General features: G+C 42.9%; 1 protein-coding gene across 1 annotated transcript; it reads right to left on the bottom strand.

Annotated features, from left to right (window-relative positions):
* Window positions 1-32,391: 32,391 nt before the first annotated feature.
* Window positions 32,392-92,202, bottom strand: LOC134572372 (G-protein coupled receptor 183-like). Its single transcript, XM_063431334.1, has 4 exons — window positions 92,089-92,202; window positions 57,175-57,260; window positions 35,940-36,053; window positions 32,392-34,581 (listed from the first exon to the last, which is right to left on the bottom strand). Exons 1-4 carry the CDS (start codon window positions 92,200-92,202, stop codon window positions 33,507-33,509), a joined length of 1,389 nt encoding a protein of 462 aa, XP_063287404.1. The 3' UTR covers window positions 32,392-33,506.
* Between the last annotated feature and the right edge of the window lie 51,977 nt (window positions 92,203-144,179).

Below are 144,179 nucleotides of genomic sequence, written 5' to 3'. Positions count from 1 at the left end.
CAGAAGGAAAATACCGTTATCACAGCATTAGAAATAACTGTGAGCTCAAGCAGGGTTTCATACTCCCACATTAAATAGGACAGGGTTAACGTTCCAGAAGGCAGTATTTACACTGTACATGTTGAGCTGGGTTGCTGCTGAAATTAGTTTTAATTGTTAGTCAATATAAAGATCTATGATATTTGCTATAACGGCTCACAGGCTGGCTTCTGAGCGTTACTAGGCTTAACCAATGAATTTATTTCTCCAGTGTAAGTGCAGGTTTGGGGCTTTGAGCGAGGTAAATCTGAATTAAGCTACATACAGTGACACTTGATGTAGTCAGTGTTTGAAACCATATAGTGAAAAAAGTAAAATAAATATAAACTGGGGTCTGTGATACCTCAGCAGTAACAATAGCCACACTGCAACAATGCTGCTCTTCCTTGTGACAATGAAAATACATTCAAATTAACAAACACAGACTGGTGTGTATTGAGGTCAAGTGGTTTCCAAGCCAACCAATCACAGTGTTCTGAAATAATATTCAAGATAGGATTGGTCACATATAAAGGACTTACCTACCTTGAATGTATTGCCTATATAAAGCCTTCAGCCAGTCGCACTGTAGGTTGAAGAACATTTGGTTATCTTTGCATTACATATGATTTTGGTAGTAATGAGAACTAATAAAGGCAAGCTCCACTAAGGAGCATGGCTTCAAGGAAATTACCGCTAATGAAATGTCACCTACATATTTTGTGGGGTTTCGGGAAATTTTAGATTTCAGCATTTATGCTAACAAAAGTTTTTTGTTTTTTTTTAGCTCATGAAACAAATAGTACCGTAAATAACAAATGGCATTTCTATGGAGTGACTTCGCTACAGTCAAAATGTTTCACTAACTGGTATCATGATAAAGTTAAACTGGTTCCGAAATTTCATTTTTTATGTAACTGCCAAAAGGAAAACACAAAATGTGCATTAGGATCTAGTAAATCAACATAATTTACTTCATTAAGCCCTGTTTTGCATATGTCATATAAGCAGTTAGTGTGAAGCCCACTGCATCCAGCTATAGATTGTGTGGGTACATCAAAGGAAAAAGAAGAAGAAGAAGGTTATGCTTCAGCAAACAGATACTAAATATGCCAAAATTGTTCTATTGGGTAAAACAGCCTTGTCTTTGAAGCCTTGTCTGGAGAATTCTTCCTCTATGACGTCCGGTCTCTTGACTTGTTATGTATCTGTCTTCTTTGTTTAACTTTTTTCAGGAAACATATTTTGGGTGTTGCTACACATAAGCTGACTGATCATGGAAGGTGATTGAAACATTAGTAAAATTGTTATTTACACAACTTATTCTAGAAAGATAGCAAAACATACTTGGCTTTGCGGTTATATGTGTTTGGAGATTAACAAAGGACAACTGTAAGAAAGAACAAAAAAAGAGACAAATAATTATCAATACTATTAATACATATAAAAGCATGATTCATAGATTTAAATGTCAAAAAACAAAACAAAGAAAAATCATGTATGCAAATTCCATGAGGTTCATTCCTAAAGGATGGACATCACATTAAGATTTATGATGAGAAGACAAATTACTTATTCAGGGTAACATGTATATCTGGTTGGCTATCTACTTATTAACTTTAAAGGGACACTCCATACCCCTAAAACACTATAGCTTGTTGAAAAGCTTAATATGTAAAGAGTGTGTTTTTTTTTTTCATTTTTGAATTATTGCAGATTTCAATAGAAATTTAAACTTTATAAATTATACTGGTTACTACCCCCTGGCTCAAGAGGCAACAATTGCTCAGACCACCTGCCTTACAAAGACTTCTCATTGAGCTGCATTGGGAAGTCTGTGATTGGACAACCACAAAAATCCTGGGCGGGTTTAGAAAGGGAGGGCTTGTAAAGACTGAAGAGATCTGCAGTTTTGCAAGCTGTTTTTAGATATAACTCCAATAAAAATACACAACTAAATGCAAGCAAGTTTTCATTTGGGGTATATCTACGGAAGTTTTTATAATTTATTTTGTATTTCAGCAGTGGAGTGTCACTTTAATCCCTTAAAGACAAAGGCAATTGCAAAAGTTCTGTACCAAAACAAAACCTAAAATTTGTGTTGTGTTTGTTCCACCATAATTTAAGAGTTTCTCTTTAAAGCATTACTCAAACCACTATGACTGCGCTTGTTTTAAGAAGTGGGTAAGGTGGTAGGAATCTGTATGCACAATGTTCTACTTAAACCGCTGCACATTTAGAGATGTTTACACTTTTGTGCCAGGTGCTGGTTACTCATGAATTAGGCATCCTGTAACTCTGATTTGGGTTGCCTAGTCTCAATCCTGTGCAAAAATTACATCTGTTGTAAGCGCAAACTGCCCTCTGGCGACAGATGTTGTGAGCTTCTCCCCTTCCAGGACTTTCTGTATTTAAAAACCTATTTTATTAAAAAGGTTTGGAGTGACCCTTTAAATGCCATCATACATATTCATCTGAGAATGCGAAGTACTATTATTCGAATTACTTTTATTCCGCAGCGCTGTACAAAGGGAGGACTAACAGACAAGTATTTGTAACCAGACGATTCAGACATACATGAATAGACTGGTTGATGGCCCTGCTCAATGAGCTTACATGCTAGAGGCAGGGCCGTCGCAACCGTAAGGCGGCCCAGGCGGCAGCCTTAGGGCGCGCGGGTCCAGGGGGCGCGATCTCCGGTGAACAGAAGGAGGAGAGCGCCATTCGCATCGCTCCACTCCTGTCTGTCACTGCGTGGTGCGTGGCTGAGCGGGCGGAACGCTACTTACCCGGTCTGACAGGAAATGCAACGAACTGCTTCCTGTCAGACCAGAACAGGAGACCGGATCCTTCGCTGCGGACCTCCAGCTCAGTCACATGGATGGAGGTGCAGAGGGGTCAGTGAAAGGTATGAGGGGATAGGTACAGTTGGGAGGGGGGTAAATAAAAGATACAGAAGGGAGAAGAATAGTAAAAGGTACAGGAGGGGAGAGGAAGGAGACAATAAAAGGTACAGGAAGGGAGAGGAAAGAGACAATAAAAGGTACAGGAAGGGGGGCAATAAAAGAGACATGAGAGGAGGGGGGACAATAAAAGGAATAGGAAGGGGGGGCAATAAAAGAGACATGAGAGGAGGGGGGACAATAAAAGGAACAGGAGTGTAAGGGGACAATAAAAGGTACAGGAAGGGGGGGACTATGAAAGGTTCAAGAGGGAAGACAATAAAAGGTACAGGAGGGGGAACAATAATAAAAGGTAGAATAGGGAAGTGGGGGACAATAAAAGATACAGGATACAACAATAAAAGGTACAAGAGGGGAGGGGGACAATAAAAGATACAGGACAGGAGGCGGAAAGGGTATAGGAGGGTAGGGGTACAATAAAAGGTACAGGATGGGGGGACAAGAAAAGGCACAGGTAGGGAGGGGGGACTATGAAAGGTTCACGAGGGGAGACAGTAAAAGGAACATTAGGGGGATTATGAAAGATACAGGAGGGGGGACAATGAAAGGTACAGAAGAAGAAGGGGGGACAATAAATGGGACGGGAGGGGGGACATTAAAAGGTACGGGGGCATTGAAAGACACAGGAGGGAAAGGTCAACTATCAAAGGTTCAGGAGGGGAGGAGGTGAGACAATAAAAGGTACAGGAGGGACAATAAAAGGTACAGGAGGGGAGGGGGGACAATAAAAGGTACGGGATAATATTAAAAGACACAGGAGGGCTGGGGGGCACAAAGAAACATACAGTGGGGTTGAGGCGGGACAAACACAAAGGGGCTGGGGGGAGAAAGAGTCGCACAAAAGGGTGAGGGGCTGGGGGGAAAGATGCACAGAGGGGCTGTGGGGGAGAACGAAGCACAGAGGGGCTGTGGGGGGAAACGAAGCACAAAGGGGCTGTGGGAGAAAGAGATGCACAAAGGTACTGGGATAGAAAGACGCACAAATATGTTGGGGAGAAAGAGCCACACAAAAGGGCAGGGGGACGAAAGACACACAAAAGGGCTGGGGGGAGAAAGAGAAAGGCAAAGGGGCTGGGGGAAGTAAAAAATACACAAGGAGGGTTGTAAGAGACACAGGAGAGATAAAATACAGCAAAGGGGACACACAAAGGATAAAAGGGGGGGCAAGACATGCAAAATGGGATATAAAACACTAAAGGGGGTAAGTTAGTCAAAAGGGGGGTAAAAGACACACAGGTGAAGATACATTTTTTTTCGACGGGGAGGGGGGTGGCAAAATTCATCTTCGCCTGTGTAGTCAAAAATCCTTGCACCGGCCCTGGCTAGAGGGAGTTTGGTTATAGTGACACAAAAAGTAAGGATACAGTAGAAAAGTAGAATTCTAGGTATTGATTGGTAGCTGGAACTCCCTGGTGTGAGAAAACTTTCCAAACTTTCAAGTGGAACATTTAAATGGCTATATGCAGTGCTCATTTTGAGCACTGCATACAGCTCATCTGTCCATCTAGGCAGCAGGCTTCCCCAAACTCCGGCCCTCCAGATGTTGCTGAACTACAACTCCCATGATTCTATGAATGAAATAGGCTGAGAATCATGGGAGTTGTAGTTCAGCAACATCTGGAGGGCCGGAGTTTGGGGAAGCCTGATCTAGGGCAACTAAACATAGTCCCAGCTGACACCTGGGACTCTTAAGGTGTGAACAGGGATTTAATCTTGCTCACACCAAAACACAAGGAAGTGTCAGTATGTCCCAACGGTATTAAACCCAGTATTGTTGGGACGTACTGACACATCCTAATGTAGTAAAGACACTGTCCTTGTCCTTTTTAACCCTGCAATGTAAAACACGTTTTTTTTTTAGAAACTGTAATCTTTTCATTGGAAGGTTAAGTCCACTTCTAGTGACTGACACACTAACAATCACAAGAGGCGCTTCCACTATAACAGAAAGAGTCAGGGCCGGTGCAAGGATTTTTGGCGCCCTAGGCAAAATAAACATTTTCCGCCCAGCCCCCCCCCCCACATGTGACATCACAATGCCCCACCCATATGATCTGCCATATGAACTAACGCCAGTGCTGCAAAATGTGTGTGTTTACATTAAAAAGCCTGCAGGGTCAAGCTAAAGACACCAGAAACACTTCATTAAACTGCAGTGGTTCTGGGGACTATAGTGTCCCTTTAATGTGAGGTAAATTAGAGATTAGTGCCATGAATAATATACTAGATTGCCTACTTACAACCAGATGAGGATGATGATGGCTCTGGCTGCAGTCTGGTTCTTCTGGTGTAGAACAGGCTCTCTGGAGGCTGTTTGTAACTGTGGTCATAAAAATCAATGTCCTGGGGGAACGTGAAGCAGCTCCATTTTTTGGGGCCCTTACACAGCTTAAGGTCTGGGCCCCATAAGTCCACCTACATGTTCCACCCATGAGTTCGCTCACAGGGAGTGGAGTGTGTAGGGGATGTGTTATGTGTTATTGTAGAGGATCTAAAGTGTGTGCTTATGGAATGTAGAAGCTATCTTCTCACTAAACACGTAAGGCATTCAGGCACATTGCTGAACAGATCCACTGCTTAGTGGATGGACGTTACCACAGCAACACCAAACTACTCCAGCGCACAAGCCGACTCCTGTCTACTCACAGAGAGGTATTGAAGATTATTCGGACATCGGTGGAAGCTGACCCAGGAGTAAAGCTTTGGGTGGAACGCTGTGTGGAACGCACACCGACCTCACCGGCGGACCACACGCAGCGAGGACTGCAGCTCCCATTTACCTCATCCATCGGGAGAAATACCACAGTAGCTAACATGCAGCACATCCTGAGTTACTGTTGGTACCCTCTTTTATTACTTATAAAAGGATTTATTCGCATTTTTATTGACTCATTAAAGATATTTGGATTTTGAAGAAGCACCTTTTTTCTTTTTCTTATTTTATTTCTGTGTTTCCTCTAGCACATAGTTGAATTAGTACTGCGTTGCTCTCTTATCCCTTTTTATATTTTAATTTAATTTTATTTTATTTATGTTTACTGCTCTTTAGTAAATTATATTATATTGGCATTGGGATCACTCTGCAGTAAATCTCACATATACACAGCATAGTGAATTTTCCCATCTGCTACATTCTGTGGACTATTCCCATCTTGTTGGACTCATTTTAATTTATTGGAGCAATTTTCTCATGTGAATTTGCTATAGACATTTGGACTAATTTTCTGAGAACATGTGCATTTGAGTTAGATCTCATCTGCTATATACATTATATATTTTATTATCCTTTATTTGTATTATATATTATGTTTTACTATTGCTCCTGGAATCCCATCATCTTAGATATATGTGTCTTTTGTATATTTAACCCCTTAAGGACCAAACTTCTGGAATAAAAGGGAATCATGACATGTCACACATATCATGTGCCCTTAAGGGGTTAATAACCTAGAGAGGATTGGTAACCCTCTTTCCAGTTTATGAGCTATCTACTGTAAATTGTGATTTTACTGCATATTTAAATTGTATATGCTTTTACTCCCTCTACCTCTCGGCCTGACTTCCTATTCTTGTGTTTTTAACACTCTTTTCCTTTGTGTTCTTAACACTCCTATTTGTATTCTGTGCCTCATATCCTTCTTTCTACTGTGTTCTGACACCTTTCTAACGTTGCTAGCATTAAGTATTTCAGCAATTTGATTCTGTGTGATTAGACCAGACACGTTTGCCTTCACTACCCAATGAGCCTTGGGTACCCATAATCCTGACACCGGTTGCACCACTTTTGCTGGTACTAAACACTGCAGACTAGGATCACCCCACAATATTTGCCATTTTGGCGATGCTCTGACCCAGTTGTCTAGCTTTCGTTACTGTAAAGAAATATCAGCGCTAGAAAAGTGATCCCCAAGAGTTGGCACAGATGGGGAATATTTCACGGTATTACCTTTCTTTTTATGCAGAGTGCAAGAGTCATGTTTCCACCTCCACAGCAGTGGATACATGGGATCTGAGTCAGTCTTAATGTATTTCTGTGTTATATCCAACTATGAACAGTACTTTGTATCCAATAGAAACAATGTTGTTCATATGCCTTAAAGGATACAAAGAAACGGGATATAGTGTAACACAGTTTAATTGCAAAAAACAGTTATTTGCTGTGAATTTCCAATAGCCACAGAAAAGTCCAGTATATAACAGGCAGTGTATGGATGAATGGTTACCACTCAGTCGGGGCAGCTGGATCCATGGATGTTCCGTGTACCAAACTGCAGAAGCCGAATCGGAGGGACGCTGTAAAGCAACACCGCTGGAAAAGTCTGTTTGTACTGGTAAGTATAAAAGCCGGTCTCCAACCTACGCGTTTCCCCCGAGCTCAGCTGACTTTTTCAAGATAAGGAGGTAGCCTTACAGTGCGGTTCTTATATACCCTGGATAGTTGCGGTACAGATCAGTATTCTCTTAAAAACACATGTTCTGTGCTGTGGCAGGGCTTTTCATATCTCAAACAACTTTTATGGAAGATAAATCCAATCTAGAAAATAGGTCTATGTTTCTTAGGATATTAAGAATCTGCAATATACACAATCAATTATTCAATGTACATGAATAAAATTACATCATAATGTACAAACATATAAACAAAGTATTTTTACAAATTTATAAATCAATGATTATAAGAAGATTAATGCATGTGGAATTATTGCAGTTATAAATATAAAGTTTAAAAGTGTCAGTCTGGGGCGTGCCCTGACTGGAGAACGAGCTGGACGCGTCTTGATAGAGCTCCTCACTGGACCTCTTGCCAAAAGCAAATTTAAGCACATCTGCATTAGAAATAGCACCTTTAAGAGATCATATCCTGCACCATGGATAAGAGAACCCCTCGCAAATCCTCCAAGAAGCACCCCAAACCGACAAACACAGTGGTAGGACTGTTTGCAGTCTTTCACGCCGTGCAACACGAAGCGCAAGATGGCGATGGACTGAGTCCACGTGCACCTTCATCCCTGACAGGCTCGGAGGCCTCCCAGCTGCTGTTCAATCAGCCCCTTGATAAAGCCAAAATGCTTTTCAAACTCACAGAGGTCTGCACCTACCTGGCCGGTGAGATCGTCAGGAGTTCACAGGAAGTGAAGGCTGAAATTCAGGCTCTAGGGACACGAACCGACATTTTGGAGCAAAGAGTGGAAATTGTGTCGGGCGCCCACAACGCCTTAGCCGACCATGTCACAACTCTAACCAGACGCCTGGCATTCACAGAAGCTGCACTAGAAGACTTAGCTTATCGTTCCTACCACAACAACCTCTGCATCCACTGGGTACCGGAGACAGCAGAAGAGAGGAGTGTCATGGACATGGTGCTTACCATACTAAAGCCACTTCTGCCAGACATCTCGCCTGACAAATGGTTGCTGGACAGGGCTCACAGGGCACTCCGCATGAGAAGGGCTGAAAACACCCAACCCAGTGACATCATAATCAGGCTCCATTACTACCATACAAAAGAAGCTGTCCTACGGCGCAGCAGGGAAGGCCCCATCAAATACCGCAAGCACAACCTCTCTATCTATTAACATCTTGCACCACTCACCTTACTTGTAAAGCGCTGTGGAATTAGTTGGCGCTAAATAAATGCCAATAATAATACATTTGACACCTTTGCGCCAAAAGAAAATGGTGACTCGCTCTCGGCTTCCTCTAATGAACAGGTTATGGATGTGCTGGATGAGATCCCAGGCGCAGTGGGGCTACATCACCCCTCCTCCAATGAAGACAATTAGTTACCATGTACCAACGGCGACATGATCGTGCTTCTCCACAACATCCGGCAGCTATTCGTGGCAGACATTGCCATTGTGCGAGATAAAATACATGCTGTGGAGGGACGCGTAAAGGCAGTAGAGGCAGATAAAAAGGGGCCTCACCTCAAGAGGCTTAACAATGGAATCCCTGACAGCAGAGCTCCAAAAGGCCCAAGCACAACTTACCACTCGCATGGATGCCATGGAAGACAGGCGCAGAAGCTGAAATGTTAAGATCAGGGACATCCCTGAGTCGATCACTGCTGAGGAGTTACCCCACTACACCAGGACGCTGCTGTGTACTATACTCAACCCCAGGCAGGCCAAGAAAACCATGGTAGATGGCATATTCCGCATACCGAAAGCAACCAAGGCCCCAGCGGACTCACCAATGGACGTTATTGTCCAGTTCCAGAGAATATTGACGCAAATATCAGTTATGGCAGCAGTGAGGGGACAACTTACTTGCTCCTTTGAAAACGCTCACCTAACATTTTTCCAAGATCTATCCAGACCAACGTTACTATGGAGAAGCCAGTTTAAACCTCTGACCTCTACACTTCGTAACCACTCTATTCCATACCGTTGGGTCCTCCACAGGAGCCTGGTCATATCGCATGGAGGGAAAAGCTTAAGAATTACCACCGCCACAGAATCAGACTCTGTGCTCTTGACCTTGGGTCTATCGCAACACCTGGAACCGGAGGCGCCAGTTCCTGGTCGGAGTGATCCACATATCTATTACATATCTAAAATTGTGCCGTTCCAGCCATCTGGGACTCTCAATGCGGGCCTGGGCCTCTCTTCAGCAAATTCCACCTCCACTAACCCACGGAGGAAAGAGCAGCACAAACTAGGCACCTGAGCAAGTGACGGGGACTCATACAACCCTGGCCGACAGAGTTGTTCTCCTTATCTTTATCCTCCCTAACCAGGAACAGTGTTTTAAGTTTATTAGTTAAGCATTAGGCACCATGTAGGCTTTTTTTTTTCCACATCAGATAATGGGCTTAATGTATACATAAAAAACATGTAGCCTTAAACTTTACATTGGTCCCAGACTGTCAGGATCTTACCTGAGATGGGAGATTGATCACCCTTGCAAATAGACACCACCTGGACTGTGAATCTGTGCATGTGGGCTGTGCAGGATAAAGCTCCAAGTCGCAGTACAGGCAAGGACACAAACAGCAGGATAGTCAAGGGATAGCCAAAGTCAAAGGATGCCAGAGGTCAGGATCAACAAAGTGTAGCCGAAGTCAAGGGATGCCAGAGGTCAGGATAAACTAAGTCAGAAGCCGGGGTCAATATGAAGCAGTAGACCAATAGACTGGAACACTGGAACAGAACACACACAACAGGATCAAAGACTTGATAAAGTTCACAGGGTGAGGCTGTGTTAATATACCCTGCTGATGTCTGATCAGGGTTAGGTGAAGCACAGCAATAGTCGAAGTCCAGCCTCCAGTGCTACAGACAAGCCAAGATTAACAGGACTGGAATAGTTTAAAATACACAAAACTGCTGTGGCTCAAAGGTAGAATACAAGCCCAGGACTGCAAAGTTCCCAGGTTCAAATCCTCTTTTGGGCACTTCTGGGGCAACCACATCTGGCCATCTGGATGTCACGGTGAGAACCCTTACACAGACATTGCCAACTACTATCAGGGAGGGCTTAGGCATACTTACATACTACCCCCACACCAACTTTAAGCCACGTTAAAACCATCAACCCAATATTACCCCTTTAATGGACTTTTACTATACTTTAATTATTTTTTCTTACATAGTTACATAGTTACATAGCTGAAAAGAGACTTGCGTCCATCAAGTTCAGCCTTCCTCACATATGCTTTTGCTGTTGATCCAAAAGAAGGTAAAAAACCTAGTCTGAAGTGTTTCCAATTTTGCAACAAACTAGGAAAAAATTCCTTCTTGACCCCAAAATAGCAGTCAGATGTCTCCTTGGATCAAGCAGCTATTACCCCACTAATTAGAAATTATATCCCTGTATGTTATGTTTTTGCAAGTATTTATCCAATTGCAGTTTAAACATCTGTATAGACTCTGACAAAACCACCTCTTCAGGCAAAGAATTCCATATCCTTATTGCTCTTACTGTAAAAAAACCTTTTCTTTGCCTTAGATGAAATCTCCTTTCTTCAAGCCTAAATGTGTGACCTCGTGTCCTATGTATAGCCCTGTTTATGAATAGATTTCCAGATAATGGTTTGTACTGGCCCCGAATATATTTGTATAATGTTATCATATCCCCTCTCAGGCGCCGTTTTTCCAAACTGAAGAGATTTAAATTTTTTTAACCTTTCTTCATAACTAAAATGCTCCATTCCTTTTATCAATTTTGTAGCTCGTCTCTGCACTTTTTCTAGTGCCATGATATCTTTCTTTAGAACAGGTGCCCAAAATTGCACAGCATATTCAAGGTGTGGTCTTACCAGCGATTTATAAAGAGGCAAAATTATATTTTCATCTCGAGAATTTATGCCCCTATTTATACATGACAAAACCTTACTGGCCTTAGCAACGGCAGATTGACACATTGCAGATTGCATATTGCTACCTAATTTGTTGTCTATTACAATTCCCAAATGCTTCTCGGGTGTGGTTATCCCTAGTTCACTACCATTTAGGGTGTAAATTGCTTGTGCATTCTTAACCCCGAAGTGCATAACTTTGCATTTTTCTACGTTAAATTTCATCTGCCATTTTAGGGCAATATCCTGCCCACATTTTATTACTTTACAAAGTTTTGTGTCATCTGCAAACACTGATACATGGCTTTCAATGCCCATTTCAAGATCATTTATAAATATGCTAAATAGAATGCTAAATAGAAGCGGTCCCAAAACAGAACCCTGAGGGACACCACTTACCACTTTTGTCCAGCTTGAAAATTTACCATTTATGACAACTAGTTGTACTCTATCCTTAAGCCAATGTTCTACCCAACTAGTTGTCATAAATGGTAAATGTTCTACCCAAGAACAAGAATATTAATCTAGACCAAATGCCTTGGCAAAATCCAAGTAGATCACATCCACTGCAACACCCTGATCTATATTTCTACTTACTTCTTCGTAGAATGCTATTAGGTTAGTTTGACATGACCTATGTTTCATAAAACCATGCTGATTATTGCTAATAACACAGTTCTTCACAATGAATTCCTGAATATTATCCCTTAATAGCCGTTCAAATAATTTCCCAGTCACAGAAGTTAAGCTCACAGGTCTATAATTTCCATGCAAGGATTTTGAACCCTTTTTAAATATAGGAACAACATCTGCCTTCCTCCAATCCTCCGGTACAATACCTGAAACAAAAGAATCTTGAAAAATTAAATACAGAGCTTCACTTATTTCCCCACTTAGCTCCTTAAGTACTCGTGGGTGGATACCGTCAGGCCCCGGAGCTTTATTTACATGAATTTTCTTTAATAGCTGTAGCACCTTGTCTCGAGTTATCCAATCACAAGTTATCTGCAAGTTTGTTGCAGCAATCATTTGCATATCTCTTGCCATAGGATCCTCATTAATATATACTGAAGAAAAAGAGTTATTTAAAATTTCAACTTCATTGACACTTTCATTTTTTGTTTTTTTAGAATTAATGTACTTGAAAAAAAATTTGGGGTTGGTTTTGCATTCTTTGGCTATCAATTTCTCATTTTCTAGTTTAGCCACTTTAATTGCCTTTTTGCAAGTATTATTGGCTTCCTTATATCTTATATAGGATGCCTCTGATTTGTCCGATTTAAATGCTTTAAAAGCCCTTTTCTTATTTTTAATCTCTTGTTTTACTTCTCTACTAAGCCACATTGGTTTTAATTTGTTTCTTTTATATTTATTACCCAATGGTACATACTGTGAAATGTACCTTTCTAATATTTGTTTGAATAGTTTCCATTTTTCCTTAGTGTTTTTATCACTAAGGAGTTTATGCCAGTCGATATGTTGTAGAGCTGCCCTAATCTTATTAAAATTGGCTTTTTTTAAATTATACGTTTTAATATACCCCACATGCTTTTGCTTTTTTGAGTTTATTTCAAAAGTTACCATATTGTGATCACTATTTCCCAAATGCTCCCCTACTTGAATGTTGGTTAAAAGATTATTAACCATTATTATTGTTTGTTATAACGAGATCCAGAGAAGCATCATTTCTAGTTGGTGCTTGTACCAGTTGTGACATAAAGGTGTCATTTAACACATTCAAAAACCGGATTCCCCTAGCTGAAGTACTAGTCCCTCTATCCCAATTTATGTCCAGGTAATTAAAATCTCCAATAATTAACGTGTTACCCCGATTTGCAGCTTTACCAATTTGCCCAAACAGCAGTTCTTCCTCATTAATATTTACATTTGGTGTTTTATAACATATCCCAACCAATAACGTATTTCCCTTTGTTTGCCCCAAGCAGATATCTACCCATAAAGCTTCCACATTTTCCTCGTCACACTCCACATGCCTAAGCATGGGCGTAGGAACCGGGGGGGATGGGGGGGACGTATCCCCCCCAGCAAATCATGCGGGGGGGACAGGTAATGGGGAAATCCCCCCCAGCTCCGCCGGCCCCCCTTTTGCTGCAGCTGCCCGAGCACTCTGCAGAGAGCCTCAGGTGGCTGCAGCTCTGCCCGGGCTGGTGCGTCCATGAGGGCGCACCGCCCGGGCGCAGCCAGAGGAGAGGGGCGCAGCCAGAGGAGAGGGAAGCGCTCAGCGCTCCCTCCTGTCACTCCCTCAATGTAGCGTGGCCGAGCGCGGTACAGTCCGCCGGTACAGGGAGCATCTGTCTCCTGTACCCGGCCGGACTAACAGGAAGTGAACACTGAGTGTGCACTTCCTGTTAGTCCGCCGGATACAGGAAACAAAAGCTCCCTGTACCCGCGGACAGTACAGAGCTCGGCCACGCTACAACACAGGTAGGGGAGGGGGGAAGAAAGAAACAGGGAGGGAGGGGGGGGGAGATAAAGAAACAGGGAGGGAGGGGGGAGAAAGAAACAGGGAGGGGGGGAGATAAAGAAACAGGGAGGGAGGGGGGAGAAAGAAACAGGGAGGGAGGGGGGAGAAAGAAACAGGGAGGGGGGGGGAGAAAGAAACAGGGAGGGGGGGAGAAAGAAACAGGGAGGGGGGGAGAAAGAAACAGGGAGGGGGGGGAGAAAGAAACAGGGAGGGGGGGGAGAAAGAAACAGGGAGGGGGGATAAAGAAACAGGGAAGGAGGGGGAGGATAAAGAAACAGGGAGGGAGGGGGGATAAAGAAACAGGGAGGGGGGATAAAGAAACAGGGAGGGAGGGGGGATAAAGAAACGGAGGAGGGGGTAAAGAAACAGGGAGGGGGGGATAAAGAAACAGGGAGGGAGGGGGGATAAAGAAACAGGGAGGGAGGGGGGGAAGAAAGAAACAGGGAGGGGGGATAAAGAAACGGAGGGGGGATAAAGAAACAGGGAGGGAGGGGGGATAAAGAAACAGGGAGGGAGGGGGGATAAAGAAACAGGGAGGGGGGTGATAAAGAAACAGGGAGGGAGGGGGGGATAAAGAAACAGGGAGGGAGAAAGAAACAGGGAGGGGGGGATAAAGAAACAGGGAGTGGGGATAAAGAAACAGGGAGGGGGGATAAAGAAACAGGGAGGGGGGATAAAGAAACAGGGAGGGAGGGGCGGATAAAGAAACAGGGAGGGAGGGGGGGAAGAAAGAAACAGGGAGGGGGGATAAAGAAACAGGGAGGGGGGATAAAGAAACAGGGAGGGGGATAAAGAAACAGGGAGGGAGGAGGGGGATAAAGAAACAGGGAGGGAGGGGGGAAGAAAGAAACAGGGAGGAGGGGGGATAAAGAAACAGGGAGGGGGGTAAAGAAACAGGGAGGGAGGAGGGGGTAAAGAAACAGGGAGGGAGGGGGGGATAAAGAAACAGGGAGGGAGGGGGGGAAGAAACAGGGAGGGGGTGGGGAAAGAAACAGGGAGGGGGGGAAGAAACAGGGAGGGGGGAGAGAGGGGGAGAAAGAGTGACGAGGGAGGGATGGAGGGGGAGAAAGAGAGTGACGAGGGAGAGAGATTGACACACAATCATGCCACCCTTACACACACAGAAACACACAATTCATCCTTACACACACTCGATGCACCCCGTGCACACACACACACAATCACACAATCATGCAATCCTTACACACACAGAAACACACAATGCATTCCTTACACACACTCAATGCACCCCGTACACACACTCAATGCACCCCTTACAGACGCACACACTGCATCCCGTACATACACAGAATCACACCTTGCAGCCCTTACACATACAAACACAGATTCACACAATGCATTCCTTACACACATATCAGGACATCCCCTACACACTCCACCCCCTGTGAACAAACTCATTGGTGGAACGTGAAGGTGGACCCTGGGACCCAGACCTTGAGCTGTGTAAAGGGCCCCCCAAAAATGGAGCTGCTTCCCGTTCTCACAGAACATTGATTTTTGGAACCAGTTACAAACAGCCTCCAGAGAGCCTGTTCTACACCAGACCAGTGGAGCCAGACGGCAGCTAGAGCCCATCACCATCCTCATCTGGTTGTAAGTAGGCAATCTAGTATATTATTCGTGGCACTAATCTCTAATTTACCTCACATTAAAGAAACACTATAGTCCCCAGAACCATTGCAGCTTAATGTAGTGGTTCTGGTGTCTATAGCCTGTCCCTGCAGGCCTTTTAATGTAAACACGGCGGCACTCCAGCACTGGCGTTAGTTAACATGGCAGAAAAATAATTGGAAAGGGTTAGGGGGGCTACTAATAAGGATAGGGGGAAAGGGGTAGGTAGAAAAATAATTGGAAGGGTTTAGGGGGGCTACTAATATGGATGGGAGGAGGGGGGAGGTAGAAAAATTATTGGAAGGGTTTAGGGGAGTACTAATATGAATGGAAGAGGTAGGGTGGGTTCTAATATGCATGGAAGGGGTTAGGGGGTACTAATATGCATGGAAGTGGTTAGGGGGTACTAATATGCATGGAAGGGGTAGGGGGTTAATATGCGTGGAAGGGGTAGGTGGGGTTCTTTTGTGCATGGAAGGGGTAGGGGTGGTTCTAATATTCATGGGAAGGGTAGGGGTGGTTCTAATCAGGAGGATCCCGGCGCTGTATCTGGGTAAGTAAAACCCCTTCCTTGTAGTGACCCTTTAATGTTATTATTTAATCATTTATATAGCGACTGCAAATTCCGTAGCGCTGTACAATGGGATAAACAACTCCTAGTTTTAGAATATACCCGGCGAGTAAAAATGCTATCCCCCCCAGATTTTTTTGGGTTCCTACGCCCATGTGCCTAAGATTTGACTTTAACTCATGTCTGACATACAAACATACCCCACCACCCTTCTTGTTTTTCCTATCCCTCCTAAATAATGTGTACCCATTTAAGTTAACTGCCCAGTCATGTGTCTCATCCCACCATGTTTCTGTTATGCCTATTATATCGTATTGTTTAGTGTATGCTATTGCCTCTAGTTCCCCCATTTTGTTATATAGGCTCCTTGCATTAGTAAGCATACATTTAATATTACCATGAGTCATTTGTACTTTTTGTGAATCAATATTACATACCTCCTCTGTACTGAGCTTCCCCCTCCCCCATCTCCTCCCCCTTTGTTCTGAGCTAAAGCCCATCTCATTTCTATCCTATCTCCATTTTCTAGATTGCTTTGAGCCTCCCCCCCCTACTACTAGTTTAAAATCTCCTCCAACCTTCTAGCCATCCTATCCCCCAGCACAGCAGACCCTCTTCCGTTTAGGTGCAATCCATCACGACTATACAGGTTGTACCCAAGCGCAAAATTGGCCCAGTGCTCTAAAAACCCCAAACCCTCTTTCCTGCACCAAGACTTCAGCCACGCATTGACCTCTCTAATCTCCCGCTGCCTTTCTGCTGTAGCGCGCGGCACAGGTAATATTTCTGAAAATATTACCTTGGAGGTCCTATTCTTTAGCTTACTTCCTAGATCCCTGAACTCACTCTTTAGGACCTTCCATTTTCCTCTGACTTTGTCATTGGTACCAATATGGACCATGACAGCTGGGTCCTCCCCATTTACTAATTGTGATTCTTGTATAAGCCTATGTACATATGTTATCTACGACTCATACTACTTTATAAAAAAAAGGGTCTCTTTCCAGCTGATATGTGTGCACCTTGCAAAATTATTGCAGAACTGTTGAAAAATGAATGTTGTATGACTCCTATGCCCACAAAAATAAAGAAAAAAAGAAAAATAATGATAATAATAATAATAATAATGTATCCCTGTAATTGGGGGTTTTGGAGAGGGTTTTATTTTGGTTATCTTTTGGGCCATTCACATTTTGATCTTTATAGTAACGTCTTACTCAAAGTCTCCTTGATCTCTATCAAATGTTTTCTATTTGATGGATATAGTATCCTCAAAAACCTCCAGTTTCATTTTTATTTTGAAAAGACAACACCCCTTGACCCAGAATAAGCCAGGTCAGGAATGAAGAAAAGTGGTATAGAGGTAGTGAAGGGCCTAACCCTAGGAAGCAAACAACTAGAATGAGAACATGACAACTGGAGAGGAGAGAGAATCCTGCATTGCAGGGAAAACAACCCCCTCCCCAGTACTACCTCAAACATTTAGAACTTTTAGAAAAACTTGCTCATAAAAATCTAATTTTATTAATAATCAAGAAAAGGGAGAAAACAACACACTAGAAAAATTGTGTAGATAAGTGAAAGACCAACTAGTGGTCTTTCACTTATCTACACAATTTGGTCTTTCACTTATCTACACAATTTTTCTAGTGTGTTGATTTCTCCCTTTTGAAAATGACAGTGAGAAGCACGGAAGCGTCTCTAGCGGCTGTCAATGAGACAGCCACTAGAGGCTGGATTAACCCTATTGTAAACATAGCGGTTTCTCTGAACTGCTATGTTTACAGCTGCAGGGTTAACCCTAGCTGGACCTGGCACCCAGACCACTTCATAGAGCTGAAGTGGTCTGGGTGCCTATAGTGATCCTTTAGGGTCTGGGTTCGGTGGAGTGACCCATTCTGGATAGCAGGGACCATGTCTCTATGTGAGAATCTGATCGCTTTTTGGGGAATTGGGTGAACCCAGTAAATATAGGGCTGCAAGCATTGTAACAGTAAAAATTGTAATTTTAGTTTTAACTCTCCATGTGAAATCTATCTTTTGCACTAGATAGGTGAGGTTAGCAGTTTTCCTTCCAGTGTAATATATATTGCACCAATATTATGTTTCATTTTCTTTTTAATTGTAGTTGCATTCAGAAATCAGACATTACAGCAGCATAAATTTATATGCAATATTAATGTCACCTATTCTAAAGTTTATTTTCATCATGCTTATTTTATTTTATATTTGTTAAACTCTGCAACTAGTGACTTTACGACTACCAGACAACTATACAAGATATAGTAAACCCTTGTTTTCCTTTACTTACTTAAAAATGGGCACTTGGGCAGTCACTCACCCATGAGTTTGCTGTTACACTATAACTGTATATATTATACCTATGCGGAGGTCATCTAATGTGTCACCACCAACTCATGTTGATAATCTCTGTGATGTATCCCCACACATTCAGTAAAGATTTGTTTTCTCCATTGGGATTGACACAGTAACCCAAGATTGGATAGGGGAGAAATTTAGTGATGTGATTGTGCCAGAAAAATATAATCTGGATAATTAATGAAGAACATACACAGAAGCTGGTTTCATTACGGATTTGAACATTGTGTACTCTGTGAATTTTAGCTATTTGTTATAATCCATTTCCTCTCTATTCTCTGGCTCACAGTTTTCTTTTAATTTGTATGTCAGCACCATACAAAGTAGCTGTTTAGTAGATAAGGGAGTGCGCTGGGTTTTCATTTTTACTGTACTTATTCGCACCCAGCAGCACCCGATTTAAGCATATTCAGGTGAGTGCAGCCAACCCATTATTTTCTCACATATATATATTTAGGATTCTAGCCAGCTCCTTGGTTTTGCACCCCTCCCTGTCACAGGTGCTTCATCTCAGGACCCTACTTAGCCTTGTACTGCAAAAAACTCGAGATGGAAGGATTTCCCCAAGTAAGTAACTAATTTAGCAGATATTTGGCAGTTCGAGTAGGACATGCCAAAGATGGGGTACATTGACGTTGTGGCAGGCTTATGCAATGTATGATTATATAATGTAACTAAACCCCCATCGTTTTTTGACTAGATTATGTGTTTTTAATAAAACTAGCAAAATCGGTCTGCACCAAAGTAGCTGTTTAGTAGATAAGGGAGTGCGCTGGATTTTCATTGTTACTGTACTTATTGGCCACCAGCACCACCCCATTTAAGCATGTTTATGTGAGTGCAGCCAACACCTTGTTTTATTTTATTACGGATTTGAACATTGTGTACCCTGTGAATTTTAGCTATTTGTTATAATCCATTTCCTCTCTATTCTCTGGCTCACAGTTTTCTTTTCATTTGTATGTTTTTGAGCAATCATGTTTTAATGAACGATAAGTATGAAAGCACTGGTACAATATTTGAGAAACCTAACAAAACCAACATGCAAGATATGTCGAAATAATATTGCATAAAGACATAACCCATTTTTTTTAGAAAAACTTAGTGAAAAGTAAATCTCTGTAAAGGGAGACAAAGCAATGAAGGTCCAGTCCTAAGAATCTGTTCATGACCAAGTGTCACGGTCATTCTTCAGCACTTTCCACGAAGAATCCTGGAGGTGGTCCTCTAGGGTCTTGGTCGCTTGCAACCCTGTCTCTCCACGCTCCTACTGCTGCAATGACGATATGGCGCCCAATCTCCTCCCCTCCTTTATAAGCATTGAGGCTCCACCTGCAAGGGTGTGATCAGCTCTTAGTCAGTGCTTGGTTGTTCTGGTTCTTGCCTTGGTTCGTCTCCTGGTCCTGATACCTGAGACTTGTTCCTGATTCTTGTTCATGGTTCCTGGTTTAAGTTCCTGATCCATGTTCCTGGTTCCTGGTTTCTTACCCTTGGCTCTAACCCTGACTGCAAATTTTGTCTCTTACCTTTGACCTCTGGCATCCTGCTCCCATTTTGTGGATTTCCTGGCTTCTGACCTTTTGCTTGACTCTTGACTTTGCTCCTCATTGCTAGCCAGATTATTGGACAACCTGACTTTGCTTATTGTCTGCTCATTTCTCGCTTTATCACTTCCTCTGTAAATAAAGGCACCCATGCCCTCACAGATCGTGTTTGCAAGAGGTTGCCATTCCACTTAAACTGAGTTCCACTCCAAACAAACTTACCAGTAGGTTGTCATACCAAGACACTTCCAAAACAAGTGCTCACCGTGGAAGTGAGAAAACTTTATTGGCACCAAACAAAAACAAAAACAAAGTGAGAGCCATAAAACGTCCTAACACAGTAGGAAATGATGGAAGCCAATTAACACAACCCATCAAAATTACTCCTATTAGGAAAAACAGAGTACCATAATTAAAAATAACATCTACTAAACTTGGGCATTTTTTTCCATTTGTTTGAATTTTGGGTAATTATTTGTTTGTACACAACACAAATTAACTAATTGCAATTTGACTGAAATGAACAAAAAACAAGTGACCGTGGATGAACATTCACTTTCATTCACAGTCCTTGTTGTCACTATTGGATAAACAAGACCTGGAACACCCATTAACCAACTTAAAAACAGAGAGCTAGTAAACGCCTAATTTTAAGGAGATCTCCAGCGTAGATCTGTTTATTAAAATGGCAAATTATGAGATAGATTGTCTTCCTTTACTCAGAACTAAAGATTATAATCTTACTCATAATGAGCTTGTAGAATTACGAGAATTGAGCAATAGCCATGACCTCATTATTAACCATCTGATAAGGGGGGCAATATTGTCTTAATGAATGCCGATCAATACAACAAAATGTGCCTCGATCATCTCAATGATACAAATCAATGCCAGATGCTGAAAGGAGACCCGACCATTCCTTTTATATCTCAATTGAAGTCTATCCTTATCCCAGCAGTAGAACGTGGCATTACTACAAGAGGAGAATATAAATATATTCTACCTCATCAGCCCCCTACAATAGCCACTTTCTACTGTCTCCCAAAAATACACAAAACCCAGACTAATCCACCAGTCAGTCAGACCAATAGTGTCTGGGAATCGGTTGCTCACAGAAAGAGCTAGTAAATATCTTGAACAATTATTACATCCTTTTGCAATAATTCTGGACTCTTATCTTCAGGATACTAAACACAATCCTCTTATGCTTGGGTTATACCCCCATACTGTCAGTTGGCCAGTCTGGATGTTGTATCATTGTATAATAATGCGCCGGACACCATCAGCACTTCAGCTCCATGCCACCTCAGCTTGGCCAGGGTCTCGCCACTCCTTCCCACCCTGGACTAGGGTCCTGGGTCCAGCTTCCAGCTCTCCATCCAGGCAGGTATCGTCCCCTCTGCCTATTCTGCTGCAGCTCTGCTTACAGTGATTATAGTTATTGCCTTTACAAAGGCGATTGCGGGTCTCCGGCCTAGCTCTCTTGCTTTATCCCAGGGCTAGAGGATTCTGCGGACAGGAAACTGGTCTGAAGACACTGTCACTGGGATCCCTAGAAAACCACACAAGACACAAGTTCCAAAAGGAACAGGCTTGCAAAACTTTATTTTTTTTAGGACTAGCCCATATGATTATTACATCAAGATTGCTGTGACAACTCAATAAAATTACAAACCGTTAAATCACATTAGACAACGTACAGGAACTTATAATAACATAATTACATTTTTATAAAGGGGTGGGAAAGACAATAATTAACATAAAACACATCTCCTGCCTGCAGAAATTGCAATATGCAAATCTACCTGAATATGCAAATTAACCAGCCTTGCTATTCAGGTAGTGCATATTGCTGTACTACCAAAAGAGGGCACTACACATGCTCCTTAGCCAAATCCACCTTGTTGGTAGCAATCCTTAGCAGTACAGGAGAGCAGGCAAAACATTTAACAGTATGCACACATTATAAACAATAACATTACACACCCTGCATCTATAATGGTTACAGGGTGACTAAAACATAAGAAAAGTCCAACAACCTACATAAATAGTCTGTCTGAAGGTCCAGGTGACAAATAATATACCATATGACAGACGTCTACAAACAGCAGTGTATTTTTTTAACAAAACCCCAAAATTCTAACGATTTTATTCTAACATTGTGAGCATTCCTTCTAACACATCATTTTTTGTGTTTAATGGGAAGTATTACCTGCAGGTACAGGGCACAGCAATGGGCACAGACACACACACACACTCACACACTCACACACACTCACTGACAGAAATGCACTCATTGACAGACACACACACAGACACTCACTGACATACATACACTCACTCACTAACAGACACACTCACACACAGACACTCACTGACAGGCAGGGATGTTGGAGCCGGAATATGACGTCACTCCGGCCCCGGCATCACTAAGAGGTGCGCGAGGGAGCTGAGCAGGGAGATCAGAGCTCCCTCGCTGCCCACCTCCACCGCTCGCCTGTCTACCAGACCTCCCGACCGCCCGCCAAGCCGCAGCCAATCCCACTGGACCACAGGGAAAAATCCACTCCAGCACTCCCAAGGGTGGATTGAAACGTAATAAAAAAAAATGTTAAATTGTAAGTGTGTTAGTGTGTGTGTCTGTTGGTGAGTGTTAGTGTGTTCTGTTAGAGTGTGTATGTGTTAGTGAGTGTGTGTCTGTCACTTAGAGTGTATATGTGTTTATCAGTGAGTGTGTATGTGTGTTTGTCAGTGAGAGTGTATACATGTTTGTCAGTGAGTGTGCATGTGTCTGTTGGTAATTGCGTATGTTTCATTTAGTGTATATGTGTGTCTGTGAATGTAAGTATGTGTGAAACTGTGAGTGAGTGAGTGTGTATGTCTGTGAATATGTGTTTCAGTGAAAGGGTGTGTTGGTTAAGCAATGTGTGTGACAATGAATGTGTATGTGTGAGTGTATGTTAGTGCATGCATCAGTGAGGGGGTGTGTCTGTCAGGAAGAGAAATTTGGAAGGGGATCTCAGGGTTCCCTCGTGGGCACATATAGTCAGCTTTAGACAGTTTACCCTCCTGCTCTAAATACTCTAGAACCCTCCTGCTAGCTAAAATGTGTCTATTTTTTTTTCTATATTCAGAGGTTAATCTCAATAAGTTTCTGTGCTTAAAGGCCAGATCGTGAGCTCCAGTCTGAACCTTAGATTTACTGCAAATACAATTTCTGTTTTGCTACATAGGTTATCTACATTTGTAACTTTTTTTGTTGCAACAGTTGCAATTCACTGCCTTTATCTCAGATGCAGGAAACCTTGTAGTATGCGATATATGTATATCATTCTTAGATATATTTGGTGTATATATTGATGTTTTAGTTAGTACTAATAAAATTTTTAGAATTCATTGTTAGGGTAGGTCTGTTTCAGAACATGTGTGTATGGTTGCATGATAATTGGGCTATGAACTAACTGGTTGCTTATACAACACCTTAATTGTGCATGCTTAGCTAGTAAACTCAATATGACCCCCATATTAGTATAAAGGAAGTCTACAAACCACCTTCCCGTCCCAAACATAAATACTGTTGTAGGGGCATGGATGCTAAACAGTATGTAGCCAATGACTGCTCACTGTCTTAAAAGACTAGTGACTGGGCTTCTATTACTACTCAGTTGTTAATACAATAAAGGGGGAGACCTGACACAAGTCCCATATGCACCATGGTGAGGCTATAAACAAAGAATTAAGTAAGAAGTAAAAAGTGTCCCCCTGGTGTTGCTATAAATAAGTAAATATGCAACTGTTATAAGGGCTTTTCCAAGCTATGCAATTTCAGTCAGAGTCACACTCACTTGCCTGTTAGAGTTCTTTGATTGGTTGGTTTACAAGTCAACTAATCAGAGTACTCTGACTGAATATTCTTCTGTGTAGGGGAGATAATAAGCAATACATCCAGAAAAATTATTTGTTCATATTCCTTAATTTGATGTCTTTTATACCATTTAAAAATGTATTTAGATCTTCTTTACTTCCTCTCCAAATCATAAGCAGATCGTCCATAAACCTGCCATAAAATAATATACTATTTCAAAAATGGTTACCATTTCTAAAGAAGCTCTCGCCACTCATAAAGAGATTAACATATGAGGAGGGCGTAAAAACGCCCTCATTGCTGCTCCATGCGGGTCACACGCCGCAATTACACAGTAACCGGCAGGAGGGGACGCGGTCCCCTCCTACCGGTCACAGAGTGTAGCGTTGCCAAGCAGGCAGACTGAGGTGGAGGAGGTTCTGTTCCCCTACCTGGTCTGACAGGAAGTGCTCACAGAGAGCACATAGAGATGCAGTGATGCAATGCATCTCTATGAGGAGATGCTGATTGGTGCGGTGAAGCGCAGCATTTTGCCACACATGCACAATAGCCTCCCAATGCTTTCCTATGGGAATTAAATTGGCGTTGACTGAGATTATGCAGTTGTCAGCCAAAGTGAAGAGCACACTCTTATTACTTCAAAATAAGCACGATAACGTCATTTTTTTTCTACTGCTGTGCAATAACATACATTAACATTTTCAGTCCCATTACCAATCTTTCCTTAATATGCCAAGGGTAGTTAGACTGAAACATTGATTATATGCAAATGCACGTCTGCGTACAACAAATCCGCTCTTTTATTTATTTTGAAGCCCTCTGAGTGCTTTCTTTCACGTTTGAGTGATAGTTTTCTGTTTTTATTCCCCGCTTCCATATCTTCACACTATGCTGTTTTTATTCCCCGCTTCCATATCTTCACACTATGATTCACAACTGCTGTCCATCCCTTCCCTCTCCTGTCCTTCACTGGCCATCTCCATATATAACTCTACTCTTACATCTGCCTTGAACACTGCAGCGCCACTCCAAACAAGCACCTCAAGGAGGACCCGCCCCCAACCATGGCATACTAAATCAACGCGCTACCTGCAAAGATGCTCCCGTTGTGCTGAACGCTCCTGGAGGAAGTCTCGTACCCAATCAGACTTTCTCCATTATAGATTCATATTGTGTTCATACAGTGCAGCCCTTGCCCTTGCCAAACAGTCCTATTTTTCCTCTCTCATTAGTTCATGTTCCCGCAACCCCAGGCGTCTCTTTGACACCTTTAATTCTCTTCTTCGCCCTGCTGTGGCTACCCCCAAAACTAACCTTACTTCTGATAACTTTGCATGTTACTTCACTGACAAGATTGAACAGCTAAGGAAAGAATTCTCCCCTCCTTGCCTTTCTGTTTCTCAATCACACATAGATCATGCCTTTCCTACCCTTCAGACATTCTCCCCAGCTACTGACCAAGAGGTGGCTGCTCTTCTTTGCTCCTCTCGCCCCACCACTTGCCCGCTCGATCCTGTCCCATCTCACCTTATCAGATCTCTCTCCACTTGTCTCGTGCCTTCTCTAACACACATCTTCAACTGCTCGCTCTCTTCTGGCATCGTCCCTGCTGACCTTAAACATGCCACTGTAGTACCTATACTAAAAAAAACATCCCTCGACCCATCCACCCCCTCTAACTACCGTCCCATATCCCTGCTCCCTTTTTCCTCAAAGCTTCTGGAAAGGCTTGTCTTTACCCGTGTGTCTCATTTCCTCAATTCCAACTCTCTCCTTGACCCCCTTCAATCTGGCTTCCGCCCTCTCCACTCTACAGAGACTGCCCTTATCAAAGTCACTAACGACCTAATTGCAGCTAAATCCAAAGGCCACTACTCCATACTAATTCTTCTTGACCTCTCAGCGGCCTTTGACACCGTTGATGATGCTCTCCTTCTTCAAACTCTTCAATCGCTTGGTCTCTGTGACTCTGTCCTCTCGTGGTTTTCCTCTTATCTCTCCCAACGCTCATTCAGTGTCTCCTTTTCTAATGATACCTCCTCCCCTCGCCCTGTCTCGGTTGGAGTCCCCCAAGGCTCCGTCCTTGGTCCCCTTCTATTTTCTCTTTATACTGCCTCCCTTGGCAAACTTATTACCTCTTTTGGATTCCACTACCACCTGTACGCTGATGACACCCAGCTATATCTCTCCTCCCCGGACCTCTCCCCTGCCGTCCTGCAACGTGTCACTGCTTGCCTTTCTTCCATCTCTGACTGGATGTCCTCCCGCTTTCTGAAACTCAATCTCTCAAAAACTGAGCTCCTTGTCTTTCCTCATCCTAATACTGATCCTCCTCTTTCACTCTCCCTTCAAGTTTGTGGTACCAACATCAGTCCATCTTTGCAAGCACACTGTCTTGGCGTCATACTTGACTCTGGTCTCACCTTTGAGCCTCACATCCAGCATGTTGCCAAATCCTGTAGATTCCATCTTAAAAACATAGCCCGCATCCGCCCCTTTCTTGCACCAGATACTACCAAGGAGCTTGTCCATGCTCTGGTAATTTCCCGCATGGATTACTGTAACCCTCTCCTGATTGGTCTTCCCAAAAGCCGTACTGCACCCCTACAGTCCGTAATGAACGCTGCTGCTAGACTGATTTTCCTCTCTAGTCGTTTCTCTCACACCTCACCCCTCTGCCAGTCCTTACATTGGCTTCCTGTATGCTATAGGAGTCAATTCAAGGTACTAACTCACACCTATAAAGCACTGAACAACTCTAGCCCCTCTTATATCTCCTCACAGATCCATAGGTATGTCCCTTCTCGGTCTCTCCGCTCTGCCCGTGACCACCTCCTGTCCGTTGTCCGCACTCGTACGGCCAACTCGCGCTTGCAGGACTTCTCGCGGGCGGCTCCCTTCCTATGGAATAGCCTGCCTACCGCCATCAGACTCTCCCCTAGTCTTGCATCTTTTAAGAAGTGCCTTAAAACCCATCTCTTTAGGAAAGCATATGGCCTCCAAGACTAATCCTTACCTCACATACCTGTCTCTTGCCCTCTCCTAAAGGGCAGTCCACCTTATTTGATTGCAAATTCCTGTCCTAATGTGTTTTACACCCACCTCCTATAGAATGTAAGCTCGATCGAGCAGGGTCCTCTTCAACCTATTGTTCCTGTAAGTTTATTTGTAATTGTCCTATTTATAGTTAAATCCCCCCCTCATAATATTGTAAAGCGCTACGGAATCTGTTGGCGCTATATAATTGCAATAATAATAATAATAATAAAATGCATTATGGGGCTGGTATAGAATTTTTTTCCAGGGCTGCTTTTCATTCGCAGTCCAGCCCTGGATGTAATGTCTCCCGTCTCCTGGCATTCTATTAGGAGAATGAGGTGAAAGTATGAGCTCAATAATCGAGCACAGAGGAGACCTATCTCAAGAGGATTGTGATGTAGGAAACTTTGAACAGGTGGGAAGAGGAACACAATTACCTTTAGCACATTTTGTCAAAGCAAACCCTTTTGCTAAACAAACATTTTTAGTAGCTTTTAATAATATCTATCATACATATTGCTCTATTATCTAGTTACAGTTTTTAGTTACTGTTCTATTTTATATGGTGATCAGTAAAACATAGATCTATTAATCTGTAAGGATTGTACTCACTATTCATGCACTTATTCATGTCTGCCAAACCTGTATTTATATGGGTTTTTGTTTGTTTATTTGAAAAAAAAAAAAAACTTAAAATGGAAAAACATAGCATTGGTAGGAAGTCAATACAAATGTAAGACTTCAAAAATAGCTACTACTTCTTGTGGTCAAAATTTCCCTTGAAGCTAATTTAGGGAACTGTCACAACCTTTTAACATATTTTCTTGCAGATCTTTCTGTTCTTTTATGCAGTTGAAGTTATGGTCAGTAGGATGCACCACTTACCCAACCAAAGATCAACGTGCTTAACACAATCGGCATTCTTTATTCACATTGCAGTGATATCATAGCGCAGGCACGGTTTGTATACTTATAATTTATTATAGCGTTGAGATCTGGAAATTTCAACAAAGTACTAAAAGTTAGCCAATCACCAGATATTTGGTGACACCTACCATTTTTTTTTATCTTTCCGACACTTTTCAGAACACTGGGAGGGATGCATGTAGGCGAGGAGGGCAGGGCACTAGGATGAGTGCCAGTAATGTGGTGTACCTATTGCAAACATTTTCTGATGTTCCAGAGAACAAACACATTGCAGTGAGACAGAGCCCCCTACTGGCAGTGTACGGCTCAATCCAGAACTGTTAGAAATATGGAATTAGCCATCTCAGTAGAAAAATGTATATTGTGTAGAATGTTATTTAGAATTAAAATCTGCTATGACTGATATAGTAATAATGAAAAACCAGCACATATGAGCATATATTCAGACCAAGAGTATGGTGTCTGACAGTTTCACTTACTTAGGTTTCACATGACTCTGCTTTATATAAAGGGCAAAAGGGGAATTTACCAATTTGCATACAAGGGATTTAATTTGTGGACTAAATTAAAAATTCTGTTTTTTGTGTCTGATTTTTATTTTCCTTATTATTTTTAGTTTGAATTTAAACTTTTGGTTTACCATTAATATTAGCTTTCCTTGGGGATTTCCACAGTTAAGATAATGAGCTATCCACCTATGTTTCTACATAATAAATTTTTCTTAAACAACGTGTAAATAGGATTAAATTTGGATGTTTTGGATCTTATTCATCAAACGGCTTTAGTTTCCATGGTGACTGCCCTACATTTAGTAATTTTGACCACATTTTAACAGAACACTTTGATAAATATCCCTCAATCTATTTCTAGAACCCTAATCACTATGGCAACACATTAAAGGACCACTCTAGTGCCAGGAAAACATACTCGTTTTCCTGGCACTAGAGTGCCCTGAGGGTGCCCCCACCCTCAGTGTCCCCCTCCCGCCCGGCTCTGGAAAGGGGAAAAGGGGTAAAACTTACCTTTTTCCAGCACTGGGAGGGGAGCTCTCCTCCTCCTCTCCGTCTCCTCTCCGCCCCGTCGGCTGAATGCGCACGCGCGGCAAGAGCTGCGCGCGCATTCAGCTGGCCGCATAGGAAAGCATTTACAATTTACAATGCTTTCCTATGGACGCTTGCGTGCTCTCACTGTGATTTTCAATGAGACAGCCACTAGAGGATTAGGGGGAAGGCTTAACCCATTAATAAACATAGCAGTTTCTCTGAAACTGCTATGTTTATAAAAAAATGGGTTAACCCTAGCTGGACCTGGCACCCAGACCACTTCATTAAGCTGAAGTGGTCTGGGTGCCTAGAGTGGTCCTTTAACCCCTAACCTTCTTACTAACAAATATCATTGAGAAAAATCGATCATTCGGTCTATGAATTCAGTTCCACGTGTATTCATAAATTGTTACATGCCTGTTTGCTAGGCATAGACATTATGAATATTAAGGATTGACTATTATAGTGTTTTATGCATTCTAACATAAGCAACACAAACTATTTGCTTTTGTTTCCAATACAAAGAATTAGTCTCCTTCTACCCAAGTTAAAAAGTCCACAATTTAGTAGTATAATTTCCATTTTCTTTTCTAGCAATTAGTGAACAAAGTAAATCTCACTACTGCTATTCATTATGGTGCCTACCATTGTGGAACTGATCACTCGGGCAGTCAGGGGCCTGGCCGAACATCCCAAGCCAGAAAGCCATAATAACTGTCAGAGAGACAACATTCAGTAAGTATGCTTCTTGTAAATATTTTCTACAGAACCGTACGCTCCCCCTGCACCTATTATAGCCTTTATGCCCCCCTGCACCTACTACAGCCCTTGTATGCCCTTCCCTGCACCAACTACAGCCCTTGTATGCCCTCTGCACCTACTACAGCCCCTATTCCTTTCACCAGTATCTTGGATCTTGATATCCTACTGATATGTGAGAGTATGCAAATAACATAATTGCAAATAAAAATGCCAGCCGTCTTCTAAGTTCGTGATATTAGTGGTAATCCTTGGTAAATGCACCTTTTCAGTAGACTATCGAGTTTATTTTCTAAAGTGAGAATTCTACGTGAATTGAATTCAAATTGAAGGTCAAAATAGCCAAACTTGAAACATGCTCTGAATCTGCTTCAAATTGGCTACACAGACCTTACATTTGAAATTATCTTTGAATTCTTACCTTAGTAACTAACCCTGCCAGTTTCAAAATCACATATGCTGAACAGTATCTATAAAATACAGCCTTTATCTATTTTGCTCGTTCCACTGTGCCCTTCTTTGGTTCTATCTTCTTTTCCTTGTGCAACTTCATCTGACAGGAGCCCAGGTCACTGGTGTACACGGTGCTCTCAGCTAGCACTGATTCAGAAAATGTCTCCAAATATGCTATACATATTTCAATCAAAGTCATGTACCTGATTTCCCATTAACAAAATGTAACCCTCAAAGTCTTTCTCTGCTTTTTCAGATATATGAGCATGCATTGCACTCCTTCGCCCTTCTTCCTTGACATACTGTATGGACCTTTTCAAAGACGATATATATGGACAATGTTGAATTGGTCCATAAAATGAAACTTTTTTGTTCTGGCAACTAAGAGAGCTGCAGTGAATTAGCTTCATGAAATCTTTCTATACAACCTTATGATTTTTATTTTTTGCACTACAATCTTGGTTTTCCAGCTTTATCACAGAAGTCCTAAAATAAACTGGATACGTAGGATGATCTACTGTACTTACCTACAAAGCAAAATAAACATACTGAGGAAAAAAATGCTCAGAGCTCTAAAAGGTGTTGTGACATATTGGATAGAAGATATATTGCTCATTTCTGGTGAGACAATGTCAATCTCTTTGTACTATGGTCCTTAATGGAACAATTTAATGTTATAAATGTATTTATAACATTAAGGTGTTCTTGGTGGCTTTGGATTACCGAGTCCACCTTTTACAAATAAAAAATAATAAAGTTAAACTCCCCTTTCATCCAGTGGAATGCTGGTTTTGCTATGGGCAACATGGTGTCATCTTTTGATATTACCAATGCAGATGACCTTGAGCCTATCCAATGCATCTCATAGAGAGCAATCATAACATTGGCTAATCAAATTATTCTCAGATAAGTTATTTTACTGCATTCAACATCATTATGACGCCGAAAGTGAGTGCTTTGAGAAAAGGAAGTGTTGCCTCTTCCAAAATATGATGTCAATTACAGGGAAAGAGAAGTAAATGAATGAAGAGAACCACAAACCCGAGTTCCAGTCTATTTATTTATTTTTTTGACTGGACAGCGTTTGGCAGCAATGGAAATACAAGAACAAGTTTTACATTACAGAGTGGGAAAACAAAATATTCAGCTCACTTTTATTTACACAAATTTATACTGATGAAAACATGTGGAGTAATGATTTTATTATGCTTCAAACATTGTGTTTACGTGTTCATGTGAGGACTGCCGTAAACAGTTTTGTTCATTATTGCATTTCATAAGCATTTATACAGACTTTCACAAATAAACAATACTATCTAATACAAACAAGTGTTTATGAGAAGTGTTCAGGGATCTAATAAAACATAACGTATTGAATTTTAGACCACGTGTAAGACTGCCAGGTAGCACAGGTAGCACATCTACAAATAATTCTGTTAACAAAATAAACATTTTCTGATTTCAGCCCTATATTTCTGACCTTCCTTGAACTTTTTGAACTAAAATCTTAGTACAGAAAACCACTCTCTTGTGGGTTCTTACAGGCTATTTTGTAGGTTCCATTATTTAACCCACTCTAATCCTTCCGATAATGCAAGATAGACATATTTAGGGTTTTCAGGCACTCTTGATATGTATGGATATGGAGACTTTGTACAATTCTGGTTCTCTTTAACTATACATAGATATTGTCTCTAAGTAAGGCAAATACAAAGTTCAACCATTATAAATAATGTGCTGTGTGTGAAACATTAACCCAAACAAACAATATTATGTCAGGAAATCTATGATGTGCAGAGGATGGCTGTCACGTTATTGCCTCATCCTAACCACTGCAGAGTTGCACAAGTACAAGCTGCACTCTAAGTAAGCAGACACTCAACAAAACAATGTATTTTTAGTCTTAAATCTCGTAAATGATCAGAAATCTTACATTTATTTTTAAAAAGTAGTCTCTCTTGTATCAGTATATATATATATATATATGCAATACACAAGATCCAGTGCACTCACTCATCCACTAAACAGCAACTTCAAAACTCAGAGATTTTATTAGTTTTTTTAAAACCACCTAATCTAGGCAAAAATAATGGGGATTTAGTTACATTATATGATCATACATTGCAGAAGCCTGCCCCAATACCAATGTACCCCATCTTTGGCAGGTCCTACTCTAACAACCTAATGTCTGCTCTTATGAGATTAACCCACTTACTTGGGGGGGGGGAATTCTATTTGGGATTCTCTGCCGTGCAAGGCTGAATAGGGCCCTGGAATGAGGCACCTGTGACAGGGAGGGGTGCAAAACCAAGGAGTAGGCCTAAACGCCCTATCACAGCTGCCTCATTCCAGGGCCCTATTTAACCTTCTACTGAAGAGAGCCCCAGGTGTAAATTTCCCCCCCAAGTAAGTAGGTTAATGGGTGTAACTATTATGAGATCTAATATAAATGTGTTGTCATGGCACATCACGTATTTTATCCCGGGTAGGACAGACAATGGTGAAATAGAATACAGAAACTTTTAACTTTCAGTCCCCTGGAACTGTTCAAAAATATTTACATTTCTAGCCGTCATTTCTTTAGTGCAACACACTTATTCAGGTATTACCGGTACTCTTACAGCTCCCGGTTCAGGTTTTTATAGTGAAGGGACACGAACAGGTTGAGTAAGTAATTTCATTAATTAATTGTTTGCATTATATACATGTTGTACCTTGTCTTGAAAAGGATCGAAAGCAGGTCCGAAATGTTGACGCTAAACAAATAAAACCGACTATTTTTTCTAATTAACTAAGACCTACAAGTGCCCACTGTCTTGTTTATATATTTTGTTATATACTGGTTCCAGTGGCAATACAATTTTGTTTTTTTTCTAAAAGAAATGGGATAATAGTGAGTGACCTCATCCTTGCATCATTATTTAATTATTATTATTATTATTTTTAATTTACAGAGAACTCCCCTTACAGTGATGTCCAAGTATTTGGTCTCCAAGTTTCATTGAGATACACTTCCAGTGGTGTGAGTTTCTGAACTACAAATTATACTCCTGGTTTGACACACGCAGATGGAGAGGTTGCAATGGGATGAATTACCACGAAAACCAATTTAATCAACTGCAAAAGTCCAAGAGTTTACATGTTATTGATACACTTTTCTATTAGCGACAGTTTTGTTAAGGTATCCTAGTTTGCAATATAAGCCATACATGTCATTGTACTATGGATACATTCTGTATCCAATCACAGACATTCACCAAAATCACAGCGCCATCTAAATCATACAGATTTGAGCTACATGAGAGGTGCAAAAAAGAAAAATGTGACTTCATTTTTTATCATTTCTGATGAGCTATGCAATCTGTTGAGCAACATGTACCATATAACAGTCACCTTGTGCTTTCATAGAGTAAGATGCATCCCGTTTATGGACAAAGTGGGTCATTTCATGCAGGATTATAGTAAAAGGCATTAAACTGGTTTTCATACTTACTATAATTCCATCATAAGCACAAAATGTATATTGATCTTATAATTCTTCTAATTTAGTGCATACTTGGTTCTGGCTGTTACTGTTGCTTTCTGAATGTGTCTTCCCAGTAGATAATGAGGGTGCTGAAACATAACTTCTAATCATGCTTAAAATCCTATTTCGATATCCTTTAAATGCAAAAAAGTAGATGACAGGATCAAGACAGCAGTTTAGGTTCATAAGTGCTACCGTGATCTGCAGGGACATCTTGAAAGCTTTGTTCTGAGAGCATGATGGCTTATAATACAGCCTTTTCACCATGAACTGGGTAATGTTTATGTGGTAAGGTGAGAAGCTAAGCACAATGGAGACCAGGATCACCATGATAACAGTGAATGCTGTCTTAAGATGACCCTTTTTATGAATTACCTGGTTTTCTTTTACTGTTTTGCACAACTTATGAGTGATTCTCAAATAACACAATAAGATAACTCCTACCGGCAAAAAGTAGCCAACAATGCAAGCCACCAAGAGAATAACTGGCAGCTGAGGAATAGTTTCAAAGTTGAAATATTCCATGCAGGTCACTTTGTCTCCGATAACATTCGTCATAGGAATAAAGAGAAGTGGCATGGTCTGCACAAGTACAAGAAACCAGACAAGTGGGCATACATACTTAACAATGCGATCTTTCCTGAATTTACCAAATCGCATCGCATGTACTACGGCTATGTATCGGTCCACACTAACGCATGTCATAAAAGAAATCCCAACGTAGGTGTTGGTGTAAAAAATGAATGCAGTAATTTTACACATGGCTTCCCCAAATGGCCAGTTAAAATCCAGTATATAATATGTGATGCGCCCAGGGAGAGAGAGAGTAAAAAGAGCATCGGACAATGCCAGGTTGATTAAATAAATGTCAGTTGAGTTGACTTTCTTTCTTCTTTTGATGGAAAGGTGAAGTGCCAGAATATTTCCACCAGAACCAATTATAAGAAGAGCAAAGTAATACACGATAAAATAAATTTTTGCTGTGGAGTCATTGCTGTGAACTATGCAGTGGGTTTCATTGCTTTCTGTATTGTTACTCCATTTGGCATCCATACTGCTCTTGGAAATTGTATTAAATCTGGATGTAGAAAACAAAAATAGATTTAAGTAAACAGTAAAGTTAGTAAGCTGGTAGCAGATACAAATGTTTGTAATGAATCTGGTCCTATTGCAAGTATTTATACAGTGAACTATGGCCTTGTAAATTCTAAACACAATAGAGCTGTGTCAGTGGGCCGTTGATAAATGATATCAATAGATTATCATAATATGCCAAAAGACTAAGAGTCATATTTAAAAAAAAAAAAAAAATGCACCTAAGCGGGAGAAAGAAACTCATCAGGTTGCTGGCTGTCCATTCTGCCTTCAAGAGACACTAAAGGCATGAAGACCACTCCATCTCATTGAAGTTGTCTTGGTGCACTGTTCCTGTCCCCCTTAGTCCTGCAATGTTTACATTGCAGGACTAAGACTTTATCTAGTGACGGTCTACCAGATAGCCACTTCCTGGAGCATCATGGAGCGTGACTCTGTGAAACGATGCTGGATGTCCTCACACTCCAGCATCAGAGAAAACCCCGCAGGAAAGCATTGAGGCAATGCTTTCCTATGGGGAAAGCCTAATGCACATGGCGCTTATCGGGCGTGCACATTAGGTCCCCCCCATCAACTGACATCGGAGAAGGCGGACGGCGACCCAGAGTCGATGGCCCTCATCGCTGGAATTGAGTAAGTGTTTAAAGAGTTTTTTAGCCCTTTACTTCACCACGGTGAAGGAGGGGGCTAAGGAACACGGTAGTGTTAGTAATACATCTTTGTATTCCTATCACAAAAGTTTTCCATTAAGCTTGAAATTAAGTTTAAATGGGTAACAAATAAGATTCAACACCTAAGGGTCAAAATCCTCCATAAGGATCAAGAAATGTCAAAACTTGCCTTCAGTTCATAATGTATCTCTCAAGCATTTAGGAGAAAAATAAGGCTCAAACCCTCTATGCAATTTGGGATTAGAAAAACATGATCTGTGACATTATGACAGATCACATAACTCCTTTTTCTTTCTTTTCCCTTCTGTCGTTCTCTTTCCCTCTTTTTCTAGCTCTCATCTTTTCTCTCGCTCTCTTTCTCTTTTTCTCTCTTTTACGTCTTGCTTTTCTCTCTGTCTCACTCACTTTTTCTGCTTTACTTTCTTCTATTTCTCCATTGAACTCCTGCAGTACACTTTAATTTGCATGCTTTGTGTTGTTCACATTTAATAATTAGATTTTTGGAATGACAGGTCTGTTTGCATCGGTCATTTCAGAAATCAGTTAGTTCAATAAAAAATGTATTACTGCAATTTGTATTCCATTTAAAAAAAAAAAGAAATTAATAATTGAATGCTTGCTACATGGTCTATTAAATATCATCATCCATTAAAACATTTCAGATACTTACTTGCAAAGCCTAGAAGATCTAAGCTTGCATGGAGTTCTCTTTGTAAGGTTTGTATCTGAAGTCTCTCTATACGGCTCACTGAGGCAAGTCTTGCAGACAGAAATATAAAGAAGCCTGATTAAAGAGAAAGAAATGCAATAAATTAATTTATACAGGGAAAAACATAATCAAATTGTAAAAAAGTAATGTTTACTTCCGTGGCAGAACCACTGCCTATTTGTGTGTTTTCCCCTGTTTTTTTGTTTCCCCATGTATTTTGTGTCCTATACCCTATTTTCCCATTCGGGAGCGTTCATACGAATGGAACCCATTCGTCTCCCAAACAGGGATGACCCCGGTGCCCCATTATAACATTCCCACCAATTAATTAGAATGTTCGCACTTGCAAAATAAATGGGAAACTGCAACGTTCACACTGGCAACATAAGTGTGAAACCACAAGGGAAGTAATTAATGAGTGGTCGACATTTCGTATAGACGATCGCCAACAAGGGGGAGCATTCGTACCCTGAAAGGAGACGCTTCCTTTGTAGGTTTCAGCACAGGAACCTCGCGAACGGAGATTGGTCGGGAAATGTGCCATTGTGAGGTCGCCTGAGGTTGGTGGGGACACTTTTGGGGCACTGGCTAGTTTGGCGGACTTTTCTGTGCCTGGGAGACAAAGGGACGGTCTCTTTTCCCACGCTTTGGCTCCCAGACACAGAGGCTCCTGGGATGAAGACCCTCCTGTCGTCCTGTGTGGGAGACACCTTGCTTGAGTGGCAGGCTTTCCATGTTTGGGAGACAAAGGAACAGCAACCCCCCATTTGTGATGGTGATTTTATTGAGCCTATGATAATCAAAGCAAGGTCAATTCCCCTCCTTTCTTTTTAAAGAGACCATGACTTACTTTTGCATCTTGCTAAAAACTTCTGCTTCTCAGAAGAAGCAACGGTAGAGCTGCAGTCATTTTTGTTTCTGTTTATTATTACTGTTTCTCATTATTTCTCAGTTGCAAATTAATCTGGACATTTTTTCAATGCATGATCATTTTTGGAGTCTCGTGGGTGGGTTGTTCAGTTGGTTACACGAATGTTCTCCTTCTTGTATACTTTAAAATACGGTGCAGATACCTAGTCATGTGTATAACAATATATCTAATACCTCTTTTAAGCGATATCACAACGTGTATTATTGTAACTAATATTTCCACTGCACAACTAAAAAAAAGTTAACTACGGAACGATCATAATAAAAATAAAGTGACATAAGGAATAGTTGTATATTCATGTGTTAAGCACATTTGTGTAGGTATCAGGGGATGGCAGCATAAATCCTGCCCCAGAAAATTTATGATGTAGTTTTTAAGATCACATGTTGCAGGGTTTAAGAAAAGAAAGAAAGACAACATGCTAAAAGACTTGATTATGCTGTAACAAATGCCTTTAAAAAATCTATTTTCTCTTTTATATATGGAGGTTTGGTGTGTAATAAGTTAAGATAAGCTATCTAGTTTCACAACGGATTTCCATTTACATATTGAAATGGATTAATGACACAATTGATTAAGTAATGTCAGGGTGCTCTATTATAACAGCTGAAACATAGAAACATAGAAACATAGAATGTGACGGCAGATAAGAACCATTCGGCCCATCTAGTCTGCCCAGTTTTCTAAATACTTTCATTAGTCCCTGGCCTTATCTTATAGTTAGGATAGCCTTATGCCTATCCCACGCATGCTTAAACTCCTTTACTGTGTTAACCTCTACCACTTCAGCTGGAAGGCTATTCCATGCATCCACTACCCTCTCAGTAAAGTAATACTTCCTGATATTATTTTTAAACCTTTGTCTCTCTAATTTAAGACTATGTCCTCTTGTTGTGGTAGTTTTTCTTCTTTTAAATATAGTCTCCTCCTTTACTGTGTTGATTCCCTTTATGTATTTAAATGTTTCTATCATATCCCCCCTGTCTCGTCTTTCCTCCATGCTATACATGTTAAGATCCTTTAACCTTTCCTGGTAAGTTTTATCCTTCAATCCATGAACCAGTTTAGTAGCCCTTCTTTGAACTCTCTCTAAGGTATCAATATCCTTCTGAAGATAGGGTCTCCAGTACTGTGTACAGTACTCCAAGTGAGGTCTCACCAGTGTTCTGTACAATGGCATGAGCACTTCCCTCTTTCTACTGCTAATACCTCTCCCTATACAACCAAGCATTCTGCTAGCATTTCCTGCTGCTCTATTACATTGTCTGCCTACCTTTAAGTCATCAGAAATAATCACCCCTAAATCCCTTTCCTCAGATGTTGAGGTTAGGACTCTATCAAATATTCTGTACTCTGCCCTTGGGTTTTTACGTCCAAGATGCATTATCTTGCACTTATCCACATTAAATGTCAGTTGCCACAACTCTGACCATTTTTCTAGTTTACCTAAATCATTTTCCATTTGGCTTATCCCTCCTGGAACATCAACCCTGTTACATATCTTAGTATCATCCGCAAAAAGACACACCTTACCATCAAGACCTTCTGCAATATCACTAATAAAAATATTAAAGAGAATGGGTCCAAGTACAGATCCCTGAGGTACCCCACTGGTGACAAGCCCAAGCTTCGAATATACTCCATTGACTACAACCCTCTGTTGCCTGTCACTCAGCCACTGCCTTACCCATTCAACAATATTGGAATCCAAACTCAAAGATTGTAGTTTGTTGATAAGCCTTCTATGTGCAACAGTGTCAAAAGCCTTACTGAAATCGAGGTAAGCAATGTCTACTGCACCACCCTGATCTATAATTTTAGTTACCCAATCAAAAAAATCAATAAGATTAGTTTGGCATGATCTCCCTGAAGTAAACCCATGTTGTCTCTGATCTTGAAATCCATGTGTTTTTAGATGTTCAACAATCCTATCCTTTAACATGGTTTCCATCACTTTCCCCACTACTGAAGTTAGGCTTACTGGCCTATAGTTGCCCAACTCCTCCCTATTACCTTTCTTGTGAATGGGCACAACATTCGCTAACTTCCAATCTTCTGGGACTACTCCTGTTATCAATGATTGGTTAAATAAATCTGTTAATGGTTTTGCTAGTACACCACTAAGCTCTTTTAATAGCTTTGGGTGTATTCCATCAGGTCCCATTGACTTATTTGTCTTTACTTTTGACAGTTGAAATAGAACCTCTTCCTCTGTAAACTCACGTGTAATAAATGACTCATTTATCCTTTTTCTTAACTGAGGTCCCTTTCCTTCATTTTCATCTGTAAATACCGAACAAAAATATTCATTGAGGCAGTCAGCTAGACCTTTATCCTCATCTACATACCTTCCTTCTTTTGTTTTTAATCTATCTAATCCTTGTTTTACTTTTCTTTTCTCATTTATGTATCTAAAAAAGGTTTTGTCCCCCTTTTTTACTGACTGTGCTATTTTCTCTTCTGTGTGTGATTTGGAAGCTCTTATAACTTGCTTAGCCTCTTTCTGCCTAATCTTATAGGTCATTCTGTCTTCCTCACTCTGGGTTTTTTTATAATTACTAAATGCTAACTTTTTGTTTTTTACTATTTTGGCTACATCTGTGGAGTACCACAGTGGTTTCTTGAATTTTTTGCTTTTACTGACAAGCCTAATGCTATTTTCTGTTGCCTTCAGTAGTGCAACTTTTAAATAATCCCATTTCTTTTGGACTCCATTTAAATTGCTCCAGTCTGATAATGACTCCTTTACACATATTCTAATTTTGGAAAAGTCTGTTTTTCTAAAGTCTAAAACTTTTGTTTTTGTGTGGTGTGACTCAGTCACTGTTCTTATATTAAACCACACTGACTGATGATCACTGGATCCTAAACTTTCACCTACAGTAATATCTGATACCAAATCTCCATTTGTTAACACTAAATCTAGTATGGCCTCTTTACGAGTTTGCTCCTCAACGACTTGTTTTAGAGACAATCCCAGTAGGGAGTTTAGAATATGTGTGCTCCTGGCACAAGTAGCTATTTTTGTTTTCCAATTTATATCAGGAAGATTAAAGTCACCCATGATGATAACTTCCCCCTTCATTGTCATTTTAGCTATTTCTTCAACTAGTAGATTATCTAACTCTTCAATTTGTCCTGGGGGCCTATAAATCACACCTACACGAGTTACTGTGTGATTACCAAATTCTAACGTAACCCAAACAGACTCTATGTTCGCCTCACTAACCTTTATTAGGCTAGATTTTATGCTATTCTTTACATACAGGGCCACCCCTCCCCCTTTCTTGCCTTCCCTGTCTTTTCTATATAAAGAGTACCCTGGTATTGCTATGTCCCAGTCATTTTTCTCATTATACCATGTCTCAGTAACAGCGACTAAATCTACACTATCAGTTGCCATTATTGCCACAAGTTCATGGATCTTATTCCCTAAACTGCGAGCATTTGTAGACATGACTCTAAGCTTATCATTTTTTAACACACTTGCTACAGGCACCTTCTGTCCTTGTTTTGGGGGACAATTGGATTGATGTTTTATCACCCTTTTGCCCCCCCCTCCTAGTTTAAATACATCCTAGCAAAACCTATGAACTGCTCACTGAGAACATTTGTTCCCTTTTGAGAAAGATGCAAACCATCTTTTTTGTACAGTTTATTTCCATTCCAAACAGAGCTACCATGAGCAATAAAGCCAAATCCTTGCTCCCGACACCATTCACAAAGCCACAAGTTAAAGTCCCTAATACGCATCCGCCTGTCATTCTGAGTGTTATGCACAGGCAGAACTTCAGAGAATGACAATGTGGAAGCAACCTGCCGTATATCATTGGCAAAAACACTAAAAACTTCCTTAACCTCTGAAACCTCATTGCAAGCCAAGTCATTTGTCCCTAAATGGACAAGTACATCCAATTCCCCTTCCTGCTTTGCTTGCTTAACAATATTACCGATACGTCTCCTGTCTCTGTGAGCAGTAGCTCCGGGAAGACACCTCACAAGACCACCATTGTCCATCTCCACAGCTCTTATGATGGAATCCCCCACCAACAACTGCTTTCTATTAGGCCTCACCATAGTCTTCAAGCCTCTCTGCAAAACACCACTAGCCTCAGTGCCTCTCTGCACAACACCACTAGCCTCAATGCCTCTCTTCACAACACCACTAGCCTCAATGCCTCTCTTCACAACACCACTAGCCTCAGTGCCTCTCTTCACAACACCACTAGCCTCAGTGCCTCTCTTCACAACACCACTAGCCTCAGTGCCTCTCTGCACAACACCACTAGCCTCAGTGCCTCTCTGCACAACACCACTAGCCTCAGTGCCTCTCTGCACAACACCACTAGCCTCAGTGCCTCTCTGCACAACACCACTAGCCTCAGTGCCTCTCTGCACAACACCACTAGCCTCAGTGCCTCTCTGCACAACACCACTAGCCTCAGTGCCTCTCTGCACAACACCACTAGCCTCAGTGCCTCTCTGCACAACACCACTAGCCTCAGTGCCTCTCTGCACAACACCACTAGCCTCAGTGCCTCTCTGCACAACACCACTAGCCTCAGTGCCTCTCTGCACAACACCACTAGCCTCAGTGCCTCTCTGCACAACACCACTAGCCTCAGTGCCTCTCTGCACAACACCACTAGCCTCAGTGCCTCTCTGCACAACACCACTAGCCTCAGTGCCTCTCTGCACAACACCACTAGCCTCAGTGCCTCTCTGCACAACACCACTAGCCTCAGTGCCTCTCTCCTCGACACCACTACACTCTGAAAGTGCAGAAAATGAATTATGTAGAGCAACAGACTGTGCAATATGCCTTTTATCCACAACTCCAAGGCTACCAGATCCTACAGTAATCCATCTGCCATTCCTAGTATGTCTCTGCGGCAGTGGCTTTGCAGCACTTCCAGCCTGAGTTTGTTTACCAGATAATTTACAAATCTCAGACTTCAAAAATACAATCTCCTGCCGCAAAATAGAGAACTGTCTACAGATTAGACAACAACCAAACCTCCAAAAAGTGGAACGTGAAACAAATGCAAAGCAACTATTACACTGAACTAAGTCTGCCATTCCAATGAGGTGAATAATTTAAATCAAACAAACCTTAACTTTTTATTTATCCTCCTGAATACCTCGGATTACCTCCAGGTTATCTCCAGAATATTTCCAACCACACACACACTTAGAAGCAACACTTAGATGAAGCAACCAAGCTCTATTAGCTCTATTAGTGTTATATACTCCTAAAATCACCTCCCACTAGGAATGTTTAACACCTGGGTAGGCCTCTGCTTATTAGCAAACAATAGCTAATTTAAATAGCAATCAATAGCAAGTAGCTACCTAATCCAATCAAATGCCTTATAATTACCAAAAGGAAATCAAACCTTGAGCAGTCAGTAACCTTTTCCTACAGATGAATCTTACCTGTAACAGTAAAAAAGAACTCTTAGCACAACTCTTAGACAGTTGAAGCTTCTGTAAAACTCTCCAGAATATCTCCAACCACACACACACTTAGAAGCAACACTTAGATGAAGCAACCAAGCTCTATGGCCTTTGATCCTGATTTGTATCTTCTTCTTGTTCCCCCCCCCCCCCCCCCGCACTGCAGTTCCTGTTAACACCTTGTCTTTGTGACTATTGGAAAGTCTTTGTTTAATCAAGTAACACCTTTTGACCAGCTAATGCCAAATGTGCTTTAAGTTCTTTGAATATGCAATTGACAGGACATGACTGTATTATGTAAAGACAACCCCTTTTGGATGTGTACATAATTTTGTTATAAGATCTGTGTTTTCCCCATTAAATTTAGGAGCAGTATTTTGTCATACACTTGTGTGATGGAGTACTGCCCTCCGAGCTCGTATTTCTGCTGTGTCCATTCCTTGTCTTCATACCTGAGAGAAAACATTGCTGCCTGCTGAAGTTAAACCACAACAATATGGTGTCAGAAGTGGAGGGAGAATCCAAATAAGGTAAGAACATTTTCTGTTTTATTTTTGTGTTCTTTGCCCTGTTTGGATTCTCTGAACAATTTTTTTGTGGTTGCAGAAAAGTAATGTTTTTTTGGTTTTTTTTTTGTACTCTCAAGAGTTAAAAGGGTTTGAGTCCCCAAGTAGCTGTGCAATATAATATTTTACATAATATTATATTTTATTACAGCATACTTTATTATGTTATGGGTTAAAGTCCCATGTTAAGTTGTTATTAAGTTTGGGTTAGAGTCCCATGTTAAGTATGGGTTAGAGTCCCATGTTAAGTTGTATAAGAGAAAAATTGATATTTTATGGGTTAGAGTCCCATCTTACTGGTAAGTTGTATATAGTGGGTATAGCAGTCCCACTGAGTGACCAGATTTAGTCACTATATTGGATGCACGGTTTGGACACAGTAGAATAAATTTATTTTATTTATTGCAGCGCTGCATGTATAGTTGTATTGTTTAAAAAGTGTGCATTGCTTATATATTGTAAAGTGTTATCTGTGTGAAGTTGGAAATGGGCTCCAGTAAAGGTAAAAATTCCCAACAAAATTCTGTAAAATTTAAATCATCTAAAGATGTCCCTAATAGTGCTGCGTCACGTACTCCTCAAGTTAAGTCTCAGGGTCCTCGATTAAGCCAAACTCCATGCCAGTTTGTTCAAGAGACTATTGGAGATTACTATGCTGAGCCATTTTGTACAAATTTAGTTGTATGGTCAGAGAATTGTGATAAAATGATTTGTAATCCATGGCCAAGAAAGGGTTCTTTTAGTGATTTTCATTTGCAAATGCTAAAAGGTATGTGTATTAAAGGTTTTAAAAAGTGGGGTCCAGGTGGAGATCCAAAATGGGATAAGAAGTATATGCATAATGCAGCTACAGGATGGTTAAAGTGTGCTCAGTTATGGGTTGTTCCTGATCAGGCTACAAAGTATGTTCAGGCTTCTGCAGCATCACCTGCTTATGTGCCTTCTGTTGTACCATTATATCACAGATTAGATTAAAAAAAAAAAGATTTTTTGGAATATTGATACGGATGAAATTTTAATGGCAATTGGTAGAGGGAAAATACATGTTGGATAGATGGTTATGAGTCCTTCTGCAATGGTGAGATGCACTGCAGAAAGTGTTGATGTTGGTATGAAAGATGAGAAAGTGACTAAAAAGTCTGTGGACGTTGGTGCAGGGAATAAGCATGTTGTTAGTGTTTTAGTGGTGGATGAGGATTATAAGAGTTATGGTGTACTAGTTCCCAGGTGGAGTTGATTGCTCTTACACAAGCTTGTATTGCTTTTAAAGATCAAGATGTGACTATTTATACTGATTCGAGATATGCCTTTGGAGTGGTTCATGATTTTGGTGTCATTTGGCAGGCTAGAGGTTTTGTTGCAGCTGATGGTCGAACTGTTTCTCATTTTGCATTAATTGATGGATTATTGAGGGCCATACTGTTACCTAGATCTTTAGCTATTGTGAAGTGCAAGGGCCATGATACAGATTACTCTATGGTCAGGGATGGTAATGATTTTGCAGATGTGGTGGCAAAAAGGGCGGCTGCCTCTTTTCCCTTAGGGCCAGATTACAGTATTGTTTCTTGTGGCCAGGTCTTAACTGCATTGCATATGCCTAATCATACTGATGATATTGATATTATTTCTATGCAGGCTGCATCATCTTCGGATGACTTAGCTTACTGGAATATACATTCTGTTACACCTGATGCAACTTCTGGTATCCTCAAGGATCCTAAAGGTCGCATAGCAATCCCTCAAGCTTCTTCTGTGTTACTCGTCCGACAGTTCCATGGCTATGGACATGTCGGACGAAGAGGGGTATTGGCTATGCTAAAATAACGATTTGTAATTAACAGGTAAGATCATACAGTTACCAATATTTTATCCTGGTGCTTAACATGTGCAAGAGTTAATACAACCAAACCACAGTTTAGTAAACATGACCACCTTCCTCCAGTGGAAGGCCCAATGTTACATTTACAAATTAACTTCATGCATATGACAACGGCAAAAGTGGACTCAAGTGTTTACTTGTCATTGTAGACATGTTTTGGATGCCCAGTTAGGATTAATAGTGATAAAGGAACTCCTTTCGCTTCAGCAGTTACACAGCAGGTTTGTAAAATGTTGTGAATTTCATTTACCCCATCACCCTCAGTCATCAGGGCAAGTAGAAATGATAAATAGAACGATAAAGGAGAAATTGACAAAAGGAGGCTTGGGTAGCACACGTAATTGGCCAGACAATTTGCCAGCAGTTTTAGCTGAAATCAGAATGACCCCTAGTTCAACTACGGGTTATTCACCATTTGAAATTTTAATGGGGAGACCTTTTCCAACTTCATGGTGTAAGTTCAAAGGTGCTTCGATGGTGAGTGGAGACCTAAATGTTGTGTTATATGTATTGAACCTTGTAGACGAATTGAATGGCATCTATGGTGATTTGTCTCTATCTCTTCCTCATCCTTCAGGTACAACCACACATCCTTTCAGGCCTGGAGACCAAGTCTTGGTGAAATCCCTCTTCAAATCTGGAACCTTTGATCCACCATACAGTCCTTCAACAACCGTTGTTGCCATCACAAGAAGAGCTGTTCTGACCGAGGAGAACCAGATGTGGATTCATGAAAGCTGATTAGAAAGATGTCCCATCAAGCACTCTGGATATTCCAAGCAAAGAATGATCAACCTCAGACTGATCCAGAATGAACAATAGTGCTCGGTGCACCCTAATTATTCTTCTTTCCATGGGACTTGGTTATGCGCTGATTAATATTATTTGATCCCAAAGAACAGTGATAGTAAAATATGTTATTAATATATTTCACTCTAAGCAGGCTGTATCTTCTTCATCATGGGAAACAGACAATCATTTTATTGGATCTGCAAAGAATTTATACCAAGCCCTAAAATTTAACTAATTGTTTAATAAACCTTAATTCATCCAGGAGGGAGGGACGGTCTTATTATAGCCATGGCTCCCCGGAGATTTTCTTCAGAAATAACGGTTCTGACGTTTTTTTTCTTCCCTGAGTGCTATAATAGACATTTCATTAATTTACTGATATGTTATTCTTTCAGAATAAAAGATTGGAATGAAATGGATTAATGACACAATTGATTAAGTAATGTCAGGATGCTCTATTATAACAGCTGGCCTTTGATCCTGATTTTGTTATAAGATCTGTGTTTTCCCCATTAAATTTAGGAGCAGTATTTTGTCATACACTTGTGTGATGGAGTACTGCCCTCCGAGCTCATATTTCTGCTGTGTCCATTCCTTGTCTTCATACCTGAGAGAAAACATTGCTGTCTGCTGAATTTAAACCACAACACATATCAAAAGAGGTTGCCATCAAAGGGTACAGCAAAGATGACTCTTTAAATTTTGGGAACAAGCCTTTCCAGTGTTTATTTACTAACAGATATGTGAGAAGGGGGTTGAGTTTTGCCATAGACTATCTATCTCTTTCATAACTGCATGATACAGGTTTGCTGGAACTCTCTGGAAAAAGGGGTTGGATGTACCATTTTTTGGGAGGCACAATGGATTATGGGATATCTAGTTAAGGACTCCAAGAATTGGTCTTGGGTAGGAGAACTCTGGAAACAGAAGTGCTCTGGGTCAGGAGACTCACAAGATGGTGAACTGAGAGGTGCTGTCCTAAGATAAAGGCGCACAGAGAAGTTTTTCCTTTAAGTGTTTAAGTATTGTCATTTACCATGTATCTATTGGTTATGGACTGGATGTGTTTATAATGTGTATTTTGTGTGTATATTCTTTTAACTGTAACTTTGTAACTTTGTCTGTAACTGTAACCTACGTCAGTATTAATATGCATTTTTCTACACACTTGTAATTGTGCCTTATTTGTCACACATTCCCTAAAGAATAACCTTGTAAAAGAGTCATAATTAAGTGTTCTTGCATAGCAAGACCACTTAATGTTATCTCACATATATATTAATCTTATTATAGCCAAATTTACCACCCTAACTCCTCCCACAGTTTTTACACTACATAGACAGAAATATACCGAAACGTGTTCCCGATTGGATTGCTATTACTTTGTGGAATGTTTCGCCGAATGGTTCACCGAATATCGTCGGAATATGTTCAAAACTAGAGTGGGAGCTGGCAAAAGCTGAAAAATCAGGACAGGATTTCTAAACTGCCACCACTTCCTCATTTTCAAGCCCACCTACACAAATTTTATATCAAAACGTTCAGCTATCCTTGCTACCACTAGAAATGTCCACGGCTAAGCCATAGTCCTGATAGTTTTCACAATATGACCATTTGTTTGCAACTCATGCCGTCCATTGACATTCATTGAAACTTCACTCTAGCCAGCTCAAAGGGCAATTTCTAAACTGTGACTGTGCCTTCATTGTTAAGACATGCTATGTATCAAAATGTAGGTCTGGGTCTTGTGATTCTCTCAATATAAAGCTCTTCACTGTAGGATGTATAGTTTTTAAAATACAACCATTTGAAGATGGCAACCACCAAAATACTCTGACCTGTGCCAGGCTGGAGCAGCAAGCGATGTCATAGACAGGGCCTTTTTTTTTTTTTTATTCTTTATTTTTGCACACGATAGGCAACGCAAGAATATTACAACTTTGAGGCTTGCGCATAAGCCAGAATACAAAAGATCAGCCTAGTAAACACAATAATTGACATCATCCCAGATGCCAAGCCACTTTATAAATTCTATACAACTTGCCTCCCATCGAGGATTTTGTGTTTTTTAAATCACCATTTGTACTCGACAGGTAGAGCAAGTATACTTTAACTGTGAGGCCTACGCAGAAGCCAACTCATTATACAGAATCATGAGACAATCATGCGTATTCGGAGTAATACATAACGGAATTCCCGATTCTAACCCGGTCCCGGGCCTCTTATGGTTTGCCCCCTATCAAGGAAATTTTTTACTTTATGAGCCTAATATCAGGGTTGCCAGTGATCTATGACATCCTAGTGGGTTAGCCAAAAAGCTCAGCTGTTCCTTCAAACCCTTTAATCAGGCTAGAGAGAAGAGGGGAAAGAACAATAAAAAAGAAAAAAGGAAAGAGAATTAGGACAAAGAGAGGGGGGGTCACCCCCAAAGGTATAAGAGAAGAGAGGAGTATAGAGAGAAGAGGGCGATGCCACAGTTAGCAGAGAAGAAGAAAAAAGTAGTGGGGGGGGGGGGGGGGGGGGAGGAGGGAGGAGGGCGGTCCACCGATTATGGATCAAGGTCTCAGCTTCCATCTCAGTCACACCGGGTCATAGGCCACCGGCCTATCTCCCTCTGTCTCTATTCGATCCTAGGACACAGTTGTCCCAAGGTTCCCACAGTTTCAGGAACTTCTCTACTGAGCCTTTCACCCTTGCCGTCAAGTCGTCCATTATTCTGCAGTCCCTTATTTTGGGTACTACTACTTGTACATCAGGGCCCTCTGGCAATAGCCATGCGGTAGCAATTGCTCTGCGAGCACACAGGGTATAGACAGGGCCTTTTGTACTGCTAATGTTTTTAGAAATGTATGTTTTAATGTAACTGTGAAGCAGTTTGGGCAACAACGTTGCAATTAAATGTGCTATATAAATAAATAATAACAGTTACTCCGCCCACTCCAGTTGTAGACTACTGGTGGAGGCAAGAACACTTCACACAATTTCCCCAGAAATTGCAGCTTTTCTAGTTTCTTATAATCTCTTTATACTAATAGACACCTAGTGCTATTATATCACATTCCTACACAAAATACCCATGGTGTATGCGCGATAATGTATTATGTATTATTATGATTATGAAAGGTTATCCCCTCTTCCAGAGTTTTCAATGTGTCATAAGAAAAAGAGGAGTTTAAAAATAAATGCAGCATGTGTGGTGAGACTAAACCGGCCCAGTGTGTCAAGAGTCAAGAAACTATCATAAGTAGTCTGCACTATGAGAGACAGTATCACCAAAGCCATAATATCCTTCAGCATGAAGCACTAAAGAGGCTCTAAATACATGTATTAAGAGGGCTGCGAGGATTTGTTTCTATTAACAAAGTGTGCATTATACTGCCACATGTCCCAAATATGGCAATTTGTTGCAATGATTTGTTTATACCAGAAAAAGAGTTGCACACCTTCATCAATCGAGATTCTCTACAGATATAGGAAGATTAAGTGCTGGATGGATTTTTTTGCTTTGGGCTACTTGGGTAATCAATCAACAAAATAGATTTACAGACTATTATCGGCTGTGATGAATTCTTCTTAAAGCCAACTAACACTTCACACCCAAAGACACTTAAAGCGGCACTGTCATGCAGAACTTACCTTTCCTCAATCTCTTTTCTTCTCCCCCTCTCTCAGGATCTGTTCTTCTTTTCTTCCTGCCTTCTTTAGTTTTCTTTAAAATCATAAGACAAAGTAGGGACTCTTTGCCTTATGGAGGTTTCCTCCGCTTGACCAGCTCTGACCAGCGGAGGAGCAAAGTGTGCTTCATTTCCGCTGGTCAAAGCAATTTTCCCATGATCCCTAGCTTTCCTCCCTGTTCCCACAATGCTTCCTGTCAGTATTGCCGAACGTCCTGTCACTTAGACAGAACGCCGGCAATACTACCGAATTGCATCCTAACAGAATGAGAAGAGTTTCTCCATTCGTGTTAGGATGCAATTCGCGACTTTGTTCGGATCGCAATTTCATTCGCATGAATGAAACTCCGATCCTATTCGTGCTGTGGCTGCGTCTTGCAGCCGCTTAGTAGATAGCCCCCTAACTCCCACGGTATCAGGGAGCTATCTACTAAAAGGCTGAAAGACCTAAATTGGTCTTTCAGCCAAATTTACTAATACTAAGTAAAGATTACTTAGTATTTGTAAATTATGCACCTACTCGCTATACTGCGAGTAGGGGCATGTCTAGTAAGCAGTGAGCAGCCTGTGGCTGCTCACTGTTTAAAAAACAAACAACTACTAACCACTCCACCCTCCCCCCCTCCTGCGCGGGCAGGTGGGGGCTCCCTAAATAACAATTAGGTGGGGGGGACCTGTTGTCCTACCCCCGGCCCCCACCCATGGTCGATGGGTGAGGGCCCTAAATGACAATAGGTGGAGCTACTGTCCTCCCCTCCCTCACCTCCCCTCCCTCACCTATTGTCCACCCCTCGCCCCCACCCCTGCACGGCGGGTGGGGGCCCTAAATAAGGATAAAGGGGGGGGACCTACTGTCCTCCCCCCAGCCCCCACCCCTGAGCGGTGGCTGGGGGCCCTATATAAGAATAGTGGAGGGGACCTACTGTCCTCCCACCCTGGCCCCCAGCCCTGAGTGGTGGGTGGGTGCCCAAAAAAAACAATAAGGGGGGGGACCTACTGTCCTCCCACCCTGGCCCCCGACCCTGAGTGGTGGGTGAGGGCCCTAAAAAAACAATAAGGGGGGGACCTACTGTCCTTGCCCCCTGGCCCCCACCCCTGAGCGGTGGGTGGGGGCCCTAAAAAAAATCAATAAGTGGAGCGGTGGGTGGGGGCCCTAAATAAAAATTCATTCCCCCCCCAATCAAGTTGACTAGGGGTACCAAGCCCCTGGTCATACCCCACCCAAATAAAACTATCCCCTACCTGCCCCCCTTACCCTAAAAATAGTGAGAGGGGAATAAAATAACTAACCTGTAAGCAAAAATTAAACTTACCATTTGACATCTTCTTTTTTCTAAAATCTTCATTTTTCAGCCCCAAAAAAGGCCAAATAAAAAGCCATCATACCCGTCGAATTTAAAATAAAATAAAAAACCCGAGCGCAAAAAAAATCCCAACGAAAAAGAAAAAACCCGACACTAAAAAAATTCATCCATCTTCACCCATGGAGGGCTCCGCGCAGACTGAGCTCTGCAGGTAGGGGGAAGGCTTATAAAGCCTTGCCCCGCCCTGCAATTAGACTAAGAACACTCTGATTGGTTGGTTTAAGCCAATCATAGTGCTCTTTGTCATTTTACACAGCGTGGGAAAATTCCAAAGAACTTTCACCAGGCTGTGTATTACCATCTTCTTCTGTATAGCGAATGTATTGGATTGTACATATTGCACTATTGGTCCCTTCTACTTTCTGTCTTTCATATAAGTGGATTTACCTGGAAAGAGACACTGAGGACACTTTTCACGATTAAGCACGTTACTACTACCATTTGACCTGAGTAAGATCCTTCCAATTGGACTTTTTCACTATTATTTATTGTTTATTTGGACTTTTTTTTTTATCTGGGACTTCTGTTGTATATTGTTTTTATCTACCAATATTAGATTTGGAGCAGATGTCCTTCGGCGCTGGGTCAGGCTCCGCCCACACTCCTCCCCAGTCGGCGTCAGCCGGCGGGGGAGACCTAATGCGCATGCGCTCGCTTTAGGATCTCCCCATAGAAAAGCATTATTCAATGCTTTCCTATGGGGATTCTGGCGACACTGGAGGTCCTCATGCATCGCGTGAGGACATCCAGCGTCATCTAGATGACCAAACAAAAGTCGTCTACGAACTCGGAAGTCCCTCTAGTGGCTGTCTACCAGAGGAAGACTTAACCCTGCAAGGTAATTATTGCAGTTTATAAAAACATCAATAATTACACTTGCAGAGTTAAGGGTGATGGGAGTTGGCAGCCAGGCCAACTTCAATGGGCTGAAGTGGTCTGGGTGCCTACAGTGTCCCTTTAACCATTAGCGTTAGTCGTGGACCAGTAAAAATACATGTTAGCAGTATATGTTTTCTTTACTAAAGGTATGTATACAAATTCATTTTTCCATTTTCCAGTAGTCTACTGCCATCTAGTGAATTAAACAATTTTTATGATATTCATAATAAATGATGAACTCTATTAGTATAAACTCAATTGTTTTAAAAGAGATAAAAGTTGAAAAAACAATTTTTATCACTCCACAATTTATCATCCATTTTCTATTCAAGAATATGACTTGTAACTGAGACAAATATGTCAAACTCCTATTAACGTGCAATAATTCGAAAATCAAGAAAAATAGATTAATCTATTTTTACATATGTTTCGATAGATATGCTAGTTATCTAAAAATTATAATTGGCAAAATTGAAAAAAAAGTTTTGTTTTTTTTAAACAATTTCACATTTGTAACTTGCTAAATGAGCATGTAAAATCTTGTGAGGTAATTGAGTAAGAAGTAATTACTAGTGGACATACGTAGCAAAAATGTTAAATTGTTATTGTCCTAATGTCTTGAAGTCATATTTGTAAAGATAATCTGAAACGATGCAATACGCATCATCTATGCAACTAAAATCAAACAGAGAGATAAGAAATTAAATTTCTAACTGCAACCTTTGCTGACTAAAGTCAACACTGGTTATTTATTGTACATTAAGTCCAGCTGTGCTTTATACAGTCTGAATTGTTACTCGAATGATATCTGTTAACACATTCACTACCAAGTAGTTTGAAAAAAATGAACAAATCCAAGTATTTTGGGTGTCCTCGAAAGTAATATTTAAATGTATTTTTCGTTTCAATATGGTTATACAGCATATTATGTAATGGAAACAAAACCAACACATTTAGGTGTGCAGAAACACTTTTCAAGATCATTTACCAAATAATGAAGCTACAGATAAGAAAACACTGTTGTAGATCAATTACATACCTGAATATGTAACGTAGACATTTACCCCACAAATTCTATAACCCTCTCACATTTATGATATCCTATATGTTCTTGTATCATGCATATATATGGCAGCTTTGGGCACATACTAATACATTGGGGCTGTTGTGTACTATGGTCGTTGCTGACGCCCAAGAGTAGTGGGAGTTTGAGCTCAGGACTTGTGTTTGTGTATTTGTATTCACTTTTGTATCACACAGCTATGTTACAATGCTGCCGCCCACCCCATGTGTTCCCTATTAAGGGTTAATAAGCATGTAGGGATGTTTATAAAAAATACCCCTCTCATTAGAGATAGTCTCATTAGAGATATCTTTGACTTAAGGAAACAAGGTGAATAGTCAGAATAGGACCTACCTAAGAAGTTTGCCTTGACGTTGCAGGTGGGCATCCCTGTAATGGCCATTGGAGTAACTAAACATCTCCATTTGTTTAAATATGCATAGGGATTTGGGAAGGGCACAGGTAACTTTTTTTCTTTGGTACATACTAATACATGCACACACAGAGACACTCTGATACATGCACATGCATGTGAGTGGGGGAATTGCGTGCAGTGTGTTTTTTGTATGCTTCTGATCTGAATGTGTATATTGTGTTCATGTCAACATTTTGTTGTGTGCATGAGAAAAGGCTGTGTGTGTATATGAGTATGACTACCTGTGGGGATGTGCATGTATATGAGGGTGACAATGTGTGTAGAACGGTGACTGTGGAGAAGGTGAGGGAGTCTGTGGCAGGGTGTGTGTGACACGGTGGGTGACAGGGTGACTGACACTCACGGGGCAGGGTAAGAGAGGCTGGGTGTGACAGGGTGAATGGGGTGGTGGCTGTTGTAGATTGAGAGTGGGGAGGCTGTGTTTTTGTGTTCAACCTTCTCACACATTGTTTCTTTATGTGTATGTATATGTATATATATATATATATATAAATAACAAACAGAAGATAGTGCGTAGGCGCTTCACTGAAATTTTGACAGTTCTGTATATGGTGAAAATATACAATGAATGGTGTAACCGGTACCCTAGTGCTTCCCTAATGCACCAGATTTACATAATACAATTAAAAGAAACATATACCAGTATATACACCTCCCCAATGTGATCACAGCAGAAATTTGTAATATTACCAATATAGGACCAATATGGGACTGGACTGTAATGCAAACAGCGTGGAACTGGATTTGGGTATAAACTAAAATAGAGAAAAAATAAAAGACAACAACATAGTGCAAACTGTATAATAAAAAATGTGTAATAGATAAGTGTGTGACTCTCACTCACATTCTCCAGAGCCGTGCCAGGCTCTGTAAAACAGGCTCAGGAGGAGCAACTGAGATTGATCATGAATTTCAGTGGCTCTCTGTAATGATCGATTGAGTATATGAGGCGAATAGCCTCTCTGTAAGAAAGATTGTTGCATTGCTTCCATTTGATCTTTGATATTATCTGGGTCTGAATTGTTCCTCAATACTCTGAGAAACTGTGAGATCGGGAGAGATCTCTTAAGCGCCCCTGGAGGGGCCCCTCTTCATCTTTCGACACCATGATTCAAGACTTAAATGACATTGATTCCCCTGTACGTCTGAGTCACAGTAGTGATGCCAACAGGATCCAATTTCTCGACGTAGAGATATATCGAACACAGAACTCTATAGGTTACACCCTATACCAGGGGTAGGCAACCTTCGGCTCTCCAGATGTTGTGGACTACATCCCCCATAATGCTCTTACACACATAATGCTGGCAAAGCATCATGGGAGGTGTAGTCCAAAACATCTGCAGAGCCGAAGGTTGCCTATGCCTGCCCTATACAAAAAAACATCTGATCGCAACACTGTGTTACATGCCACCAGCTTTCATCCAGGGGCGCTTAAGAGATCTCTCCCGATCTCACAGTTTCTCAGAGTATTGAGGAACAATTCAGACCCAGATAATATCAAAGATCAAATGGAAGCAATGCAACAATCTTTCTTACAGAGAGGCTATTCGCCTCATATACTCAATCGATCATTACAGAGAGCCACTGAAATTCATGATCAATCTCAGTTTAAAACCACTACGACTCTCCAGGACCCTGCAATTATCACACTACCATTCCTGTATCATACAGCAAGCGACCAGATCGCTAAGGTGATCCGAAAAAGATGGGACCTCCTGGCCGCAGATCCTACATTGCACCCCACATTCTCTCATCCTCCTCGCATTGCTTTTAGACGCAATCGCAATCTAAGGGACATTTTGGTAAAAAGTGATTACATCAACCAATACGAGACAAAAAAAGGACACACGAAAATGGGTTGCTTCAAATGCACTAACTGTGTTACCTGCGGACACATGCTCACAGGTCCATCTTTTGCTCATCCACACTCAGGAAAACGATATCTCATTAGACACCACATCACTTGCCTCACGGATCATGTGGTTTACCTCATATCATGCCCCTGTGGACTTTATTATGTGGGGAAAACGGACCTCACATTACGAGATAGAATGCGGGGTCACCGTTCAGGCATCATGACCGCCTTTAGAGACGGCAAGACGGAGAAACCGGTGGCCAAACATTTCTTAGAAGTAAATCATCGACTCCCGACTCTCAAATTTATAGCCATCGACCACATCCCCCCGCTGCCCAGAGGAGGCGACCGCTCTAAAAGCCTGCTTCAACGCGAAGCATACTGGATAAAGACACTAGACACAGTGCACCCTAGAGGCCTTAACGAATATATATCGTTTCACTCATTCCTGGATAGTCGTTAAATATATTCTCTCACATAGATCTCTAGAAATAGGTGTCTTGCATCTCTTATCAAGTAAATGTTTAAATATGTAATATATACAGGCATCTCTTAGTTTATTGCCCAGACTTTGTTGCTTATTTTTAATACTTCGTATTGATGTAGTTTAGCTATGTCTTACTTTTCATGCCTTACTTCTCATGTCCTCACTATTTTGTACATATGCAAATAGATCTGTTCGGTTTTGTACATACACTCTTATTCATAACCCACTCTTTTCCCCTTTCCCTCCCCCCTCCCTTACTTAGATTTGTACACACGTTTTGTTGTCACATCGGGTGGCTTTATCACCACACACATCTTTGTTTGACTATTCCTCACTCTCCGTCACACCTTTTTCTATTCTTCACTTTCTTGCCCTGCTATGAGACCATATACTTAGTCTTGTTTATTCCAACCCTATTCTTGCCACTGTCGCACATTTTCTCATCACGATACATCATATACACTCACTTTTTCACCATATCCGGATCTCTCCCATTACAGACATGCACAATTGATTAAATTCAGGCTCGGACATAGCTACTATACATTTCTCATTACAGACTTTAGATTGTCTTCCCATGTTTTTAAACTCTTAAATCTTCACTTTTTTTACGCACGCGCACTTATCGGAGGTTTCCATGGTAACTTGACGCTCACTCACGACCTCTACGGGTCGCGAACCTCTGACGTCATCACTTAGTGACGCATGTTGCACGCTATACCGCAATGATCACACAGCGGTTACACATGATTGTGGGGCATCACGGTCACGTTAGGGTAAGTAATTACCTCTTAATTACTCTTGCTATATAAAGACACTGTTTTAAGTTTTATGTCATCTTGATAAAGACCTGCGGGTCGAAATGTCGATTCTCCTGTACACAGATAAATAATTTTTTTTCACCAAGTCCTTTGGAGTGCTCTGGTTCATCATTTCTTTATATATATATATATATATATATATATATATATATATATATATGTATATATACATATACAAGATATACAAGGAGACCAAGATAAGAGCTTCCCTCTAGGAGAAGGGCTGCAATGAAATATATATGTATAAACATACTGGTCTGCACCTTCTGTGACGTGCAGACCTCGATCAGGGAACCAACTGCAGTGCCGGGCAGGGAGATATTTCGATGTGCCCACCAGTCGGCACAGCTGCAGGAAATCCCAGGAGAGCTGATGTTGTAATGGGAGAGCCAGGTCTGGTGTCTAGGAGCTCAATAGATAACCCATTGCAAATTAAGTTAGTTTCCAAAAAAAAATGTTTATATTTAAATTGTGTATACCTGATTCTGGCATATGGCTGCATACCATGGGAATTGTGTATACATGAATACCAGCATGAAGTAGTTGAGCAATTTTACAAATACTAAAGAATAAACCTTAGAGGGAAATCCATAACTGTTTCTTTTTTGTTGTCTGCATACGCCTTAGTGGGTATTTTTTATATTAGATGTTAAACTTAAAGTATAATAAATGTTACTTTATCAAAAAATCAGTTTACTGACACCCATTTATTTGAGATTTCACTATATGTACAATATGCAGGAATATTTCAGGCGTTGGTTATTACAACGGTTATTTATTCAGAATCTTGCAAGTACAAACTAGCTCACACAATCTTGCAGGTTTGTTATTATGTAAAAAAATTGAAATGTTACTTTATTGTAACATCATTAAATTATAGGTAAAAACATTGCCCTTATTAATGACTTTTTAAGTTTATGCATAAATCAGATGGATAGTTATTTTTTTAATCTAACCATATGAATCTCAGATCTAGGTTTATGACTCACCAAACAGATGTTATTTCTCTTGCTTTGTCTTCTGAAGAATGTAGTATTTTAAATCGCTTCCCTTTATATACATTCTGTGCCGATCTCTGATAGAAATGTAACAGATTTGAACACAAGATATTTGCTTAAATCAGGCAAAAAAAGTTGTGGTTACAGTGAAAATATGTACATGTGAATCTACAAGATACCATGCGGCTTCCTTTTCCTGTTGTATATTTGTGGTGATTATTTTTCCACCAAACCAGGTTTAACCCCTTAAGGACACATGACATGTGTGACATGTCATGATTCCCTTTTATTCCAGAAGTTTGGTCCTTAAGGGGTCAATCCATATATATTTTGTCATGTTAAAACTCTTCTTAGAATTGCTCTGTTGCTATATACTATATATTGACTTTCCTTTCTAGGAAGCAAATCATAAAAAATAAACTTAAAGCATAGAACAAAATATATCCTTTTTGGTCTCCGACTCTCCTGTGATCTGGGGGTTCAGAAGGGCTGCAGGGGTTCAGAGAATTTTGTAATACTGCAGTACTAACAGCCAATAACTGCCTTGCATAAGCATGCGTACTAATATTTGTACAGAATATGAGAAAGTGAAATTGCTCATCATGCTAGCTTAGGGTCCCAGGAATTTCTTAAGCCCCAGTTTTTGCAAACCTCATGACTGCATCTTAAAGAGCACTGTGTGGGCTGCAGTGCGATATCCCTGCATGTTGCCCTACCTGTTTGGCTGCAGAGCAGGGCCAGATTAAGAGCCCAGGGGGCCTGGTGCTGAGAAGTATGATGGGGCCTAATTACAGAATCTTATCGACCAAAAACAATAAAACAGTCATACCTCCCAAGTGTCGTGTCGATGGAGATGGTGCTGGAGGAAAATTCAAAAGATGCAGCTTTTAATTTAGGTTTTCCATCTTTCAAGTAAATCCATACCTCCTAACAGCAGTGTCCAGTGAAGCAGGAAGTCAATGGGCAGGATAAAATGGTGGGCCACTGTCACAAATTACGCAAACCAGAACTGCCGAAAGGGGCGAACATGCCCAAAAAGGGGGCATGTCTGCCCAAAGAATTGGAAGGCCAGACTGGCATAAATGCATGTCAGGCTGCCTGCCAATCATGCAGGCTGGCAAACTAAGAGCATGCTATGCAGACAGCACTCTAAGCTTGGTATAAATGATGCGCATACCCCATGTCGCCTAGTGTCCCCTTGTGTCTCAGTGCAGGGCCGGACTGGCCCACCGGGATACCGGGAAATTTCCCGGTGGGCCGTTGGCACCTGGGGCCGGGCAGACATGTGGGTGTGCTGGCGGCCGCTGGAGGAACTGTTCTGGCGGCCGCAGGGGAAGCTGTGCTGTGTCTGCTCCCCTGCGGCCGCCAGAATAGTTCCTCCAGCGGCTGCCATCCCAGCTTCTCCAGTGCCGCCATCCTTGCTTATCCAGCGGCCGCCATCACACCCAGCTCTCTGCCCTGCATGACCCCCCTGGCCGGTCACCCACAGGTAATATGTGTTATGCTGTCACTGTGTGTGTGTGTGTCTGTCATGGTGTGTGTGTGTGTGTATGTGTCATGGTATGTGTCTGTCTGTGTCATTGTGTGTGTGTGTGTGTGTCTGTGTCATGGTGTGTGTGTGTCTGTCAGGGTGTGTGTCATGGTATGTGTCTGTCTGTTTCATGGTGGGTGTGTGTGTATCTGTGTGTCATTGTGTGTGTGTATGTGGCATGGTCTCTGTGTGTCATGGTATGTGTCTGTCTGTGTCATGGTGTGTGTGTGTGTCTGTCTGTGTCATGGTGTGTCTGTCTGTGTGTCATGGTCTGTCTGTGTCATGGTGTGGGTGTCTGTGTCATGGTGTAGGTGTCTGTGCCATGGTGTGTGTCTGTGTGTCATGGTGTGTGTCTGTGTGTCATGGCATGTGTCTGTGTGTCATGGCATGTGTCTGTGTGTCATGGCGTGTGTCTGTGTGTCATGGTGTGTGTCTGTCATGATGTGTGTGTTTGTGTCTGTGTCACGTTGTGTTTGTGTCTGTATCATGGAGTGTGTGTGTCTGTCTGTGTCATGGTCTGTCTGTCGTGGTGTGTGTGTGTCTGTCGTGGTGTGTGTGTGTGTCTGTCGTGGTGTGTGTGTCTGTCATGGTGTGTGTGTGTCTGTCATGGTATATGTGTGTGTCTGTCATGGTGTATGTGTGTGTCTGTCATGGTGTATGTGTGTGTCTGTGTGTGTTTTAAAAATAGTGTTTTTACTCACCTTTTTTTTTCCCCACGCCATGCTGGTCTCCCCTCGACTGGCCCTGCCTCTATGGCTGAGATCATCAAGCTTGCCATAGATTTGGCTGCAAAACGCTACACCAATCAGCATCTCCTCACAGAGATGCAATGAATCAATGTATCTCTATGGGGAACCTTCAGCGTCTCCAGAGCGTGGAGGACCTGAATGTATGTGCTGCACACTGTGCAGCACTGACACAGGAAGCACCTCTAGTGACCATCTGAGTGGCTGTCACTAGAGGTGTCACTTGGAAGCAATGTAAACACTGCCTTTTCTCTGAAAAGTCAGTGTTTACATTGAAAAGCCTGCAGGAACATGCTATAGACACCAGAACCACTACATTAAGCTGTGTGTGTGTGTGTGTGTGCGCGCCTGCTAGTGAGCTTGCTTGCTTGCATGTGTGTGTGTGTGTCTGCTACTGAATGAGCTTATGTATATCAGTGAGATTGTTTGTCTATGAGTATCAATGAACTTGTGTGTCAGTGAGATTGTCTGTGTCTGCATGTGAGTATGCTTACTGTATAATTAAACGTTTTACTATGAAAGGACCAATATTTTATATTAGAAAAAGCAATAAATATATATATATATATATATATATATATATATATATATATGTATGTATATATATATATATATATATATAATTACTCAATCATCTGGGGTGGCAAGACATAGCCTTACATATTACATGCGACAATATATGGCGCATTGACTTATGGGGCTGGCATAGATTTTTTTTCCAGGCTGCTTTGTATCCCCAGTCCGGCCCTGTCTCAGTGTCCCCAGGTCTCCCAGTGTCGCCTACTGTCTGGCTCTCCATGTCTCCCACACTGAGAGACATGGGGACACAGACTCTAGGGGCACTGGCTGGGAGACTTGGGGACACTGGGAGACATGGGAACACTAAGATATTTGGGGAAACTGGGAGACAAGTCTCACAGCATCCCCATGTCTTAAAGTGTCCCCTCATGTCTCCCAGTGTTCCCATGTCTCACAGTGTCCCCATGTGTCTTACAGTGTCCCCATGCATCTCACAGTATCCCCTGGTGTCACCTTGCCTCCTAGTGTCTGTGTCCCCATGTCTCCCAGTGCCCCCATGTCACTAGGTTACTAGGGACACAGAGACACTGAGAGACCTGGGGACACTGAGACACTTGGGGACACTGGGAGATATTGGGGCACTTGTAGATATAGACATGGGGACACTTTCACTACGGACACTGAGAGACATGGGGACACAGACACTGAGAGACATGGGGACACTGACCGACAGACTAGGTGACACTGTGTCCTGATGTCTCCAAGCACCCCCAAGTCTCCCAGCATCCAAGTGTCTCAGCGTCCCCAAGTCTCCCAGTCTCCTCAAGTGCCTTTGTTTCCTAGTGTCCACTAATGTCTCAGTGTCCCTATGTCTGCCTGCAGCCTTTCCCCCATCCCTCACTTACCTAAACTGTGGGCTGTCTCTGCAGGCTGGGTGCTGCTGTCTGGACTCTGTCCTGTGTAGCTGCTCCCCTGCGGATTAGTGAGTAGAGAGAGGCAGACATATGCTGTAACTTCCTATCCCTGCCTCTCTCCACATACAGCGACCCCTACTGGCGGGTGCTTATTGCAGAGTAATCTCCGTTTATACTGAGAAACATACCTGCATTTGTATCTCTTACTCCCACCTTCCCTCTTCTTATTCCCCCCTCCCCTCTTCTTATTCCCCCTCCCCTCTTACTCCCCCCACCCCTCTTCTTATTCCCCCCTCCCCTCTTCTTATCCCCCCTCCCCTCTTCTTATTCCCCCCTCTTCTTATTTCCCCCCTCCCCTCTTCTTATTCCCCCCCTCTCCCCTCTTCTTATTCCCCCCCTCTCCTTATCCCCCCTCCCATCTTCTTATTGCCCCCTCTCCCCTCTTCTTATCCCCCCTCCCGTCTTCTTGTTCCCCCCCTCTCCCCTCTTCTTATTCCCCCCTCCCCTTATTCCCCCCTCCCCTCTTCTTATTCCCCCCCTCTTCTTATTCCCCCCTCTCCCCTCTTCTTATCCCCCCTCTTCTTATCCCCCCTCTCCCCTCTTCTTATTCCCCCCTCTCCCCTCTTCTTATCCCCCCTCTCCCCTCTTCTTATTCCCCCCTCTCCCCTCTTCTTATCCCCCTCTTCTTATCCCCCCTCTCCCCTCTTCTTATCCCCCCTCCCCTCTTCTTATTCCCCCCTCCCCTCTTCTTATTCCCCCCACCCGCTCCCCTCTTCTTATTCCCCCCACCCTCTCCCCTCTTCTTATTCCCCCCCTCTTCTTATCCCCCTCCCCTCTTCTTATCCCCCCTCTCCCCTCTTCTTATTCCCCCCCTCTCCCCTCTTCTTATCCCCCCTCTCCCCTCTTCTTATCCCCCCTCTCCCCTCTTCTTATCCCCCCTCTCCCCTCTTCTTATCCCCCCTCTCCCCTCTTCTTATCCCCCCTCTTCTTATCCCCCCTCCCCTTATTCCCCCTCCCCTCTTCTTATTCCCCCCTCCCCTCTTCTTATTCCCCCTCTCCCCTCTTCTTATTCCCCCCCTCCCCTCTTCTTATCCCCCCTCTTCTTATCCCCCCTCTTCTTATCCCCCCTCTCCCCTCTTCTTATTCCCCCCCTCTCCCCTCTTCTTATCCCCCCTCTCCCCTCTTCTTATCCCCCCTCTCCCCTCTTCTTATCCCCCCTCTCCCCTCTTCTTATCCCCCCTCTCCCCTCTTCTTATTCCCCTCTCCCCTCTTCTTACCCCCCCTCTCCGCTCTTCTTATCCCCCCTCTTCTTATCCCCCCTCCCCTTATTCCCCCCTCCCCTCTTCTTATCCCCCCCCCTCTTCTTATTCCCCCTCTCCCCTCTTCTTATTCCCCCCTCCCCTCTTCTTATCCCCCCCTCTTCTTATCCCCCCTCTCCCCTCTTCTTATCCCCCCTCTCCCCTCTTCTTATTCCCCCCCTCTCCCCTCTTCTTATTCCCCCCTCTCCCCTCTTCTTATCCCCCTCTCCCCTCTTCTTATCCCCCCTCTCCCCTCTTCTTATCCCCCCTCTCCCCTCTTCTTATCCCCCCTCCCCTCTTCTTATTCCCCCCTCCCCTCTTCTTATTCCCCCACCCTCTCCCCTCTTCTTATTCCCCCCACCCTCTCCCCTCTTCTTATTCCCCCCACCCTCTCCCCTCTTCTTATTCCCCCCTCTCCCCTCTTCTTATCCCCCTCCCCTCTTCTTATCCCCCCCCTCCCCTCTTCTTATTCCCCCCCTCCCCTCTTCTTATTCCCCCCCTCCCCTCTTCTTATCCCCCCTCTCCCCTCTTCTTATCCCCCCCTCTCCCCTCTTCTTATCCCCCCTCTTCTTATCCCCCTCTCCCCTCTTCTTATCCCCCCTCTTCTTATCCCCCCTCCCCTCTTCTTATTCCCCCCACCCTCTCCCCTCTTCTTATTCCCCCCACCCTCTCCCCGCTTCTTATTCCCCCCACCCTCTCCCCTCTTCTTATCCCCCCTCCCCTCTTCTTATCCCCCCTCCCGTCTTCTTGTTCCCCCCCTCTCCCCTCTTCTTATTCCCCCCCTCCCCTTATTCCCCCCTCCCCTCTTCTTATTCCCCCCCCTCTTCTTATTCCCCCCTCTCCCCTCTTCTTATCCCCCCTCTTCTTATCCCCCCTCTCCCCTCTTCTTATTCCCCCCTCTCCCCTCTTCTTATCCCCCCTCTCCCCTCTTCTTATTCCCCCCTCTCCCCTCTTCTTATCCCCCTCTTCTTATCCCCCCTCTCCCCTCTTCTTATTCCCCTCTCCCCTCTTCTTACCCCCCCTCTCCGCTCTTCTTATCCCCCCTCTTCTTATCCCCCCTCCCCTTATTCCCCCCTCCCCTCTTCTTATTCCCCCCCCTCTTCTTATTCCCCCTCTCCCCTCTTCTTATTCCCCCCTCCCCTCTTCTTATCCCCCCCTCTTCTTATCCCCCCTCTCCCCTCTTCTTATCCCCCCTCTCCCCTCTTCTTATTCCCCCCCTCTCCCCTCTTCTTATTCCCCCCTCTCCCCTCTTCTTATCCCCCTCTCCCCTCTTCTTATCCCCCCTCTCCCCTCTTCTTATCCCCCCTCTCCCCTCTTCTTATCCCCCCTCCCCTCTTCTTATTCCCCCCTCCCCTCTTCTTATTCCCCCACCCTCTCCCCTCTTCTTATTCCCCCCACCCTCTCCCCTCTTCTTATTCCCCCCACCCTCTCCCCTCTTCTTATTCCCCCCTCTCCCCTCTTCTTATCCCCCTCCCCTCTTCTTATCCTTTCCTCCCCTCTTCTTATTCCCCCCCTCCCCTCTTCTTATTCCCCCCCTCCCCTCTTCTTATCCCCCCTCTCCCCTCTTCTTATCCCCCCCTCTCCCCTCTTCTTATCCCCCCTCTTCTTATCCCCCTCTCCCCTCTTCTTATCCCCCCTCTTCTTATCCCCCCTCCCCTCTTCTTATTCCCCCCACCCTCTCCCCTCTTCTTATTCCCCCCACCCTCTCCCCGCTTCTTATTCCCCCCACCCTCTCCCCTCTTCTTATCCCCCCTCCCCTCTTCTTATCCCCCCTCCCCTCTTCTTATCCCCCCTCTCCCCTCTTCTTATCCCCCCTCCCCTCTTCTTATTCCCCCCTCTCCCCTCTTCTTATCCCCCCCTCTCCCCGCTTCTTATCCCCCTCTCCCCTCTTCTTATCCCCTCCCCTCTCCCTTCTTCTTATCCCCCCCCTCTCCCCTCTTCTTATCCCCCCCTCTCCCCTCTTCTTATCCCCCCCTCTCCCCTCTTCTTATCCCCCCCTCCCCTCTTCTTACCCCCCCTCCCCTCTTCTTATTCCCCCCACCCTCTCCCCTCTTCTTATTCCCCCCACCCTCTCCCCTCTTCTTATTCCCCCCACCCTCTCCCCTCTTCTTATTCCCCCCCTCCCCTCTTCTTACCCCCTCCCCTGTAGCTGGCCGAGCCGGTCTCCGGTCCCCGGTCCCGGCCGGAGTGATAGGAAGGTGCTCAGTGTGCACTTTCCTGTCAGTGCGGCCGGTTACAGGAAACAGAAACTCCGCGCGGAACAGGAGTTTCTGTTTCCTGTAACCGGCCGGACTGACAGGAAGTGCACACTCAGTGTGCACCTTCCCATCACTCCGTCCGGGACCGCGGACCGGAGACCGGCTCGGCCAGCTAAAGGGGAGGGGAGGGAGGGGAGAAGCTGCTGCAGCCATTTGAGCGCTCTTTACAGAGCGCTCAGGCGGCTGCAGCAGCATTTAAAGGGCCGGCCCACCGCGGCTGGTCCTAAAAGAATTTCGGGCGGCCTGGGGGGCAATTGCCTCCCTGCCCCCCGGCCCAGCCCGCCCCTGCCTAGTGTGGTCACATAGGCTGCACCTTAGGTAGTTCTGACATTGTTTTCACTACAGTGAATTGAAAGTAAATTACAAATTTAAGTCCAGCATAGACAAACAATTCTGTGCTCCCAGTTCAGCTACATGCTTCTGTCATATATATTTTATTTTTTTTATAATTCTTTATTTTTTCCATCTTGGTAGACATAGTGATAGCTCGTTAGCATATTAGCTTGTGCAGAAGCCAAGTAACATGTCATGCATTTGAACATTGTTATATAATAAACAACCATAGACACTGCACATTCATTGTAAGTCATATCTTCGTCACCGTCCACCAAGGAGTTTTGAATGAACTCTTACTTGTGTCCCGTTCTATTTCCAACACGTTTTTTCACTAATGCTGACTTGTGATTTGCCCCCTTCTCTATATCACCTTTTTAAGATTCATTCATGTTTGGTGTGTTGTTGTGTTACTCTTTGGTGGATATAGTTGCGTGACCAGGTACCTACATGGTACATTTAAGTAGACGTATAGGTTTGTGTAATGCGACTCGCACAGTGTTATTGTCTTTGTCACAAGCCTAAATATACTGTTGTTGGCGACACATTTTGACATTTACACAGTAAGCGGTTAAAGAAAAGAGGGGGGAGTAAAGGATAGAGAGAGGAGGGAAGGGGGAGGGAATCCTCAAGCGGAGATCGGAGTTTCGTCTGGATTACACCCGCTTACACTCGGGGCTCTCATATATATTTTATAGCAGCATTATACAGGTTACTGTTAAATATATTAAAAACAATTTCGGAGGTGTTATTTTACAATGTATCATATTTCATCAAGACTTTGATCTTGGGTCAAAGTTATTTTCACAAACTTGTATCAAATGAACAATCATCTTTAAGGGAAGTCTATAATAAAACATAGTATTTGTGACCTTTGATATGTACAGTGGTTAAACAAACTTAATTATTTGTGAAAAGTTATCTAACCTCCATCTCTGCTTATAGGAATACAGTTTGTCTTGAAGCAATGTGTCCCATACATGCTTATAAACACAGAGGTATGATGGTAACTTTTGGGTTTTGTTTGCTGTAACCTTTTGAATTTTGAGTAATTTAGATAAGGCAGCACATGATGATATTAGTAAAAAAAAAACAAGTCAGTCATGTTTCCTGGTGAAAGGCTATGAAATTATGTTTTACAATCTAAGTTCCTTATCTGTCTAACTAAGTCTTTTGAAGCAATTTTTCATATCTCTGTTATCACATTGTTTAACCCCTTAAGGACACAGCTTCAGAAGCTTCTCTTACCCTTAAGGGCACAAGCATTTTTTGCATTTTTTGCTGTTTGTGTTCAACCACAATTTGCATCTCTCTAATTTATTGCACCAACACATATTATATACAGTTTTTTAGAGGACAAAAGGGGCTTTAATATGATGTCACATATACATATATAAATTCTAATTAATTATAAAAAAATTATTTAGGCAATAATAACGTGTGCATAATATATCCAGCTTAGGAAAAGTAATTCAAAATAAATTAATGTGTCTTGATTTATAGAGTACATAATATGTATAGTTTCCATGGAATCTAGTGGAACCAGAAGGCACATTCCTTTGATGACTCTTTCTTTTTTTTTTATAATTCTTTATTTTTGCAATGACAATGGGTGATACATTTCATAATAATATGTGTGTCTTGGTCTTTTACTTGTTTGTCGTGTCCCCAATCTGTCTAGATGTCATTGTCTGTCAATGTGGTTTTCCCAGGGTTCCGAGATCCTGGAGAATGTCTCATATTCGGGCTGTGAGTTTGTCCATGAGGTGGCATTCTTTGATTTTGTTAAGTACTGTGGTCATTGGGGGCGGGGGGGGGGGGGGGGGGGTGTCTGGTCGTAGCCAGGTCTGGGCCAGGGCTCTTCTAGCTGCTAGGGTTATCTTGTTGAGCAGTTGGTGGTGCGGTCTGGGTCAGTTGTCTAGGGGTTTGGCCAGCAGGAATGTCCATGGGTTTAGTTCTACCGGTCTGTCTAGAATTTGGGATAGTAGTGTTTGACTCTTTCTTTTTTAAATTTTATTGACCATCTTTATTTAAAAGAGTTTTCATAATGCACGCAATAATATGTGAGGGTTTGATATTTTTTCAGTAAATTTTCTTAACCCCTTAAGGACACATGACGTGTGTGACATGTCATAATTCCCTTTTATTCCAGAAGTTTGGTCCTTAAGGGGTTAAAGGGACTCTAAAGACAACAGAAAAAACACTTTTTGCTTAATAAAACAGTTTTTGTGTGCAGAGGGGTTTTAGAAAGTTACAGGGTCAAAATAGGGTTTGCAAATTAAGTTCTCTGGTTGTCAGGCAGGTCCCCCAATATATAATTAATAAATTTAGTATAATACACTGAGAATTAAATACTATTATATAAGTACACTGAGAATGATAGATAGATAGATAGATAGATAGACAGACTGTATAGTAGTGTGTGATATGCCTTATTTATATATAATTAGATTGTTTTACTCATTATATTCTGGGGGATCTGTCTGACAACCCACACAGTTCCCTTGAAGCCAATCTTGAAATACGGGCAATCCGAGTCATGTGATCCTTCGGTGGGATTGGCTGCAGAAGGACTGCATTAGTTGTCAGGCAGTCCTCCCGATCGAATCTGGCGAGGTAAGTATTATTCTAGTTGCTTCACTGGCACCGACGTTAGGACGTGCCATTGTGTCCTAACTTTGTTAGAGCCCATGCCTTTCAGGAAGTAATGGCACGTCCTAACGTCGGTATCAGGTTAACTTTCAAACCAGTAATAAACAGTGTTTATTGTTATTCCCTGTGTGCTAGTCTTGCATCAATTGAGTGAGTGGTCCCTTAATTTCTACCTGTGTGCAGTTATATATTTGTTTGTATAGCGCACAGCTAACTCGCTTCGAATTTCTTATAAGTAGTTTCTTTTAAATAATTGTTCATAATCAGGAGTTTAAACAAACAAGGTAATTATTGATTTACTGTCCAGTATACTACTTGTTCTTTTTTTGTCTGTGGAATTGTGTGTTAGCAAGACTGCAGGTTTGACTTAGTGTACATCTTGTAACATGTATGCATGCTTGGAAGAATCTGTTCAAGCTCTATACCACTGTGGCAGGTGTGAACGAGTGGCTACTCTGGAAGTTCAGATTGGAGATCCGGAGAAACATTTTGCAACATTGAGACTGATTGACAACTGAGCAGAGTTTAGTGGGGGAATCTATTGATGGTGGAAGAGACAAGACAACGGGCAGGTAGTTGGGCAACACATACCCAATGGTAGAAGAGGAAGAGGAAAGTTTTGGCTAGTCCTGATTTTGTGCCGCCTAACAGATTTGCCTGTTTGTGTGAAGATGTTGAGAACACCAGCTCAGGAGTAAATTTACCGGCGGAAGCTGTTAATTTAACAGCTGACAGAACAGCCCCTCTAGAACGTGTGGAATTAAGAATGTAGAGACTAGACAGGTTGTGGTGGTATAGACGACACTATTATTGAGTGGATACAGTAATCTGCTACTCTGATTGTCTCAACCAGACAGTTTGCTGTCTTCTGCGTGCACAGGTCTGGCATGTTGCTGAAAGAGTGGATGGGTTATTGGGAGGGGCTGGGGATGACCAGGCTGTCATGGTCCACATTGGTACCAATGACAAAATCAGTGGAAAGTCAGGGATTTAGGAAGTGAGCTGAAGAAAAATACCTTCAAGATAGTATCACCAGAGATATTACCTGTGCTGCTCGCTACTGTAGAAAGGCCTGGGAGATTAGGGAGAATAATGTGTGGTTAAAGCTGTGGTGTATGAAGGAGTGTGTGGGATTTTTAGAGCACTGGGCTGATTTGGGTACTATCTTTATAGCCATGATGGATTAAACGGAAGTTGGTCTGTTGTGCTGGGGGACCGGATGGCAAGAAGGCTAGAATGTTGGAGGAGATTTTAAACTTTTTAAAGTAATGGTGGAGGGGGGGGGGGGGGGGGGAGGGGGAGGGAGGACACATAAATCTACAAGACGTAAATTAGACAGAAAGGAGATTGGATTTAGCTCAGAGATGAAGGTAGAGGCAAGATCAGGACAAATTAGATATTTATATAAAAAAAAATACATACAGTACAAGTGGCTCATGACAATATTAAATGTATACCTACTATAACAAGAAACCTAAATAACAATATTGGGGAACTAGAAACCACAGCATACAATTATAGTGTATGACATAATAGGCAAGACAGAAACATGATGGAATGAGACACATGAATAAGCAGTTAACTTAAATGGTTATATATTTTTTAGGAAGGGTAGAAAAAGAGGAAAAGGTTGTGGGGTATGCTTGCATGGCTACCATGAGTTAGAGTCAAATATTGAGTAAGTGGTATGTGATGAGGAAAATGTGGAAGCTTTGTGGGTAGATATTTGAATTAGGCAAAAGAAGGGAAATCATATATAGGTTGGGATAAGTTATAAACTACCTATTGATATTGTTGAGGAAGAACAGGAATTGTTGATATTGTTGAGGAAGAACAGCTGCTTGAGCAAATTGGGATAGTTGCACATCTAGGTAATACTTTATTAGAGATTTCAATCACCTGGACATAAATTGGTTTTCAAACCTGTTTATTGACACCTTCATGTCACCATTGGCAGAAGTACTACCAACTAGAAAGGATATTTGTCTGGATATGTTTTTAAAACAAATAATGCTGATCTTTTGTCGAACATTTAAGTAAGGGAGCACTTGGAAAATAGTGATCACAATATAGTGTCTTTTGAAATAAACTCCCAAAAGCAAATAACCATGGGATATACTAAAAGAAATAATCTAAAAGCAGCTTTACAACTTTAGGGCTAGAATAAACTCGTTAGTAAAAAAAACAAACACTGAGGATAATACCAAATACACTGATCAGCTACAACATTTAACTATTGACAGATGAACTGAGTAACACTGATTATATCATTACAATGGCACCTATCCAGGGGTGGGCTATATTAGGCAGCGAGTGAACAGTCTGGAAGGACAAACACTTCTAACCCTACCCTAACCCTACTCTTAACCCAACCCTAACCCTACTCCTAACCTAACCCTAACCTAACCCTACCCTACACCTAACACTACTCTTAACCCTACCCCTAACCCTACCCCAAACCCTATCCCTAACCCTACCCCAATCCTACCATTACCCGTTTTGCCACTTTTCAGAAGTACGAAGCATAATAGTTCCTGGCGAACATAGCTTGTTCGCGTTCGCCACGGCGGGAGAACATATGCGCGGTTCGATCCGCCCCCTATTCATCATCATTGAGTAAACTTTGACCCTGTGCCTCACAGTCAGCAGACACATTCTAGCCAATCAGCAGCAGACCCTCCCTTCCAGACCTTCCCACCTCCTGTACAGCATCCATTTTAGATTCATTCTGAAGCTGCATTCTTAGTGCAGTGTTTCCCAACCCAGTCCTCAAGGCACACCCACCAGTCCAGGATTTAAGGATTACCCAGTTTTGTCTAAGGTGTTTTTTCTTTTTTTTCTAAAAACACCTTAGACAAAACTGGGTAATCCTTAAATCCTGGACTGGTAGGTGTGCCTTGAGGACTGGGTTGGGAAACACTGTCTTAGTGAGAGGAGGGAAAGTGTAGCTGCTGCTGATTTGATAGGGAAATGGATAGCTAGGCTAGTGTATCCAGTGTCCACTACAGTCCTGAAGGACTCATCTGATCTCTGCTGTAAGGACAGCACCCCAAAAAGCTCTTTTTAGGGATAGAACAAAAGTCTGCTTTTTTTTCCTGTGTAATCTAATTGCAGTTGCCTGTCTGCCAGCTTCTGTGTCAGGCTCACAGTGGATACTGTGCCCACTTGCCCAGTGCCACCACTCATATCTGGTGTCACAATAGCTTGCATTTAAAAACAAAAATACATTCTTCACTGTAATAGATTGAATAGCAATTAGTTGTCTGCAAGCGTCTGTGTGTCAGGCCTACAGCGTGTACTCTGCCAACCTCTGCCAGTGCACATTGCCACTCATATCTGGTGTCACAATAGCTTGCATTTAAAAACAAAAAAGGTTCTTTCACTGTTATAGATTGAATAGCAGTTAGTTGTCTTCAAGCGTGTGTGTCAGGCCTACAGTGTCTACTCTGCCAACCTCTGCCAGTGCACAGTGCCACTCATATCTGGTGTCACAATAGCGTGCATTTAAAAACAAAAACATTTTTTTCACTGTAATAGATTGAATAGCAGTTAGTTGTCTGCAAGCGTCTGTGTGTCAGGCCAACAGCGTGTACTCTGCCAACCTCTGCCAGTGCACAGTGCCACTCATATCTGGTGTCACAATAGCGTGCATTTAAAAACAATTTTTTTTTCACTGTTATAGATTGAATAGCCGTTAGTTGTCTTCAAGCGGGTGTGTCAGGCCTACAGCGTCTATTCGGCCAACCTCTGCCAGTGCACAGTGCCACTCATATCTGGTGTCACAATAGCGTGCATTTAAAAAGAAAAAACTTTTTGACTGTAATCTAATAGCAGTCAGTGTCCTTTAAGCGGGTGTCAGGCCTACAGCGTGTACTCTGCCAACCTCTGCCAGTGCACAGTGCCACTCATATCTGGTGCCACAATAGCTGGCATTTAAAAACAAAAAAAGTTTTTGACTGTAATATAATAGCAGTCAGTGTCCTTCATACGTGTGTGTCAGGCCTACAGCGTGTACTCAGCCAACCTCTGCCAGTGCACAGTGCCACTCATATCTGGTGTCACGATAGCGTGCATTTAAAATCAAAAACAGTTTTTGACTGTAATATAATAGCAGTCAGTGTCCTTCATAAGTGTGTGTCAGGCCTACAGCGTGTACTCTGCCAACCTCTGCCAGTGCACAGTGCCACAGTGCCACTCATATCTGGTGTCACAATAGCGTGCATTTAAAAACAAAAAATGTTTTTTACTGTAATCTAATAGCAGTCAGTGTCCTTCAAGCGGGTGTCAGGCCTACAGCGTGTACTCTGCCAACCTCTGCCAGTGCACAGTGCCACTCATATCTGGTGTCACAATAGCTTGCATTTAAAAACAAAAAAAGTTTTTGACTGTAATATAATAGCAGTCAGTGTCCTTCATAACCAAAAATTTTTTTTACACTCTTTTAGATTGAATAGCAGTTAGTTGTCTTCAAGCGTGTGTGTCAGGCCTACAGCGTGTACTCTGCCAACCTCTGCCAGTGCACAGTGCCACTCATATCTGGTGTCACAATAGCGTGCATTTAAAAACCCAAAAACTTTTTTCACTGTTATAGATTGAATAGCAGTTAGTTGTCTTCAAGCAGGTGTGTCAGGCCTACAGCGTCTACTCTGCCAACCTCTGCCAGTGCACAGTGCCACTCATATCTGGTGTCACAATAGTGTGCATTTAAAAACCCAAAAACTTTTTTCACTGTTATAAATTGAATAGCAGTTAGTTGTCTTCAAGCGGGTGTCAGGCCTACAGCGTGTAGTCTGCCAACCTCTGCCAGTGCACATTGCCACTCATATCTGGTGTCACAATAGCATGCATTTAAAACCCAACATTTTTTTACACTGTTATAGATTGAATAGCAGTTAGTTGTCTTCAAGCGTGTGTCAGGCCTACAGCGTGTACTCTGCCAACCTCTGCCACTGCACAGTGCCACTCATATCTGGTGTCACAATAGCGTGCATTTAAAAACAAAAAACGTTTTTCACTGTTATAGATTGAATAGCAGTTAGTTGTCTTCAAGCGGGTGTGTCAGGCCTACAGCGTCTACTCTGCCAACCTCTGCCAGTGCACAGTGCCACTCATATCTGGTGTCACAATAGCGTGCATTTAAAAACCCCAAAACGTTTTTCACTGTTATAGATTGAATAGCAGTTAGTTGTCTTCAAGCGTGTGTGTCAGGCCTACAGCGTGTACTCTGCCAACCTCTGCCAGTGCACAGTGCCACTCATATCTGGTGTCACAATAGCGTGCATTTAAAAACCCAAAAACTTTTTTCACTGTTATAGATTGAATAGCAGTTAGTTGTCTTCAAGCAGGTGTGTCAGGCCTACAGCGTCTACTCTGCCAACCTCTGCCAGTGCACAGTGCCACTCATATCTGGTGTCACAATAGTGTGCATTTAAAAACCCAAAAACTTTTTTCACTGTTATAAATTGAATAGCAGTTAGTTGTCTTCAAGCGGGTGTCAGGCCTACAGCGTGTAGTCTGCCAACCTCTGCCAGTGCACATTGCCACTCATATCTGGTGTCACAATAGCATGCATTTAAAACCCAACATTTTTTTACACTGTTATAGATTGAATAGCAGTTAGTTGTCTTCAAGCGTGTGTCAGGCCTACAGCGTGTACTCTGCCAACCTCTGCCACTGCACAGTGCCACTCATATCTGGTGTCACAATAGCGTGCATTTAAAAACAAAAAAACGTTTTTCACTGTTATAGATTGAATAGCAGTTAGTTGTCTTCAAGCGGGTGTGTCAGGCCTACAGCGTCTACTCTGCCAACCTCTGCCAGTGCACAGTGCCACTCATATCTGGTGTCACAATAGCGTGCATTTAAAAACCCAAAAACGTTTTTCACTGTTATAGATTGAATAGCAGTTAGTTGTCTTCAAGCGGGTATGTCAGGCCTACAGCGTGTACTCTGCCAACCTCTGCCAGTGCACATTGCCACTCATATCTGGTGTCACAATAGCGTGCATTTAAAAACAAAAAAAAATTTTTTTCACTGTTATAGATTGAATAGCAGTTAGTTGTTTTCAAGCGGGTGTGTCAGGCCTACAGCGTCTACTCTGCCAACCTCTGCCAGTGCACAGTGCCACTCATATCTGGTGTCATAATAGCGTGCATTTAAACACCCAAAAACTTTTTTCACTGTAATAGATTGAATAGCAGTTAGTTGTCTTCAAGCGGGTGTGTCAGGCCTACAGCGTGTACTCTGCCAACCTCTGCCAGTGCACATTGCCACTCATATCTGGTGTCACAATAGCGTGCATTTAAAAACAATAACAAAATGTCACTGTTATATATTGAATAGCAGTTAGTTGTTTTCAAGCGGGTGTGTCAGGCCTACAGTGTGTACTCTGCCAACCTCTGCCACTGCATAGTGCCACTCATATCTGGTCTAACAGTAGCTTGCACGCATAGTACCACTAATCAAAAAAAAATGACAGGCAGAGGCAGGCCACCCCGCAGGGGCCGTCGTGGTCGTGGTGCTGTGATTCCCTTTTTCCCTAGAATAATGCCCAGTATTCAGAGGCCACGTACCCTGAACTTGAAAAGTTCTGAGGACATAGTTGACTGACTAACACAGGACACCCAATCTTCTACAGCTTCTGCTCGGAACCTTGACGCACCATCCTCCTCCACCTCTCAAGATACCACTCACCCGCCTGCCGCCACCACCAACACTAGCACCACAGCCGCTTCACTTTATCTGTCAGAGGAGTTATTTACACATCCGTTTGAAGAAATTAGTGATGCGCAACCATTATTGCCAGAGGATGTAGATAACAGGGATATGTCTCAGAAAGGCAGCATTACACACATGGACGTACGGTGTGATGATGATGATGTTGTACCCGCTGCTGCTTCCTTTGCTGAGTTGTCAGATACAAGTGAAGCGGTTGCTGATGACGATGCGTCCATGGATGTCACGTGGGTGCCCACTCGGCAAGAAGAAGAACAGGGCGAAATTTCAGATGGGGAGACAGAGAGGAGGAGGAGACGAGTTGGAAGCAGGGGGAGGTCGTCGCAAGCAGCTAGTGGCACAGTCAGACAGCATGCATCGGCACCCGGGGTCAGCCCGACAGCACGCCAATCAACGCATGCTGTGTCCACCACCAGAATGCCGTCATTGCAGAGCTCAGCAGTGTGGAATTTTTTTTGTGTGTCTGCCTCTGACAACAGCGATGCCATTTGCAACCTGTGCCAAAAGAAACTGAGTCATAGGAAGTCCAACACCCACCTAGGTACAACTGCGTAGGCACATGATCGCACATCACAAACGCCTATGGGATCAACACATGAGTACAAGCAGCACACAAACTCAAAGCCGCCATCCTCCTCCTGGTCCAGCATCTTCAGCCACATCAACCACTGCTGTCCTCCTTGCCCCCTCTCAACCATCCGCCACTCCGTCTCTCGCCTTGAGCAGTTCCCGCTCATCTGCCCACAGTCAGGTGTCTGTCAAGGATATGTTTGAACGTAAGAAGCCAATGTCCGAAAGTCACCCCCTTGCCCGGCGTCTGACAGCTGGCTCTTCTGAACTATTAGCCCGCCAGCTTTTACCATACAAGCTGGTGGAGCCTGAAGCGTTCAAAAAATTTGTAGCTATTGGGACACCGCAGTGGAAGGTACCCGGGCGAAATTTCTTTTCACAAAAGGCAATCCCCAACCTGTACTCGATTGTGCAAAAGGAAGTAATGGCATGTCTGGCACACAGTGTTGGGGCAAGGGTCCATCTGACCACTGATACCTGGTCTGCAAAGCATGGTCAGGGCAGGTATATCACCTACACTGCGCATTGGGTAAACCTGCTGACGGCTGCCAAGCATGGAATGCGTGGCTCTGCAGAGGAGTTGGTGACACCGCCACGACTTGCAGGCAGGCCTGCTGCCACTTCCTCTACTCCTCCTACTCCATCCTCTTCCATCCTCTTCCATAACCTCCTCGGCTGCTTCTGCGTCTTGCTCCACATCAACGGCACCCCCCAGCTCCCCAGGTACTATTCCACATCCCGGATACGGCAGTGTCACGCCATCTTGGGTTTGACTTGCTTGAAAGCAGAGAGTCACACCGGACAAGCACTCCTGTCCGCCCTGAACGCACAGGTGGAAAAGTGGCTGACTCCGCAGCAACTGGAGATTGGCAAAGTGGTTTGTGACACAAACAAATTTGTTGGCGGCATTGAAGTTGGGCAAGTTGACACATGTGCCGTGCATGGCACATGTGTGTAATCTGATCGTACAACGCTTTGTGCATAAGTACACTGGCTTACAGGACGTCCTGAAGCAGGCCAGGAAGGTGTGTGGCCATTTCAGGCGTTCCTACACGGCCATGGCGCACTTTGCAGATATCCAGCGGCGAAACAACATGCAAGTGAGGTGCTTGATTTGCGACAGACCGACACGTTGAAATTCAACACTCCTAATGTTTGACCGCCTGCTCCAACAAGAAAAAGCCGTTAATGAATATTTGTATGACCGGGGTGCTAGGACAGCCTCTGGGGAGCTGGGAATTATTTTGCCACGTTACTGGACGCTCATGCGCAATGCCTGTAGGCTCATGCGTACTTTTGAGGAGGTGACAAACCTAGTCAGTCCCCCGAAGGCTCCATCAGCGACATCATACCATTTGTTTTCTTCCTGGAGCGTGCCCTGCGAAGAGTGCTGGATCAGGCCGTAGATGAGCGTGAAGAGGAAGAGTTGTGGTCACCATCACCACCAGAAACAGCCTTATCAGCATCGCTTGATGGACCTTGCGGTAAAGCTGGAAGAGGATTGTGAGGAAGAGGAGTCAGAGGAGGAATGTGGCTTTGAGGAGGAGGAGGAAGACCAACCACAACAGGCATCCCAGGGTGCTCGTTGTCACCTATCTGGTACCCGTGGTCAGGGCCGCCATCAGGGGGTGACAACCATAACGGTTGCCGATGGGCCCTATATCTGTTGGGAGAAGGTGGTCACTTCCTCCCAGCACACTCCGCGCGGGAGGAGCGTGCGCGCGCCAATGAAGAGGGAGAGCCAGGCAGTGAATAGGCAGCCGCGTCGACTCCCATCATCCCCAGCCACCCTCCTGCAAAGAAAAGGTAAGAGACAGGAGGGTGGCTGGAAAATGAGCTATGTATGTATGTCTGTCTGTATGTATGTGTATGTCTGTCTGTATGTCTGTATGCATGCATGTCTGTCTGTATGTATGTCTGTGTATGTATGTCTGTCTGTGTATGTATGTCTGTCTGTATATATGTATGTCTATGTATGTCTGTCTGTGTATGTATGTCTGTCTGTATATATGTATGTCTATGTATGTCTGTATGTGTATGTATGTCTGTCTGTATATATGTATGTCTATGTATGTCTGTCTGTGTATGTATGTCTGTCTGTATATATGTATGTCCATGTATGACTGTCTGTGTATGTATGTCTGTCTGTATACATGTATGTCTATGTATGTCTGTCTGTGTATGTATGTCTGTCTGTATATATGTATGTCTATGTATGTCTGTCTGTGTATGTATGTCTATGTATGTCTGTCTGTGTATGTATGTCTGTGTATGTATGCATGTATGTCTGTCTGTATGCATGTATGTCTATGTATGTCTGTCTGTGTATGTCTGTCTGTATGTATGCATGCATGTCTGTCTGTCTGTTTGCATGTATGTATGTCTGTCTGTCTGTCTGTATGCATGTATGTCTGTCTGTATATATGTATGTCTATGTATGTCTGTCTGTGTATGTATGTCTGTCTGTATGTATGTATGTATGTATGCATGTCTGGAGGTGGGCACCAGGGGGCCTAGACCCTGAGCTGAGTTAGGGGCCCCCAAATATCTGGTGGCGGCCCTGACCGTGGTGTTGTACGTGGCTGGGGGGAAGAACATACCTTCATTGAGATCACTGAGGAGGAGTAACGGGAAATGAGTAGCTCGGCATCCAACCTTGTGCAAATGGGGTCTTTCATGCTGTCGTGCCTGTTGAGGGACCCTCGTATAAAAAGGCTGAAGGAGAACGATCTGTACTGGGTGTCCACGCTACTAGACCCCCGGTATAAGAAGAAAGTGGCTGAAATGTTACCAAATTACAACAAGTCGGAAAGGATGCAGCATTTGCTAAATAAATTAAAAAGTATGCTTTACACAGCGTATAAGGGTGATGTCACAGCACAACGGGAATCTAACAGGGGAAGAGGTTAAAAGTAATCCTCCTCCTCCCACGACCATGCCGGCAAGGACAGGACGCTTTACAGACGTGTTGTTGATGGAGGACATGCTGAGCTTTTTAAGTCCTACGCATCACCACAGCCCTTCGGGATCCACCCTCAGAGAACGACTCGACCGACAGGTAGCAGACTACCTTGCCATAACTGCAGATATCGACACTCTGAGGAGCGATGAACCCCTTCACTACTGGGTGTGCAGGCTTGACCTGTGGCCTGAGCTATCCCAATTTGCGATAGAACTTCTGGCCTGCCCCGCTTCAAGTGTCCTGTCAGAAAGGACCTTCAGTGCAGCAGGAGGTATTGTCACTGAGAAGAGAAGTCGCCTAGGTCAAAAAAGTCTAGATTACCTCACCTTTATTAAGATGAATGAGGGATGGATCCTGAAGGGACTGACAGTGGGCGATACATTCGACTAAAAAAGGCCTGATGAGATGAGCTGCCTTGGGCTAAAAATGGTCCACACGCTGCTGTATTTTAGCTCTGAATGCCGGTTGACTTGCGTGACTTATCCGCCACCAACTAGGGTTCAAGCCGCAATGTTTTAGGGCACTTTCTGCCTGGGAAACAAACATCTTTTTTTCTGGCCACTGCTACAGCAGCGGCTGCAACAATACCTAATTTTTCAGGCATGTGTACATGTTTAATTTTTCGGGCCTCTGGTGCTGCACTGTGGCTTCAAAAACCAAACCAAAAAAAAAGCACATAACAGGGATTAAACTGATAGGAATAGTACTACTTAACACACCACTCCTATCTGGTGGCACATTAGATTGCACGCGCAGTGCCCCAAATGTAAAGTAGGAGGACCGACCAAGCATCTTTTTCCATCTCCCGGTTTCTAAAATCGATGCCATATACACGTCCCATGATAGGGCACCAGCTCGTTATTCTCTTGGGCGCCAGCTCGTTATTCTCTTTTTCACTTCACTAGGAAAAAATTTACTGCACTATGGGCACTTAGACCAACTCTTTGTCTTGCACAGTGATATTCCTAGCCAGCATCTGTGATGGGAAATCAGGCAGTCATCTAAACGTTTAGATTGAGCTTTAGCTTAGAACACCCTTGAAGGTGTTTAAGGAGATTAGAGCTAGTTTGGAGGATTCTTCTTAGACCTCTCTGAGTCTTTATAGCCCTTCTACCTATTCAGCATTTCTGGAAACTAGCTAAGAGAAAGGGTGGCTGTGTGCCTATGATACATTTAACTTTATATCACCTTATTGACACTTTTTATGACAGCATCACACCGGTCTCCAGACTCTCTGCCTATACCCATCTATTTAGAGGGAATTTCCTTGCCCCTGGCAATATTATATAATAGGTAATAGTATTACCATTATTACACAATTAGCCACTATAGGGGAATGAGTATAGTATCCCTTTGTTATTTATAAATGTTACAATAAAGACTTTTGTCCATTACTCAATTTACTTTAACAAAGGGTACTAACCACGGTATTAGGAAGCATTACTCTGCTTTCCCTTTCTCCCTCTATTATACACCTATGCTCACTAGGATTTGTAGGTATCACTTTAATATAGTTGTCTAACCTTTTCCTATGCCAGTTTTAGATCTCCTTCTTGGGAGATTTTTTCTTTTTTCAGTTTATTAGCATACCTGGGTACAAGCCCTGGGTGGGGCTGGCACCACCACCTGACCACACTTCATCGTTTCTTCAACTCATACCGCTTTTTCCATCTTTGAAGGGGTTTGGCGAAACAAGGAAACAGTCCTCTACTCGTAACAGGGATTAAACTGATAAGAATAGTACTACTTAACACACCTTATAATAACGCAGAGAGAGGCAACACAGAGAGAGGAGTCTGAAGAAGAGGAGTCAGAGGAGGAAGGTGGCTTTGAGGAGGTGAAAGACCAAACATAGCAGGCGTCCCAGGGGGCTTGTTGTCACCTTTCGGGGACCCTTGGTGTTGTACGTGGCTGGGTGGAGGAAGAGACCTTCAATGACATCAGTGAGGACAAGGAACGGGACATGGCTAGCTTGGTATCCAACCTTGTGCAAATGGGGAGTTTGCGGTTGTGCAAATGGACTGTTTGCGGTTGTTTGCGGTGCGTTAAACGGGGAGTTTGGTCTGTCACTGTGAAGCGGGCGTAACCCTTACACTACCTGATCGATACAACATCATACAGTAGGTCCCCCCCATCATTATTTTTATGGCCCCCACCCACCACTCATGGGTGGGGGCGGGCGGGAGGACAGTAGGTCCCCCCCATTGTGATTTATGGCTGTCACCCACCGCGCAGGGGTGGGGGCCGGGGGGAGGACAGTAGGTACCCCCCCTTATCCTTATTTACTGAATATTCCCCTGTATAACAATGTTTGGCATTTAGTAAATATTCCCTATTCTGCTCTGTGTCAGTGTGTATCAGGGTCTCTGAGGACAGGTGTCAATCCATATCTGCCAAGTGACCCTATGTAGGAGGAACAGTCCCTATTCTGCTCTGTGTCAGTGTGTATCAGGGTCTCTGAGGACAGGTGTCAATACATATCTGCCAAGTGACCCTATGTAGGGGGAACAATCCCTATTCTGCTCTGTGTCAGTGTGTATCAGGGTCCCTGAGGACAGGTGTCAATCCATATCTGCCAAGTGACCCTATGTAGGGGGAACAGTCCATATTCTGCTCTGTGTCAGTGTGTATCAGGGTCTCTGAGGACAGGTGTCAATCCATATCTGCCAAGTGACCCTATGTAGGAGGAACAGTCCCTTTTCTGCTCTGTGTCAGTGTGTATCAGGGTCCCTGAGGACAGGTGTCAATCCATATCTGCCAAGTGACCCTATGTAGGGGGAACAGTCCCTATTCTGCTCTGTGCCAGTGTGTATCAGGGTCTCTGAGGACAGGTGTCAATCCATATGTCAAGGTATCGATATGTCATATGTCAGGTGTCAATCCATATCGATTGTGATTTAGGAATGTTAGGTGATTTATGCCCTTTGTGGATTAAAACCAGACTCTGCATCAACTGTGTAATTTTCCATGGGAGTTTTGCCATGGATCCCCCTCCGGCATGCCACAGTCCAGGTGTTAGTCCCCTTGAAACAACTTTTCCATCACTATTGTGGCCAGAAAGCATGAACTGTAAGCATGAACCCCAGCTCTTCTATGGTCCGGTAATATGCCTGTTTTTATCATTCACATTGTGCCTTTTGTTAGTTTTTAACTTCTATCTTGATGAAAATTCACTCAATTCCTGAGATACAATACCTCCAGATACTGGTACTATCATGTTTCCATGATGGCTTTAGCATATTCACCTGGACCAGGGCCAGCCCAAGACATTGTGCTGCCTGGGTCCAAAGATTAAATGCTGTCTTCCCCCCACACCACCACCAAAACCACGCTCACCAAAACGTGCCCACATCCATTATGTCAAATCATGATGATTAAAACCCAAATTTAATTTCTGAATCATGATTGGATCTATACATTCCAGTAACATATTTAGAGCAATGCACACTAAATTAGATTTCACGATATATATATATATAGAAACACAGAATGTGATGCCAGATAAGAACCATTTGGCCCATCTAATCTGCCCAATTTTCTAAACACTTCCATTAGTCCCTGGCCTTATCTTAAGTCTAGGATAGTGTGTGTGGGATGGAGTGTATCTGTGTACTGGAGTGCAGTGCGTCTCAGTGTGTGTGTGCTGGGGATGAAGTGTGTATCTGTGTGCGCGTGGGATGTCTGTGTGTTTACTGGGGATGAAGTGTGTATCTGTGTGTGCTGGGGAACGAAGTGTGTTTCTGTTGGTGTGCTGGCGATGAGGTGTGCATCTGTGTGTTAGGGATGCACAGAGTGTCTGTCTGTGTGTTTAGGATGCAGTGTGTGCCTGAATTTGTGCTGGGAATTAAATGTGCATCTGTGTGTGTGCTGGGGATGCAGTGTATCTGTGTGTGTGCTGGGAATGAAGTGTGTCTATGTGTGGATGCTGGGGATGCAGTGTGTCTCTGTGTGCTGGGGATGAAGTGTGTCCGTGTGTGGATGCTGTGGATGCAGTGTGTATCTAGGCTGTATATTGACAATGTTGCTTATATTAAAATAAACCAGAGATGACTCTTATTGTTATTGAGTTGTGGGGGGAAAAATATCAGAAGTAGCACAACTGTATTATCTATTAACTCCTTCACTCCCAAAATCGAGTATACATGTTTTTACTTTGCAGAAAAAAAAAACTATTTTAGTCCATAAAGCCTCATTCACCTTCATTTATACTCCAGGAATGGTTTCAAGCTTGTAGATCAAGCATGTCAAACTCAAGGCTAACACGGGCCAAATAAACAAGGTTTAAGTTTATGTGGGCCGCAATAAAACAAAAACTCAGTTTTCGTAGAAACATATCAGCATCTCCCTGGGGAGTGTTCAGCGCCTCCATGCAGATCCAATGTAATACACTGCCCCCAAATCCAATACACTGCCCACAAATCAAATACATTGCCCCAAATCCAATACACTGCCACCTCCCCCACTCGAATACACTGCCCCCTCCCCATTCTAATGCACTACCCCCCTTCTAATACACTGCCCACAAATGCAATTCACTGCTCCCCCTCCCTTCATTTTTATACACTGCCCCATTCACCCAATCTATTACACTGCCCCTTAATCTAATACACTGGCCCCTCCCTCCACTCTAATACACTGGCCCCCCTCCCAACACTCTAATACACTGACCCCCCCCAACATTTAACACACTGCCCCCTCGCACCACTCTAATACACTGCCCCCCAACATTTAACACACTGCCCCCTTGCACCACTCCAACACACTGCCCCCCTTTCACCACTAATACACTGCCCCCTCCTTCCCCTAATTTAACACACTGCTCCCCTCCCCCAAATTAATACACTGCCCTCCTCGCTTCCTCAAGTCAATACACTGTTCTCCCCCGAATTTAACACACTGCCCCCTCCCACCAATCTAATACACTGCCCACTCCCTCCCGCAATTAAATACACTGGCTCCCTCCCCTAAATTAATACACTGCCCTCTCTCTCCCTCAAATTAATACACTGCCCCTCCCCAGTTTAACACACTACACAGCAAAGTCCCTCAATCCCTCAACCTTGAGATGAGCCGCCTGTGCTCCAGTTTCAGCTCTGCTCTTCTCATGTAGGCCAAACGCTGCTCTGGAACTGCGAGCAGGAGGAAATCAGAGTTTGCAGGAATCTTTGATCTGCAAACTTTCTTTGTCTTAGGGATGATCATAACCACTTAGCAAAGCTAGTGGGTATGTTGCAGCCTCCGGGAGTCAAATGCCAGAGCTGAAAAAACGCTTGCGCTGTGCTCCTGCACAGCAACAACATTTCAGCCAATCAAGTAATCAGGAGAGCCGTGCTGAGCGCGGGAATCCTGATTACCTCAGATTTTTAAAATTGGGAAACTGCGGATGGTTAGCTCATCCCACGAAGAACAGCGAATATATATTATCCAAAGGGTAGAGAAACTTACTTAAACATCTAAAAAAAAAAAAAAAAAAAAAGAATTCAAGAATCCAATAGCAAAGAGGAACAAGAAAATATTTAATAAGTCGTAAAGACAATATGAGATGGACTTGAAAACTTTTGTATAATGCTCACAGCTAAACAGATAACAAGGCAACAATGTATGAGCTTCAGAAAGTATCAAATAGACACTGAAACTGGAACATCGTAAATTGCAACAAAATTAGTTCTGTAAAGAAAAATTAAACGTTGTAACAAGTCTCTGAAAGCAGATTCTTTATGCAGGGAGCCCATGAGAATTTCCTATTGCAGATACTACTAGCTTCCAATCTTCCTACTTAGGTGGATCCTTGGTTTGTTGGTCTTGTCTTGGAGTATATAGTCTGTAAAAAAAACAGAAAGCAGTTAGAAACAGGCTGAATAACCACAAGATAACCTTATGTAAAGAAAAACAAACTACCACCAGCATGCAAAACCCTTACACTAGGGGAGGGTGGGATGGGCGCTATTGCTCGCTGGTTATACTCATCTATAAGACAAAAAAAGTTTGCAGATCATAGATTCCTGCAAACTCTCATTTGTCCTCCGGGAGGCATAACAACCTAGCAAAGCTAGTGGTTAGGACAGCAAACACACGGTGGTGGTCCTAAGACCAACTTCTGATGGCCTCCAGTGAAATCTAACAAAGGTTTTACTGGACAACCACCTTGCAGTTTTCAAGATAATAGGGAGGGGAAGGCCCTTTGCTGCTGCTTTAGTAGCTGAGGCGCCCCTAATTAAGTGGCCTTTGAACACGTGAACATCAATACCAGCCGAAGACTTGGCGGAAAGTATCCAACCTCTAATTGTATTGACATTGGCTGGATGAAAGGGATTTCTTGATGTAATAAATAATTGACTGATATCATTTCTAAACGCAGCAGAAAGGTCAAGGTACGATTGTAACAGACTGACTAAACATAAGCCTGGTTCAGAAGGATCCTGAACCAGTTCCACCAATTCCACTGGACCTTGGGAAATATGGGGTGTTTTTTGTCTCCCTTTTAGTATAATATGGTCTGGGCCAACCACGGTTCTGAAATATGGATTTTAGTTAACTTAGCTCCTCTAGCTGCCAAGGACAAAGACAGCAGAGAAACCAACTGAAATGTCCATCTTAAATCAATTTTAGCATTATCCAAAGATTTAAAGAAATGTAATAAGAGGTCTACATCCCAAGTAGATGTGTAACATGGAGTATATGGGCGGCAGACTGATAACACTTTTAGTAATCTCAAATACAAGGCATCCTTAGTAAGGTTAGGGATAAGGAAATTTAAAGCAAATCCATAGGTCTTGATAGTACTGACCGCTAAACCCGAATGGAACTTAAGGGTAAGAAATTCTAAAGTCAATGGAATGGTATCAGATCCCTGAGAAGTCGATAGAAAAAAAGCCTCCCATTCTTAGAATTCCTCAGTCATATTTCTCTATCTTACCCTAGTTCTGTGTCTTAAAGATGAATTAATGATGTCCAGGACCTGATCCAATAAAAGGGGATGCGTTTACAACCTACCAGGGCTGCGATCCATGTCAGCTGCGGAAGCTTGGGCAACAGATCGCTGGTTCCCTGAAAGCAGTCTATAGTCATGCCCAATGGGATCTTGGTTCCCTTGACTAACTGGAGGTCCATACTGGGTAAACGAGAACTCAACTCTATACCCTGTCCCTGTGGATCTTCTCCAGCACTTTTATGAGTAAAGATGGAGGGGGAAAGGCATAAGGGGCGGGAACATCTGTCCATTGGAAAGACAGTGCATCCATTTTCCAAGCTCCCTTTGTCCAAATCCTGGAGACAAACCTGGCAGTTTCTGCAGACGTTTGGGATGCAAACAGATCTACTTGTCTCTGGCCAAAATTGCTTTCTATCCATTGGAATAGAGCAATCTTTAATTGAATCGTTGCCAGAGACAAACTCTGGCCAAAGAAAGAATCTGCGAGCTTGTTCGCCTCTCCCGGAACGTATTCTGCGTAAACCCAAACTTTGCTTGCTAAAGCCCAAGACAGAAGCTCTAGAGCCTCTAAACAAAGACCCCTTGATCTTGTGCCGCCTCTGTGGTTTATATAAGCCAACACTGTCCGATTGGACTTTTACCGACATCGGTAACTGGTTTAGAGGAACTAGGCCCTGGAGAGATAATTTTATTGCTCTTAACTCCAAGATGTTTATATGAAGGAGTCTCTCTTGGTCTGACCAAATTCCTCGTATTGCGTTTTGGGCTGTAAACGCACCCCAACCATGATTTGAGGCATCTGATGTCTAGAGTAACTGCAAACGGCTGCTCTAGCAGGGGACTAGGAAATGGGCTTTCTAACCCCAGAATAGACTTTAACTCTTCTCTGACCTTCTTGGGGAGAAAGAATTTTGATTCCCAGTGGCCACCCTGTCAATTCCCTAAAAACAGCTGACTTCTTCTGAAAAGTAAAGGGGAATTGTTGTAGGCTGGTGTTAAAACTATTAATTTCCCGATAATCTTTGCCAGATCTGTCAAGGATCAACTCTGGAGAGATGAGGTCAGATGTACCAATAATTTGTCCCATTTGTCTTGATGGATTCCTAGTAACATAGTCCTGGTATTCAGTACAAAACCCAGAAAGTTTGAGTAGGAATTAGGACTGATTTCTGTAAATTCACTACAAATCCTAGGTCTTGTAAAAGGGAAGCAAGATAATCCCTCTGAGAAGCAAGGACTTCCCCATCCGGTTTCATGAACAGGATGTTGTCTAGATAGTACAGACACATGTAACCTTTTAGTCTGACATGGGCTATCACTGATGTAATTTTTCTGGAGAATGTGTATGGTGCATTGGATAGGCCAAACACCATAACAGTCCACTGCCACACCTTTCCTTTCCACCGAAACCTGAAGAAACGCCTGTGTTTCTTGGCTATAGGGACTGAATGGAAGGCATCTTTTAGGTCTAAGTTTATGCAGAAAAATGTTTTCTGTACTAAGCCTGGAAGATTTGATAAACCCTCTATGCTGAACCTTTTTCTTTTGATTAAAGCGTTCAGAGACCTCACGTTTAGAACCGGTCTCAAGAAACCATCTGCTTTTGGGATTGGGAACAACGGACTGACCCATTCTGTAATAGACATGTCTGCTAACTCTATCTTCCCTTAATTTAAAGCTAGGGAAGGGAGGCATCTAGCACTGAGTTCACCTATCTGCCAGGTGCAAAGCTCTGAACTGGGAACTTACAAGGGCAAGTTGTAATCCCTTCTGAAAAATCTTTACAACCCATTTGTCTGAAGAAATATCCTTCCAATTTAGTGGCGTGTGAGGAGGCACACTTACTTGAATGCATAGCTTTTCTCTTGGAAGCTGGATCACCTCTGGAATGAGCTCCTCTGCCACCGCCTAGGAGCTTGTGTTTTCCACTGTAGTGGCGTTACTGAGCCTGGTGAGATGATTCTCGGGATGCTCCTGCAGCCCGATATGGGCGACCCTCTATCTGAAAGGGCTTCTTTAGCCAGGAAAGGACTTTTTGAGCTCTGAAAAGATCTCCTTGCCGTATAACGGTCTTTAACCTCCTGAATGAACGAGGGACTGAAAAGGTAAGAATCCTCCAAATTTGGGAACTCATGTGATTTAGGGGCTAGGTCAGACATTCCTGCTGCGTGGAGCCAGCAGGTTCTGAGAATGTTTGAGATCTAATTAAAGGATTGGCCAATAATTAGCACTGCCCTGCTGGACACTTTCAATAAAGCCATCTTAGACACCAGCAGAGATGAAGCAGAAGGTTTCTGAGCATTGCCTTCTTTTTCTGCTTTATCCAGCACCAGTAATAGTGGGTCCACAGCATCAGCAATTTTAAACTGTATATTACGAAAAAGTCTGGTCTGTGGGATCTGTAGATACACTGCTCCATGTGATAAGTAACAGAGCAGGATCTCCCTCAGGAGCCATTAAAGCCTTGATGTCCGGGATACCAATGTGGTTCTTGAGGAGAAGGTAATCCTCCTTAACCAAGGGGGATCTAAAGGCTAGTTTGGCAAAATCTCTAACCTCAGAATTGTGCTCCATAGCCAATCTGGAGTGAAATAATTTTGATGGGAGAAAACGTTGCTAAGTTTCCCTCACTCTGTGGGAGCTGCTGAACGTAACACTTCCTCAGATTCCCAGTCTATTTCTGGAAAGCTGTGTCTACAACTGGAATGGCTTTAGGAGGAAGAATGAGCAAACGCTCTAGAAGAGGAAGGAGAAGGACTATCTAACCTCCAACAAGATTTTTTCTCTGGAAGGTGTTTCTGGTGCTCAAACGAGGGAAACAAACTATTCCTCTTTTGGGATCCTGTCCCTTTAATTTTTCGCTTACTCAAACGAGTATGAGGGGAAGGAGGAGCAGAACATTTTTCCTCAGACTAGAAACTAGCAGAAGAGACCAGCCGCCTTTCTTAATTCTTTTTATGTAAAACTGGGACCAAATCCTCCTCAGAAGATGAAGATGATAGATCCCTGTCAAGGAAAGCTCTCTTATGGAGCTTTCTAACATTGATGGGACTGCCTCTAAGAGAGGCATACACTAAACCTGTGGCAGATACAGATATGGAGTCCTCCATCAATGATGCCATTGTATCTGATCTGATGTGATCAGGATTCCCGCGCTCAGCATGGCTCTCCTGATTACCTGATTACCTGATTGGCTGAAACTCTGTTGCTGTGCAGAAGCACAGCACAAGCATTTTTTAAGCTCTGGCATTTGACTCTGGGAGGCTGCCCATAAAGACACATTATTCCATGGTACTGTGTATTGGATCAAATACAATTTTGAATTAATTAGGTGTATTAAAACAGGTGGTTGTGACCAATTTTTAGAGTGTTTAAGGTGCTGTAGCATTGTTACATGTTTGTAAAATTTCAGGTATGTTATTGAACAGTGAGAAGTAACTAGACTAGGTTTTCTAGATCATGTATGCAAAGAGCCTGGGCCTCCACAACAGCTCAATAGAATTTAACCCCTTAAGGACACATGACATGTGTGACATGTAATGATTCTCTTTTATTCCAGAAGTTTGGTCCTTAAGGGGATAAAATCAAGAACTCTATATACTTTTCACTTTTTATTTTGATGATTCAATTTATTTAACTTTGATGTGATATAGAGAAATAAGTCTGTTATTTTACACATCTATTTATTTCCTAGATGATACTTAATAGATCAATAGATTAATTTTAATGCTATATGGGGAAGACAACCTAGATGCATACCTTAGCTTTGTGGGGGTTTCCGATTTCATTTATGGTCAAAAAGTTCAACCAGTTATACATTTCCAGACTGCCTTTTGTGATAACAAAGTGACCCTTTTTATATGTGAGCGGTGACCTCCCCATATTCATTATATAATAAATAAAGCTTTTGAATAGGGAGATTTTTTATTTTCCAATGTCTAATTATGGGTTTTTTTTTTAAAGAGGGATTGGAGTCTGTAATAATGGGAATTTTGGATAGCGTTTGTTTCTACCTTTTGTATTTAATATTTAATTTATACTGGATCTTCTGACTCTTCTGTATACACAGGGTTTTTCCATGTACATTTATATACACTAAATGACATAGCTGCATGATGCATTTTCGTGTCTGATTCTAACGTCTTCCAAGTTCTTCTTTCTTGTGGCTAAGGTGTCTTCATTTACCACCCCACCCCCCTCCCTTACTGTTTCCGGTCTTTTGTCTAACACCTAATCTCTGTAACCTATTTTTTCCCTTTTATCACAACTTCTTGTTTTTATCGCACTAAAATATTTCCTGACAACATTATATTATTAGAACCTCATTATTTATTAGTAGAGGTGCTGCCTACCTGCTCAGAAAGTGTGTTTGAACATACTGATCAAGTTCAATGATCAAGTTCAATGAAAAGATACAATTGAGTATATTACAGATTATGAGTGAGCAATGTGACATGTCATGATTCCCTTTTATTCCAGAAGTTTTGTCCTTAAGGGGATAAAATCAAGAACTCTATATACTTTTCAATTTTTATTTTGACGATTCCAGAAGTTTGGTCCTTAATGGGGTTAAAATCCTGAGCAGTTAGTATATTTAAACAAAACCATTAATAAACAAATAAGTAAAATTAATTCCACCATAACTATATATGTATAAATTATTAATAGCAGGAGAGTTGCAGGTTACCTAGCACTGGTTCATAACACAATAGATAATACATCTCTGTTAATGTAGAATTCTATGCGGTTATGACTGTGATTTTGAGGTTTGGGTGTAGCACGTGGAGACTGAAACAAATGGTGTTGGCCTTTTGGATAGAGCTACTCTAATGCAAAAAACTTTTACTGTTGCTTGGATTACTGTTCCTTAACTTAGGGACCTTGCCGTGGTCAAAAGTGGTCAAAAAGTATCCAGGGCTTAAACAAAATTTCTCCACAAATAGTCCCACCCTAATTCTGCCCTTTATCATCTGCCATGCATGCCTAGTGAAACACTTGTGAAAACATGAAATAAAGGCCCACACTCACAGCTGGATATTTACAGATATACACACAATAAAAGATCACCCCAAGCACTAAAACCAATCAAGACTTGTGTAGTGGTTATAGTGCTAGGTGTGCCCTGCTGCATTCTCCTCTGGGGCTGGAAACTGAGCTAAAACCTGATATGAAGGGCTGTCTTTTACACAAAGACCGTCATCTGAGCACTCTGAGCCTATGAGTGGAGGAGCATATGGCTGTAGAGAAAGCTGTGATGGGCACCCAGGCAAGTTGTCAACCCGTTCTTAAATGGTTTGACTATTTAACTGGGATGGCACCATAGCAACTACAGCAGTCTGTGTTCCTGTAATGTGTCCATCTGTAAGTTCTCAAGTTATTTGACTACTTACCCTGGGAAAGCGCCAGGATACTCCTGGCTTCATAAACACCACAACAGGCTGCAGTAGTTATTGTGCTTAGATTGAAACAACAGGCTGTAGTTGTTATTGTGATTGGATTGATACAACAGGCTGCAGTAGTTATTGTGCTTAGATTGATACAACAGGCTGTAGTTGTTATTGTGCTTGGATTGATACAACAGGCTGTAGTTGTTATTGTGCTTGGATTGATACAACAGGCTGTAGTTGTTATTGTGCTTGGATTGATACAACAGGCTGTAGTTGTTATTGTGCTTGGATTGATACAACAGGCTGTAGTTGTTATTGTGCTTGGATTGATACAACAGGCTGTAGTTGTTATTGTGCTTGGATTGATACAACAGGCTGTAGTTGTTATTGTGCTTGGATTGATACAACAGGCTGTAGTTGTTATTGTGCTTGGATTGATACAACAGGCTGTAGTTGTTATTGTGCTTGGATTGATACAACAGGCTGTAGTTGTTATTGTGCTTGGATTGATACAACAGGCTGTAGTTGTTATTGTGCTTGGATTGATACAACAGGCTGTAGTTGTTATTGTGCTTGGATTGATACAACAGGCTGTAGTTGTTATTGTGCTTGGATTGATACAACAGGCTGTAGTTGTTATTGTGCTTGGATTGATACAACAGGCTGTAGTTGTTATTGTGATTGGATTGATACAACAGGCTGCAGTTGTTATTGTGATTGGATTGATACAACAGGCTGCAGTTGTTATTGTGATTGGATTGATACAACAGGCTGTAGTTGTTATTGTGATTGGATTGATACAACAGGCTGTAGTTGTTATTGTGATTGGATTGATACAACAGGCTGTAGTTGTTATTGTGATTGGATTGATACAACAGGCTGTAGTTGTTATTGTGATTGGATTGATACAACAGGCTGTAGTTGTTATTGTGATTGGATTGATACAACAGGCTGTAGTTGTTATTGTGCTTGGATTGTTGCTTTAAGATACACACATTCTGGGATGCATACATACGGACACTGTAATAAAAACAGTCACAGGCATAGGCATACACTGGCTTATACATAGACACAGGCACATACAGAGAACACATACACAGACACACATAGGAATACACAGACACACATAGCATCTCATAAAGCCACAAGCCCAAACATAGACACAGGCTATATGGACATAGAGGCAGAGGCACATACTGGCACATAAACATATACAGAGACACATATGAACACACACACTGTATCTGCTCCTGACTGTGATTCAACAAGGAGACCAGAAATGAGAGCAGCATGACCACAGTACTACACAGATTTGGGGCTCTGCATCCCCTCCATTTAAAATAAATTTGGGGTTATAGGGCCCAACCTTTGGCGATGTAACCCCTCTAAGTCCTCCTTTAGTGATGCACCTGAAACTTGCATAAATAGCTCATCTATGCTATGCAAAGAGGAAAGTTCCTAAACAAAACATAAATTTCCATGCGTCCGCTCGTCTGGCAGGGTTTGTCTGGGCGTGTATGGCAGTGTCTACTGGTATGTGTGTGCATCTGACATTGTGTATGTGTGCATCTGGAGCCCTGCTCCAAGGAAAAAATCCTAGAACTCTGCCTCTGTCTCTGCCTATAATGGCAATGCCCTTCAAAAGCATTTGCTTCAGTAGGCCCTTTCTGCCTGCTATGCCTGGTTGTTTGCCTCCATTAGAAGATTACAAATTATATCTTTGCAACAAATTGGAAGGAGATCTTGTCCAGCAGAGTGTCTGTTCATCACCAGCGTTCATCAGATCATAGCACACAGGCCTTATGTGCCCCAATACCTAAAGTATGGTGGTGTTCTTCTGTCCGAAAAGCCGTAATACCATCTATGACCCATTGAACCAACACAACTTTTCAAACACATTTGAAGATGTATTTTATATGCATGCCATTTGAGTTTAAGTCTTATTGCAGATGGAGGTCAGGTGGATGTAACCAGAGATACAAAGTCAATTGTTGTATTTAAGACAATAATGACTTTCAGCAAAAGGCCCACGAAGCCCTGAATTCAGCATTGTTCCTGACTATCCAAACCTGACCCATGACAATAAACTCTTTTATCAGGGTATGGATCAGGTCACAGCTGTCCCTAAATAATTTAGTCATCTGGTTCTCTACAGTGATGACGTTTCCATGCATTGTATCCATCTACGGCAGGTTCTTATTGACAACCAAAGTAACTCAGTTTGCCTGGGGGTAGTTGCTGGTGCCGGGATATCCCTCACCGGCGGGGGGGAGGGGAGAGGAAGGCTCGTGGGTGGTCCTCCACGGCGTTAGAGTCTGTTTCCCGGGTGCTCGGAGCTGGGTGATCGGCCGCCTCACCCGCGCCCCCGCCTCCACATGGGTCGCTAAACAGGCTGGTTGTCACTGCAGTAGGTCCCGGTGATGCAGCTTGTGTTCCCGGTAGCTCAGCGTTTCGTGAGTAGGCTCGTTGCGACCTCCCTTGCATCCTCTACATGGGTGGTGCAATTTGGGGGGATTTTGTTGCTTGAAAGTCGGGTAAATTTAGTTTAGATTAGGGATTTGGACGGAAGCTCGTGCTTCCTGCATCCGATTAGCTCCACAGCTCAAAATGTGTTTCTTTTATAGAATTTATATTCCTTTGAACAGTGTATTTTAAACGGTATAATAACTATAACCACTGTGTGCTTTCACCTTTTTTTTATGTATTTTTATGTTAAGTGTAAAGGTGACATTACACTTGGGTGAGTACAGCTGCACTATTTGGTTGAGGTGGATTGCTTTTCCAAAATGGCTCACTTTATACCCCTAAAGTTGCCCACTTTTTTGAAATTAATGTATATTTTTAAAAGGAAATATTCAGATTCTATGACATACTAGATGTTATCATATTTAATAGAGGTTGGAGAGGGGGGCTTCCATAAAATGGGGGAGGGGTGACCCATCAAATCTTAATCCTCTGGCTTTAAGTCTTTGGGGGAGGTGATGCGAGGAGATGTGAAAGTGGAGGTGTGAGGCAGAGCTGTCGCTGGTGTCTCAGAGTTTTGGCGTTCCACGTGTTGCAGCTATCGTGAGGTGGCCGTGGTCTGGCTGAATAAGGGGATTTCCTGCAAACCACATCAAGACAAGAATAGAGCTTGAGGGGGGGGCGGGGCCCGACAGCCGAGCTAGCCAGACGCACATGCAGAGAGCTCTGACTCAAATCAACCTAATATTGGCTAATATTGGCCAAAATCTCGACTATAGCAGTCTTGCTCAACTATAACTACTGTCTGAACCGAGTAGGGGAGAGTGGACACCTGAATTATAATCTTTTACCGAGAAAAACCACACTCCACAAATGCGGCCTAGCAAAGAAAGCGGCCTAGTGGTAGGGGGAGGCGGCCGATCTCCCACTGTGGGGACCGCTATAAGCAGCAGCTCTCCTGACACCCCGCATCCCCCCCCTCTGGACCGGTGGGGGTCATCCCGGTCCCCACTGGGGAATCTTACATACCTACTCGAAATGGCTGACCCGCCGGAGTGGGGACCTCAGATCAGGCCAAAGATGGCCGCTAAGCAGCAACCCCTGCAGCCAACACCAAGCCCTGAGATCCAGACCTGGAGAGAGCACTTTGAGGCTCGGTTTGATCGAGTCTGCCAGGAATTCTTTAAACGCATGGAAAATAAAGCCACCCGCAATAATCTGTTCGCTGTGAAGGGGAAAGAGTTTGCACCGTCTACTTACCGATCCAGCGCACACAAAGAAACACACCCCTCCTGCAGACAGGACCGCCGGCAGACACTCCAGGCACCAAATCGCAAAGCAGCACGCCATCACCGACCACTCATCCTACCATCTTGCAGTGGCTTCTCTGCACGACGCTCCAAACCACTCCGTCGCAGGGTTCACATTAGGCAACGCAGATCAAGAGCACAGAGTAAGCCCAGAGACCAAGATCCAGCTACAGGACTCGAGGGACTGTCGATTAGGGCAGTACAGGAGCACACAAGCATCTGGGACTGGAGGGGCTCTCACCTGCAGAACGATGGACTCAGGTCCCCCAAGGCTAACAACCTACCATCAGCAGGCATTGGTTAAGCACTCGCTGGCAGAGACATACAGGCCCCTTAATGCAAAGCTTTAATGCAAGGCTATGTTGTTGTTGCCTTTTTCCTTTTTTTTTTTTCTCTGTGTTTTACTTCCATCCCTTAACAGTCAGGATAACTACCTCTGCAGTATCTCTCTAAGGCAATGCAGATGTACAACCAGTGGAAACTGTGCTTTAATTATATTTCCTTTCCATATTAGTTTTACGGTTTTCACTGGTTTTATTACTTTGATCCAGCCTTAGTCTTCGCCAACATGTTTCCCTGTCACTTATGATAATTCAGTATGTTACCTACTGTTCATAACTAGCAAATCCCATGCCCAGGGATTATTTATGTATAAAATAAGCTATTTCTACATTCTATAAAAGAAAATACCCAGTGGTTACTACCTAGCTAATCATTAACTTAATCTATGATATTAACCTGTGATTGTTTCAAGTTGTAATGTTTGACCTAACCCTGTATCACACCTTCTCAGATAAGACGAACTGACAAACTACTTGATAAGCGACAATTATATATAAAATGTGCAGAACCCTCTAATGCCTGACTATTGTAACATGATGTTTCATTACATGTTTTCCTTGCTGTTGTGGCATGATAAGCATGACTTGTTGAACCCTTGCACAAATAAAATAAAGAATAAAAAAAAAAAAAGAATAGAGCTTGAGGAGGATCCAGCACTGTTTTCCCAGCATACTGGGGGTGATTTAGAGAAATGAGTAACACCTATAGAACATTTAAAAACATCCCCATGGGGGATGGGGCCTCACTGCCATGGAGGAAAGACGCATATTGGACAAACACATTTATAAGCCTACTATAGCTTGATTTGAGACAAATTGTCACATATTCATCCGCTTATAAAATTTGATTAATGGAATTTACTGTTTAGACAGGAAAAGTTTTGCCAAGCAGCAATCAATCCACAGGAGGGTTTGTGCTGAGCAGCAATTATGCAAATAGGAACCTGGTAACTGCCTTTGGGGTCAAAGGCCGGTTACAACCAATCAGATCCACAGGCGGGTATTTAGGCCCAGTTCTCCTCTTGCTCAGTGCCCTGTCGTGGTTTCCCTTGTGGTTGTCCGAGAACGCATTATTGATTCTGGTAATTCTGGTTATTTGACTTTGGCATTGTTTTTGACCTCCCTGTTTTCTGGCATCCCTGACCCCAGGCTTTTCCTTATCGTTGTGTCTCTTTCTGTGTTCCTTGACCTCGGCTATTCCTGACTATTCTTTGGTACGTTAATCCGGCCATTCTAGGGTCCGGTATACGTTACCTATCAGTCCTCTGTGTTACACAAGTCTACGTGCTGGATCATACTGTAATCCTGACACAAATCAAGTGAAGATCTTTACTCTGGGATAGACCTCATTCCACTGTGACAGACACGGACTAGTGTGCGCCGGGCGGGAGAGTCAGCCGATCTCCTGGACCAGGGGTGCTCAGAGACATACAGTTCCACGCAAGAGCCCCGTTACCTTGGACTGGTGGTGGTGATCCCGGTTCAATCCTTGGAGGCTACCCATCTCAAGCAGAAGCATGGGAACAAACCCTAAGATGGCAGAGATTGTGTAGTTTTCTAACCAGATGAAATCTTCTCTAAGCAGGACAGTCTCTGTTAGGTTCGAAAATCAAAACAGGGTCTGGAAACCCTTACACTGCCATGGACTTATGTACTAACTTGTTTCTGCTTTCCTTTGTCTCTGTAATCAGCTGCTGGGAATACTCCATTTCAGATGGATTATGAATAAGCATTAAAAGGTTTTAATGTGAAGTACATCGTATATATAAAACACAATTTGTCTAGGGGTGTATACATCAGCGGCAACATTAACCAATCATAGGAGTCTCAGAACAGAAAGTCTAATTTTTCCTAATGCTGTTAGTTAGTTACTTGTTAATGAATACAAGTGAGAGAATGAGATTAGGAACCTAGATACACTTTGCAGATGCTAGTAAGAATACTATTTTTTTCCAAGTGCAGAATGTTTATAACAGATAGCGAAAGCTGGCATCAGGCTCAAGGACACAAGAACAGAAACCTATTGTATGTTTTAAAAAATGTGAGTTTAACCCTTTCAAAGCATGAGTATCTTGTATTGTAATCAGGCCTACTGTCCATTTGGTCTTTCAAGTTATGTATACAGTAATACTTTAGCTACATAATAAGAAATACAGAAGTAGAGAGCATGACATGAGACTGACACCCTGTAACATAATATATATATATATATATATATATATATATATATATATAGCTCTGTATGTCTAGAGGAATATTGACTAAGCATTGCATAGGTAAAACAATTTGTTTCCATCAGTCTCTTTTCCAACATCTGTCAGCAGCTAGGAGGCAGGAGGCTCCAATCTGCCCCACTACAATTGGGTAGCTGCTCACCTCAGAGTTCCAATAAAAAAGCCTCTGGCTTCACCAGTGGTGAAGGCCCCATCATGGTGGCAGAGCAAGAAAAGCGCTATGTCCAAGCATAAGGCAGCACAGAGGCATACACCCCTACAAACCAAAGTTGGATGGCAATAGAAGTCAGAGGTACTGTGGGGAACCCCACAGTCCAGAAATTCAATTCACAAACCTTCATCTGGGCACCATGACCTACAGTATTTCTCCTGAAAGCAAGACTGTGCTTTGCCCTTGAAGGGCATAGGCTGAACAGGGCTCTAAGACTGAGCTGTGAGAAAGAGCTTGTGACCACTCACTTTATCCTCTCAACATAACCGAGTTGGAGAAGCTTCCTGTTTTATTTTATTTTTTAACTGCCTATTTGGGTGCATCATTATTTGCAACTCTTTTGTGTCTGTACCTTGCTGTCCAGTCCTGATATTTCTCTCCTGTTCACATAATTTCATTGGGATGGGGGGCCCCCAGTACCTTCTACTGTTCTCTCTCTTGTTTTTCTTGAAAAGTGAGCTTATCTTTTCACACCTATGTCATGTTATCCAAAAATAAAGAATATTGACAACAAAAAAAAACAATAAAAAAAAAACATTCCCATAATGCAGTAAACCTACAGAATTGAGGTATGCTCAGAAGTATATATAGATAATAGGTGATGTAGGAAGAGAGGACTGGATGGGAGAGGGAGACTAATATTTTGGGGTTTGTTTTTTTGTTTTGTTAGTGATTAATTTTTTTAAGTTAGTCTGAATGTATTAATGTACAGTATTATTGGTAATGCGCTGTTGTGTATTGCTGTTTGTTTTTGTGTATGAAAAAGAAAAAGGAATAAAACATATGAATGTCAAAAATTCAGCACAAAAATGGGTATTGACTTGTCTTTTTCTCCGGCCATCACCCACATACCAGGGCTATTGAGTATACCAACCAATGCCTAGTGCAGTATCTTAGGTGCTCCAGGACAACTGGACAGACTTGCTTCCATGAGCTGCCAGACAAACATGAGACCTCTGGGCACAACCCATTCTTTATCACATATGGCCACCATCCCAACATACTTCTAGCAGAATTCAAACTAATGCTAGCTCTGAATTCACATTTGGACAAAGTGAAGAACACCTGGAAACAGGTCCAAGCCATTACAGAGATAAGTGTTCTGAACACTCTAATACCGTGTACTGGCTTGCTGTTATTCCTAATTTGTATTTCATAGAACAAATAGGCTCTTATTGTCCTGAAAATAGGTGCGCATATTCAATTAATTCTTAATAATTTCTAAGTTATCCTTTACAAGTGACCATCCAAAATCTATTAATGAAGCTACACCCAAATTAAATTCTCCAATAACTTTGGACTCTAAAGTTATTGTGCCCTTCCATTATTGCAAGTTTTATTACAAAATTTTATAACACACATGACAAGCACTAATAATAATAATAATAATAAATCTCCTGTGTTATATGGTATTATTGGAAAACTCAATTTCGTTCTCTTCTCAAGTCTGTCATTTTTTTTTTTATCATTATGGATTACAGGTGAAGCCTGGGTTGTACTGTGACAAAAATGTTGCTTATGCATTTAAAGGCAGAGGCATCACTAATGACAAGCACGCCCATGTTAGTTTGATGCCCCTCAAGGGCAGCACATGCGCAGAGACCTGAACAGTTCTCACATGGGAAAAACACCCTGTATTTGTCTTGCACAGTGGAAGCAAATTTAATGACACACTTGTGTTGCATTGGCTGGTGACTTGTCTCTACACTGCGTGCAGAATTATTAGGCAAATTAGTATTTTGACCACATCATCCTCTTTATGCATGTTGTCTTACTCCAAGCTGTATAGGCTCGAAAGCCTACTACCAATTAAGCATATTAGGTGATGTGCATCTCTGTAATGAGAAGGGGTGTGGTCTAATCACATCAACACCCTATATCAGGTGTGCATAATTATTAGGCAACCTCCTTTCCTTTGGCAAAATGGGTCAAAAGAAGGACTTGACAGGCTCAGAAAAGTTAAAAATAGTGAGATATCTTGCAGAGGGATGCAGCACTCTTAAAATTGCAAAGCTTATGAAGCGTGATCATCGAACAATCAAGCGTTTCATTCAAAATAGTCAACAGGGTCGCAAGAAGCGTGTGGAGAAACCAAGGCGCAAAATAACTGCCCATGAACTGAGAAAAGTCAAGCGTGCAGCTGCCAAGATGCCACTTGCCACCAGTTTGGCCATATTTCAGAGCTGCAACATCACTGGAGTGCCCGAAAGCACAAGGTGTGCAATACTCAGAGACATGGCCAAGGTAAGAAAGGCTGAAAGACGACCACCACTGAACAAGACACACAAGCTGAAACGTCAAGACAGGGCCAAGAAATATCTCAAGACTGATTTTTCTAAGGTTTTATGGACTGATGAAATGAGAGTGAGTCTTGATGGGCCAGATGGATGGATTGGTAAAGGGCAGAGAGCTCCAGTCCGACTCAGACGCCAGCAAGGTGGAGGTGGAGTACTGGTTTGGGCTGGTATCATCAAAGATGAGCTTATGGGGCCTTTTCGGGTTGAGGATGGAGTCAAGCTCAACTCCCAGTTTCTGGAAGACACCTTCTTCAAGCAGTGGTACAGGAAGAAGTCTGCATCCTTCAAGAAAAACATGATTTTCATGCAGGACAATGCTCCATCACACGCGTCCAAGTACTCCACAGCGTGGCTGGCAAGAAAGGGTATAAAAGAAGAAAATCTAATGACATGGCCTCCTTGTTCACCTGATCTGAACCCCATTGAGAACCTGTGGTCCATCATCAAATGTGAGATTTACAAGGAGGGAAAACAGTACACCTCTCTGAACAGTGTCTGGGAGGCTGTGGTTGCTGCTGCACGCAATGTTGATGGTTAACAGATCAAAACACTGACATAATCCATGGATGGCAGGCTTTTGAGTGTCCTTGCAAAGAAAGGTGGCTATATTGGTCACTGATTTGTTTTTGTTATGTTTTTGAATGTCAGAAATGTATATTTGTGAATGTTGAGATGTTATATTGGTTTCACTGGTAAAAATAAATAATTGAAATGGGTATATATTTGTTTTTTGTTAAGTTGCCTAATAATTATGCACAGTAATAGTCACCTGCACACACAGATATCCCCCTAAAATAGCTATAACTAAAAACAAACTAAAAACTACTTCCAAAAATATTCAGCTTTGATATTAATGAGTTTTTTGGGTTCATTGAGAACATGGTTGTTGTTCAATAATAAAATTAATCCTCAAAAATACAACTTGCCTAATAATTCTGCACTCCCTGTAGTGGGATACCAGGGGACACAGGTGGGACTCCAAGCTTGAGTGTTCCTTTCATGATAACCCTAGCTGATTACCATTAGGATATACAGTTGTGCTCAAAAGTTTGCATACCCTTGGAGAATTGGTAATATATGTACCATTTTAAAGAAAACAGGAGTAAGCAGGCAAAACACACTTATTTTATTTCTTATGGGATTCATATTCAACTGTAGGTTATAACAGAATAGCACAATCATAAACCAAAACATGGCAACAAAGAAAAAAAATTAAATGACCCCTGTTCAAAAGTCTTCATACCCTTAGTTCTTAATTCTTTATACTGTGTATTGCCCCCTTTTAGCATCAATGACAGCGTTGTAGCGTTACTCACCTTTCCCAGGGGCCGGCCGCGGTCCTCTCTTCAAGCCGCGCGCGGTCCTGCGGCTGCACGAGCCGCGCGCGGCTCATCCGACGCTTCAGGCAGGAAGGCGGGCAGTGACCGCGAGATGCGGTCACATGTCCCGCCTGAATCTAAGAGCGCGCCGCGAGTCTCGGGCGCGCTCTTAAAGAGACAGTGGGAGCCTAAATTGCCAAAAGGCTCCCATTGGCCCCTGTCATCCCACACACCCCATACACTTACCTTTTGGGGGTGTGGAAGTGACAGGAGCCAATCACATTAGTTTTGAACCTATTTATACTTACCCTTTTCCCTTAGTTCCTTGCCCTATCGTGGTTTCTGCTACAGTTCCCTTTAGCGCTTCTTGTGTTCAGTTGTGTTCCTCCGTACTTGACCTTGGCTTTGTATTCTGACTTCGTTTTCGCTTTATCCTTGTCTGTTCTGTTTGCCGGCTTGCTGTTTCCTGTGTACCAGACCCCGGCTTGTCCTCGTTTACGCTGTCTCTTTGTGCCCTTGACCTCGGATTGTTCCTGACTCTGTACTTCTCCTATATACGTCGAGTCCGGCCATTCTAAGGTCCGGTAGACGTATCTCTCCTCTGTTCTGCCTTCTGTTTAGCTGGATCCTGCGTGTAGGGGTATATTCTCGTTACAAGCGTGCAGTCTTTTGTAATAGCTGTGTCATGGTCTTGAGCAGGTCAGGTAAGAGACTTATGCCAGGGTTAATGTTTGGTAGTTTATTGGAGACTTTAGACATAGTTACACACAATTGCTATACTTATCAAGGCAAAGAGGGAGGCAAGTAAAGAAGGGAGAACATAAAAGAGTGTTAGGCAAATGGTAGCAGGAAGACCTATAAGCAGAATTATAGGTAAGGTTGAAAGAGAACCTATAAGTGAAATTATAGGTAAGGTTGAAGGAGAACCTATAAGCGGAATTATAGGTAAGTGTAATGAGTCTTACCTGATCGGGAGTTCAGCTCGCAGAGTTATACGCTCACCCTTGCAAAGTAGACACAGACCAGGGTGACCAGGTAAGACGCCACCTGGCCTGTGAGTCTGTGCACGGGGGCTTTCCTGGAAAAGTGCTCCAAGACGCTGTACAGTAGGGATTAGCAGAAGCGTAGTCAAGGGAAGCCAAAATCAGGGAAGCCAGAGATCAGAGTAGTCCAGGAGGAAAGCCAAGGTCAGAAGCCGGAATTAGACAGGAAACACTGGAACACAGGTACGGAGAAACAGGAACCAAACAAGGGAATCAGAGTCAATGAACTGACACCCCTCCCAGGGTGTGACAGGCTTTTATATCCAGCCAATTAATATGGCATACAGGTGTGCTAGAGTAGCCACGGGTAAGTTCAGCTCCCAGTGCTGGAACAAGGCAAGGACACCTATTACGGCAATACTATGAATGGCTGGATAGCACAGTGGCAAAAGAGCAAGATACACGAAGCCAAAGTCCAGGGTTCAAATCCCCTGCTGAATTGGAAATAAAATAGTAGTTTAGTGAATCAGCCCCCATTGGAAGGAGCACATATATTACTTTGCAATGTGAGTTAGTATCATAGTTCAGGTTGGTATTAAAGCAAGTTGGATGCATAGTTCAGGTTAGAATATTGCAGGTTTGTATAATAAAGCAGGTTAATAGCGTAGTCCAGGTTAATAATAATGCAGGTTGGTTTGTAGAGTAGTTCAGGTTGATATAAAGAATCTTGGTAGCAAAGAAGGTTGGTTGTATAGTTCTTGGACCTTGGAATAAATAAGCTTGGTTGAGTAGATAAGGTTAGTATTCAACAGGATGGTAAGTTCACAGGAGCCAGGGACAGAAGTCTTTTCAGGTTGACCATCAACTTCAATCTAAAGGCCTTGTATTGAGTAGGGTGTAGCCCTTTGTAGCATCAGTAATTAGTCTAGGCAGGTGAGGATGAGTGAAAGTAAGTTCAGAGCTAGTGGTTAGGGAGGCCACTAGTGGCAAAACATAGTTACTGCTGGAACTAATTAAATGAAAAGCAATACAGTTCTGGAATTAGGGTTTGAATCCTGACGAGTTGTCTATGAGTCTCCTAATTCTTGCAGGTGGTATGGCTGCCCATTCGTCTTGGCAAAAATGCCTCCAGGCCTTTGGTCGTCTTGCATGAACTGCACGTTTGAGATCTCCCAGAGAGGCTCGATGATATTAAGGTCAGGATACTATGATGGCCACTCCAGAACCTTCACCTTTTTCTGCTGTAACCACTGGAGGGTCAACTTGGCTTTGTGCTTAGGATAATTGTCATGATGGAAAGTCCAAGAGCATCCCATGCACAGCCTTTGCGCAGAACAATGCAAATTGTCTGCCAGTATTTTCTGATAACATGCTGCATTCATCTTGCCATCAATTTTCACACACCTCAAAACATCAGTGAGCCACCACCATGCTCCCCAATGGGGATGGTATTCTGTTCATTATATTCATTATTGACCCCTATCCAAACATAGCACTTATGGTTGTGACCATAAAACGCTATTTTGGTCTCGTTACTCCAAATTACAGTGTACCAGAAGCTGTGAGGCGTGTCGAGGTGTTGTCGGGCATATTGTAACTAGGTTTTTTTTTTGGTATTGGCACAGTAAAGGCTTCTCTCTGGCAACTCGACCATGCAGCTCATTTTTTAATATCGTCGCATTGTGCTCCTTCAAACAACCACACAGTTTTTTTTTCCAGAGCAGCCTGTATTTCTCTTGAGGTTTCCTGTGGGTTTTTCTTTGTATCTCTAACAGTTCTTCTGGCAGTTGTGTCTAAAATCTTTCTTGGTCTGCCTGACCTTGGCTTGGTATCAAGAGATCCTTGAATTTTCCACTTCTTAATAAGTGATTGAACGGTACTGATGGGCAATAACAAGGCTTTGGATATCTTTTTATATCCTTTCCCATCTTTATAAAGTTCTATTACCTTGTTACGTAGGTCTTTTGACAGTTCTTTTCTGCTCCCCCATGGCTCAGTATCCGGCCTACTCAGTGCATCCATGAGTGAGCTAACAAACTAATTGACGATTTATACACAGACACTAATTGCAGTTTAAAAAGCCACAGGTGTGTGAAATGAACCTTTAAGTGCCATTTTAACCTGTGTTTGACACCTTGTGTGTCTATAACAGGGCAAACAATTCAAGGGTATGTAAATGTTTGATCAGGGCAATTTGGGTGATTTCTGTTATCGTTATGATTTGAAAAAGGAGCCAAACAACTATATGATAATAAATGTCTTCATATGATCACTATCCTTCAATAAAATAAATTTTTTTACATGACCAGTCATATTTTCTAAATCAATGCCAAATAATCCACAATTTCAGCCAGGGTATGCAAACTGTTGAGCAAAAGTCTAATATATATATAATAATAATGTTTATTTTGTTCCACAACATCAAGATTTGTCTTTATTTTTGATCTCTTCTGCATTTTATTCTACTGAAAACCACAATGTGTCTACATTTTCATGCTAAAAACAACATCCTGCTCTGTCTGATGTTATTACATTACCTAATTTAGTAACATTTGCAAATACTAGTATCACTTTTTTACATTATAGAAATATGCTTCAAAGACAAGAAAGTGTTTTGGACAGACTCACTGTATACCACTGGAAACATGCAAATTACCTGGAATATATCCAACATTTTAACTCTAGCATTATAAAGGAACAAGGTTAGGTAGCATTTCGGTAAGAGTAACCACAAAAAGGTAAGATCGGGGGCGGGGCCGGACCGCCATGCGGAGCAGTCGCAAGATGGTGCAGCTCCTGCAGAATCTCCGGTTTTACCGCACAAAGACGACTTGAAAAGTGCCTGACAGCGATGATCCAGTGCAGCAAGCCACCCTGGTTCCGAGGAGAGGCTTGCTGCAAAGTTCTAGTCCCTCGGAGGGGCGCTCTCCGTCGTCCACGATGGGGACCGCTCGGGCGGTGAGTAGAGCAGACGGCCGCTGCCCTGCTGTCCTGCCCACCAGCGGTCAGAGCGAAGCACAAAGCTGGGTGGAGCTGGCCCTGTCCTCCCCCCTCTGGACCGGGGGGGGTGATCCCGGTCCCCACCCGAACCCTGCCGGCATGCAGCAACATCGGCACTCCAGGCTGTGACAGAGAGGCCCCAATCCTCAAGGGCCGTAATCAAAATGGCGGAGACCGCATGCCGAGTCACCCGAGAAGCACTCACCTCACAGTGGCAGCAGGCCGGCATGAGCCATATGGGAACTGGCGGTCACCTGCAAAGACCCATCTGGAGCCTGGCAAAACTGGCGGAGAAGCCGGAGCCACCTCAGGCCGACACAACCAGCACCACAAGCAACCACTCACCTAAACACCACCACCGGCCTAACTCAAAGAGGAAGCAGTGAATCTCCAGCCGTACCGCGCAAGACACACATGGACACGACGAGACTACGGGGACTTACCTCCCGGGCGAGACAGGCACTTGAAGGAACCGCAAGTACACCAATAGGGGACTTTCACTATACCTAACACAGCGGTTCCTGGGCCCTTACCCTTCTGCCACTTTTAAGCTACCCAATGGGGTCTCCTGGCACAAAACCGCCGACTATCAACTTGCCGGACTGGGGGCCACCCGGGGTGGAAAGAATCAAATTGCAATTACACATGTTTTAGCGAAGATGCCTTAACATATATACACTAGACGTGCTAGATAACTTAGTGCCTATATTCTTTAATTGCAATAATTAATCTAAGAGATCTGTTAATCTTAATATGAATATAAAGCGACACATATCTGTGAATCAAACTACTACTACTTTAACTTGTCTGTATAAGCGTGAGAAACTATCCTGTTTATATAACTACTAAAAAAGTGCAATGTCATTAATGCCATGTAACAATGCGTGTTTGCAAACTTGAATGCACCAGCTACTGTGGCAGTGCAAATTCACATGTTAACCTTATGCACGAACAAAAAAAAAGAATAAAAAAATAAATAAAAAAAAATAAAAAAAAAAAAAGGTAAGATCAACTGAAAAGAAAAAGGAAGAAAAAAAAATCATACTAGCTTCACAAAAACACTTAACCCCTTAAGGACCAAACTTCTGGAATAAAAGGGAATCATGACATGTCACACATGTCATGTGTCCTTAAGGGGTTAAAGGAACACTTGAAACAATAAACACAACAATTTAGTAGACATATCCCATAAGAAAATATGTATGGAATTTGTTTTATGCGTTTTGGGGGGAGTGTGGTAGGGGGCAATCTTGGCTAGCAATAACTGTTTATCTAGTATTTGCAGCCACTAAAAACACATCTTCCCCAGCCAGAGTCAAACTTGCCACAAGTCAAAATAGGCCCCTACCTACAGGAGCATGTCCTTAGGGGGCGCTTTTGTTGCCAGTTAGAACGTGTTTTGTTGAAGATTAAAGGGGCACTATAGGCACCTCGACCACCTTATCTCATTGTCCCTGATATGTTATCCCTGCAGCTTCAATGCAACATTGCAGTTTCAGAGAAACTGCAATGTTTACATTGTAAGGTTAAGCCTGACTCTAGTGACTGTCTACCAGACAGCCACTAGAGGCGCTTTTTGGGCTTTCACGGACTTTGAAATAATGCAGGACGTCTACACGCTTAGCATGAGGTTGTCTTCTAAATACACATAGAAAGTATTGATTTACTGCTTTACTATGGGGAAAGTATAATGCGTGCACCAAGCATGCCGAGCATGCAGATTACATTCCCCCCATTAGGCTGACATCAGACGGGGAGAAGCCTGACCTCAGTTCCGAAATCATGTAAGTGTAAGAATAATTTTTAACCCTATATTTGCTTTCAGTGGGGAGGGGAGGAGAGGGAAGGGGACACAAGGGGGAGGCAGAGCAACCTTATAAAGTTAGGTTACAGCTTTGTATTCCTAACACTATAGTGTTCCTTTAAGGGGCTGGTGGGGAGAGATAAGTACCAGGAGCCTTCGTCAAAGTCCTCTGTAGTCCAGTCATCCTCCTATGCTTGAAGGTGGAGCTAAAGGAATAGTAATTAGACTTGGGCATTTGTTTTTTGTTCTGTGACGGACCACCTGGCACCCCAACCGGGTACCTCAGTCAATCACTGCTTCCTAGTGAGTACCATCAGCACTGCACTGGAACACCATAACCACCGTAAACCCCACAAACCGCAGCAGCTTGATTGGGGTCTCGCCGTCCTCCACCCACCCTGGACCCATGACTAGGTAGGTCTCTCCTAGTCCAGAGAGCGTAGCAGGAACGAGCTAGTGATTATACTCAGGGGAGTATTGTGATATAGCAATCCCCAGAGTGTATGTAGTTCTCCAATCCCCCAAACATGAGCCAAGACTTCATGAAGGGGTAAACAAATCTCTCTTTAATGTTGCCACACTAGCCTTTTATGCAAGTCCCCATGCAAGGGGTACGCCCACATGGACCTTGTTTGGGACAGGGACACAAAGTTTACAAACCAATCAGAACAGTAATTAAATGTACAACACTCCCATAACAAACATACAATCCCTCCCCTCTGCCTGTGAGATAATTGAGTCAGATACTGTATTAACCCAATTATCTCCAGGCAGAAAAAACACATATTTTACAAAGTCCCATAAGTACCCCAAAATACAACATATCCCCATAAATGTTACATCCCCTGAACAACATATCCAAAAATCACCCAGATCAGAGCAGGGGTTCCTGGAAGTCTCTTTTTGACCATCTGCACGCATGGTCCCATGCCCAAAACAGTTCCAGAGAATCAGGGCTTGCGGTCAGTCTAGTTCGGTAGTTTGAAAACGAACAAACTACCGAACAGAGTAAATAGTCTTACCCTGGCGCTTGTTCCCTTCATCCAGACGAATGATCTCACCAAACAGTGCTTTTCTAAGTTGAATAGAATCAAAAGCAGGCGATGATGGAAGTCCAGCGGTGTTCAGAAGTTTCTTTATCCGATTTCAGTTCCATGAGATTCATGCGAACAAGATGGCCGCCACCTCGTGGTTGTTCATAGAATTTGCGACCACCCAGATGAACAATTAGAACACTGCGGTAGGAAACATTCCAAGTTGTTAATAGGTGTTAACAAGCTACAGGGTGGTCTCTGTTCGCGCAGTTGTTTGGTAAACAAACCATATATTCCCAATTGCACAAACAGAGCCTGTATGAAGTAGATTAGCCAGGTCTATTGCAGGGGCCATAGTCAGAGGGTAGGAGGCTGGCAAACAGGCCCCTCCAAAAACTCGTGGCAAACTCAGAGGAAAAGGGGAGATTGTCACTTATTTGTACTAACGTGGTTTCGTCTGAATTTTTCTTTTGTCCTTTCGCCCAAAAGACTAATAAATGAATGCATATTACAACGAATGAAACAACAAACAAATTACTTGCTGGCCGAAATTTCATTTGAGCAATTCGTTCTTTCATTTTACAAGGAGGAAGTTTCTGGGTTGTGGGCCCGTCCTTGTAATATTTAGAAATAGATTTTAAAAAATCTTTTTCATCCATAGCCTATGAGGGTCAATACTTATAGTATAAGGGAAAATAAATAGGGTTATGTCTACTAAACAATATAATAGAAAAAAAAGTAGCTACTAGGCAGCATGATTTTAGGGCCACCCGATAGACATCTTCAATCAGGGGCCTATCCAGTCAGTGCTGGAAGGAAGTGAGTACAAGTCACTTCCTCCCAGCTTACCAATGAGCCGCATGGCAGAGGGAGAGAGGAAAGGATCAGAGAGGAGGGAGTCTGAAAGTAAGGACCAGAGGAAGGAGAGCCTGGGCCAGACTGCCATAACGCTCCGACAGATGTCACTGGACCCAATGAAAGCAACCCTCATACACCCAAAAAAGTATGGAAGCAGGGCGGCGCCCAAAAATATCTTTGAGTGTATGTGTGTATGTGTTATTTGTGAGTGTATGTGTTATCTGTGTGTACGTATGTATTATCTGTGTGTATGTATGTGTTATCAGTGTGTGTATATGATATGTGTGTCTGTATGTGTGTCTGTGTGTCAATGTATGCCCCGAGTATGTGTGTCTCAGTATCTGTATGCATGTTAGTGCTTGTATCTGTATAAGTGTCATTGTTTATATTTGTGTGTCTGTGCATCTGCATGTGTGTCAGTGTGTATGAATGTGTACTAGTGTGCCTGTGTATCTGTATGTGTGTCAATGTGTTTATCTGTGTATCTGTATGTGTGTTTGTCAGAGTAAGTATCTGTGCGTGGTTGTATCTGTGTCAGTGTGTGTATCTGTGTGCCTGTGTTTTTGTAAGTGTGTCTGTGTGTATATCTGTGTATCTGGATGTGTCAGTGTGTCTGTAAATGTGTTTGTGTATCAGTGTGTGTAGTGGTGTATTTGTATTCATGACACATTTCAGCATTCTAACTCCAACACTACACACAAATACTCCCCTCAATTCAAATGTCAACACTACATACAGACACACCCCTACATTCAAAGGCAAATACTACACTCAGTTAACTCACTGCTTTCAAATGGCATCAGTACACAAACACACACAACACAAGACTACGCACAAATGCATCCCTACATTCACATTACTTATATTCAAACATACAAATACTGCTCAGTGTAATGTACAACCCTGCAAGGATGAGCGAATGGTATATCCAGGGGCGGACTGACCACTCGGGCAGATCGGTCATGGACCGAGGGCCCGAGGCAGTCAGGGGCCCGGCTGGCTGCATAAACATGCTCTGTCTGGGGAGATCAGATCACAGATCTCCCCAGCCAGAAACAAACAGAATAGCACATATTCCAGCGATAGGTTGCTCCTGCAACCTATCTCTTTCTGTTTCCCCCCTCTGCCTCCCGTCCACCCTCACCTTCTGAGACCTGGCAGTGATCCCGCTGCTCCTGCCAGGTCTCCTCCATGCAATGACTGCGGAGCTCCGTGTGAGGGGAAGAGGCGGAGCCGAAAGAGGGGAAGTTACATCACTTCCTGTCCTGCAGAATCTGCTGAACCCTGGCAGACAGCAGGTAAGTAAATATTACTTTTTTAAGCTAATATCCCCCCCTTACCCAGCCCAGCCCCTTCACCCAGCCCCAGTGCCCCCTTCAACCATCCCAGCCCTGTGCCCCCTTCACCCACCCCAGTGCCCCCTTCACCCATCCCAGCCCCAGTGCCCCTTTTCACCCATCCCAGCACCTGTACCCCCTTAACCCACCCCAGTGCCCTTTCACCCATCTCAGCCTCAGTGCCCCCTTTCACCCATCTCAGCTCCAGTGCCCCCTTTCACCCATCTCAGCCTTGTGCCCCCTTCACCCATCCCAGTATCTGTACCCCCTTCACCCACCCCAGTGCCCCCTTCACCCATCCCAGCCCTGTACCCCCTTCACCCATCCCAGCCCTGTGCCCCCCTTCACCCATCCCAGCCCTGTACCCCCTTCACCCACCCAAGTGCCCCTTCACCCATCTCAGCCCCAGTGCCCCATCCACCTATCTCAGCCTTGTGCCCCCTTCACCCATCCCAGTATCTGTACCCCCTTCACCCACCCCAGTGCCCCCTTCACCCATCCCAGCCCTGTACCCCCCTTCACCCATCCCAGCCCTGTTCCCCCCTTCACCCATCCCAGCCCTGTACCCCCTTCACCCACCCAAGTGCCCCTTCACCCATCTCAGCCCCAGTGCCCCATCTCAGCTCCAGTGCCCCCTTCACCTATCTCAGCCCCAGTGCCCCCTTTCACCTATCCCAGCCCAGTGCCCATTTCACCCATCCCAGCCCCTGTACCCCCTTAACCCACCCCAGTGCCCCCTTCACCCATCCCAGACCCTGTGCCCCCTTTCACCCATCCCAGACCCAGTGCCCCGTTTCACCCATCTCAGCTTCAGTGCCCCCTTTCACCCATCTCAGCCCTAGTGCCCCCTTTCACCCATCTCAGCCCTAGTGCCCCCTTTCACCTATCCCAGCCCTGTGCCCCCTTCACCCATCCCAGCACCTGTACCCTCTTAACCCACCCTAGTGCCCCCTTCACCCATCCCAGACCCTGTGCCCCCTTTCACCCATCCCAGACCCTGTGCTCCCTTTCACCCATCTCAGCTCCAGTGCCCCCTTTCACCCATCTCAGCCCCAGTGCCCCTTTCACCTATCCCAGCCCTGTGCCCCTTCACCATCCCAGTGCCCCCTTCACCCATCCCAGACCCTGTGCCCCCTTTCACCCATCCCAGACCCTGTGCCCCCTTTCACCCATCTCAGCTCCAGTGCCCCCTTTCCCCATCCCAGCCCCTTTCACCCATCCCAGCTCCTGTGCCCCTTTTCACCCTTCCCAGTCCATGTGCCCCTTTACCCATCCCAGCCCCAGTGCCCCCCACCCAGCCCAGCACCTGTGCCCCCCTTCATCCATACCAGCCCTTGTACTCCCTTTACCCATCCCAGTACCTGTGCCCCTTTCACCCAGCCCCTGTGCCCCTTTCACCCATCCCAGCCCCAGTGCCCCTTCACCCATCTCAGTGCCCCCTTCACCCATCTCAGCTCCAGTGCCCCTTCACGCATCCCAGTACCTGTGCCGCTTCACCCAGCCCAGTACCTGTGCCCATTCACCCAGCCCAGTACCTGTGCTCCCTTTACCTATCCCAGCCCCTGTACCCCTTCATCCATCCCAGGCCCTGTGCCCCCATTTTCCTATCCCAGCCCCTGTACCCCTTCACCCACCCCAGCCCCTGTGCCCCTTTACACATCCCAGCCCCTGTGCCCCCTTTATCCATCCCAGCCCCTGTACCCACCTTTTCATATCCCAGCCCCTGTGCCCCCCTTTACCCATCCCAGGCCTTGTGCCCATCTTTACCCATCCCAGGCCCTGTGCCCCTTCACCCATAACACCACCTGTGCCCCCTTCACCCATCCCAGTCACTATGCCCCTTTATCCATCTGAGCCCCCTTTCACAGCCCCTCTGCCCTCTTTATCCATCTAAGCCCCTATGCCCCTTCACCCACCTCACCCCTATGCCTTCCTGCACCCACTACAGTCCTCATCACTCTCATCCCTATCCCTCCCTGCACTCACTACAGCCCCTATCTCTCACTGCTCCCACTGCAGCCGCTATCCCCCCACCGTCCGTATGCCCCCTGCACCTATTATAGCCCATATCCCCCTTCATGCACTGCAGTCACTATCCACACACATACTGCAGCCTCTGTATCTCCCCCACACAGTAGAGCCTCTAGTATCATACAAACATACACTACAGTCCCAGTATCCCCCAGCTGCCTACTATAGCCCCTATCCCCCACACACACACAACAGCCCCTTTCCACACACTCTCTGCAACACAACCAGCTCTCTCCACTAACATACAACACTGCAAACAGCTCCATACACACACACAAACCCACAAGGAACCTCACTGTATGCACGTAATCCCACAAACAGCATTCCCACACATTCAATACCACATGCAGCCTCCCTACACAAACATCACAAGAGGCATCCTCAGCATGGCAATACTGCATACAGCCTCCTTATACACACACACATCACAAGAGGCATCCCCAGCATTGCAATACTGCATACAGCCTCCTTATACATACAAACGCAATTATTACAATTACTTATATAGCACCAACATATTCTGCAGCGCAGTACAATAGGTAAAACAAGTCAAACAATTAATTCTAATTCAACATGTTGACATACAGGAACACAAGCAGCATCCCACACATGCAACCACACAAGTAGCCTCCAAACACATGTGTTTGGAGGCTGCTTGTATGGTTGAACATGTGGGGGATGCTGCTTGTGATGTCACCAGCAAACACAGAGGAAGTGTTTAATTAAATTTGTTTTCTGTCTTTATTTTTATGGGGGGTGGGGGAGCGTAAGGCAAGCTATTAAGGGGTACTCCACTCAAAAACAATGTTTTATTTAAACATGGTTTTTGGTTGGATTAACCCTTTAAAGTATATCTGGCCCTGTTTGGGGGACGCCATGACTCACACAGCCATGCTGGGTAGCGCGCACAAATCTGTATGACAGCTGCACAGACCTTGCACCGGGAGGGGGGCCCTTGATCTCCTATTGACCGAGGGCCCTATAAGTTGTCAGTCCGCCCCTGGGTATATCCACAGCTGGAAAAGCATTGTGGGAGTTGTATTACAGACGGAGATTTACCTTTTTCCCCCATCCTTGAGATGGGGGGCCCCAAAGCATTATTGCTTCAGGGCCATCTCTACTTTTGTTCTGCCAGTTATGTAAATAGGTTGGTTTCAGTTGTGGTGTGTTTGGATTGTTACATGTGTAACAAAGGTCTGTACTGTGTGTGGCTAGGGGCTGTAGAAAGAGGAAATGTGTGTCTGTATGGGGGAATGTAGTGTGTAGGGTCTATCGAGAGTTTGTTTAGGGAATGTTGTGTGTGTATTTGCATAGAGGGGATCTAGTGTGTGCATAGGAGAACCAGAGAATGCATAGGGTATGTCAGGAATGTAGTGTGTGTGTGTGTGTGTTTGTGTAGGTATTGCAGTGTGTATCTATGGTGAGCAAGAGTGTGTAAGGTATCCAGAATGTGTACAGGTGATCTAGTGTGCGTAGGGGGATCCAGAGCATGTATACCCTACACATCTAGTGTGTGTGTGTAGGGAATCCAAGGTGTGTATAGCAGATCTACTGTGTGTATAAGGAATGTAGCGTGTATTGGGAAAACAGTGTTTGTAAACAGTGTCTGAGGGGTGCAATGTGTGACTATGTTGGGTTGTATAGACCCTATATTGTATGTTGGGAGGCGGGATGGAAGCAAATATATAAATATTTTGTATTTATTTATTTATTTATTTAGAAACTTTATACCTCTACCACTGGCCAGTGAAGGTACACATCGAGACCTGTGCTTGTATAGCGCCAGCCCTGTCAGCCTCATCCCATGTAATCACAGCCCACCAGGCATTTGCCTGGTTTGCCCCATGGCCAGTCTGGGCCTGAATGGACTTAATTCAATTTCTCAATGAGAATTACATATAATGGTTTTGATATTCGAACAGAGAAGTATCAGCCTTTGATAAGCTTTTAAAGGCGTCTATGTAATCGCTCCAAACTGATACATGGATTAACAGAAGCCGATAAACTCCTGATAATGACAATTGGCTCTAATTAAATTAAAGCATCTGTTTGTACAATTACATCTGGTATGGCGTAAATAAAACCTATTTTTTTAATTAGGGCAACATTCAGTACTACCAGTAGATGTCCCCATTGCCTGTCTAATTCAGCTATTTCTGACAGCCTAAAATGAGACATCCTTTGTATCACCTCAGTGAGAAAAGCGACTTGAATTACATTAGTAGAGAAATCACGCAACTGTTACAGCGCCTGTGAGAGTTACATTGTTTCCACTTACACTGCATGCTATGAAACAGGAGGAGCCTACTATGGAGTGATTATCATCAAGCAAGCAGATAGGTAATTTACCTGCCACTCAAACGGCAGGTTCTCAGGCACCCATTGAGGAGCCAGTACCATTCCAAAGAACTACCCAGCAGACTGTAACTGTAGGTTTGTTTTTAGCAGATGCACAGCCTCACAAAATCAGCATGAAGGGCTTCTTTATGTGCAGAAGCATTTGGAATGTACTGTGATATTCTTTGCAATCATAAATTGCTACGTGTTTACTGTTCACAGAGAATAGTTCGCATTTCTAATCCTGCAACACAAACATCAGTTGTTATTATGGACCCAGTATCTTACCAAAACATAGAAAACACACACTGAGAATAGGAAATGGCTCAAATCCATTTCAGAAGCAATGTGATTCAGACCCAGACTGCAGGGCCTGGGATGTCCTGTGTTCATATAGAAAGAACACACTTGCACAAGGTGAAGCTAAGTTTACTCAAACTGATGCTTTCAACAGTCTTCTAAAATGGAGTCTTTCATAGATTTCTCTTATGCAATAAAACTGACAGCTTTTCAGATGTAGAAATCCAGATTAAAGGGACACTATAGTCACCTGAACAACTTTAGCTTAATGAAGCAGTTTTGGTGTATAGAACATGCCCCTGCAGCCTCACTGCTCAATCCTCTGCCATTTAGGAGTTAAATCCCTTTGTTTATGAACCCTAGTCACACCTCCCTGCATGTGACTTGCACAGCCTTCCATAAACACTTCCTGTAAAGAGAGCCCTATTTAGGCTTTCTTTATTGAAAGTTCTGTTTAATTAAGATTTTCTTATCCCCTGCTATGTTAATAGCTTGCTAGACCCTGCAAGAGCCTCCTGTATGTGATTAAAGTTCAATTTAGAGATTGAGATACAATTATTTAAGGTAAATTACATCTGTTTGAAAGTGAAACCAGTTTTTTTTTCATGCAGGCTCTGTCAATCATAGCCAGGGGAGGTGTGGCTAGGGCTGCATAAACAGAAACAAAGTGATTTAACTCCTAAATGACAGTGAATTGAGCAGTGAAATTGCCGGGGAATGATCTATACACTAAAACTGCTTTATTTAGCTAAAGTAGCTAAATTTGGGTATAGCATACCCTAGCATTGATGGCTCATCGTTGTTCTTTATTTTCTTAAAAATACAAGTACCTAAGTACTTAAGGAGCTAAGTGGGGAAATAAGTGAATCTCTGTATTTAATCTTTCAGGATTATTTTCTTTTAAGAATTGTACCGGAGGATTTGAGGAAGGCAGATGTCCTTGCCTGGAAATTATAGACTTATGCTTAACTTCTGTGGCTGGGAAAGTATTTGAACGGTTATCAAGGGATAATATTCAGGAATTTATTGGGAAGAACATTGTTATTAGCAATAATCAGCATGGTTTTATGAAGCACAGGTCATGTCAAACTAACTTAATTGCATTGTATGAAGAAGTAAGTAGAACTATAGATCAGGATGTTGCAGTGGATGTGATCTACTTGGATTTTGCAATGGTGTTTGATACGGTTTCACGCAATAGGTTAGTGTTTACACAAAAAGAAATTGATCTAGATGAAAATGTTTGTTCTTAATTTGAACATTGGCCTAAAGATAGAGCACAAAGAGTTGTCATTAATGGTTAATTAATTAATTAATTTTCAAACTGGACAAAAGTGGTAAGTGGTGTTCCGCAGGGTTCTGGAAGACCACACTTTGAATGTGCTGTGCAATTTTGAGCACCTATTCTAAAGAAGGATATCATAGCACTAGAAAAAGTGAAGAGACGAGCTACAAAATTAATAAAAGAAAAGGAGCATTTTAATTATGAAGATAGGTTACATTTAAATCTCTTTAGTTTTGAAAAACAGCACCTCAGAGAACGGATATCATAGCATTATACAAAAATATTCTAATACAAACTATTATCTGGAAATCTATTCATAAACAAGAGACTATCCATGGGAAACAAGTTCATGCATTTAGACTGGAAGAAAGGAGATTTAGTCTAAGGCAAAGGAAAGGGTATTTTACAGTAGGAACAATAAGAGTGTGGAATTATCTGCCTGAAAAGGTGGTTTTATCAGAGTCTGTACAGATGTTTACATAGCAACTGGATAAATAGTTGCAAAAACATAATATCCAGGGATTGAATTTTTAATTTATAGAGTAATAGCTTCATGATTTGAGGAGATCTGACTGTCATTCTGGGGTCAAGAAGGATATTTTTCTAGTGTTTAGTAGATTTTTTTTTTTGCCTTCTTTTGGATCAACAGCAAAAGCAGATGTGAGAAAAGCTGAACTTGATGGGCACATATCTCTTTTCAGTTATGTAACAATATGTGAGTAATTAGTAAGCAAGTTTGGCATCTTTGCTCTCAAGCGGTTATATTTGCTAAGCTTTCCATGATGTTTAACAAGATAGAGTCCCAAATGTTTGATATCGCTGTACTAGTCTTTAAAAAAACATTCCACCGATGTTCCTCTATTTTTGAGCCTGCTAGCCTTTATTGTTATTTTTATATTTATTTTATTCTATCATTGTTCCTGACATTACCTGAAGCACAAACTTCCTGGAAGTTGGTGGGGATTGTTCCACCCACACTGCAAATACTACACTATTAGTATTACTCTTTCTATCTCTTCTCTCCAATTTTGTTCCGGAGTCAAATGCCAGAGCTGAAAAGGCTCGCGCTGTGCATCTGCACAGCAACAGCCTTTCAGCCAATCAGGTAATCAGGAGAACCATGCTGAGCGCGGGAATCCTGATTACCTCAGATTTTTTAAATGGCATCATTGATGGAGGACTCTATTTCTGTGTCTGCCACAGATTTAGTGGATGCCTCTCTTAAAGGCAGCCCCATCAATGTTAGAAAGCTCCATATGAGAGCTTTCCTTGCCAGGGATCTATCCTCTTCATCATCTGAGGAGGATTTGGTCCCAGTTTTAAATAAAAAGCATAAAGGAAGACGGCTGGTCTCTTCCGCCAGTTCCTCGTCTGAGGAAAACTTCTCCACTCCTCCTTCCCCTCATACTCGTTTGAGTAAGCATAAAATTAAGGGGACAGGACCCCAAAAAAGGAATAGCGTGTTTCTCTCGTTTGAGCACCAGAAACACCTTCCAGAGGAAAAGGGAAAATCTTGTTGGAGGTTAGATAGTCCCTCTCCTTCCTCCCAAAGCCGTCCCAGTTCCAGATACGGCTCTCCAGAAATAGACTGGGAATTCGAGGAAGTGGTTCGTTCAGCAGCTTCCACTGAGCAAGGGAAACTAAGCAATGTTCAGATGGCCAGAGTAAGTCTCCTAGGAAAGACTCTCCCATCAAAATTATTTCACTCCAGATGGGCTATGGAGCACGATTCTGAGGCTAGAGATTTTGCTAAACTAGCCTTCAGATCCCCCTTGGTTAAGGAGAACCTTCTCCTCAGGAACCACATCGGTATCCCGGACATTCAGGCTTTAATGGCCCCAGAGGTAGACCCTGCGCTGTTATCCATTACAGGGAGCAGCGTATCCTCTGATCCCACAGACCAGACTTTTCGCAATATACAGTTCAAAATTGCTGATGCTGTGGGCCCACTATTACTGATGCTGGATAAGGCAGAAAAAGAAGGCAATGCTCAGAAACCTTCCGCTTCATCTCTGTTGGCATCTAAGATGGCCCTTTTAACAGCGTCTGGCATGGCAGTGCTAATTATTGGCCAATCCTTTAATTACATATCAAACATCCGCAGATCCCGCTGGCTCCATGCAGCAGGTCTGTCCGACCTAGCCCCCAAATCGCATGAGTTCCCAAATTTGGAGGATTCTTACCTATTCGGTCCCTCGTTCATTCAGGAGGTTAAAGGCCATTACAAGGCAAGGAGATCCTTTTCAGAACTCAAGAAGACCGTCTCTGGCTACAAAAGGCCCTTTCGGACAGAGGGTCGCCCCTATAGGGCTGCAGTAGCGTCCCGAGAAGCCTCTCACCAGGCCCAGTACCGCCACTACAGTGGAAGACACAAGCTCCCAGGCGGTGGCAGAGGAGCGCATTCCAGAGGCGGTTCAGTTTCCAAAAGAAAACCCATGCATTCAAGTAAGTGTGCCTCCTCATATGCCACTAAATTGGAAGGATATTTCCTCAGACAAATGGGTTCTAAAGATTTTTCAAAGGGGTTTACAACTCCCCCTTTTAAGGTTCCCAGTCCAGACATTTGCACCCTACAGAGAGGTGAACCCAGTGCTAGATGCCTCCCTTTCCTTAGCTTTAAGTCAAGGGAAAATAGAGTTGGCAGACATGTCTATTACAGGATGGGTCAGCCCATTGTTCCCAATCCCAAAGTCAGACGGTTCCTGGAGACCGGTCCTAAACGTGAGGCCTCTGAACGCTTTCATCAAAAGGAAAAGGTTCAGGATGGAGGGTTTATCAGATCTTCCAGGCTTAGTACAGAAAGCATTTTTCTGCATAAAGTTAGACCTAAAAGATGCCTTCCATTCAGTCCCCATAGCCAAGAAACACAGGCGTTTTCTCAGGTTTCAGTGGAAAGGAAAAGTGTGGCAGTGGACCGTTGTGGTGTTTGGCCTATCCAACGCAACATACACATTCTCCAGAATTATGAAATCAGTGATAGCTCATGTCAGACTAAAAGGTTTTATGTGTCTATACTATCTAGACGACATCCTGCTCATGCACCCAGATGGGGAAGCCCTTGCTTCTCAAAGGGATTACCTTGCTTCCCTTTTACAAGACCTGGGATTTGTAGTAAATTTACAGAAATCAGTCCTAATTCCCACTCAAAGCATCCTCTTTCAAATTACTGGTACATCTGAACTCATCTCTCAAGCACCAGAGTTGGTCCTTGAGAGACCTAGCAAAGATTATCGGGAAATTAACACCAGCATACAACAATTCCCCCCTTACTTTGCAGAAGAAGTCAGCAGTTTTTAGGGAACCGACTAAGACAGGGCAGCCATTGGGAATCAAAATTTGTTCTCCCCAAGAAGGTCAGAGAAGAATTGAAGTCCATTCTGGAGTTAGAAATTCCACTTCCTCGTCCACTGTTAGAGCAGCCTGCGGCAGTCACTCTGACGTCAGATGCCTCAAGTCACGGTACGACCCAGAACGCCATAAGAGGAATCTGGTCAGACCAAGAGAGTCACCTCCATATAAACATCATGGAGTTACGAACTATAAAATTAGCTCTCAAGGGCCTAGTTCCTCTAAACCAGTCACCGACGTTGGTAAAAGTCCATTCGGACAACAGGACAGCGGTGGCTTATATAAACCATAGAGGGGGTACAAGCTCAAGGGGTCTTTGCTTAGAGGCTCTAGATCTTTGGTCTTGGGCCTTAACAAGCAATGTTCAGGTTTTCGCAGAATATGTTCCGGGAGAGGCGAACGAGCTTGCAGACTCTCTCTCTCGCCAAAGTTTTTCCCTGGCAACAATTCAATTAAAGATTGCTCTTTTCCAATGGATAGAAAGCAATTTTGGCCAGAGACAGGTAGATCTGTTTGCATCCCAAACATCTGCTCAAACTCCCAGGTTCGTCTCCCCGACCTGGACAAAGGGAGCTTGGAAAATGGATGCAATGTCTTTCCAATGGACGGATGTTCCAGCCCCTTATGCTTTCCCCCCTCCATCTTTACTGATGAAAGTGCTGGAGAAGATCCCCAGGGACAGGGTGCAGAGCTTAGTTCTCGTTTATCCAGTATGGACCTCCAGACCCTGGTATCCCTTGATCTATCAGTTAGTCAAGGGAACCAAGATCCCATTGGGCATGATAGTGGACTGCTTTCAGGGAACCAGCGATCTTCTGCTCAAGCTCCCACAGCTGATGTGGATCGCAGCCCTGGTAGCCCGTTAACACATGCCCTTTTATTGGATCAGGTCTTGGATATTATTAACTCATCTTTAAGACGTAGAACTAGGGTAAGAAATAGAAAGATGATCGAGGAATTCAAAGAATGGGAGGTTTCTGTTCTGTCTAACACACAAGGATCTGATACCATTCCTTTGGCGTTAGAATTTCTTACCCTTAAGTTCCATTCTGGTTTATCTGTCAGTTCAATCAAGACCTACGGATCTGCTTTAAACTTCCTGATCCCCAACCTTACTCAGGATGCCCTGTATTTGAGATTACTATAAAGGTTAGCCGTCTGCCGCCCATATACCCCACGCTACACATCTACATGGGATGTAGATGTCTTATTAAATTTCCTAAAGTCTTTGGATAATGCTAAAATTGATTTAAGATGGACTGCTATTAAGTTGGCTTCTCTGCTGTCCTTGGCCCTGGCAGCTAGAGGAGCAGAGTTAACTTAAATCCATATTTCAGAACCTTGGTTGTCCAGGACCCCGGGAGGTTTCCATATTATACTAAAAGGCAGTCAAAAAACATCCCATTTTTCTCCTGGTCCGGTAGAATTGGACTTGGTCCAAGATTCTTCCGAACCAGGCTTATGTTTAATCAGTTTGTTACAATCGTACCTTCAACTTTCTGCTGTATTTAGAAATGATATCAGTCAATTATTCATTACATCAAGGAATCCCTTTCGTCCAGCCAAGGTTAATACAATTAGAGGCTGGATACTTTCCGCCATGTCTTCGACTGAAATTGATGTTTCAGTGTTCAAAAGCCATTCAATTAGAGGAGCCTCGGCTACTAAAGCAGCAGGAAAGGGCCTTCCTCTCCCTACTATCTTAAAAGCTGCAAGATGGTTGTCCAGTAAAACCTTTGTTAGATTTTACCGGAGGCCATCAGAAGTTGAACGCCTTCAGTTTCTTAGGACCACCACCAGGTGTGTGCTATTCTACCCACTAGCTTTGCTAGGTGGTTATGCCTCCCGGAGGACAAATCAGAGTTTGCAGGAATCTATGATCTGCAAACTTTCTTTGTCTTAGGGATGATCATAACCACCTAGCAATAGCGCCCGTCCCACCCTCCTCCAAGTTAAGGGTTTTGCCTGCTGGTGGTAGTTTGTTTTTCTAAAACATAAGGTTATCTAGTGCTTATTCAACCTTTTGATATCTGTTCTCTGTTTTGTTTTTTACAGACTATAGCCGTACTCCAAGACAAGACCAACAAACCAAGGATCCACCCAGTGGTGTATCCTGGTTTTGTGCTGCCCTAGGCAGGACAAAACTCAGGCGCCCCCCCTCCCTCCGCGCCACCCCCACCCAACCTTTCCCCCCGCTCTGCATTCTAAATACACACACATTCACTGACAGATACGCATACACTAGCTAACAGAAACACACACTCGCTAACAGAAACACACACACACTAACAGACACACTCACACTCAGTAACAGACAAACACTCACTAACAGACACACACTAACAGACACACACTCACTCACTAGCAGACACAAACTAGCAGACACACACACTCACTAACATACACACACACTCACAGGCAAGCACACACTAACAGACACACACACACTAACAGACACACACACACAGTCAGACACACACACACACTAACAGACACACACACACTAACAGACACACACACTAACAGACACAGACACACACACTAACAGACACACACACTAACAGACACAGACAGAAACACTAACAGACACACACTGACACACACACTAACAGACACAAGCACTAACAGACACACTAACAGACACACACACACTAACAGACACACACACACACACACACACACACACACACACTAACAGACACAAACACTGACACACACACTAACAGAGACACACACTGACACACACACACACTAACAGACACACACTCACCCACCCACATTAACACATTTTTTTACATTTATTTTTCACACATTTTTTTTAACTTTATTTTTCACACATTTTTTTAAAATTTATTTTTCACACTTTTTTTTAAATTTATTTTTCACACAATTTTTTAACATTTATTTTTCACACATTTTTTTTTTATTTAACCCCCCCCCCCCCCCCCCGCCTCCTTACCTTTGGGAATGCTGGGGAGGGGGGGTGTCTCTTCCTCCCTGGTGGTCCAGTGGCTGCTGGGTGATCGGGCGGCACTGCCTGGCGGGCGGGCGGGCGGCGAGGGAGCACTTCCCCTGAGCTGTCTGTTCAGCTCCCTCGCGCGCCTCAGAGTGAGGCTGGGAGCCGGAATATGATGTCATATTCCGGCTCCGCCTCCCAGCCTCACTCTGCGGCTGGCGAGGGAGCTGAACAGACAGCTCAGGGGAAGTGCTCCCTCGCCGCCCGCCCGCCCGCCCGCCCACCAGGCAGTGCCGCCCGATCGCCCAGCAGCCCGCCGGCATGTCTGTTAGCCACAAGGCTAACAAGACATTTGCCTTGGGACATTTGCCCCTGGAAAATGCCGCCCAAGGCAAATGCCTTGTTTGCCTCGCGGCTAATACGCCCCTGGATCCACCTAAGTAGGAGGATTGGATGCTAGTAGTCTCGTCAGTTTGATATTCTCATGGACTCCCTGCATAAAGAATATGTTTGCTGGGACTGGTTTCAACATTTCTTTTCTCTTTATTGAACTTATTTTGTTGCATTTTATGATGAATGTTACCAGTGTTCATTTGATACTTTCCTTTGGCATACATTGTTGCCTTGTTTTTCAGCTCAGCTGTTTTATACAAAGTTTCAAGTCTATCTTGTATGTCTTTATGATTTATTAAATATTTTTCTTGTTCCCCTGTACTATTGGCAACTTGAGTTGTTTTATTTTGTGTTTAGACGTTGAATTATATTCCTGTACACTGTGGGAAATATTTATCCTAAGTACTTTGTGGGATGTGCTAACCATCCGCAGTTTCCCAATTTAAAAAATCTGAGGTAATCAGGATTCCCGCCCTCAGCACGGCTATCCTGATTACCTGATTGGCTGAAAGGCTGTTGCTGTGCAAATGCACAGCGCAAGCCTTTTCAGCTCTGGCATTTGACTCCTGGAGGCTGCCGCATACCCACTAGCTTTGCTAGGTGGTTATGCTCATGCCTAAGACAAAGAAAGTTTGCAGATCATAGATTCCTGCAAACTCTGATATACACCTAATGAGGACGGAATGGACTGCAAAAGAACTTTGGCTATTAGAAGAATTTCTAGAATATATATATATATTTTTGACATTCTTAATTTGTTGCATTTTTCAATTCAGGTGGGATACAAAAAAGAGAGAGGTGGGGGGGGGGGGGGGTATCAGACATCAAGTTACAATTTGTGACATATGCATTATCAGAGCGTTAGACCTGGCAACAGGCCGGAGTTGTGCTGGAATATATTTTATTGCTTATTTTTTTTATTGTATTTTATGTATTCTATAGTATCTACTTTTTGTTCACTTTTTTATTTTAGTTATTTGTTTTATTGTGTCTTTTTTTATATTGGTGCAACCTGTTGTTTGTAGTAATTATATGGGATTGCCCTATTTCGGATACCAAATAGGGTGCAGTTTAGTTGATAGCTCCCTAATTTAGTACCTTTATGTGGGATTGTTCTATTTAAAGATACTATAGTAGGGAGCTATCTGCTAAACAGTATCCTAAATTGGTATCCTTATATAGACAATCACACAAAAAGATATCAAGAAGGAAGGTATTTACTAAACAGAGCCACAATTTGGTACCCTTAAAAAGGAGATATCCCAAATAAAGTAACTAAGTTAGGGAACTATCTGCTAAACAATGCCCTATAGGGCAATCCCACATAAGCGTACTAAATTAGGGAACTTCTGCTAAAAAGTGTAGGTTATAACAGAAATCTCAATTTCAAATGTTTATAACATTTTCATCCAAATTTCATTTTTTTTAGAATCATTAATTTCCAAATTTTGATCAACTCCAAAGCACCAAATTGTCCGTATTTAGAAGGGACAGTCCCTATTTTAAGCCAAAATCCCTCTGTCCATCTTTTCTCTCCTAATGCCCCTCTTTTCTAGGAGTTCCATGTTCTTTGTGTGTCTAAGTGTATAACACAGCTCCACAGCAATAAAACTAACAGTAATGTGCCTTTAACCCCTTAAGGACTGAGCCAATTGTACAAGTTTAGATCAAATAAAAATGTAAACAAAACCTTGAATTTGCGCTATATGTCTGTTCAGGCATAATTTACCTCTTTTATATTATGTGTATTCACACTTATCATAAATCATATTATTCAGGAGAAACAGGGCCGGGGGGGTTATCTCGGGCCCCGCCAGAGGGGACCGAAGACCAGCCACTCACCCCCTATGGGGCACGCTCAGCGCCTGGCCACATGTGCTCCACTACCATCATGGCGGCTCCAAGACCCACATCAGGCACGAACACGTGCTACACGCAAACAGCAGTGCATCTAGAGGCACCTCACCTCGACTCCTAAGACTGGATCCCCTGTCTCTTACTTCCGCACCCCTCCCACCAAGAACGACAGCTCTTAAAAAAAATTATCCTCAAAGGGATAAAGGAGTGGAGCGGAGGACGGGATGGAAATAAGATAGGGGAAACACCCAATAGGGCACCCTGATCCCCTCCCTTTCATATTCTGTACCCCTCCCCAATCCTTAGACCTAGAGCAGCAACAAACGTTATGCACAGAGCTCTAACAAACAAGCAACTGACAGATACTGTAACCAAAGAAACCTTGCTATAAAATTGAGCCAAATGCAAGACTGTCATAAATCGCATGCACAAGCTATACGAACTCTGTAACAATAATCTTACTCCCTTGTTATATTCCGTACCCTAACCCCAAAGTGAATGACAAATTTTCAAAAATAAAGAATTTAACACAAAAAAACAGACTCCTGAAAACAGACTCCTCGGGAGTCACAGAGCCAAGAAGGGTTTTTTCTTTCTTATTTATTATAGTTGAATTATGTTCACACCTTTCTCTTATGTGCTTTCAACCAAAATCCGACAGAATGTGTATATGCACAAAACTGATAATTGTTATACTGTATTCATCTAACCCACCCTTCTCAGATTCTGTAAAGCATTGTATATAACACATCATATGGAAAAGGGCTTCTGCAACACAATTTTTTACTGTCGATGCAAATATAAAGAAAACAAAAAAGATATATATTTGAAAGTTACATTTTATGATTAAATTTGTATTTGCACTTTTTTTTTCATTTAACGTATTTATTGGTTTTTCATCAATTCAATAAAAGAAAGGCTACAGTGAGTGGGGTACAGAATAGAAGAGGGGGGCATACCAAAAATCCATCATAGCTTATAATCACATTTGCCATGAACCATTACATGTTGTATTTGCACTTTTGAAGTTATGCCTCCTAACTATAATTTTTTTTTAAAGTGACAAGCACTTCAATTTGATTTTGCCATTAGTGTAATTGAAAATCAAGATTTGACTCATTAGAAAAAGGTGGTTAGTAATGGGCTTGATGTTTGGAGAGAGTTCTAATAAGCAGCATCCAGACAACCCTTATGATACTTAATGAACGTCCTGTTGTGTCTGTATTTTCATCCAGCCAATGATGCTCGATGCCTGTTCCATCTTCTCCATAGGACATCCTCATAAGCAAGAAAACTCGCATTACTGGATGTAATTTCAGTTACAACTTTGTTATGTGCTTCTAATTCACTGATCTGAAACTTAACCCCTGCTGTTGTCAGTGCTCACATTTACAGACTTTGCAGTATTTCGTTGGATGGTATACTGATGGTATAATTACAGAGTTTGGAGAGTAGCACAGGTAATTAAGTGATTTTAGAATCTAGAATTTTTTTTTTTATTTTTTTTTAAATTCTTTATTTTTGTATGTGCAGATAGGTTACAAACAAGCGAGCAGGGCCACGACAGCTACTGCAGGCATATTCAAGGCATTGCAATGAGTGGCATTTTGGTACAGCACATATTTTTTTTTTCCAAACATGAAAACATCGAGTATTGATACAGATTAGGCTTGCATAAGACAATCCGAAGTATTTCTAGGTTTAGTAATACATTTAGCTGGTGAGCATACATTTGTCAAGCTAGGACATCAGCATTACTATTATTCTAGTAAGATTAGATAGTCGCTATGAAGTGATATTAGGTTAGAGTAACCTTGCTGGTGGACAATATGATTAGCATTAAGTGAAGAATAGACTTATGTTCAAACAGGCGTAACTAATATAGAGCATAACTAGGTCATTTAAGCTAAAACAATAAGGTAAAGTGTCACAATATTACGGCAGCTTGTGAATCACTGGTTTGGTACCGACAGGCTGGGTTTGGGCTGTAAGTCCTTTAGGGGACATGGGTACCTTGCTCAAGAGTATGTGGCACGATCAGCCGATACCTTGGCTTGGTAGAGCCATGTCGTCCCTGGGATTTCTCCTGATTGCTTGGCTGCAGTTTCGTGGCAATGCTTGGTGTGTGTTGCGCCCGTCTTCTCTTTGGGTCACGGCCTCCCTGGTCGGCAGCGTGGATTCGCCCCGGGTTTGCAGTGTTTGGTTCCAATTCCTTCCATCTGGGTCTGAGCCCTGCTTGCCCGAGGTTGTCGGGTACGTTGAGAGTGGAGCAAGTTGTGTGGGTCGGCAGGTCCCTCTCTGGGTTGTGGAAGCTTGGGTGCTTGCGCCCGGGATTTCCCGCCCTTGCGGTCGTCGCTGTGCAGTTGGTCGGGCGGCTACCCTGAGGGCTTGTTGTGGGACTCCGTAGTGGCGGCGGCTGGTCTCCGGACGGAGCCAAGAGGCCACCATTCGAGCTGCTTGACGGTGGGACAGTCCCTTATTGCATATGAGCTTGTGGAAGCTTGTGCAGAGGAGGTCTAGAGCTTCCAGTTGGTGAGCGCGTGTGTAAGCGCTAGTGTTCCCGCCTTTAGGCCCGTGCCGGGCGGCCATCTTGGGTGTGCCGTGGCAGGCTGGGGTCACTGCTGGCTGCGAGGCTGCAGTCGTTTGTCGTCGTGTCGGTCCGCTTGGTTTGTGGATACCGGGATAACCCCCTCCGGTCCAAGGGGGGGGGGGGTTAGGAGATCAGGAGCGCCTCTGAGGGGATCCGGTGCCGGAGAGAGCGGCCGCCTCTCCCCAGCCCCTACTCCCGTAGGCCGCAGGTCTCTTTTCGGGTTCAGGGCTCCGACAGGCTCCGGGAAGGTGTCCGTCGAGTCTGTGGTGCACCCCCAGTGTGGGTAGCACACCTCGGTGCGTTTTTGGGCTGAATAGCCTCCGTTATGGTCCATTTTGCTGCCCGCCTGGCAGGAGCTCCTTCCATGCACGTCTGTGCAGCTTGGCGGTCAGACTCCGCCCCCTAGAATCTAGAATTTAATCACATGTCGTAGCTGAGTGATGATGAATGCAATGAGCAATAATGTACGACTAGTCTTTATGTCTAGAAAGAAGTTCATTTTTCTTTCTGATGCGGACAATTTTCCACAGTTTTAAAATATCCACCCAAGGGAAGGTCTCCCTTCTACATCAGTGTTATTATCATAATCATTATTTATTATTATTATTATTATTTATTTATTTATTTAGCGCCAGCTCATCACACAGCAGTTTACAATATTGTAAAGGGGGACATTTTGCAATTGTTACGGAAGCTTTACAGACTGTTACGAAATTACCCGTTTGTTTCACCATATACCCTGTTTTGGTATTTAGACTGTGTAAACCCATTCCACGAACCGTCAGGACTATGCATTCGTACATACGAACGACGGACCACCCGGCTCTTGGCGTGTGCCGCCACTTAATCTTTGTCACCCCTGAAATAACCGAAAGACCGACCACCCTACGAGCGAAGTGTGCCTCTAATTGACCACTGGGAAGCTGCGGTCTGTGGTTAACCGCAGCCTAATTGACTGTCTTAGGGCGGCGGCGTTCGTGTGACAATTCACCGAACTGGAACACACGAAAAACTCCCGAACGAGGACCACCCGCATCCTGGCGGGTGGCCCCAATTAGAATGTTAAGTTAAGTACCCCCCTTCATGGCGATCCCCATTTGGCTCACGGAGGGCTGAGACAACCATCCTCGGAGCGGGGTTCGCGCAACTGCTTTAGGTCCAGGTCCTGCTCTCTATCTGCCTACCTGAAACCATCTCATGTTCGGGACAAAAGGCACAAACGAACCTTATAATGAAGAAACTAGCTATACTGTTCGTAAGATCTGAGCGCTATTCGCCTATCTGTTGCGCTCAGATCTGGGCTACCTAACGAATGGTTTAACGGAAGATGTGGCTATTAAAATATTAAACTTATATATTTTATACCGTTTTACCTGTTAAAATAAAACATGTGATTTTGGGCGCTTGGAGATAATTAAATTGTCTAACCGATGGATTCATTATCTCCAAGCTGGGCGGTAACAATTTCAAATGATACATTCTTTTTTTTAAATTTTTTTTATTTTTCAAAAAAATGTATCACAATAGACAGTACAGGACAGTACAGGACTTATTAAAAAAAAAAATATATAGACAATAAAACAATAAAACAATAAATACGTTTCGACAGTACTAGCCCTCTAAGATACTGAATCTTTTAGTTTATTACCCTTAATTATCCTCTTAATTATAAATTGGACGACATACCAAATTTAGTATCTTTACTTCAACTTGAGAGAACCTTAAATAGCTATTTACTGTCTATGATAAACCATGTAAGCATAGAAACAAAACGAACATAAAGTCACACTGTGCCGAGATCTATATATATCCTGATAAATAATACCTTACTATAGGGCTTGATATTTTCCCCTTTACTTTTTCCCTTTCTTCTACTTTCTCTTTTTTTTTTTCTTTTAAAAAAAAATAAAAAATAAAAAAATGTACATTATTAAAAGCCAAGAAAACGGCTTTATATAGAGATGCAAAATATATAAACATTACAGCCCCAAGACGTATCAACAATGTTAGCTCTGTAAGATGAAAAATTATTGAAAGAATTTCTGATCTGTCTATATTCATAAGTCACAGAAAGTTTATCATCTTTTATTCTTCTCAAAAGAATTTTTTTTTTTTTTTTATTGTTCGCTACGTAGTTTTTTTAACAGTAGTGTCCAATACTCATACTGTGCTAAAATCAAATAATGGATCCCACTATTTTCCTTATGTAGGGCTTAACTTTTTTACCCATTCCTCCCATTGTTCTATTCTAGGATTAGTATAATTGTCTTGTCTCAGGATTCCAATCTCCATTTTGCAATGGTTCAGGACCTGAAATTTTATCATGTCCCAAGAGGGGGAATCAGATAATTTCCAATATCTCGCCAATGTTGCTTTGGTCTCCGTTAGAATGTGGATCACTATATCTTTTTTGCTTCTTGAAATTCTAGGCCAGCCTAGATGTAATACAAAGGACTTACAGGTAAATTCAAGATCTACTTTTATCACCTCTTGACAAAATGTTGCTACTTTGTTCCATAGTTGCCTTAGGTTTGGGCATGACCACCAGATGTGGACATAGTCTGCTCTAGATGAGCCACATCTCCAACACTTATATTGAGAGGATGGGTAAATTTTTGCCAGTTTAGTGGGGACATAATGCCATCTATTGATGATCTTATAATGACTTTCAGATGAATTTAAACAATGAATAGCCTTAGTTACGGCATTATTTGCATTTATCCACTCATTTCTTGTAATAGTGACCTGTAGGTCTTTTTCCCAAGATACCAGGGCTGGAAATGTTGGGCTCGATTTATATAACTTATATAGTTTAGCACAATGTGATACTAAATTTTTATTACTTTTAGAGTTAATTAAATTCATGAATGTATGTAATCCTTCAGATGACTCTATGGCCCTATGTTTATGTAAAAAATGTTTTATCCTTAAATATGTAAATTTCTCTCTATAGGGAAGGGAAAATAGCTGCCTAATGTCCTCAAAGGACATAATTTGATTCTGTTGCATTATTTGATCTATATTATTAATACCATTAGCCGTCCAGTTTTTTATATTTAAATCTTCTATATTGACTGTCAAAATGCTGAAGGGTATATCCGTGATAATTTTATCCAGTATCTTAAGTCTCTTTTTCCAGTTTTTCCACTGCCATAATAAGTTATCCGTAATTAGGCCTATGTTTGTATTATTTCTCTTTTGTAGACTCCAAAATATAGCTAATAAGTCTGGAGATCCCAGTCTTGTGGCTTCTATTTTTGCCCAAGCTTCCTCTGCGGAGCTCTCTTTTAGTGATATAATTAAATGAGCCAACGCGCATGTCTCATATGTCTCTAAAATATCTGGGACCCCCAACCCGCCTTTTTTGGAACTCATATTTAGTATTTTTTTATTCACCCTCGGTTTTTTTTTCAGCCATATAAACTTCTCAAAAGCTGTCTGTATCATTGTAAGCCATGGTTTGGGGATTTTGAGAGGTATCATGCGGAATATATAGCTCCATTTGGGCATTAAATATGATTTTACATTTATTCTCCCAATCCATGATATCTCTGCAGTTCTCAGGTCTTTAAGTTGTTTATTTATTTGTTTCATCATAGGGAGAATATTGTTCTCTATGATTTTACTTGGGTTACTTGTAATTTTGATACCTAAATATTGCAAATGTTTCTTAGCCCAAGCGAAGTCATATTTATTCCCAATCTTCCCTCTATCTTCCTTACTTAGATTTTTTGCTAATATAGTTGTTTTATCTACATTCAGCTTGAGATTGGAATAATTTCCAAATTCAGTTATAACTTTCATCAATTCATCCAATGATGGTACAGGATCTGTAATGGAGATTAGGACATCGTCCGCATATAGTGATAATTTATAAACTTCCTGACCGATTCTGACACCTTTAATCTTTAAGTTTTCCCTAATTTCACAGGCTAGAGGTTCGATATATAACAAGTAGAGCAGCGGCGAGAGAGGGCACCCCTGTCTCGTCCCGTTGCTTATTTTAAACCAGTCGGATGTTATACCTCTCCCTATAGTTCTAGCCCTTGGGAAAGAATATAAAGCCATTACAGCGTCCATTAGCCATCCACCAAAACCAAAAGCCCTCATAGCTGCTATCAGGAAGTCCCACCTGACCCTATCAAAGGCCTTCTCTGCGTCCAATGATAGGGCCAGAAATGGGACTCCCGAATCGTTAGTGCTATCTAGGATATCAATTATTTTTCTCACACTATTACTGGATAGTCTACCTTTTATGAAACCGACCTGATCTTTATGAATTATAAAAGGTAAGACGGTTTGCAACCTGTTCGCTAGAATGCTAGCATATATCTTTATATCCGAATTTAGCAGGGAAATAGGCCTATAGCTTCTTACTTGATCTGGTGGTTTTTCTGGCTTATGTATAGGGATAATATTTGCGTATAGCATTTCCTCCGGGATGACCTTTTCCTCCACCATTTTATTAAATACATTTTTCAAATGGAGCGCCAATTCTTCCTTAAATTGCTTATAAAATATGTTAGGATAGCCATCCAGGCCTGGAGTTTTATTCTTTTTTAACGTATCTATTGCCTCCTTAATCTCTAATTCAGTGAAAGGTTTGTTGATACTATTAACCTGTTCTTCTGATAGCTGTTTCATCTTTTTATTTTTAAAATATGTTTCTGGATTGTTGGGTTGGTTAGGCAAGTTATATAGCTCTTGATAAAAATAGTTAAATGCTTTACCAACTTTTTCAGGGGTTAGTTGTGGCCCTTCCTCAGTTGTAATTTTCTGTATCCTCGTGGCCATTCTAAATCCTTTAACTTTATTTGTAAGCATTCTATTTGCCCGGTTGCCTCTGTAATACCATTTTATTCTTAAGCGTTCCAATTTTTTGGCGGTTTGCTGCCATAGAATTTCATTAATATTTTCTTTAATTTTATCTATATTCTCACTCATTTGTTTGGAGGGGTTATCTTTATTAAGCCTTGTTAGAGCATTTAGCGAAATATATAGGTCTGTCAAGGAGGAACTTCTACTCTTATTTCTTATTGAACCCATTTTGATAAAGTGCCCTCTCAGGACTGCCTTATAGGTGCACCAAACTACTACATCTGATGTACCTTTGTTTTGGTTATCTTCAAAGAAACATTTAGTTAATTCTTTCACTTTCTCTATTTCTTGAGAATTTTTTAATAAAAGATCATTTAATCTCCAACTGTTCCTTATTTTATTATCTGGGCTTATATTAAGGTCTAATATAACCGGGTTATGGTCTGACCAAGTAACTTCCTGAATTATGACCTTCTTTATCTTAAGTGATGTCTCTACTGTACCCAAGAATAGATCTAACCTTGAATATGTATAATGAACTTTTGAAAAGCACGTCAAGTCCCTTTCTTGGGGGTGGTAGATTCTCCGTATATCTAACAAACCATGTCTACCTACTGAAAGTTTAAGCTGGTTTGATGTTTTTTTGTTTTGGATAACCCCTTTAAGTGAGTTTCTATCTAGCATTTCATCCATAATGCAATTAAAGTCTCCCCCTATAAGGACTTTTCCCTTTTTAATATTATCTATTTTGTTTAGTACCGTTTGTATAAAGCCAATAGGTTTAACATTAGGTGCATATAAATTCGCTATTGTACACTGCGTGCAGAATTATTAGGCAAATGAGTATTTTGACCACATCATCCTCTTTATGCATGTTGTCTTACTCCAAGCTGTATAGGCTCGAAAGCCTACTACCAATTAAGCATATTAGGTGATGTGCATCTCTGTAATGAGAAGGGGTGTGGTCTAATGACATCAACACCCTATATCAGGTGTGCATAATTATTAGGCAACCTCCTTTCCTTTGGCAAAATGGGTCAAAAGAAGGACTTCGCAGGCTCAGAAAAGTTAAAAATAGTGAGATATCTTGCAGAGGGATGCAGCACTCTTAAAATTGCAAAGCTTCTGAAGCGTGATCATCGAACAATCAAGCGTTTCATTCAAAATAGTCAACAGGGTCGCAAGAAGCGTGTGGAGAAACCAAGGCGCAAAATAACTGCCCATGAACTGAGAAAAGTCAAGCGTGCAGCTGCCAAGATGCCACTTGCCACCAGTCTGGCCATATTTCAGAGCTGCAACATCACTAGAGTGCCCGAAAGCACAAGGTGTGCAATACTCAGAGACATGGTCAAGGTAAGAAAGGCTGAAAGACGACCACCACTGAACAAGACACACAAGCTGAAACGTCAAGACTGGGCCAAGAAATATCTCAAGACTGATTTTTCTAAGGTTTTATGGACTGATGAAATGAGAGTGAGTCTTGATGGGCCAGATGGATGGATTGGTAAAGGGCAGAGAGCTCCAGTCTGACTCAGATGCCAGCAAGGTGGAGGTGGAGTACTGGTTTGGGCTGGTATCATCAAAGATGAGCTTGTGGGGCCTTTTCGGGTTGAGGATGGAGTCAAGCTCAACTCCCAGTTTCTGGAAGACACCTTCTTCAAGCAGTGGTACAGGAAGAAGTCTGCATCCTTCAAGAAAAACATGATTTTCATGCAGGACAATGCTCCATCACACGCGTCCAAGTACTCCACAGCGTGGCTGGCAAGAAAGTGTATAAAAGAAGTCTAATGACATGGCCTCCTTGTTCACCTGATCTGAACCCCATTGAGAACCTGTGGTCCATCATCAAATGTGAGATTTACAAGGAGGGAAAACAGTACACCTTTCTGAACAGTGTCTGGGAGGCTGTGGTTGCTGCTGCACGCAATGTTGATGGTGAACAGATCAAAACACTGACAGAATCCATGGATGGCAGGCTTTTGAGTGTCCTTGCAAAGAAAGGTGGCTATATTGGTCACTGATTTGTTTTTGTTATGTTTTTGAATGTCAGAAATGTATATTTGTGAATGTTGAGATGTTATATTGGTTTCACTGGTAAAAATAAATAATTGAAATGGGTATATATTTGTTTTTTGTTAAGTTGCCTAATAATTATGCACAGTAATAGTCACCTGCACACACATATATCCCCCTAAAATAGCTATAACTAAAAACAAACTAAAAACTACTTCCAAAAATATTCAGCTTTGATATTAATGAGTTTTTTGGGTTCATTGAGAACATGGTTGTTGTTCAATAATAAAATTAATCCTCAAAAATACAACTTGCCTAATAATTCTGCACTCCCTGTATATATTTCATTTTGTATTTTACATATTACTATAGTGTATCTTCCGTTTTTATCTATTTCCTGGTACATAATCTGTATATCTATGTCACTGGATACAAGAAAGGCAACCCCACATTTTCTTTTATCCTCTAGTGAAGAACATATTTTGATATTAAAAGTATTAGGAATAAATCTTTTTGTATCTTTCCTTAACCAATGAGTTTCTTGCAACAAAACTATTTTTGCACCTTCTTTTTTAATATATTCAAATACCATGGATCTTTTATGTGGATTATTTAGACCCTGTACATTAAGTGTCAAAATTTTAACCATTCGGAGAAAGTAGAAGAATAGGACATAGTCTCGGCACAGTCAACACAACAACAACAACAACAAATAAAACATGGTAAAAACCATGGTCCCTCATGTAAAAAATACATGAAGCATCCCGTCTCCAACCCCCTTTGTTGGGGACAGGAATCCACACCCTATTCCCTATGGTGTGGCATCCAAACTCCATCTAATATTGGAGTAATATGGGGATTAAACCTCTCAAATGATACATTCTAATGCCATTGGTCAACTGTTTGTATTGTCCATGTATCCCATCAGGTCCAGAGGGGGCTGTCCCTGGACCTGGGGTCTTGGATAAATTGCCATGCCTGTGTGCCATTAAACTCAGTACGTTTTGACCCTCAAATCGCAGCTTCGACTCATTTCGTGTGGGAAAAGGGTGTCCTAGCTGTACCATAGCTAGTGGGATTGCTTTATAATCACAGGATTCTCGTGGTATGCTGATCGGAACGGCTCTTCTCGCTCTCCACACTCAGGAACCAGGACATCCAAGCGGTCCAGCCTTCAGCTAACTTGGAGGTAACCATAACAGCAATAAAAATTAAGACAATTACAAAATGTTACAGGAGCAGTAGGTTGATGAGTACCCTGTCTAAAGTACTTACAATCTGGAGGAGGGCAATGCTAGCTGTCTGTAAATATATATATATATATATATATATATATATATATAAATTTGTATAAAAAGAATAGACACTGACTATTGAAGTATGTATTCACTTTTTTTCTTCTGGCTTGGGAAGCCCTTAGTATGTCATGATGCAACACATTCTAAATGTAGGCTGTAATTGTGACATACTCCCCTCTCAAAGTGAGTTTGCCACGAGCTCCTGGAGGAGCCTGCTTGCCAGTGTGCTCATCCTATTATTGGAGGGAAAGAAGATTTACTCTTTGTGTCTGCTGTTCCAGCTTGCAGGTGCTTCAACGGGGAAAGTCCTTGTAAGGACTAGAGCCCCCAGGACTAAGTGTCGTCCAGTGCCTGGGGGTGTCTAGAGCTAATTCCCCATTCGGCTCCAGGAAGGAGCGGTTCCAGGGCCACAGTCAAGCTACGGCAACTGTGGGCAGAAGTGCTGAGGTTTGTCGGCTGTTCCAGCAAGGAAGCGGTCCTACAGTAATGTAGGTATAATTCAATACAAAAGGATGTGCCTGGAGGTCTTTAAGTGAATTTGAAGCTAATTGAGACATGCAGAAAAATGTCAACACAAAACTTATTTTATACTAGATATGGCTGGATGATTTATAAAACTAAAACAAAAATTACTCCGGTGGCTCAGCTGTTTTGTGCCAGAAAAGAGGGGCCACTCCTGCAGCCAGTGCTCTGCTTCTGTTGCAATTCCGGCATGCATTGCTTGCCAGGGAGCGTTGTCACGACAACTCACTGCAACACTTTACAGCCGTGGCTCGTGACCGTAGAAGTAGTTCAATGTGTCCTGAGACCCGCTAGGAAGCTAGCAGGGCTCGCAGAGGCATATATATAGCGGTACTCGAGCCACGCAGAGGATTACCAGTGCTACCTGAGCCCCCCAGGACCGTCATCGCTGTCACCGCTTGCTGGCGACCCTGATCTGTCAATTTAAACTTGATTGTGACACTTGCATAGAAACCCACAAACAACATTATCATGCAATGGTGTTACACCAACACTAACATAAATACAAATGTGTGTTTATATCTATACTGTTTCCCTGGACCCATTTATATTATTGTAAAAAGACAGTCTTATAATAGCCATTTCCACTTGTTCTCCAGTTGGATGACCTTGTCCAATCAAATGCTTCTTCATAGAGAATGCTTCACTACAGACAAGCTCACTGACACACATGATCACTATTGACAAGCTCATTGAAACACACACACGCTCACTGACACACACATGCTCACTGAAAAACACACACATGCTCAATGACACACACATGCTCACTGACACACACACACACACACACACACACACTTTCTGACACACACATGCTCACTACAGACACAGACTGTCACAGTCCAAAGGAAAATCATTTACAACCCTAATGATTAGGGCTGTATGACCAGCCCCAGATGCCGTGGCCCACAGGGATATTTCCCAATAACCTAGTGGGCCAGTCTGGACCTGGACCTCTGAAGCCCACCCCAAGTCCACTCAGTAGCCAAACCCCATTTCACCACCATTTTTCAGGCACCAAGAGCTGCAGTAGGGGATGTAGTGTGTGTTTGTAGGGGATGAAATGCGTGTTTTGGCAAAGAGGCCTACCTACAGTGAAAAGGAATAAACCTGTGCATCATGGACCTCAATATCCCAGGCAGAGGGCCACAGAGTGCCATGCATCGTCCACCAAGGCGGAGGAAAGTCAGTGTAAAGCAGCACCTCCGACCACCCTTTAAAACGGGTTAGCCTCGGACTGTCATGGAAACTGAGCCTATGGCACACAGATGCCGGTCCTCACCAGGCCTTGGGCTGGAGAGGCACCCGACCCTCGCACCAAACCACTCCAAGAGACACCACCATCCTGCTACCTGCGGGATTCGGCTGAGCCTAGCGGACTACTAATGGACACCCCCCCTGTTCAGCAACACCTTACCTACCACACAGCACTTCTTTACACCTATATATGCCGATTCCTCCTGTTGCATCTCTGCATCTCTGCATAAGGTGTAGTATTAAAGTATTACTGTCAGCCTGAGGTTTTCCCTCTTGACATGAGCTTGTTATGTATCGCATGTTTCCTTGTCTATCTAAAGTGATTGATATTGCTTACGTACCGTGTGCCCTACCTATACTGTCCTGGCAATCCACCTACCAGTCATAAACCCTAGTGAGGCAGTAGCTATACTCTCTGTTCATCAATGGTTAAAACTATGCTCAATCCATCTGTTAATATAGCCTGATCCTTTTAAGCTATCCATGTCTAGTTATAATACAAGTTTGGCAAGCATTATTATTATTGTTTTGTTTACTCTCTTCTTTTTCTTATTATGTTCCTTCACTAGTGTGATGTCTACTCACTCTCATAAGTCAAGACCCAATGGCGCAAATAGCCTGATTTTACTAACTAAGTCCGCATGTTACTAATCTTACTTTACTCTAGACACTTTATCCTTGTGTGAGAATGTTATATTATCAACCTAGACGCATACTCATAGCCGGTTACCTAGCCTGAGATATACACTAAAACAGAAAAAAACAGATGTCTTTTGTTGTTCGGAGTAATACACTTCTAACCCTGGATGTTGACCATGATGCCAAGCTGAATTGCTCTGAATTACTATTTTTCTCTTCTGTATAATGCTATCATCTCAATAAAAAGAAAGATTGACAAAAAAAAAAAATGCGTGTTTTGGGATGTGTATGTGTATGTGTACAGGCAAGGCCAGACTGGGGGGAAAAAACAGCCCAGGCATTTTTAAATCACAGTGGCCCGCTGAGAAAGGGGCGGAGTCAGATAGGGTGTGTTTTGTCATCAGTAATGACAAGCACACACCTTATCTCAAAGTAAGCATGTTTGTTCAATGCTCTTCCAGTGCAGACCATGTGCAGAGCTCTAGCATGAGAAAAAGGCCCTGTATATGTTTTGCACAGCGCAAACATATATAATAACATGCTTGCACTGTGTTTGCTTGAAACTTGTCTCTGGTGTCTTCATAAATGGGATACAAGGAGACAAAAATGCCAGGATAGAGTATTGAGCATGTGTTTGGAGCCTGCTTGTGGGATTGCGTGTGTGTAGAGTGAACTGGTTGTGGTGTGGTATTGTATTAATAGGTTGGTTTGAGTCGTGTTGTGTTTGTGATGTAATGTATGTGTGTCTAGTTGCTGTAGAGATAGTGTGTGTATAAGGAATGTAGCGAGTGTGTGCATACAGGCTGTAGTGTGTGTGGGTTATAGAGTGTATTTGTAGGGAGTGTAGTATGTGTTTGCTTATAAGGAATCTAGTGTATGCATTGGGGATTCAGAGTTTGTATGTCAGAAATGTAGTATTTGTGTGTAGGTGGTGCAGTGTGTGTGTGTGTGTAAATGATCCAGAGTTGGGTAAAGTCTAGTGTATGTGTGGAATGTAATGTGTTTAGGGTGCAGTATGTGTGTGAGGGGTTCTGTAGTGTGTGTGTGTGTGTGGTTGTATATATACATATATGTGTGTGTTTGGAAGTATGGTATGTGGTGTGCAGTGTGTTTGTGTTTGTGAGGGGTGCACTGTGTGTGAAGGGTGCTGTGTGTGTGTGCAAAAAGGCTGTTCAGAGTGTGCTGTGTGTGAAAGAGGATGCTGTGTGTGTGTGTGTGTGTGTGTGTGTGAGAGAGGATTCTGTGTATGTGAGAGAGAGTGCTGTGTGTGTGTGTGTGTGTGTAAGGTAGCTGGCTGTGAATATAGAGGGATTGTGTGTTGGGGGAGCCATGTTAATGTGAATAAAAAAAAAAAAAAAAGCAAGCATGATATCCTTCTTAGCTTTTGCCTCAGGGGTGGGGGGGCTTGCTGCAATCCCTGGTGGTCCTAGTGGTGAGTGGTTGTCATGGCAATGCTCCAGATCTCTCAAGAGGAACCCGTCGGAGCTGCAAGATAGAGCTCCTCTGGGTCCTTTCCGGTCTCCCTCCCTCGCCGGCGGCTGCATGTCAGTGCTAATTGGCTGGTGAGGGAGATTTTTGATCTCCCCACCGGCCCTGCTGTATTCCATGACCGTCATGGAATACAGCAGGGCCGGTGCTCGGATAGTGCGGGCCCTGCATGGACCGGCGGGGGAGATCCTGCATTTGCCCAGTGTGCCCAATGGCCAATTCAGGCCTGTGTAGGGAATTCATTGTGTAGGGGATACAGTGTATGCATTAATTCCCCAGAAGAAAGGATTTCCCAAGTATGTGGTTTAATCTTTTCAGAACAGGCATTTGGTTGCTGGAACAGAAGCAGCCAAGAATTGGGGTACATTCACTCAACGGGTGGACACGATCAGAACAAAAACTGATCCATAAAATTACTCTGGCAGCTAGAAGGGCAATAGCCCAGTCTTGGCTAAGTTCAGAGGTACCATCCATCAACATGGTGCTATTGAAACTCAAACATACTCAATTAATGGACAAACTGAATGCCCAAGTGAGAGAGATGCTAAACAAATTTCACCAAGGTATGGGAGCCATGGGAATCATTCTCTAGTGAGTCAACTTAGACTAGTTGACCGACCACACCGCCGGAGGCCTGCCCGCCGCTGGCGGCAGCTGAATACCCAGGCCTCACAAGGCGCCCGACGATGGGTCGACCCGGCCTCTATGAGCAACCGAACCGGTGGAACACAGGTGCAGGCCTTTGTGAAGACCTGGGGCAGGAGGGCGTCCTCCATCAACCCGCACCAAGCTGCAGCCCTGAGGAATTGCCAAGTCGATGGGGCCGTATATTTCACTCTACTGGCCATACCCAGCAGCGGCATAGGCTAAACCAGCCTTTTGGACTGGCAGTCCGGTTTATACCGCGCACTACCAATGACTCTTGGGGACTTGGCTCAAATGGCAGGCATGAACCCCCCTTACTGGACTTCCACCAGCGGACACACGTACCACATGGTTTCATGGTATTGTCTAGTAGCTGCATCTAGTTAAGATATGACATACTTGTGTATAATGCCTTGCATCTAACTATTACCCTTACACCAACCAAAGTTGAAACTCTATTGTAATTCTATGCTTTATCATTTATACTGCGGCCTGTAGACACATATCTGGGACCGGCCAACTACAGTCGACTTCGCTTGCCTAATTGCCAATAAGCAAGTCAACCATTGCGCATTGGGATCACTCTGTTCATGGTCGCATTATGCTAGCCTGTCCATAACGCCATTTAGGCATGCAGGCCTTAAAGTCTGCAGTATACCTAAAATACGACCGCGCAGTCGACCACTCTAGTAGCCCCGTTGCTAAGTACACGCCACGACATACTTATTGACATGTCACTATGTCCCATCCCACATGCATCGCTAGCCTTTTTGACACGAGATAATTTATCCTCCAGCCTAGATATGCGTAATTAGCTATTTCCCACTCGCTACAAATGTTTGGTTTATTTTACTCGCCTAGCGTGGCACATTTATGAACCTCTGGACACAACTTATGACTTTAAATTCTTCGGTTAGAGAGTAGTCAGTCGTATGCTCGCTTATTATACAAACATTAGACAGCCTTTTGGAACCTTAAAAACACATTAAGGGTTAAGTAACTATTATCAGACACATTTACCTTCATGACACAGCACTGCAGAAAGGTTTACATGCTTATGCTAACTCATGACATGTCTTTTTGTATATTTAACTCTGAGAGCCAACACGGTCAAGAGGCTGCTAACATGGTTGTTTTCAAATAGATTATTATTGCTTGGATAAATCTGCCTACTATATTGGCACTGTTAAGCATCAATTATTCTTGTTATATTAATTTGATCCACTACAGTCAACAAGCTTGTATTATTATGTTGCTCACGTGACGTTTTACAACTTTAAAAAATATGACAATCTTGCAATACATACCTTCTCGTTATTATTAACCTATGTTACCCCACAATGCCTCCCCTTTTTATTCTGTACCCCATAACGCATGTGCCATAATAAAAGAAAGATTTACAAAAAAAAAAACAAAAAAAAACTTAGACTAGATCACTTGAATAAGGCCAACTGTCTCTTTTCTCCTTACCCTAGCCCGTGTTATTTTCCTTTCTTTCAGTCTCTCTACCATTCTCCCTCTCTCTTACTCTCTTAAATTCCAGGTGGGAATATCGCCAGAACATAAATTTACTTGAGGAGTGGATAATCTGGATATGACACTATCCCTCACAGGCGGTGGCCAACTATCCATTCAACTATTTATCAAGCAAATGGGTTTAGTGGCATCATCTAGCAACAAATGCCTATTTATTCGAATGTGATATATTTGACCTAAATGTTTTTCTTTTTTTTCTTTTTCCTCTTCTTGCAAATGTTTTAAGCTACACAAGCAAACATTTTTATTTATCCATTCATGTTTTTATTTTCTCATATGTAATCGTACTGTAATAACTCAACTCCCTGTTGCTAGTATGGATTATATCATCACAAGAATCTACTTACCGATACTACTTCATGTTCATATTCATGTACTCTATTCACTGTCATTGTATACTGCTCTGTCTACTGCTCAAGTCTAAATAAAGAATAAAAATGGGTTACATTGGTGTTGTGGCAGACTTGAGCATATATGATCGTAAACTTTAACTAAAGCTGCATTATTTTTGCCCAAGTCAGGTGTTTAAAAAAAATTTAAAAAAAGATTAAAGTTGTGAGGTTTGAAGTTGGTGATTAGTGAATAAGTGCACTTGATCTTGTATGTTATAGTGGATGCAGTGTGTGGGCATAATTGATGCATTGTTTGTGTGTGTGTTAGGAATGAGGTGTGTGTATAATGGATGCAGTGTGTGCGTATAGAGAAAGGAGTGTGTGTGTGTTTTTGTATGTAAGAAACTAGTTGTGTGTGTATCATAGATGCAGGGCTAGTATGTCTTTGTGCATTTAATGAATTCCTTGTGTGTTCTATGATGAAAGATTTGTATTTACTGATTTGTATTTATATATATATTTTTATTTATTTAAGTTTATAATTCCCCTCTTTGCTTCTTCCCTATAGCCAGGGAGCGGGACATCTTGTTCCCTGGTGGTTTAGTGTTACTTTAGAAACTCCTGCTTGTTCCTGTGCACGCTCTTTTCGCTGATTGATGGTCACTTGAAGCACACAGACAAATGTAAACATTGCAATGCTTACAATTGTAAGCTTGCAGGAACAGTAAGCTGGGTGCTTTTGTGGCTTCAAGTGCCCATTTAATTAACGTTAGAATATTCACTGGGAATAAACAAAAAAAGAAAAAAAATGCCATTCTACCTGTGTATGATTTACTGAGAAGATTATAGGCCTAAAAAGCAACTTTTAATAAATAAATCTAAAATATATTAAAGAAAAATAATAATATGAACAGCAGGAGTGAGTGGAGACTATACAGCGAGTAAAACTCTGTGACTACTTATACAAGCTGTAAAAGTGTATACATAATAACACTAATGCTGAAGCAATACTGTTTTGCTACAATATAACATCAGGGTATTCCCAAGTAATAGAAGTGATACTGTATTAAAGCGGCACTGTCATGCCGAATTCCGTTTTTTTTTTAACCCCCCTCCCGCCTCAACTACATCCAATCGACCCCCTAGTCACCCCCAAATGCCCCTATGCCCCCCACATTACCTAATTTTTATTCTTTATTTTCTGCCCCGATCTATATTCAGGGCGCCGCCATCTTTGTGTGGGTAGGTGAAGTCCCTGTGGGACACGTCATCTACCCACACTAGATAGCCCTGAGATTCCCGCACATGCCCAGTGAAACATCTGGACATGCGAACGGGAATTTCACCTATTCATTCATTCATCAGACAGACGAATGAATGAATAGAAAAAATCAGACGAACAAACTAACACTGTGTATCAGTGTTCGTTTGTTTGTTCGGTTTATTACAAGGAGGGAGCTACCGGCGTGCAACTCCCTCCTTGCAATATGTAAAGACAGAAGCGGCAGGGAGCAGTGCTCCCCACCACTTCATAAGCCCCCCAGGTCCCCTCCTCACTCTATGGGGGTCAATATGACCCCCATAATAGCACAAGGGAGATTAAAATCTCCCCAATGCCCCTACTCGCTATACCGCGAGTAGGGGCATGTCCACTAAACAGTGAGCAGCCTGTGGCTGCTCACTGTAAAAAAAAAAAAAAGGGTAATAAGGGGGGGACGGGGGACCAATCACAGTGCTCTGTGTCATTTTACAAGCGTGGGAAAATTCCAAAGAACTTTCCCACGCTTGTAAAATGACACAGAGCACTGTGATTGGATGGCTTGAAATCCATCCAATCACAGTGCTCTGTGTCATTTTACAAGCGTGGGAAAATTCCAAAGAACTTTCCCACGCTTGTAAAATGACACAGAGCACTGTGATTGGATGGATTTCAAGCCATCCAATCACAGTGCTCTGTGTCATTTTACAAGCGTGGGAAAATTCCAAAGAACTTTCCCACGCTTGTAAAATGACACAGAGCACTGTGATTGGATGGATTTCAAGCCATCCAATCACAGTGCTCTGTGTCATTTTACAAGCGTGGGAAAATTCCAAAGAACTTTCCCACGCTTGTAAAATGACACAGAGCACTGTGATTGGATGGCTTGAAATCCATCCAATCACAGCGCTCTGTGTCATTTTACAAGCGTGGGAAAATTCCAAAGAACTTTCCCACGCTTGTAAAATGACACAGAGCACTGTGATTGGATGGATTTCAAGCCATCCAATCACAGTGCTCTGTGTCATTTTACAAGCGTGGGAAAATTCCAAAGAACTTTCCCACGCTTGTAAAATGACAAAGAGCACTCTGATTGGCTTAAACCCACCAATCAGAGTGTTCTTAGGCTTATTGCAGGGCGGGGCAAGGCTTTATAAGCCTTGCCCCGCCCTGCAGAGCTCAGTCTGCGCGGAGCCCTCCATGGGTGAAGATGGATTATTTTTATGTGCGCTCTGGTTTTTTCTTTTTCGTCAGGTTTTTTTTTTTTTTGCGCTCGGGTTTTTTATTTTATTTTTAGTTCGACGGCTATGATGGTTTTTTATTTGCCCTTTTTTGGGGCTGAAAAATGAAGATTTTAGAAAAAAGAAGATGTCGAATGGTAAGTTTAATTTTACTTTACAGGTTAGCAATTTTATTCCCCCCTCACTATTTTTTAGGGTGAGGGGGGTAGGTAGGGGCATTTTTTATTTGGGTGGGGGGTGGGTGACTAGGGGCTTGGGCACCCCTAGTCACCTTGATGGGGGGGGGGGGGGATTTACTTAGTGCCCCCACCCGCCGCCCAGGGGTGGGGGCCGGGGGGGGCAGTAGGCCCCCCCCTCCTTATTACTATGATGGCCCCCACCCGCCGCCCAGGGGTGGGGGCCGGGGGGGGGAGGACAGTAGGTCCCCCCCCCCTCTTATTACCATTATGGTCCCCACCCGCCGGCCAGGGGTGGGGGCCGGGGGGAGGACAGTAGGTCCCCCCCCCCTACTACTATTATGGCCCCCACCCGCCGCCCAGGGGTGGGGGCCGGGGGGGGAGGACAGTAGGTCCCCCCCCTACTACTATTATGGCCCCCACCAGCCCCCCAGGGGTGGGGGCCGGGGGGGGGGGACAGTAGGCCCCCCCCTCTTATTACCATTATGGCCCCCACCCGCCGGCCAGGGGTGGGGGCCGGGGGGAGGACAGTAGGTCCCCCCCCTACTACTATTATGGCCCCCACCCGCCGCCCAGGGGTGGGGGCCGGGGGGGGGAGGACAGTAGGTCCCCCCCCTCTTATTACCATTATGGCCCCCACCCGCCG

This window comes from Pelobates fuscus, chromosome 1 (assembly GCF_036172605.1).
Source record: "Pelobates fuscus isolate aPelFus1 chromosome 1, aPelFus1.pri, whole genome shotgun sequence".
NCBI lineage: Eukaryota > Metazoa > Chordata > Amphibia > Anura > Pelobatidae > Pelobates > Pelobates fuscus.
This window is presented reverse-complemented; position numbering and strand designations above follow the sequence as displayed.

What these genes read in the sequence shown, in the direction of transcription:
- LOC134572372 (XM_063431334.1), bottom strand. Translation starts at nt 92,202, where the DNA reads ATGGATACAATGCATGGAAACGTCATCACTGTAGAGAACCAGATGACT. An exon ending in AGTTTATTGTCATGGGTCAG is followed by an intron (nt 57,261 to 92,088) that starts GTTTGGATAGTC and finishes CATTTCTATCAG; the next exon opens with AGATCGGCACAGAATGTATA. An exon ending in AGAGAAATAACATCTGTTTG is followed by an intron (nt 36,054 to 57,174) that starts GTGAGTCATAAA and finishes CTCTTTAATCAG; the next exon opens with GCTTCTTTATATTTCTGTCT.